This window comes from Tenrec ecaudatus, chromosome 17 (genome assembly GCF_050624435.1).
Source record: "Tenrec ecaudatus isolate mTenEca1 chromosome 17, mTenEca1.hap1, whole genome shotgun sequence".
Taxonomy (NCBI): domain Eukaryota; kingdom Metazoa; phylum Chordata; class Mammalia; order Afrosoricida; family Tenrecidae; genus Tenrec; species Tenrec ecaudatus.
In genome coordinates, this window is record NC_134546.1 from 31451655 (window position 1) to 31577137 (window position 125483).

General features: G+C 45.7%; 1 protein-coding gene across 1 annotated transcript; it reads left to right on the forward strand.

The window, feature by feature from the left end:
• The first annotated feature begins 18970 nt into the window (after positions 1-18970).
• On the forward strand, positions 18971-101751 carry TMEM178A (transmembrane protein 178A). The gene is made up of 4 exons (XM_075535773.1): positions 18971-19370; positions 82359-82472; positions 85600-85737; positions 100897-101751. Exons 1-4 carry the CDS (start codon positions 18971-18973, stop codon positions 101136-101138), a joined length of 894 nt encoding a protein of 297 aa, XP_075391888.1. The 3' UTR covers positions 101139-101751.
• Positions 101752-125483: the final 23732 nt, after the last annotated feature.

Below are 125483 nucleotides of genomic sequence, written 5' to 3' on the forward strand. Positions count from 1 at the left end.
GGTGCTAGTGGGCTACGCTGGGAGGTAGGCTGTTACCTGCAATGTCAGCGGTCCAAAATCACCAGTCTCTACGGATTAAGCTAAGACTGTCACTAGGATTAAGATAGGACTGTCTGCTCCCATAAAGATTTGCAGGCTCAAAAATGTATAGGACAGTTCTCTGTCCAATGGGTTGCTACGAGTCAGAATAGGCTTGATGGCAGTAGAGTTCAATGCCACATGATGTCCTAGCTGGAAAACACCAAGAAGCACTCCCCCCAATCCCCCTATTGCTAACCCCCTCCCTGGCTTGCCACTCACGTAATCTGAGGTTCTCTACCACATGCAGATTGCAGACACATAATAAATTAGGCAGATGGAACTCATATATCAAAACTACGGACTTGGATTCTGTTTTTGGCTATTGGTGTCTTTCCTCTCTCTCTTTTAATCAGCCTCATAAATCTGACCTTGACAAGGTCCTACCTCTCTCTACCAACCGCTGGAGGTGAGATGGTAATTCGTCCCCAAGCTTTCCTTTGCTTCTGCTCTTGAACGGCTGTCAATGCCACATGGCACCCATTCATCACAGGGGCTCAGGTGTGGCTCTGGGGAGACAAGTGCCAAGTCCTGCCAAACAGGTTACTCCTTCCAAAAGAACAGAATGGATCTCCGAACACTGTGTACTTCAGATGATTGCCCTCCACAGTGCCTGACACAATCCTGGCGCACCAAGAGCTGTAAAGGACACACCGTATGGCAACACGTTCTTCTGAGTATCATCATAGCCATCCACGTACTTGGCTGGTGATGACCTGCACTCATATACATGTTCACGCAGCGCATCCCCATCAAGAATTGAAGACAAGAACAGGGTTGCGTAGGGTGATGACTTTGCTCTCCGAGGTGGGGGCGAAGGCCCACGGACTTGCATTCGGATAGCTGTGTTCAGGGACAGCTGACCCTCTGCCTCCTGCTCTTGAGCCAGGGCATCGGGAAGGTCTGCTGAGCTCACTTAGGCACAGTTTGGAAAGCTCACCAGAGGTGCAAAGACCTTTTCTGGCTTCTTGCAATTTTTGTCATTTTCTCCCTGCCCTTCCTATAGAAAGGCTGTCCATTTCTCTTTTCTCTTCCAGCTGCCGCCCACAACTGGCTTCCAGTCCCCTGTCCCCTTTGGGCTTCCCCAGGTCCTTGTTTGGGGAGAAAAGCACAAGAATGCCCTTAAGTCTTTTAACATGTGTGCTCATGAAATGTAGTAGCTGGGGACGGTCATTTTCCACAGAGGCCTTGCTAGCCAGTCCACTTAAAGACCTTGAGAAATGGAGATACCTTATCACACTCTGGCAGCTTCTTCCAGCTATTCACGAGTGGCATTAAAAGCCTTTTATGGGCTCATAACAAAATAGTCTATTGAAAGAACATAATAGCTTCCCATACTTTTGAATGCTCGTTAAAGCACCACTACTACAGATGCTGATGTTTTGCGGGGCCCTCTGGTCAGTCTCAGTGCGCTTCGTCAGGCAGCATTCTTGAGAGAGCGTGCACGTCTGCCTTTAGGATCACGGTCGGCAAATGTGAGCAGTCACAAGCTCTTGTTGCTGGCGCTGATAAATAATGCCGGTGACAAAAGCTGCCATGTATATATTGAACACTTACTACCTGTCAGCAGTGGTGTTCATTGTACTGATAAGTGCCTTTGACGCAATTAGACATTGCTGCTGTTGTTAGGCGCTGTCAAGTTGATTCTGACACGATTTGTTGTTTGGAAAACAAAACGAAAAGCATCCCCATTGTGTGCCGTCCTCACAATCCTTGCTGGAGCCGAGCTCACTGTTGCAGCCAACGTATCAGGCCATTGTACAGTGGGTCCTCCTCTTTTGACTGCCCTTCGGCTTTACTCAGGATGATGTCCATCTTCAGGGACTTGTATGAAAGATGTGAGACAAACTCTCATCTTCTTTATTAATTGCCTATAAGGAGCCTTCCGATTATATTCTTCCCAAGATCGATTGTATTCTTCTCAAGATAGATTTGTTCAATCTTCGGGCAGTCTAAACTATGTTCAATATTCTTGCCAAAACACAACTGAAGGCGTCACTTCCCCTTTGGTCTTCCTTATTCATTGTCTCGTTTTGACATGCATGTGGGTTGAATGAAAATTCCGTGGATTGCATTGGGTGGACCTTAGTCTTTAAAGTGACACCTTTGCTTTGTAACACTTTAGATTTCCTCACACATCCAAGGAAAAAGAAATCCTTGACAGCTTCAATATATTCTCTGATAAGTGATCATTTATATGATTTTCCTTAGTGGTCCCATTTTGAGGATTTTTGGTTTCTTTATTTCAGATATAATTGATCTTCATCCGTGAGAGCTCTAAGACCTCTTCACTTTTTGGCGAGCAAGGTGTCATTTGCAAATTGAAGATTGTTAATGACCCTTTGCCAATCCTGATGCCACCTCTTCCCTCGGATAGTTCAATTTCTCAGTTGATTTGCTCAGCATACATATAGTGAGAGGCTACAACTCTGCTACACACCTTTCCTGCTTTTGTTGATTTCTTAATCATTTTATTGGGGGCTCATACAATTCTTATCACAACCCATACATACATCAATTGTGTAAAGCACATTTGTACATTCCTTGCCATCATCATTCTCAAAACATTTACTCTCCACTTAAGCCCTTGTGATCAGCCCCTCATTTTCTCCCTCCCTCCCCATTTCCCCCTCCCTTATGAACCCTTGGTAATTTATAAATTATTATTTTTGTCATATCTTACACTGTCTGACGTCTCCCTTCACCCACTTTTATGTTGTCCATCCCCCTGGGAGGAGGTCACATGCAGATCCTTGTAACCGGTTCATCCTTTCCAACCCTCCCTCCACCCTTCCAGTATCGCCACTCACACCACTGGTCCTGAAGGGATCATCCACCCTGGATTCCCTGTGCTTCCAGTTCCTATTTGGTCTAGCCAGATTTGTAATGTAGAATTGGGATCATGATAGTGGGGTAGGAGGAAGCAATTAGAAACTAGAGGACGTGTTTGATATCCTTGTGTTCTTTTTGAGTGACTGAATCTTGGTCTATGTACAGGTTCCATATGCGCACAATTAAGCCTTTTAAAATTCTTATGATTTACAGAGTTATACATAACTTGTTACGATCCATACGGTTAAACATCGGTAAAACATGTGAAAACCTCTTTCTGGTATTCTTTGCCTGTGGAGCAGCTGGTAGTTTGGGGCCATTGACCTTGTAGTTAGCAGCCCAATGGTTAACCCCTTGTACCACGAGGATGCCTTGATTATTCCTTAGATAACTAAGGTAAACAAACAAAATTCACGGAAATCAAGTAGCTCCCATCTCATAGCAACCCTTTATAGGGTTTCTGAGACCATAAACCCTATGTCAGCAGGGATTTAGGTTCAAATATCTTGCTTTGAGGATGTCCAGTAAATTGCTTTGAGTATGTCCAATACATGTATTTTCTATTTTCATATTCTCTTTGTTTTTTATGACATATATTAGTCCAGCGGTCATAGTTGTAGCTTTATGAATAAGCATTATTGGAAGTTTTGCCCTATTTCCAATCCTCATAGTTTCATAGTGTCTCTTCTCTTGTTTTTAATACGTAGAGATCAGCAAGCCATATGTTTTAGTCTAACATGCCATCCTATGTCTGCACACTTACCTTTTCTCAACAGTACTTCAAATTCCATGCTACTGACTAAATTAATAATATTAGTAATATAATTACCATATGCCCCATGGAGATGATTTATAATGTCCCTTAATTAATGCTAGCGATGCCTCTATCGTGGACCAAGGACATATATAAACCATAGATATATGAATGGATTTTGAGCTGATACCTAGTCGTAGGCCTAACCTAAGAATAATTAGTTCCTATGACATGGCTCTATCCAACTTACACTCACGCTCATGGAGAGATCACTGAAGTTATGGGTGTAATGGCAAAGTGTGGTTAAAAAACCCCAAAAAAACAGATGGTCCTTAGTTATGAGGAAGAATAGCATCTGCTGTCTTACAGGCTTGTCTTAAAACAAGCAGCAATCTAAGAGAGGTGTCAGTGAAGCCCATGTGGAAGAAGCACACCAGCCTGTGTGATCCAAGGACAGTAAATACCAAAACCCAAATCCAGAGGAGGAACAGTGTTAAAACTTAAATTCTGAGCACGCAGTTTGTAGGAGACCATCGCCTTCTATGGATAACAGTGAAACCCAAGAGATCCAGATGTGAGGTCTGATGTGGATGAAGCCTCCCATGACCCCCTGTGACCTTTCCCCAGGGATGTGGCAGCCTTCCTATCAGAAAGAGTGCCCTGGAGAGTAGACTCAGGCAGATGAAGTTAGGGGCAAATTCAGCACCTTATGATTTGTTCTTCCTTTTGAATAATTTAAAATCAGTTATTTTTTATTATTCTATAATTCTCTGCTTCCTTCGATTGAGGTTTTTGGTTTTATTGTTGTTGTGGGGATTTTTTTTGTTTTGTGTGTGTGTGTGTATTTTCTTCATATGAAACTCAGGGTAGGTAAATCTACAGAGACAGTAACTTCATTAATCATATCTTAAGGTCCTGGTCTGGAGCCCTGGTGGAGTAGTGGTCACATTTTGGACTACAATCTACAAGGTCTGCGGTTTGAAGCCACCAGGGGCTCTGCGGGAGAAAGACGGGACTTTCTACTCCCTTAAAGAGTTCCAGTTCTATCCTGTCCTACAGGGTGGCCAAGAGTCAGAATTGACTTGATGGCTGAGAGCGTGGATTTGCTTTAGGGTTATGCTGAGGAAAGTTGGGGGTGGGGGATGGGATCGGGAGCTAATAATGAATACAAGAAAGAAGAAAGTGGTCTAAACATGATTGCGGTGCTGGTAGAAAACTCTTTTCCCCCCCCTCAGGTGTTTGAAATACAATTCTATTCTTGTTGCAAGTGAAAAGGAGTGGGAATGACAGTGAACGAACAAGACGTCACCACTGAATATTGTGACGTGACTGTAACAGTCTTGTAGTTGAAGGCAAAAAACAACTGCATCCCAAAAGCGCTAGATATGTGGGTCTGGGGGGGTCAGGGAATGAAGTTCTTAACAGTCACACTCCCTCTGAAGCCCATTCAGCTCCTCTAGCATCCCAAAGATGAGCATGTTCGGCTGAGCTACGTAATAGGACTGGGGAACACACTGCTCCACAGACCTCACAGGACAGTTGCCTATAAAACTTAGACTTCTGACGCTGGGCTCCAGCTACCTTCTACCACAGGCCATCCACCTCATCTGGGAGAGCGTTTGTCTGCACAGCCTCTCAATCATGATCATCATGTGCTGCCAAAACTAGGTCCATAACAACCTCTGGTGGGGCAGGAGCAGGCACAGCAACCAACTCCAAGTTAGGATCTTCAAATCATTTTCTAGCAAGTTGAAGAAAGGGCTTTTTCGAGTTGTAGTTACTTTTGGCAGAAATGCCATAGTACTGAAGGTTCTTCTTTCAGGGAAAGATGATGGACTTTACTTCAACTTTCCTGTCCTTAATGTCCACTTTGTTGCCACAGAGCACGATGGGTATGTCTTCACAGACTCGGACCAGACCCCTATGCTAGTTAGGCACATTCTTGACTGTAACCCTAGAGGTTACATTAAACACTATAAAGGCTGTATGTATGGCTTGTGATAAGAGTTGTATGAGCCCTCAATAAAATGATTTTTAAAAATTATAAAGGCACACTGGGCGTGGATATACTAGCCAGCCCTCGGTCCTTCACAGTTTCCTTGACCGGCAGTGTCCCACACGTTGGATTCCATAGGCCCTCTGTTAGGTATGGACCACAAGAGGGTAGACCTCAATCTCTAAGCTGGCTTCAGACTTCTTCTCAAACTCACCAGTCAGATGACATTTCACAAGTGTTGTTTTCCCAGTAACACCATCACCCAACAGTATGACTTTGAAATGGATGTGAAGTTCTCCTTGGCTAGACATTGTGATGGATGTATCTTCCAGAAGCATCCCTCAGCCATGTCTGACTGAGGGATCGAAAGATGGCAGAAGCCCACAAGTATTTTTATTACGAGGTATACCCAACCAACACCCCCTAAAACCAAACAAAAACAAACAAAAAAATTGGGATTGTGCTGGGCCGAGCAGCGTGCATTTTTCCTGCTAAGTGAGCATCCAGCACCTCTCTGAGTTTGTGCATCCAGTGGTGTCACTTGGGAAGGCTCTTTCTGGTCACAGTGAATTTTTTGTAAAAGCAGTTTCACTTGAACCTCATATTTTATGATTGCTGATTTAAGAGACCAGCATGTGTCTGAGAAATGTTGTTTCCTGCTCAGGAAAAATGCCGCAGAAACTATTGTGATGTTGAACACAGCTTACAAGGACAGCGCTACGGAAAAAATTCATGTGTATGAGTGGTTTTCTCATTTCAAAAAAGGTGAACTGTCAATTGATGACAAACCTCATTCTGGACGTCCATCAATTTCCCAAATGGACAAAAATATCAACAAGTTTCATGCATTTATGCTTGAAGACCGACTACAGACCACTGGAAAGATGGGGAGTTATCTGGATTGCGTTGGAGCTCAGGTCTGTGAGTTTTAACAGAAAATTTAGGAATGAAAAGAGTTGCTGCAAAATTTGTGCCTTGGGTTCTGAATGACCAGCAAAAAGAGCTTCGACCGGAAGCATGCCGTGCCTTGAAAGAATAGCTCCAAAGTGACCCCGACTTTTTTCCCCAAGTTCATTACTGGTGATCAGACATGGTGCTATTCTCATGACCCCGAAAGTAAACATCAATCCAGCCAGTGGAAGATACCATCGTCATCTTGCCCCAAAAAGCTCATCAAGTAAAATCAAAGATCAAGACGATGCTCTTTTTTATCTTTTTTTTTTCATGTCAGGGGGATAGTGCATTTGGAGTTCATTCCACCAGGTCAGACTGTTAATCAAGCTTTCTATTTAGAGATTCTGAAAAGATAGTGTCATAATGAGCAACAAAAAAGGCCTGATTTGTGGCAGACAGGGGACTGGTTTGCCACCATGACAATGCACCTGCTCATGCAGCCATCTCAGTGTGCCAGTTTTTGGCAAAGAAACAGCATGCCTCTCTTGCTCCATGTATCTGACTCACCTGATCTTGCTGTGACTTCTTTATGTCTCTGCAACTGCAGAGGGACGTGAAAGGACAGTGATTTGACGATGTAGATGAGGTGAAGAAAATAATGAGGGAGGTGCTGACAGCCATCCAACAGATGAGTTCAAAAACTGTTTCCAAGAAAGGAATGCCAGATTTGACAAATGTGTGCAGTGTAATGGAGAGTACTTTGAAGGTGATAAGGCTGTTTTGTAAAAAATTTAAATAGATATCTTTGAAAAATAATTCTGTTTGGGGGAGGCACCCCCTCATATACTTAAACCATTGGATTGTATGATATGTGAATTATATTTCAATAAATTGTTTTAAAAACATTTTCAATTCCTTATGGGAGCAGAGAGCCTCATCTTTCTCTTTTGGAGCGGCTTATGGTTTTGAACCACCGTCCTTTTGGATAGCCGCTCAATGCCTAACATACTGTGTCATTAGGCTTCCTTGATTCATGTATTGCACTTACGAATTTTCATAATAACCCAAGAAAGATATTACTTTTATTCCCATTTCTCGGATGTGAGGCTTGACGAGGCTACATAGCCACCTAAAATTGCATTAGAATTTGAATAGAAACCTCTGACTCCACACCTTACACTCTGCACTGTTCTGTTCTAATGTCATCATACTAAGTTATTTCATTATAAGTGATTCGTCTTGATTTCAGCTACATATGCTTTCATGGTTACCCTTTTACCTATCAGTTTTCTTTGTTGCATCTCCTTCTCCAAAAGAGCTCTATTGCTTGCGTGCCTCCGTCTTTCAAGGTAAACTTTCCTGTGAGTAACCTCATCTAGTTCCTTTGGTTTCAACAGCCCCTATTTGCTGACAGCTTCAAAATCTAAATTTCCGATCCAAATTGTTTCCCTGATACTCAGGTTTGCATATTCAACTGCCTATCCAACTGAGATTTCCAAATGGCATTTCAAAGTTAACATGTCCAAAAGAGATTTTTTTTTGTTTTCCTTATTGTTTTTTTAAATTAATTTATTTATTTACATTTTATTAGGGGCTCATACAACTCTTATCACAATCCATACATATACATATACATACATCAATTGTATAAAGCACATCCGTACATTCTTTGCCCTAATCATTTTCTTTCTTTCTTTTTTTTTTAATCTTTTTATTGGGGCTCATAAGGCTCTTATCACAATCTGTGCATACATCAAATGAGCAAAGCACCCTTATACATTCTTTGCACTCGTCACTCTCATAATTCACCTTCCACTTGGGTTCCTGGAATCAGCTCGGTTTCCCTTTTTTTTTTCCCTATCCCCCTCCCTCCCCGATCCCACCCCTGGTCCCTTGATAGTTTATAAATAATTATTATATCTTATCTTACACTCCCCGGCATCTCCCCTCACCCACCTCCCCCTTGACAATCTCCCAGAGAGGAGGTTACACATAGATCTCCGAGATCGGTTCTCCCTTTCTACATGCCCTTCCCTCCTGGTGTCGCCTTTCCCACCGCTGGTGTTGAAGGGTTTGTCTGTCCTAGATTCCCTGTGCCTCCAGATCCCCACTGCACCGCTGTACATCCTCTGGTACAACCAGGTCCGCAAGGCAAGGTAGGATTGGGGTCATGATGATTGGGAGGGGAGGAAGCGTTCAGGAACTAGAGGAAGGTTTTGATTTTCATTGTTGTTACACTGAACCCTGTGTGGCCCATCTCCTCCTCACTACCCCTCTGGAAGGGGTGTTCAGCTGTCTACAGGTGGGCATTGGGTCCCCATCATGCACTCCCCCTCTTTCACGGTGATGTGATTCTCACCACCACCCCACCTTTGATGTTGGAGACCTGGTCTCCTCTGTCCTTCATGGTCACCTATGTTGGTGTGCTGCTTCCGTGTGGGCTCGGTTGCTTCTGGGCTAGATGGCCGCTTGTTTGCTTTCAAGCCTTTAAGTCCCCAGACGCTATATCTCTCAGTAGCCGGGCACCATCCGCCTTCTTCACCACACTTGCTTATGCACACTTTCGTCTTCAGCCATTATGTGAGGAAGGTGATCACACAATGATTGTTTTTGTTCCTTTGTATCTGCTACATGGCCCATTCAACACCTTGTGTTCGCTTAGGCCGTGTGCTTCTTCTCTGTGGGCTTTGTTGCTTCTGAGCTAGATGGCCGCTTATTTGCCTTCAAGCCTTTAAGACCCCAGACGCTATATCTTTTTTTGATAGCCGGGCACCATCAGCTTTCTTCACCACATTTGCTTACACACACGGCTGTCTTCAGTGATCATGTCGGGAAGATGGGTATCCTGCAATGGCTGCTTAGCAGGGCGAGGTGCTATTGTATTGGGGGCCAAAAGAGATTTTAAAAATTTACTTCCAAGTACGCTTCTCTTCGTCTTCACAGTCTCAAATGCCCAAACCAGAAATGTAGGCATCATCTTGATTCCTTCTTTCCCTCCTCTGGACTCAGAGTCATCCTGTGAATTCACCTTCCAGAAATCTGGGCCATCTACATCTATTTTCCTCTGTCCAACTACTTGATCCAAACTACTATCATTCCTTGTCTGGATTAGCTTATTAGCCTCTGATTGATTTCCCTGTCTTCTTACTTGCTGCTTGTTTTAGACCGGTTTGACTGGAGATACAAATTCAGAGGCACTCGTATATGTGTAAGAAAGAGCTTTGTAGAGAGAAGTAATTATATATCAAGAAAACATCCCGGCCCAGGCCAACTCAAGTCCCTAAGTCTGCTATTAGTTCATAAGTCCCTCTTCAGACTCATACAGCCGCATGCAATGATGTGGAATGCAGGAAGATCACAGGTCAGTAGGTGCAAAGTCATGTGGATCCAATGGCAGTGGACACATCTCCAGGGCTCTGGCAGCCACCAGGGTCCGCCAGCAGGGAGGTAAATGAAGGGGATGGGAGGAGTTCCTTGGGCCCTCCTTATGAGAAGGCCACACCCATAAGGAGTCACCATCAGGCTGTGACATGATTGACAGGCTAAATTCCACCACCTACACTTTACTATATCTTCAAGTTGACATGAAAATATGTAACTACCACATTGCCCTACCTCCACTCCATTCAAAAAGGAAAGTTTTCCTTAACTGAAACTCAAACACCAGAGTATGGTCTTACGGCTGTGAGTAATCTGGTCATTGACTAGCTGTGTAGCCTCATTTCATTGAGATTTCCTTTTTACTCACTGCTCTCTAGGCGCAGTTGGCTTCTTTAGTGATATAAGGTTTGTTGAAGTGGCTTTTACTTCCTCCTAAAGTGCTCTCTCCCTTACAGAAGAGGCTCTTTTTTTTTTTTCAGGCCTAGCAGCAAAATTCACCCTTTGGGGGCACTTACCTGAGTATCCTATCTAAAACAGGATCATAACCTAAATGATTGCCTATTCCATCACTCTATTTCATTCATAGCATTTATAATATGCTACCGTTTAAGTGTTTATTGGCCATTTAATATCATAAGAAAGCATGCATCATAAGAAAGGGAGATTTCCTTATCCATCTCAGTCTCCCTAGTACCTAGCACAGTGCTTGAGTTCATAACCAACAACAACAACTCCAAGACCCCCAAACTCACTGCCTTTGAGTTGAGTCTGACTGATAGCGACACTATCCATGCTGAACAAATGATAATTGAACAAATAAGAATAGTAGACTGCCTCTGAGCTTTAAATAATGTAAAAGGATAAGTAACATGAAAAAGAATCCTGTGCCATTCATTAAGTAGCCCATTTGTAACGTAGATATTTAAATGGTATGACTTTAATATGAAGGGAGTCTTTAAAAAGTTCATGCCAGAATAGAAGTAAAAGATGAAATAAGAAATATAAACTTCATTTTTCAGCCTTTCAACTCTATCAAGCTCAAGATATTTTTATATGCCGTGATGCCAGCCATTTAACTACTTCCTAAAGAACTGAGGGTGCTGGGGATGTAGCCATGTCAATGCAGTATTTATTTTAAACATTATTACCTAAAGAAAAATGAGTGTCCTTCAACAAGTTTTTAAGATTAGGAAATAAAAATATATGAAAGGTGCCAAATCAGGACTGTAAGACAGATGCCCAATAATATCCCACCACAGTTTTGAATTGCCCCTTTTTGACAAGAGAAATGAGCAGGGGATTGCTGTTGTGGAGAAAGACTCTCTGGTGAGGTCTGCCTGGGGAAATTTTTTTCTAAAGCTTTGGCTAACTTTCACAAAACATGTGTAATATGTAGACTTATTCTTTGACTTTCCAGAAAGTCAGCCAGCAAAATTCCTTGAGAACCCCCAAACACCATTGCCATGACCTTAGCTCGTGATTACTCTGCTTTTGCTTTGCCTGAACCATTCCCGCCTTTAGGTAGCTAGTACTTTGTACTGTGTCTTTGAGATCATGTTTCATCTCCTGTGACAATTCTTTGAAGACATAGTTAGGGATCTTGGTCCTACTTGTTCAAACATTCCATCGAAAGCTCCGAGTCTGTCTGCAGCGGACCTGCAGGCAGCAGTTTTGGCGCTCATGGAGCAGAAAGCTTGCTCAACTTTAGTTTTTCAGTCAGAATTGCGTAACCCAAACCAATTGAAATGTCTACGGTGATGACTATTGCTTCTTCTATTTATTGGTGTTCTTTAATTCGGGCATGGACAAGATGTTTCCTAAAACATTGAGGTGGAGAGTCTGCTGACACAGGTTTCATTTTCAGCGGGTCACCTTCCTTTTTAAAATGAGTTATCCATTTGTCAACTGCTATCCATTTGGGGGCATTGTCCCCATAAAGCGCCAATGATTTCATTGTTCTTCTACCCAAGCTTTACCGTAAATTTGATGTTTGTGCTTACTTCAATTTTAGCAGAATTCATATGGTTGTGATAAGATCTCTTTTCAGGTTGATATCTTATCCTTATTATTGCTGCAACTAAATCCTATTCAGATATGTTGTAACAAGTCAGTATGCATTTATTTTGGTGCAAAAAACTTTTAGTATCCATGCATACTTTTGTCATAATATTCATTTTTCTGTGATCATTTTGAAGAGCCCTCATAGAACCAGCTTGCAGAAATGGCTTGTAGGACCATATATGACCTCCTCTGGGACCCGTATTGCCAGAAGGTGGGAGCCAGACATGCCTCTACCCTCCATCTTCCTTTATCGTATTCTGACACAAACTGTTTACCCCATAGTGCTCTACTTTTCTGTTTGGTGGAATAACTTAGTATAGTGGTCCCACAGAACCCACAGACAATGCTCATGATGATGAGGGTTTATTTGGGAAATTAACGCATTATCACAAGCCAGGATTAGTAAGCAATAAGGGTATAGTCATTGGTCCACAGCAATACCTTTTGTCAGCTAGTAGTCAAATCTCCATCCCTTAGCCTCTCAGCCATATGATCCCTTGACTTCTGCCTCCAGGGGCCAGGAAACACACCCACTGCTGTGCTCACAGCTTCAGCACTGCTCCTCTGCTGTGTCTCATGGTCTTCTTGCCATGACCTCTGGCCTCCTCATGGCTCCTTTGATTATTTGTAGAAATGATATATTGTAGCGGAACAATGAGATTGATTTTGTCCTTACAGTGGTCTCCATGCCACAGCCTCTGCTCTTGGCCTTTTCCACTGAGACGGAGATCTTGAACGTGTCCCACTGATGGATTTTCCTTGTGACGGTCCTGGGATTTTTCTCTCTGTTTCCAAGATGGCTCGTATACACAGAGGAATGGCTTTTATGAAGATGTGATGTATGTCTTTCAGTAAGCCATGTCCCCAAGGAAACAGCAGCTGGTCACTTGATTCACATCTTCTACTAATGTAGAGACTTAATCCCACCTTAATCCTGCTCATTAGCATAGTAGAGAGCTCCCTTCAAAATGGAAGTATGACCATAGATACACAGGCTAGAGCTTATCCTACACCACAGAAAGGCCTTATGAATTGACTACATCTCACCAGGCTATGAGGAGTGTTGATGTATTTACAAGGTAGAAGAAGGGGGCGTTGAGGTGGGAGTGGATAGAAATGGATTTAATCATGCGATCATCATGAATTCAGTTAGAAAAGACCCATTTTCCATAAACAGGCAACCCAGAGCTAGTCAGATAACGGGCTAAGGCTACCCAGGTGGGAAGCAGTGGGTTGAATTCATGTGTGATCTGACCCCAGTGCCCACCTGCATTCTCCAGTGTGATGCTTGTGAGCTGGCACAACTGGGAGAGATTTGAAGGTGATCAGAAGGGGGGCGGGGGACTCACTGGCACTGAGTTGGTTCCAACTCATAGAGACCCTATAGGACAAAATAGAATTGCCCCTGTGGGTTTCCAACATTGTAGGGGAATAGAAAGCCTCATCTTTCTCTTGTGGAGCAGCTGGTGGTTTCAAACTGCTGACCTTGGAGTTAGCCGCTCAATGTTTAATCACTTTGCCACCAGAGCTCCTTTAATCAGAAGGAACGACACCTGGAAATATGGACTTTCGGTTCATGGGACCAACATCCCAGGTGGCTGTGAATTGGAGAGACTGGCTATGTTACCTGCAGTATGCCTTGGTTGTCAGCCACGGTCTGAATGAGCTGAACATTAGACCCCAGATGAGGTCCCCGTATTCATAGACACAGATAAGGTGAGAGAGACAGTAGGTATGACGATTAATAAAGCACCATCTGCTGAAACATCACACTCTGAGTGGGACTGACATGATTCTGGGTTCCTTTGAACGGGTTTCTTTGTCACCATATGTGCTTGAAGGCTCCGAAAAGGAAACAGCCTAATCCAGGAATGTGAAAAAGAATGGTGACATTCTGCGGCGTGGCAGTGGAACGAGAAACTTATCAGGCACTGTCTATTTCAGGCACATTGTGGTATTTCGTGGCTCCAGGCTTCCAGTCAGTGACAAAATGGCACTGCCAGGATGCCTCACCCAGGCATGGGGTTCAGAGGAGCACAGTGGTGGGCACTACTTTGAAAATTTTCTTTTGGCTTTGCCCTGGTCTAAAGTCACACACACACACACACACACACACACACACACACACACCTACACACACATACCCCTACACACACACCCACACACACACCTACACACACACACCCCTATACACACAAACACACACCCCTATACACACACACCTCTACAAACACACACACCCCTACACACACACACACCCCTACACACACACTTCTACACACACACACCTACACACACACCTCTACACACATACACACACCTACACACACACCCCTACACACACACACACACACCTCTACACACACACACACATACCACACACACACACACCCCTGTTTCAAAACCCCACTCAGAGAACATCTATTCCACTTGGGTTTGCCTATACCCCTTCCATTGGAAAGGCAGCTCTGTTACTGGGTTCCCTGTTGTTGCACTTCGTTGGTATCTCTGTGATAGCGCTGGCCCCAAGCTGCCCCTCCTGGTGGCCTCTTGCAATTGTGTCTCCTTCCTCCATTAACCACCTAAAGTTCCCTGAGGCTGCGGAGCCTATTTGATTCATCTTTGCATAGTCTGGTGGGATTTGCCAGTAGTTTCTACATTGGAGGTGCTCAAATATGTTATTGAATTAAAATAAAATTATTTTAAAACAGAAACTTAGAGTGATGACTTTAATATAGTATATGTTAATTATTTGTAGAAATGATATATTGTAGCGCAACATTGTAATTGATTATATCCTTACATTAAATGCTGAACACATTTCTGTTATTGCATTTAAAAAAAAATCACTCTTTATGAAAGCCAGTGGTGTTTTGAATAAACTGGATAGTTTAGACTCAGTGAAATCCAAATGTTTGAAATGAGGAAGGATATTGCTTTTGGTCTCAACCTTGGATTAAAGGGCGAAAGAAAACCCTTTAGAAAATTCATGGTTAGTTTAGCCTGGGCATGTCAATAAATCATTGCCATCGCTTGGAGATGCATATGTGTGTTTGGGTGTACGTGCCAGCCAACGGGGATCTTTTCTTATAAGACATGCGTTTATTTCAGAACTTTCTGCCTGCAAAGAGGGCTGTAATGAATGTCGCAAAGCAACTAGCTATCACGGTGAGCGCATTTTGAGAAGGCAAGTGTGTTTTGTTTTCTAAACATTTAAAAACATGGCCAACCAGTCCACTGGGATGTTTACATGCAGTGGGAGTACACACAGGAAGAGCGATGGTTTCTGGAGTGATGTAGCGGATCATTCTCCCTAACCTAGAAAGGAGAGTGGAAGGCTGAGGAGTGGCATGATCAAAGTGGCATTCGGGGCAGATGTGTTTGACAACATTATCCAGGAAAACTGCAGGACCTGGAACGGCGGGGCCCAGGGAGGAGGCTGTTACAATGTTCCAGATGTAAGGTGACAAGGGCCTGGCAATAGCAGCAGCAGAAATGTAGCCAGAGGGATGTGGCTATAAAAGATATTTCCAAAGGAAAAATCCTTCTGGCTTTGGGAATGTGACAGAAAATTCTACAATATTGTATCTGAGTGACTTGTGAGCGAGAGAGAGAGAGAGAGAGAGAGAGAGAGAGAGAGAGAGAGAGAGAGAGAGAGAGAGAGAGAGAGAGAGAGAGAGAGAGGTTTCAAGGAGTAGGAGGGCCATAGGCAAATCTGAGAGTGTAGTTTTGGGCATGTGGAGTTCAATAATACAGTGAGATACCAGGTAAAAATTCCCTGGCTCTAGCCCTGTCATTTTAGAACACTGCTGTTTCTGAGAGACGCACTGGGAATATCAGGGCTCGCGGTGACAGAGGGAAATTTAAGACAAGTGAAGAACGGGTAAAGTTTGAAAACATTGAGGGCAGAGCACAGCCTATGCTTAGACATGCCACCGTGTTCTGGCTGGATATTTGATCTCCCATCATCCTGACTCCCCGCCAGGCTAACTGCCCTTGTCCACAACTGTATTCCAGCTCAGACCTCTGCTTGCACGTATCCGGAAGTCGCTATCTTGTAGGCAGTCATTAGAACATAGCAACTTTGTGGACTTGTTCTACAGTGGTCCAATTTCTTGAAGCCTCCCACGTTGTGAGATAGAATTAGAAGCCCAAGGCATACCAATGCAAATTTTGCAGATATACAAAATCACCGCATATGCTGACTGTCATACCAATGTCTCTATGACAGCATCCTCTTGGCAAGGTTTAGCCCATCCTTTGAGAAAGGAAATCCAATGTTACTGCCTCCATGGAGCCTTCGTGTCTTCCCCAGGCACTTCTGCCCGTCACCAGCCACAAACCCATAACACTCCATTCTTATTTCTGCTGCAGCACGCGCCTCGTGGGTCCTGTCTCCCCTTGTGTGTCTTAACCACTGATCTGGGAGCATCTTGGAGATGGGAGTCATTTATTCACCTCTGGATCCCGATCCCCTTAATGTGGAGGGACTGAGGGGTGCTGCTTCCTCGCTGGAGACATCCGAAAGGGGCAACCTGAAACCACGATGGAGCAATGGTGACTGTACCCAGCGTGTGTACAAAGCACACACACAGCACCGCCGAGGCTGTTCACGCGGCGGCAGCAGAGGCAGCGCTCTCATCACACACCGCTGGCCCATATTTGTAATGTGTGACATTTTTTTATGAAATACTGTCAAGAGTAATCCATCATCTAGTAACCTTTGGATTGTATGCCGAGGCTGGTCTTAAACACAGGCATAAATGAACTTCAAGGGGAAAGCTACTTTCTAATAAGCGGCTGATCAAAAAGGTCTGGGTCAAAAAATGAGGCAGAGATTTCTTTCTGCCTAGTTCTCCTTGAGCACAGCGCTAGTATATGAAAATCATCCGCGGACTCGGAAATGCGGTCTGGAAGAAATACACCTGTGTTCAGCAAGCGGATGAAGACTTGCTAAAGCTTTGACCACCTAGGGGGTACCTGTGAGCATTGTAATAACTTTTTTTCCCCCTCAAAGGGCCTTTTAAAGATAAATAAATAAATAAAAAGACCTATGACAAGTCGGGTGAATTCTACTTGTCAATCATGGGCTCCCAATTAAAGGCATTTTCTCTGGGTACCTATGAAGGGCTAGGATTTTTCACTTATTATAGAGTATAAATAATAGAAAGCTTTTAAATCTCATCATTTGAGTGTAAATCCAGATAAGACTCCTTTGATGAGTTTAGGGCTTCCTGTGAAGGAAAAGCTTATAGGTGAGAAGAACACTGAAATCATAGTTCTTTGTCTTCCTTAATTAGACTCGAGCTCACCATAGATCTTACCATAGCAGCGAGAAGAGCCAAGCAGCGATTCACATGGTCAGGTCAGCATAAATGGGCCACCGGCCTCTGATATGACGGAAAGATTTGCGACGTGATCTGTCTATTGGTGACTCCAATGACTTGGGAAAGATGCACGGTCCTGGCTGGGAAACATTCCCTCTGACCAAAGGGCTATGGAAATAAGCCCTTGCAAGGTCCTACTACTACTGCCCCTGCTGTCATTCCAGAAGAAATCCATAAATCACATTAATACCGATTGGCGTGGGGCACTAATTAATAAGTCCCATTAAATCCTGGAGCAATGACTTTTAGCATCTAATGAATGCCTCATAATCTCTTGATCATTAATATTTCATCGCGTAAGAACACCAGAATTGCCATTACTGGGCTCATCCGACAGGGTTTTCGGTCATGGACGGTGGAGCCCAGGGCACCCCTGGGGCACAGGGTATTGCCTCTGGGCTGTAAATACCATGCAACATTAGCAATTAACTCTTTCCGTACCCTGGGTCAGCACTTGTCCTCATTTGGACCAGTCTGCCTGCCATTCTGGGGATTGACGTCTGTAACTGCGAGCGCCGACTTCAGCATTCGGCACTGCTTTGTTGTGGACTCTCTCCACCTATGCAGAAACTCGCCTGGAGGAAAATCATTACTTTGATTTATTACCGGGGGCTTTCTTGATTCAAAGGCACTAATCACCTCACAGAGCAGGCGGTTATTGATCCTCTGGCTCTTCTGGAATTCAAGCCACCAGTCCACAGAGCGAGAGGAGGTGGTCGGAGAACAAGAGGCCCTTCTCAGAATGGCTGGCATGAAGTATGAGAACCCCCCACCCCCCTGGACAGGGTTCTCGGGCTCCCGTGGGAGCCCGTGTGTCTTCTCTTTCAGAAGAGGGGCTGGAGCCCAAAGAACTGAGAGCTGGCAGCGTCTGAGAGGGAGGGAAAGAGCCTGCTCCGTGGGGGGACAGCTGCCTCGGGGTCCTTCCTACGAGAAGAGCAAGGCTCTTCAGTTCTGGAAGAAGATTTCCAAGAGTTGCAGACACTGCAGCTTGGCCAGGGTGGGCTTTGCTCCTAGAGACAAAACGGGGTGGTGTGTGTGTGGGGGGAGGGGAATCCCGATCGAAACCAACTTGGACAAGTGACAAGACTTGGAGTCTGACTGACGTGGGTGGCTGTCTTTCTGTCTTTCTCAGGTCGTTGGAGGGGAGAGGGCGGTGGGAGGCGAGGCGGTGCCATCTGGGGTCGGTAAGGGGAGAGACCAGGGGGTGGAGGTGGGGGGGAGGTCCAGGACAGGGGGGATCAAATTGGAGACAGCGGGGAGGAGTTGTCGAAAAGTCCGGGAAAAGTGGGGATAGAGGCGGATCTGAGCAAGAACCGTGGGGACGGTGGGGAGGGACTCCGAGGGGAAGGGGATCCTGGACGAGGGTGGGGGAGGTGGGGGGCCCGGGGAGCGCCGGCGGTGGGGGGAGGGAGGCGCGGGGGCGGGGCCGGCGGGGGTGGGGTGGGAGCGGGGCGCCGCGCGGAGGGCGGGAGGCCGCGGGGGAGGGAGGGGGCGGGCGGGCGCGCGGCGGAGCGCCGGGGCCAAGTGCATTGTGTCTGGCGGCGGCGCGCGAGCCCACCGGCGGCGGCGGCGGCGGGGAGGGCAGCCATGGAGCCGCGGGCGCTGGTCACAGCGCTCAGCCTTGGCCTCAGCCTCTGCTCCCTGGGGCTGCTGGTCACGGCCATCTTCACCGACCACTGGTACGAGACCGACCCCCGGCGCCACAAGGAGAGCTGCGAGCGCGGCCGCGCCGGCGCCGACCCCCCGGACCAGAAGAACCGCCTGATGCCGCTGTCTCACCTGCCGCTGCGGGACTCGCCCCCCCTGGGGCGCCGGCTGCTCCCGGGCGGCCCGGGGCGCGCGGACCCCGAGTCGTGGCGCTCGCTGCTGGGGCTCGGCGGGCTGGACGCCGAGTGCGGCCGGCCGCTCTTCGCCACCTACTCGGGCCTCTGGAGGAAGTGCTACTTCCTGGGCATCGACCGGGACATCGACACCCTGGTCCTGAAAGGTGAGCGAGCGGCGGCGGCGGCGCGTCCTGCGCCCGGGACGCCCGCGCGGGGAGCGCAGCCCGCGACTCCCCCGGGGCGCGCCGGTCCCCGCGGCCGCGTCCCTGCACGTGCCTGCACCCTCCGGCAGCCCGCTGCCCGGCGGATCCCCGCCTTGCTCTCTCTCCCCGCGACCCCTCTCGCGCCTGCCTTCTCCCAAGTCTGGGCGTTCGACACCCGCCGACCCTAGTTGCCGCTTTCCTGCGTCTGCCCGCCGCTGTCCCCCTGCCCTGTCACCTTTTCTCGGCATCCCTTGCCCCCGCCGGACTGGGACCGCATGTGTTTTGTGGACGCTGCTCTTCGGGAGGATCCTGTCAGGAAGCCTCATTTCTTGCCCCCCCCCCCTTCGTCGTACTCCTTCCCTGGAGTTGGGCTATTTCCATGAGAAAATGCCTCGTGGAGGGAAAGTCGTGACAAGCTCCCCAAGTAGGGACCAGCTGGGGTTGCCAATGGGGAGCCCGGGAGGCCGGAGGGGCCTTCGTTGGAAAGCCGGGGTTTGTGTGGACGAAACCTCAAGCGCCTGTAGATCTTTGGTGCGCGAGTGCTCGGTCAATGCAGTTCGCCTGGCTGTGTTTTCCGCTCTTTAGGATGACACCCGTGACCCCCCCCCCCCATGTCTAGGCACAACTACGGGGAGGGGGAGGGGGCTAAGGAGAGCATCTACTCAAGTCCTTGAACTAGAGCATCCTCGCTGTTGCACGTGGAGCCCCTCCGTCCCGCTGAGGGTTATGAAACGCTCTAAGGTTGTTTCTGTGGTTTTCTTTGGCTTATTTGGCCCTGGCGTGGACAGCGTCAATGTTGTCTTCTGAAATGCAAACAGCACCTGGCTCCCATGCTGGTAATCAGATCGTGAGAACGCTTGTGTGTGTGTGTAAATTCCATTCATGTGAAAACATTCAATGTGACAATTCTATTCATGAGGCTTCCTTCGAACTTACAGAACTTGACCCTTAATACAAAAACATTTTTTAAATTGTGGAAAAAAGAAGGGGGGGGGGGCGCACGGAGGGAATTCATTTACCTTGAGTTCGTTATTGCAGAGAAGAACAAGTCCCAAACCAGCGCTTTTTTTTTTTTTTGTATTTAGCAGTGTTGGGGAAGTCAAAAGCAAAATCACTGATTTGCGTGTGTGCGTGCAAGGACACTTGGGATGAAATTGCACGGAAAGGAGGGGTTAGTAGCGTGCTGGCCTTCAGAGCCTTGGGAGTTGGCATATTCTTGGTACTCAAACATGTCAACTTCCTCCTTCCTGTGGCTAGCTCAGCTGGGGACTGCCATCGAAATCTGTTCATGGAAGAACTCCAGTGCTTTTGTGGGGGGATCTTGGGACTTGCATCCTTTTCCCCCCTCTCTTCCCTCTCCTCCCCAATCTGATTTCCTTTCCTGAAGATGCTGCGTAATTAATTCTGATAGTAGCATAGTACATGAGCAAACTGTCAAAGTGGAATTTGGAGGCTCAGTTATGGAATGCTCGTTTAGGCAAGGCAATTTTGAAAGCTAAACAGTGCAGTCTGTCTTTGGAAATGACAGAGCTGCATTTCCTTAGGCTCTTGCTAAGCCTGGAGTGGTTGATTGCATGTAAATGGGGTATAGAGTAATGTCTGAAATGAGTGGGGTAACGCCCCCCACCCCACCCCCCAACACACACACAGGGTACAGCACATACCCTGCCTCTGGAAGTGCCCGGTTGCATGAGGTGTGTGCATCCGGGTTAGTCTACAATCATCTCAGAGGCGCAAAGGACTTCAGAGGTCATTGAATCCAACCTCCTACCCAATGCGCAAATCCCTTTCTACCTTTTTAAAAATTTTGTTTTGTCCAGCACAGTACTTCCACCAAACAGAATTTATCTACTATTTTAGATGGCTTCTTAGATTAAAGTAATCTCAAATTTATAACACTTGGTGTTTAGCTAATCCTTTGTGTAGAGACGGGCTGGGACGGAATCAGGAGAGTTGGGCCCCACTGTTGGCTTTGCCCCTGTGTACCCATCAACAACTAGGACCCTTGGTGGCGTAGTGGGTTACATGTTGACCTGCAAGGTTAGCAGCCCCAAACTAACCTGGGGAGCCACTCCTGGGAAGAAGATGAGGCTTTCTACTCCAAGTTGCAGTCCCAGAAACTCAGAAGGGCAGGTCTACCCTGCCCTATAGGTCACTATGAGTTTGAATTTATTCCCTTGCCATCAATTTTTGGAGTTTTTTCCCCAGCAAGTGCCTGGGCCTCTGGCCTTCAGTTTCCTTGTCTCTAATAACACAAAGACCTGGTTATTCTGTAGGAAATGTTCTAGTTGTATAATCTATCATTATTGTAATAATCGTAATGTGGATTTAGTGTCCCGGTAAGCTAATGAGCTGCCACTGTTACGAAGTGAGTTTGAAGGAAAGGGCCGACCTTGGTACATTGCGTTGTTCGCTGTCCTTCAGTGGGTCCTTGACTTCTGGTGACTGTGCATAATGGATCAAAACGCAGCCTGGTTCTGTGAGAGATCCCCATGACTGGTCCAGATTGGCCCATTCTGACCCATAGAGATTTTCCACTGGCTGGTTTTTGAAAGGAGATCGCCAGGTCTGTCTTCCTAGTACACGTTAGGTCTTAGGTCGGAAACTCCGCTAAGTCGGTTCCGTATCATAGCAACCTGAAAGCCTCTCCTGGCAGATGGCTGTTGGCTGCCTATCAGATAGATGGCCTGGAATTGAACTTGGCTCTCTAGAATGGAAAACAAGAATTCTACCACTGACTCCTTGGTACTTTATAAGATCTTCATTTGCTCAGGAGATGATCAAAATGCACAAATGATTTTCAACACTATTTGTCACCTGTGTTGGTCTAGTCACTTAACTTTTCTGGGTCTCAGTTTTATCATCTGTGAAATTGATGGGCTGGTTCCCAATAGCTTAAAAAATCTATAATTATGTGATTACTTTAAGAAAGGGAATGTCATTACATATAGAAAATGGAAACAAAAGGACTTAGGTGGGAGAAGTAGAAAGAAGCCCAAAGATAGACTGGAATGTGTAGTGGGCTGTCATGAGAGGGGGGTACATCCAGCCTGTTTCCATGTAATCCTACAGGGCAAGCCAGGCCAGGAGGTAGGTGAAAGTTCCTTAGAGGAAAATATAGAATGTGTGATATGGCAGGCATTCTTACAACTGGACTTGTTTGTATTCCCTATTACTGGGGGGCTGCAAAGTATTTCAGAGAGTTAAGGTGACAGAAACACACAGGCAAAAGGCAATTTGATACATGTAATTAGTGAGGGATACACACATGGCTATATACAGTGTGTGTATATGAGGGGGTATCAACAATCAAACAAACAAATAAACAAACCGGGAATTGCACTCAGCAGAGCGGAGCTTTCTTTGTATGCATTGTGCCCGCTAGGCAAGCCTCGGGCAACTCACTCTGAGTCAGTGCACCCAGCGAGGTCGCCTGTGAAGGTTCTCTCTGGTCACAGTGATTTTTTTTTTTTTGAAAGCAGTTTTGCTCAAACCTCGTTTTTTGTGATGGTTGGTTTAAGAGCATGGTGTGTGGCTGTGAAGTTTTGTTTCCTGCTGAGGCAAAATGTTGCAGAAACTGTTGTGATGTTGAACAAATATAGCGCTGTGGAAAATTCGAGTGTATGAGTGGTTTTCTCTTTCAAAAAAGGTGAAATGTCCAATTGATGACAAACCTCGTTCTGGACGTCAGTCAACTTCCTGAACAGATGAAAATGTCAACTCATAGTGCATTTGGGGTTCATTCCACCAGTTCAGACCGTTAATCAAGCTTTCTATTTAGAGGTTCTGAAAAGATAGCATAACAGTGTGCAACATAAAAAGTTCTGATGTGTGGCAGATGGGGGACAGGTTTTGCCACCATGACAATGCACCTGCTCACACAGCCATCTCTGCACTAGATTTTGGCAAAAACCAGATTTTTCCTCACACACCTTTCTTGACTGACCTTGCTCTGTGCAACTTCTTTTTGTTTCCATGAATGAACAGGGATATGAAAGGACAGTGATTTGACTAGTAAAAGAGGTGAAAAACAAAACAAAACAAGGGAGGTGCTGTCTGTCATCTAAACTGATGAGTGTGAAAAATCTTATGAAGCATGGAATCACAGATTTGACAAATGTATTAAGTGTAATGGAGAGTACTTTGAAGGTGATATGGTTGTTTTATAAAAAGTTTTAAATACATAACTGAAAAAAATTGTTTTTTGGGGTACCACCATATATGTGTGTATATATGTATATGTATAAGTACACACACACCAGCGTATATGGGTATGTATTTCCCTTTGTAGTATTGGTCACTTCAAAGAAATCATATGAGCCAGAAACGCATTGATCCCACTGGGAAGCATCAAACTGATTCTCACCCTTCATTTGTAGTGATCCTGAAAGGGCTAGGTTGGAACACCTAGACCAAGAAGAAATGAAGGGGAGGGGATGAATGAACTCATTAAGAATTAAGACCACAACTGTATTAGAGACCTCCTTCCAGGCCATCAAAGGGTGATTCACCAGACAGTTTGAATACAGTTGATTATTCAGCAGCCACTGTACTGACCACAATGTTGCCAACAGAAATAACATAAGAACTTACCAAATATTTTAGAGAAATTAGGTTCAGGCTGTATTCCCATAGTTTATTATTCAATTCAATAAATGCCCACTGAAAGCTAATTGCATACAAGGTGATAATACCCAAAGATTTTCTTACACATATAAAGGTTTGAATTTGAGTAAGAATTGGCCAGTTGACGCTAAGTCAACTCTTATTCTTGCAGAATTGGATAACTTCATAACTTGGATAACTGAGGCCAAACTTGGAAACTTTGCTGGCCAAGGTAAGGACTTTATTCTGATAAATATGCAAAGGAAGCCATCCTTCTTCATCCAGCAATAGGAGGACTGGGAGTAGTTGAATAAATCTTAGGTAGGAACTTTAGCAGCATGGTTTTTTAAAATTTAGGGTCAGGCCCCTTCATGTGACTGCAAATACCAGTGGTTTGTAGGAAATCTTTGGATGGAAAAAGCTCTAGACAGCTAGTAAGGGAGATAGGTTTCATGGGGAACCATTCAGGGTAAGGTTATATAAGGGATCCAGAAAATTATAGGAGGTAATATAAAGGTATAGTCTTCATATACTCATTTATCCATCCATTAATTTTCAATTCAACAAAAATATAAGCATGCTTAGTGCCAGGCAATTTTCTGGACACAAAAAGTTCCATGATGAGCCAATAGAGAGGCCTGAGGGGCCAGCCCCATTACCAACTAAATGGATTAATCTCAGACGACAGCACTGAAGCTACAGCTCAAGGAGAGGGATGCATCTGATCAGAGCACACAGGAACAAATGAGGGGGGAGGGAAAAAGAGTGAAGTACATCCTGGCCTACCAAGCCCCGAGGTCAATGTTTCTGCTCAGAGCAGCCAATGCACAGAGAGGACCACAGGGCCGCCCCCACCACTAGACTCCAGCACTCCTCACTAACCCCTAGTACCACAGGGGACAACACTGGAGACACCCAGCGGGAATTGTGACTGCCTGACCCCACCACAGAAGGCAAGGGGGTGGGTGTGCAACAGAGAAGCCAGGGGAGCCAGGGTGTGGTGTTCCATCAGACTGGACTAGAAAACACAACAAATAGACCTTGAACTATTTATGGGCATTTGTCTCTTTTTTGTCGTTGGCTTTTGTGTTGTTGTAGCTATTGTTTTATTTTCTATTGTTGAGTTGCTTTGCTCCATCTTGTGTTTGTGCATATTGTAGTCTCTGCATGTCTATCTGGATGGGATAAGTAGGATAAACAAGCAGGAAGAGAGAACAATGGGACGACAATTCCACGGGGACATGGGAGAGAGGGAGGTCTGGGAAAAGAAGTGGGTGTTAACAAACCCAGGGACAAGGGAACAACAAGTGACTGAAAATCGATGGTGAGGAGGTTGTAGGAGTTCTGGTAGGGCTTGTTCAAGGACAATGTAACCAAGAGGAATTGCTGAAAACCAAATGAAGGATGAACATGATAGTGGGACAAGAGGAAAGTAAAAGGAAAGAGAGGAATGAACTAGGAGGCAAAGGGCATTTATAGAGTTCTATCTACAGGCATGTACACATGTAAATATATTTATATATGACAATGGGGAAAAAGATCTATGTACATATATTTATAGGTTTAGTATTAAAGTAGCAGATGGACATTGGGCCTCTACTCAACTACTCCCTCAACACAAGAACATTTGTTCTAATCTGGCATTCTGAGATGCTCACCTTCCCAACACGATCGCTGAAGACAAAGAAGGTGCATAAGCAAATGTGATGAAGAAAGCTGATGGTGCCCGGCTAACAAAAGATATAGCCTCTGGGATCTTAAAGGCTTGAAGATAAACAAGTGGCCATCTACCTGAGAAGCAACAAAGCCCACATGGAAGAAGCACACCAGCCTGTGTGATCATGGGGTGTCGATAGGATCAGGTATTCGGCATCAAAGACCCAGAGCAAAAAATCATAATGTGAATGAGGTGGGGAGTGTGGAGTGGAGGCCCAAAGCCAATCTGTAAGCAATTGGACATCCCCTTACAGAAGGATCGTGAGGAGAAGATGGACCACTCAGGATGCAGGATAGCATCGATGAAACATACAGCTTTCCTCTGATTCTTTAATGCTTCTCCCCGCCGCCCCCACCACTATCATGACCCTAATTCTACCTTACAAATCTTGCTAGACCACAGCATGTGCATGGGTACAGGTAAGAGCTGGAAACACATGGAAAACAGGACAGATAAACTCCTCAGGACCAATATTGAGAGTAGCCACACCAGGAGGGTAAGAGTGAGGTGGGGCGCAGAAAGAGGGAACTGATCACAATGACCTATCTATAACCCCCTCCCAGGGTGATGGACCACAGACAAGGGGGTAAAGGGAGACATCAGACACTGCAAGACATGAAAAAACAATAATAATTTACAAATTATCAAAGGTTCATAATGGAGGGAGGGAGGGGGAGGGAAAAATGAGGAGATGATACCAAGGGCTCAAGTAGACAGAAAATGCTTTGAAAACGATGATGGCAACATATGTACAAATGTGCTTGATACAATGTCTATATGGTTGGATTGTGATAAGAGTTGTATGAGACCCCAATAAAGTGATTTATATATAAAAAAAGTCCCATGATGAGTGAAATGGATAAAATCCCCAGAATTCACATCAAGTAGTGGAGTTTGTATTTTGTAGTGGATTATAGAGCAACTACTTTTAGTAGATTGTGGGAAGAGGGCTGGTCTGTAGCCTGAGAGCACTTTGCGAAGGCTGGGAGCATTGGTAGGCAAATGACAGAAAATGTTGTGCAAGAAAGTCATGGAATGCTGTACCCATGGGGAATTCCAGCCATTCTGTTCGGAGCCGATTCATAGGTTTAAACTAATGGATAAGCAGAAAGATTGGAGGACAGATGGAAGGAGGCTCAGTTGGAAACGTTATATAATGCTTCTTTCAGTTGCTGCAAACACCAGCTTCGGTAAATAAACATTGATGAAACTTCTGAATACATTAGCAATAACTTTAGAAATTAATTTTGAATAGGAATTTGAGTCATTGGAATTGTATAGAAAATTGCAAATGTTCTCCTACTGAGCTCTAATTTTAAATTAAAATTTCCATTAAATAAAATAAACATTAATGTTCATAACCATATATCTTGTTTATGTAATTTCAATTCTAGCATTCTATAGTACCTGCAATAAACAAAAGCCAAATCGATGCTGTAGCATTTTTATATTTATGAAATTGAAAAATTTCATGTAAAGAAATTTCAGACATGTAAAGGTAGTAATTCTGCATGTGAAATCTTTTAACTTGTATAAATCATTTGGAATTGAATTCTTAAGACTTGAAATAAAACATGTCCTTGTGGCTTCAGGAGCATTTTCCCCCTAATGAGCAGAGATATCAAAGACAGTAGGACATAAATACTTTGTCATTTTGCTCTCTGCAAGGGAAAGAAAGTTTAGAGAACCGATAGAAATTCATTGGGTCTGTGCTCTTCCTTCTGTTAATGAATTATCTGCTTCCCCTGTTGCTTATTCTCCATGAAATTAATAGTCTGTACAGGACCCACCAAGTTCTACCTGACACAGAAATAGATTGATGATTTTCTTGAGCTCATTTGTAGACCAAACTATCATTTGTGTTAGAATAATTATCTTCCAAGAACAGATATGTATCTAGGGAGACCAAGAGGGTAAAATAATTTCTTCTTCCCAACCCAGTAGTTTACACACTGTTCTCACACCTCTAGGACCAATGATGCCCTGGCCAGGGGGATTCTGCAGATTGGGAATGCTGGGGGTTCTTGGGCCTGGCGTCTAACTGAAAGATTAGAAGTTTGTGGCATCCCGAAGGCATCTCAAAAGAAAGACCCGGTAATCGGCTTCCAAAAATATTCGTCCCTGGGAATGCCCTGCAACACTGTTCTAGTTTGATACACAAAGAAGGGGTCACCAGGAGTCCACTACAGCAACATGTTGGTGGGGATGTGACTTAGACTCCCTTTCTTTGACGGTCTCCAAACTTCCTGTTAGCATTGTCCTGCATAATTTATGTCCATTCATTTAAAAATGATGTGCAAAGACTCTTGTCCTATAGCACTGATCGTTAGAGACAGTCAAAGGCAAATTGTGAAGGGATTTGATAAGTAGATTTCAACTATTTCCCTCTTGCAGGTTGGAGGCTTGCTGGTGGGCCCCTGGCATGGACACCCCCCAGCTCCTTCAGAGAACGTGCCTCGCACTGTCTACAAGCAGAGCCCTGTTTCACATCTGGGCAGAGGTGGGAGTGACTTATCCTATCGTGGTTGGAATTTATGCGGGTCTCCCCACACACTGCTCTGCCGCACACACCCATCCTCTGCAGGGGAGGAAAGGGGACGGATTTTATTTCTGCCCCACGTACGACAGTAGGCACCATATTAAAAGAGCTCTGTTTGATTAAACAACTGCCAGGTTGTGTTTCACAACTATTTTTTAACTGACTTTTATTCACACGCGTTTTACAAAATTGTTGTAAAATACATATAGAGAATATTTTTCATTTGCACATTTTTAGTGACACTTTTGTTCATCGTGTCTTGCTTACCACTGTCTGTTTCCAGTGTTGTTCACCACCCTTTACCAGTGTCTCCTAGGTGATGGTTTCCATTTCTCCCTCCTTCCATCCCTGGTAACCAGTGGTAAACGGTGACTCCTATACTTTTTCCAGGAATTCGAGATAATTTCATGTAAATGGGATCATAGGGCATGCAACACTGCCCAATTCTGCACTATCCTCCCAATTGTTCCATGAGCCCATGGTTGCAGCCACTAGGTCAGTGCACCTTGTTGAAGACCTTCCTCTCTTTTGCTACCCCTCAACGTTACCAAGCTTGTTGCCCTTCAACATTTGGCACCCCCCACTTATGGAATCTAAGTCAGCCAGAAGGAGAAATGACAGCCTGGCACATGCTTCGATATGGATCAACCTAGAAAACATTGTGCTGAGTAAAATAAAAAACCTCAAAGTCACTGCCATTGAGTCAATTCCAACTCAGAGAAGCCCTATAGCAGGAAGCAGATCTGCCTCTGTGTTTCTGTAAATCTTTACAGAAAGCCCCATCTGTCTCCCAGCTGGTGGTTTCGAACTGCTGACCTTGCAGTTAGCAGCCCAACACATGACCACCTACACTACCAGGGCGCCTCACCATTGTGAAAATGGTGTGGGATTGGGCAGTGTTTTGTTCCGTTGTGCATGAGCTCACTGTGAGTTGGAAGTCATTGGATGGGACCTAACAGCAACAACAACAACATGTTTATCCATGTTGATGACATCTGCCGATGGGCAAGTTAGTAGGTTATTTCGAACTTTTGGCTGCTGTGAATAGTACTACAGTGATCATAGGTATACACGTGTGTTTCTGTCTCTGTTTTCAATTCCTTTGGGCACATACCTGCGTGTGGGGTTGCAGGGGCATCTGGGGATATCATGTTCAGTGTTGTGAGGAACTGCCCAATTGTATTGCACCATTTACAGTACCACCAGCAATACTTAAAAGTTCCAGGTTCACTACATCGTCACCTGTGGGTACGAGGTGGGTAACCAAAAAGAACCTGGGAGTTTCTCTGCTGCGTGGAGCTTCTGCAGAACACATTTTTACTGCTAGGTGAGCATCTAGCAACTCACTCTGAGTTAGTGCACTCAGGGGCATTCCCTGAGAAGGTTCTCTCTCGTCACACGGATTTTTCCATGAAAGCAGTTCACTTGAACCTTGGTTTGCTTTTTTTTGTGATGGCTGATGTAAAAGAAAAGCGTGCAGCTGTGAAATTTTTTTGTTTCCTGAGGAGGGAAAAATGCTGCAGAAACTTGTGATGTTGAACTCAGCTTACAAGGACAGCGCTATGGGAAAAATTCCAGTGTATGAGTGGTTTCCTCATTTCCAAAAAGGTGACTGTTGGGTGATGACCAGCCTTCTTCTGGACACCCGTCGACCTTCTGAACAGATGAAAATGTTGACTCATAGTGCATTTGGAGTTCGTTCCACCAGGTCAGACTATTCATCAAGCTTTCTATTTAGAGGTTCTGAAAATATTGTATAACAGTGCACGACAAAAAAAGGCCTGCATTGTGGCAGATGGGGGACTGGTTTTGCCACCATGACAATGCACCTGCTCATGCAGTCATCTCAGTGTGACAGTTTTTGGCAAAAATCAGCATGCCTCTCTTGCCCCCCGCACCTTTCTCTCCTGACCTAGCTCCGTGCAACTTCTCTTTGTTTCCACAAATGAAGAGGGACATGAAAGGCAGCGATTTGAGGACGTAGAAGAGGTGAAGGAAAAAACCGATGACATGCTGTCAACCATACAAACAGATGAATTTGAAAAATGTTTTCAAGAATGGAATCAGAGATTTGACAAATGTGTTAACCGTAATGGAGAGTCCTTTGAAGGAGATACTGTTGTTTGGTAAAAAATTTAAATACAAAGCTTTGAAAATAAATCTGGTTTTGGGGGGTGGGGGTACTCCCTCCTATGTGTGCCTCTGTGAGTATGGCCCTACATAACTCTTAATGACCAGATGTGTAGTTTGTCTTGTCCCCCAGTGTCTGTGGCAGGTAGTATGCAAGTAAGATACTCTGCGTTTCCACACAGTCTTTTGCTAACATGCAGGAAGGCTATCTGGGATAGGAAATACTAGCTTGTTGCTGCTACCCAAAAGAGAATATCTGCTTCCACTTACAATATAGGAATTTTCTTTCACAACGCATTCATAAGAACACCAAAATTGAGGGTGCATTCGGTGGCTGGTGGTCAGAATGGCCAGAATCATTTATATGTCTCGTGGACAGCATTTTGCAATGACTGTGAGCAGAGGAGAAAGGAAAGAGTTGTTGCTATGCCATGGAAAGTTCATGCTCAATTATACTCGAGTCACTGTGATTTTTCCTTAGCTACTGATTTTTCTTCTTCAGAGCTCAAAAAAGAGCCCTCAAACCCCATCAAGCATACTGCTCATAATTGCGAGTGTTCTTGATTGCCACAGAAGATCAGCTTTTGTTGGGGGAGCATCTGGACCTTACACTTGGGATGAGCTGGCGGTTGTTTAATCAAATAGAGCTCATGTAACACTGTGCCTAATGTCATAAATGGTACAGAAATAAAGTGCATCCTCTCCTCTCCTCTGCGCAGGATGAATTGGTGATGAATCCCGGAGGAAGCCAGGGAGGCTGCACCAGAGCTAAGAGGGAGGCCACAAGCCCCAGCAGCGGGGACGCAGAAGGTCTTTAAGAAATGTCTCAGCTTTTTCTCACAGCCATTGAGTCAATGCTGACTCATAGCAGCCCTCTAGGATGGGGGGAACTGCACTGTGGGGTTTCTGAGACGAATTCCCTATGGTAGTAGACAGTCTCATCTTTCTGCCTTGGAGCGACTGTTGGCTTCAAACTGCTGACCTTGTGGTTAGCAGTTCAGCGCACCACCCACTATGCCACTGGGGCCCCTTTGCTTTGTGCTGCTGTAACACAGATATATTGAGTGGGTGGTCCTGAAGAGCAGAACGTATTGTTCTCACAGTTTAGGAGGCAGGGCATCCAAATTCTGGGCACGAGTTCTAGGAGAAGGCTTGCTTCCCTGCACTCCAGGTGAATACCTTTGTCTCGGGTATGTCAACCTGACATTCCTTAATTCCCTGGAGATCTGTGTGTGGCATCTTGCACCCCTTATTTGTTTGTCTCAGACTAATCTGCTCGTTTATATTATTGAATAGAGATTGAAATGCATCTTACACTGATAGACCTTACCAGCAGAACAAAGGAACTCCTATTTCCAAATAGGATTACAGCTACAGATAAAAGGGTTAGGGGCACAGTACTTACTTGGTTTTCTTTTTTTGGCGGGAAGGGAGGACACAATTCAATCCACATCAAGTGGGCCCAGGGTTTTCCCAACCCTCTTGAATATCATGCACATCTGCAATGCACTGCGCCTCCCTCACTCCGACCCTGGTTCTTTATCTGGGCCATCTGCCAAACTTGTCATGACCTCAGATTGGGGGTCTCCTCATTCTCCGAGCCTACCTTTCTTGTGCCCACCTATCTTTCAGGGGCATCCCCTGGTCTTTGGCTCTCAGTCGTGTGAAGACCTGGGGGCTCAGTGTCTTTGATGATTTTCCAGCTCGAAGAATATAGACACTCAGGGCGGCTCATGCGCTTCACTCCCCCACCTCTGAAATGAGAGCAACTGGGGGTTTGGAAGACCAAAGTGGACACGCAGCGGGCTGGGAGCATGGCACCGAGCGCAACTAGCAAGTGTGTCTCCCTGGGGGATTTGGGGGCTCGCTTCACTATGCAGGCTTGCTTTCGCTCTACAAGGAAATAGGTTTTCTCACAGTGATTTTTTTTAACTATCCTGAGGCTGGGGTTGTTTGTCTATAGCTTGGTGCAGTGGCTGTAAAGATTTGTATCCAAATAAAGCCATTTGTAGATAGGAAGTGGACTTTATCTTCAAAACCTGGTAAGATTGATGATAGTTTGGTCCCCTGCCCTCTTTCCTTTCCCATCGTGTTGTCCTCTGGTTAAAAGTGATGGTGGCGATTAATCTGCTTTATGGCAAGTTTTAACTAAATGGATATCACTGAACTTGTTGGAGCACGTGAGTCGGTGGTCCTGAGGCTGACAGTCTCTGTTAGCAGCAGAGTGACGGGAAACCAGGAGCAGCTCTCCCATCTTTCCAGTATCTCAGCCAGATAAGCTGATCGCAGACCAAACAACAATGTCAAGGGGACACCATCAGGGAATGCATTAGCAAGCGAGGCAAGGGGAGCAATACCAAACCTTATTTTAGCTCCCCTTATCTTGTGTTATGGAGGAGGCCACGCTGAATAATTTTCTGCAATGTGCTGGATGTCCCCAGTGTAGGGACTTTTAAGTATTTTGTTCATAGGCAAAATCTATCAAGTCACTGCTTCCCCCAAGCCTAAAAGGATGTAATATGTTATCGACGGCTTGCTCTGAGTTTCCTGACACTCTGCAGGTAGGAAGAGCAGAGAGTTCTGGTCTACAAGTTGAGGGCTCTGAATGACAAACTAATTCCAGAAGGCCTGCTCGCCCCTCTACACACAGTTGTTGTGCTGCATATCAGCACTGACACATCCACCTGCCACACAAATAAGCACTGGCTTCTGTGTCAGGGTCTACACAGAAGAATAACCCAGGGTGGGATGATATAGTTGGCTTGCATCTCTTTTGTCTACATTTTCAGGAATTTTTTTTTTGTGTGTGTGTGTGTAGGGGATATGAGCATTTGTTTCAATCACCCATCGACCAACAAATGTTGGAAAAGAAATCTTTTTGAATATTAGTGTTTGCTTAGTGCCAAACAGTGGGTACTCAGCCCCCGTGGGCGTGTGCTTTCTTTAAACACAGCCGAAGCAGTGAAGGAGTGGGCTCTCTAGGCTGGGCTGGTTCATTTCAGTCAGAATGCCATCTTCTTGCTAAGTTCCCATGGTTCTGAAAAATGCCGGCAGTCAGGTTTACAAGGACCATGGCATTGTTAAGTGTGGGCATCCTGCTAGGTGGTCCTCTGTGCTGAAGTGAGCCTGGAAACCAGTGCCTGGGTCTCTTGTCACAGAGTTGAAAAAGTATAACACAGGTCATCATCAGAGTGCCCAGGGGATTGAGCAGAAGATAAGTCATATGGAAGCAAGACAAACAAAAGCAAATATATCAAGGCCAGCCATACATTATTACACCTCGGCCATTTGGAGGGCAGAATTTGTTTTATGCCGTGGATCCTGAAGAGTTATTTCTTTCAGGTGACTTAATCCTCCTTGGCATCTGGGAAACTTTGCTTGGCTGTCAGATAATGAGAGTGCTGGTCGGAGGACACTGAAACCAACAAGTACTGGAAAAATAAACAGGCTGAATAAAGAGAAGGTGCCAGGAAAAGCAATGGTGACTGCTAACACACGTTCCTGAGATCTGCTGTCATTCTGTCCTGGTGTTTGGAACAAACAGAGCAGAAGACACAAGGAAACCGTTTACTATTTATTCAGCAGCAAAAGATAAAACCCAGCCAGAAGATGTCTGCGGAAGAAACATCAAAGTCATGCTGTATTTCTTTTGCCTTTTTAGTTTTAATCTGAAGGGCTATCTTTTGTTTCAGGAAGACACTCAAATTGGTAGAAGGGAAAAAGGTAAGCACCTGAAGAAGCAACGATTCTTAGAGTTGAAAGGAGCGCTGAGCAGTGACTCTCACCGGGTTTCTATCCTAGGATGCTCAGGTAGGCGATTTTCCCTCACAGTACAAACTCCGGTCAATTACATGCAATTCCTGGCCCAGCACCTGTCGCGCCCTCCCTGTCCCTCTGAAAGCATGTCATCTGAAAGCTAGTGCGCGAGGAGGGTGCTATTCTCAGGATCATCTTGACTTGGTGTTAATTACAAAATGGTGTCATGTGGATGCAGTGAGCTGAGTTGATCATTGGGCCCTTTGATGATGATCAGAAGAGACTTCGATGTGGCTGTCCGAGGGGGAGTGGAGGTGGGCGGTGCACAGTAGGCACGGAGTTCTATCCAGTTTGTGTGCTCTTTTGTAGGGGTGGGGCGTGCACAGTAAGTTGATGGAGATGATAAGGATGGGGGTTGAAGCCCTCTAAAGTCTTCCTTGGACACCATCACTGATTTGGAACATTAAGATCTGTAGTACATACAGCATGATCAGACTTCACGGGGAAAGGAAAGAGACCCCCAAATAGCAAAATAAATATGGAAGAAGAACTTATGCTCCTGCTCTCAGAACGCACTCTACAGCCCTGATCCTCAAACCAGCACAGTGCTCACTCAAGGGCCAACACAAAGGCCGGTGGAAGAGAACCGAGAACCCAGAAACAGATCCATCTATCGATGGGCAGCTGATTTTCAACAAGAAATTAACGTCCATTCAATGGGGAAGACACCTTATGTTGAACAAATGGCACTAATAAAATGATGTTTATTTGCAGCAAAATGAAGTCGGATGCATACTTAGCACCCTATACAAAAACTAACTCAAAATGGAGCAGAGAACTACATGTTAGAGCCTAAACTATAAAGCTTCTAGAAGATATTATAGAAACAAAATTATGGGACCTGTAGTTTTCTGTAATAGATTGAACACAAATCTACAGGCAACAGAAGACACGTTAGATAACTGAGCCCTCTAGAAATAAAATACTTACGAGGGGGTAGTACTAAAAAAATCCCACCTGGAATCTCCTCCCCCAAATCTATGTATTAAATTTTTTTTGACAAAACATTATCACCTCCAAAGCACTCTCCATTACACTTAACAGATTTGTCAGTCTGCGATTCCATTCTTGGAAACATTTTTCAAATTCATCTGTTTGGATGGCTGACAGCACCTCCCTCGTTTTTTCCTTCACCTCCTGTCATCTAATCGCTGTCCTTTCATGTCCGTCTTCATTAACCAGGTAAAAAAGAAGTCAGGTAAGGTATGTGGGGCAAGAGAGAGATACTGTGTTTTCGCCAAACACTGGCGCACTGAGATGGCTGCGTGAGCAGGTGCATTGTTGTGGTGGCAAAACCAGACCCCCGTCTGCCACAAATCAGGCCTTCTTTGTCACTCACTGTTTAGCAATCTTTTCAGAAACTCTTAATAGAAAGCTTGATTAACAGTCTGACCTGGTGGAATGAACTCCAAATGCACTACAAGTCGACATTTCCATTCCTTTGGGAAGCTGATGGACATCCCGAACGATATTTCACCATTGTTTTTATTTTGAATGAGAAAACCACTCGTACACGTTGAGGTTTTCCCATAATGCTGCCCCTGTACCCGTGAGCTGTGTTTAATATCACAACGGTTTCTGTGGCATTTTCCCCAAGCAGGAGACAAAATTTCACAGCTGCACAATGTTCTCTTAAATCAGCCATCCCCAAAAAATGAAGTTTGAGCAAAGCTGCATTTAAGAAAACATTCACTGTGAGCAGAGAGAACCTTCCCAGGCGATGCCACTGGGTTCACTAACTCAGAGTGAGTTGCTAGATGCTCGCCTAATGGGGAAAATGCATACTATGAAAGCTCCGCCCAGCTCCCCCCATTTGGGGGGTACTCCTCGTATGCTTGTCAGGAAATTTTATCAAATTAGTAAAAAGAGAACCTACAGATTGAGGGGAAATCTTTGAAAATGATATATCTGAAAAGGGAGTAATCTCTAAAATATATAGAAAGCTTAAGCAATCCAAAAACAAAAAAGACAATATAAATAAAAACTGGGCAAATTGTACGAACAAACACTTCATCAAGTGGATGTCTAAATGGCCTGTGAACACAAGGCAAGATGTTTGTGACCATCAGCCACCAAAGAGATGCGAATCAAAACTAAAATGAGATAGAAACTCACCCTGCAATAATGACAGTGATCCCCAAACAATACATGCTGTTGAGTTTGCAGGGGGATTGGAATCCTGCTTACTGCTCATGGGACTGGGAGTTGATTCAGCCGCTATGGAAGAGGTTCAGTGCTTCCTCAGAACGCGATGATACACCAGTCTCACCCGGAGGCAAAGTCCCTAGATTGCTAAAACTATGGGTGTGAACAGGTGTATGCACACCTATGTTTTCTGGTAGCACTATTCGCAAGGAAGAAGATGGAAACAACCCACTACCCATCAATCAATGAATGGATTAGGGAAAAATAAAGAAAAAAAACCAACAACCGTGACACACAATGTAATATTGTGCAACCGTAGAACAATGTTGATTTCTCAAGCTGTACTATAGTGTGAACGAATCCAGAGGAGATAAGTCAAACACGAAAGAACAAATGGTGTATGATCTCCCTATTACAAAAAAGACAAGAATAGGTATACTTACCAAAAGCACCATTTTCTTTGGTGATTACTAGGGATGGGAGCAAGAAGGAGGGAGAATCAGTTTCCAGAAAATAACCACTCACTAGGTTTGATAATGGATAGGCAATACTGAATAAGGTTAAAAGCACAATTTGACCATGGTAAAAGACGACACTAAGAACTACACAAACATAAGTGATGATTTGGGTAAAAACCACAGTATTTACCAATTTTCAATGGAAGTACTAGCTGTCTTGAAGTAAATTCTGTAGAGAAACAAAACCAGGTATGTCTATATTGAGAGAGAGAGAGAGAGTGGAGAGATTAGAATTTGCATCAGGAAACCAGCCTAGACACTTACAGAAGTGGGCAAGTCCACATCTGGACAGGCTCCCAGTCTGTGGGTTTCATGTTAGGCTGGAGGCTTCTCCTGACGTGAGTAGCTGGTGAACTCAAGATTGGCAGGAAGCTGACAGGCTGGTGGCGGCAGAGGCATATGAATCTGAAGTTAGCAGATTCGGTTTGTGGTTGCAGATGTTAATGATTCTAAGGCTGGCAGGTCTGATGGCAGGCTGTTGACAACTCCCAGGATTTGGAGGCAGTCCAGCAGGCCATTGCCTCAAGTCCAAAGAAGTGGAGATTAATGAACCAGATGCAGGGTCCAGACCGTGCAGGAAGCAAGCTTTTCCACAACCCCCACTTATATTGAAAGTAGGCCCCACCCCAGGGGAAGCATCATGTCAGTTGATTGTCAAATGGCTGTGATCTGAGGGAGGGCATGCATCACGGTTTTTTTTAAAAAACATTTTATTAGGGGCTCATACAACTCTTATCACAATCCACACATATACATACATCAATTGTATAAAGCACATCTGTACATTCTTTTCCCTAATCATTTTCTTTCTTTTTTTTCTTCTTTTTTTACATTTTATTAGGGGCTCATACAACTCATCACAATCCACACATATACATACATCAATTGTATAAAACACATCCATACATTCTTTGCTCTAATCACTCTCAAAGCATTTGCTCTCCACTTAAGCCCTCTGCATCAGGTCCTCTTTTTTTTCCCCCTCCCTCCCCGCTCAGGTTTAATCTTGTAACTGTTCGTAGCAGATCACAAATGGAAGTGATCACATTGTGCTAGGTCACATTTTGGGGAATTGTTGGTAGTTGGCCCTATGCACAACAGCTGTGAACATTGCCTGGTCTGTGCCATCCTCGCAAGCTTTTGAACGCAACATTGTTGCAGTCACTGAGTCAATCCATCTCGTCCAGGGTCTTCCTCTACTTTACCACACACGATATCCTTCTCCAGGCACTGGTTTCTCCTGACAACATGTCCAAAGTATGTACGGTGAAGTTTCATGATGCTTGCCTCTGAGGAGCACACTGGTCATTCTCCTAAGACAGATTTGTTTGTCCTTTGGGCAGTCCGTGGTACTTTCAGCATTCTTCCCCAGCAAGCACGCATGTCAAATGTGTCAATTCTTCTTCAGTCTTTCTTAGTCCATGTCCAACTTTGATGTCTATATGAGAAAATTGAAAATATCATGGCTTGGGTCAGGCACACATTAGTTCTCAAAGTAATATCCTTGCTTTTCAATACCCCAAAAAGTTCTTGTACAGCAGGTTTAAACACATCCTTTGATCTCTTGAATGCTGTTTCCATGAGCCTTGATTGTGCATTCAAGCAAGACAAAATCCTTGAAAACTTCAAACTTTTTTTCCATTTATCATGATATTACCTATTGGTCCAATTGTGAGGATTTGGGTCTTCTTTATATTGGGTTGTAATTCATACAGAAGGCTACAGTGCTTGATCTTCATCAGCAAGTGCTTCAAGTCCTCCTCCAAGTTTCCTTCCACCAATCCTGATGCTGCTCTCTTCTTCATGTGAACCAGCTTCTCTGATTATTTTCTCAGCTTACAGAGTGAGTAAGTATGGTGAGAGGACGCACCCTTTCACAAACCTTTCCTGATTTTAGGCCATGCAGCATTTCGTTGTTCTGCCTGCACCATTGTCTCTTAATCCACGTCCAAGTTCCTCGTGAGCACAATGAAGAAAGTGTTCTGGCATTCCCATTCTCGCCAAGGTTACCCATCGTTTGCCATAACCCACACCGCTGAATGCCTTTGCAGAGTCAATAAAACACAGGTAAACACCTTTTTTTAGTATTCTTTGCTTTCAGTCAAAATCCATCTGACATCAGAAATGATAGCTCTTGCTCCACATCCTCTTCTGAGTCCAGTCTGAACTTCTCCCTGTCAGCGTGCTGCTGCAACCATTGTCGGATGACCTTCAGCAAAGCCTTGTTTGCATGTGGTACCAATGATATTATTCTAGAGTGTGAGCATCCTGTAGGGTCCTCTTTCGTTGGAATGGGCACAAATATGGATCTCTTCCAGTCAGTTGGCTAAGGAGCTGTCATTCAATTTTCCTGGCATAGACAAGTGAGTGCTTCCAGTGTTCCACCAGCTTGGTGAAACATTTAAATCAGTATTCCACCAATTCCTGGAGCCTTGCTTTTGGTTCATGCTTTCAGTGCAGCTTGTACGTCTTCCTTCAGCACCACTGGTTCTTGCTCATAGGCTACTTCCTGAAATAGGGCAATGTCGATGAACTCATTTTTGGTATAGAGACTGCATTCTTTCCATTTTCTGTATCATTCAATATTTTACCCAGAGAATCTTTCAATATTGCAACTCGAGGCTTGTTTTTCTTTCTTTCTTTAGTTCTTTCATTTTAAGATACGCTGTGTGTGTGCTTGCCTTTTGGTTTTCTGACTCAAGACCCTAGGACATTTCAGTATAATATTTGACTTCATCGTTGGGAGCTGCTGTTTGAAATTTTCTATTCCACTCTTTGACTACGTCATTTCCTCCATGGGCCTTAGCTACTCTATGATTAAGAGCAATTTCAAAGTCTCTTCTGATGTCCAGTTTGATCTTTTCTTTCTTTCCTGTCTTTATAATGGCCCTTTGCTGTCTTCATGTGTGATGTTCTTGATGCCCTCCCATAGCCCATCAGGTCTTTTGTCGTTAGTGTTCAGTGCACCAAATGTGTTCTTGAAATTTGGGTGGGCGAGATTCAAGGTTGTATTTTGGCTCTGGCGTACTTGTAATTTTCTTTAGCTTTAATCTGAACTTACATATGAGTAATTGATCATGTGGCCCTCAGTGGCCTCATTTTATCTGCTGATATTGAGCTTTTCCATCTTGCCTTCCAGAGATTTAGTCAACTTGATTTCTGGGTATTCCATTTGGAGAAGTCCATGTACATAATCACCTTTTGTGTTGTTCAAAAAGGTATTTGCTATGAAGAAGCTGTTGGCCTTGAAAAATTCTATCATGATATCTCCAGCTTAATTTCTATCACCAAGATCATATTTTCTACCCATCATTCCTTCCTCTTTGTTTCCAATGTTTGCATACCAATGTCCAATAATTTGATTATATGTATCAATTTCAGACTCAAGATGTTGGTAGAATTCTTCAATTTAGTCATCACTAGCTTTTGTAGTTGTTGAATAAATTTACATAATAGGTTGTATTGTTGGGTTTCCTTGAAGGCAGATAGATATAATCCAATCACAGACAGCATTGCGCTTCAAGATTGATTTTGAAATGTCCTTTTTGACAACAAAGCAATGCCATTCCTCTTGATTGTGTCATCCTTAGCATAGTAAACTACATGATAATCTAATTCAACATGTCCAACACCAGTTCATTTCAGCTCTTGAATGTCAGAAGAGACTTTGAAATTGCTCTTAATCATGGGGTAGCTAAGGCACAGGGAGGAAATGATGTAGTCAAAGAGTGGAACAGGAAATTTCAAACAGCAGCTTCCAAAGACGAAGTTAGGCATTCTAGTTACTTTTTGATGACTTCCAGTTTTCCCAGATTCATACTTCATACATTCCAAGTTCCGTCTATGAGTAGACTTTTGCAACGGTTTCTTCCCACCCTGAGTTGTGCCCACAGCAAATGAAGATCCCGAGGTTCCACTCCCGGACTTCACTCCGTTCACATCAGCATGGTGGACTCTACTTTGAGAAACCACCTCCTCCTCAGTCACATTTTCAGTGCTTGTCGGCCGAGGGGCCCATCCTCAGGCACTAAATCGTAATGTTCTGCTTCCACTAATTAGATCTTTCCGCATCTGACAATATTTCCAGGCCATGCATAAGGTTTTTAATGAATATGTCTTCTGATGTGGACAGACAATTCCTTCTTTGTAGTCTATTCTTAATCTGGAAACTCAGCTGAAACCTATTTTCTCTGGGTGACCCTGCTGGCATTTGAAATATTAGTAACAAAGCTCCCATGGGCTTAATTGGCAAACCACTGAGAATCCTGGCCCAACCCAGTTTACACAAAATGTAATTCTCAGAATAACAACAAAATAAGTGGATATATATATATATATATATATATATATATACACCTATACCTGTTACTTATGTGTGTGTTATGCAAATGGGCATGCATGTATGATGGGCCTTCAAAAAGATCATAGAAAAATGGAATAAAATGATAATGGAAAACTTCCATGAAGTTTTTGGAGCCCCTCATATGGATGTTTCTGTAGACAAATATTTGTGCTTGCCTCATGTATAGTCATATTTAAAACATATGGCAGTGGACATTTATAGCTACTTCCTAGACATACTACCTCATGGGATTTAGTTGCTGGGTTTGGGAGCTAGGACCATAGTGTTAGCATAACTTGGTCAATTGGCATAACATTTCCATAAATATTCTGCATCCGTGTTTGGTGAACAGCAATAAGGGCCTTATAAGCAGGTGGCCATCTCTATGTGTCTGGAGCAAAGAACAGAAGGAAATTCAATCTCAATGGAGAAACGGGGCTAATATTCTATAGGAACGATGGCTTCACCCGTCTTGAGACCAGACAATCTAGATCAGCGGTTCTCAACCTGTGGGTCGCAACCCCTTTGGGGGTCGAATGACTTTCACAGGGGTTGCCCGATTCATAACAGTAGCAAAATTGCAGTTATGAAGTAGCAACAAAAATAATTTTATGCTGGGGTGGGGGTCAGCACCACATGAGGAACTGTATTAAGGGTCACGGCATGAGGAAGGTTGAGAACCACTGCCCTAGTAGCTACCACTACTAACATTTCCTACCAAGGACAGAATCTCAAAACTAGACTCACTGCCATCAAGTCAATTCTGAGTCTTCGCGACCCTCTAGGACAGGGTCGAACAGTCCCTGTGTGTTGCCAAGACGCCGTGGGAGCAGAAAGTCAAATCTTTCTCCCATGGAACAGCTGGTAGCAACCCAGTGGGTGACCACAACCCCGCTAGGGCTCTAGAGCCCCAATAGCTGGCCTTAAATAGTACGGGAGAAAATGTAAAACCAAGCTAAAATTCCTTTCGAAAAAGTCAGACTGGCTAGACTGGGAGCGGTTGCTCTGTACTATCTTTTAGCCTGAGGACCCCAATCAGTCCTGGTAGTCACCTATCAGTCACACTACGAGAGGGGCTCATCAGGTTAGTGCCACCACCCAGGGCTGCTGTGCTTCTCTGCACAAGCTTCTAGATGAGGCCCGATGGGCCACGGTTGTCCTAGGCCAGGGGTCAGCAAACGCAATAGAAGAGCCCATCCTGTCCCTAACAACAATTGAAACATGGCTCCAGAGCCCCCATATATCTGCAAACAAATGAAATCACGATGATTTGAGTAATATCCTTAAATATGTTTCGATTTTACTTCAGAACCACGTGTATGTACCAAAAGAGCTGCATGTGGCTCTTGAGCAACCGTTCTAGACCGAAATGAGGAGGAAAGCATAGGAAGGAAGTGAGATGAAAGGCAACAGAACAACCAGAATGCAGATGCCAACACACTCTGAGAAGTGTAGCCAGTGTCATAGAACGATATGTATAGAACTTCTTAAATGACAACCTAATTTTCTAGGTCCAGTCGCTCAAATCACAATAAAGCAGTTTGAAAAACTGCATGATGACACACAGAACAAACAAAAAACATTGTTGAGAAGGAGGGGGGCTGGAGCAGAGATCCAAAGCCCATCTGTAGACAGTGGAACCATCTCCCCACAGAGGGGCCTCAGGGAAGGGATGAGTCACCAGGGTGCAGTAAAGCATCGATGAAACACAGTATATTCCTCTGGTTCCTTGAGGCTTCCTCACCCCACCCCATTACTATGATCCCAATGCTGCTTCTCAATTCAGACTAGACCGGAACATGTACACAGGCATAGAAAGGGATGGGAGCTCACGACACACAGAATCCAGGAACAGCAGTGGGAATAGTGATACCAGAAGAAAGAGAAAGAAGAAAGGGGGAACCGATCGCAATGATCGACACATAAGTAAACACCCCCCTCCAGGGGGAAGACCAACAGAACACATGGGGGAAGGGAGACAGCGGTCAGTGTGAGACATGAAAATAACAACCATGTACAATCTATCGGGGGTTATGAGGGTGGGGAGGGAAAAATTAACAAAGAGCTGATACCAAGGGCTCAATAGAAAGTAAATGTCTAGATAAGAATGAGGGCAACATGTGTACAAACTTGTCGGATTCAATTGATGTATGGATTGTGATAAGAGATGAACGAGCCCCCAATAAAATGATTTTTAAAAAAGGAAGAAAAAAACCTGCATTTTTTTTTCATCTGCTGAACAAGTCCCCACCTACCTGCTTTGGGAAAGTTGAACAATAAACGACAGGCGAAATCCTGACCCAGGTGTATCTGCTGTCCAAGGGTGGCGGGTCATCGAAATGAATGTGACTGGGAACCACGGAGCGGTCTGATGTGGGAGCAGTGTTCTGTGCTTTCAACCACACAGGCGGACAATTCTGCAGGCATATCTCGATGACGCCATGGGGGACATTGAGTGCTTCTTACTAATTGGACCCAGATTTTCCTTTTGGAAATTGGCGGCAAGGGTGTTTTCAGAGCCCGTTTTTATTTCTCAATCACCACACAGTTCTTGTTTCGGCGCGCTTCCCTTCTGCGGGGTACACGGCGGACCTGGTAGGTTTGCTTGTTTCCTGCCCAGAGCTCTCCCACCCATGGAGCTTTCAGCGGTGCCGTTCTCCTCTGCAAAGGTCAGGCACGTCCGTGTTGCGCAGGAGATATGAAATATTACTATGTGGGTCTCATGTTTAAAAATGCAATTAATAAAGTGCTTGATACACATGTATCCTCTCACACAGGCAGGTTTGTTTTTGAAGGGGTTTTTAGTGCCAAAGAACAAAGACCCAAACAAAAATAGCTTAACCCACCAGGCAAATGCCCTGTCTGGCGTAGCAAGAACTCTGGCGACGGGTGCGGGTGGAAGAGGTTCCGAGCATGCTGTTCCGCCCCAGTGGCCCTCAGGGGGGTGATTTTGCCCACAGGCTTGACTCTTCCTGGTTGTAGCAACTACTGGCTCATTTCTCCATTCAGAGGCAGTCTAAAGCTAGAAGCAAGGAAGGCTACACACCTCTATGTATTCCTTTGCTATGACCATTAATTGTCCCTTCCCTGAAGTTCTGCTGCAGATGTCCCTAAAATTATTGGCCTCGTGGGTTAAAATTATGTCACTTGGCTGCTCCTAATTCAATCCTCCGACAAGTGGAATCGAATGCCTTGATGCCTGTAGGCCTACCAATCTTCCCCTCCCGGGACTGGGCACGATCTGTGATCCCCAGGAAGTATTTGGCTGCCTGACACCTCAGCACCATCAGCCTTGTGTCAGCCGAGGGAGCGTGCTTGTCATGTAGGAAACGACAGTGCCTGCTGCCACCGACAGGGGGTTCTAATGGCTTGGCGTGAATAGAGGCCTCTCTCTCAGTCCGTCCACAGGTAGCCCCGGAGAGAGAGGATTCAGGTTTCTTGGAGGCGCGTCCAGATTTACCCCCTCCTTGCACAGTCTGCCCTAGTGGGCAGAAGTACCTAGAAGTGACCTGAAAATTCGATGCTTTCTGCTTTGAAGTGCTAATTGCACCCATTTAATCTCCATTGACCCAGGGGTTTCCGGAGGGCTTATTTATCATTGCACTTTAACATATGGAATTGAAATGTTCTAAGTTACGGATTTGAGGGGGTATTGGCACACTCAGATCAATTGTGGCGAATTTCATATGCCCTGAGTCGGTGATGACAGTGCTGTGGCCCTTGTCAGTTGCAGCGTCTTGGCCACCCTGCCCTCCCCACTGGGGGTGGAGGGTTCTTCTGAGCCGCATCCATCTCCCTGCTCCCTTAGCTAGTGCAGTTTATAACATCTGCTCAAGTCACAATATGACTTCAGTTCCTTGAAGAAACCAACCACAGCCGCAACTGCCGCCCTGTCACAGCCCTTGCCTGGTCAAGCTCTCTGGGGGTCGAGAGCAGTGTGCACTTAACCGTTCACAGGAAGGCGGTGGTGCACACCTATCCAGTCCTGCGGAGGAAGTACGGACTGATGGTGTCCTTTGGTCCTGATCAGAGTGAAGGAAATCCTGGCACACCTGTGAGTCAGAATGCAACATGGTGGGAAGAGTTTGGGTTTTGAACTTTTGGGGTTGGGTTTGGACTTTTACCTGTGAGTGCCCATCATTCCCACTTTCCCCAATGCATCTGTAGCTGTGTCCGTTGCAGAGAGCAAATTCGCAAGCCGCTGTCCGCTAGTGCGCGTGACCTGGTGTGTGTTGGCGGAGGCCCACGTTCAAAATCAGAGACATGAAGCATTTCTAGTTTGAAGAAGAGCCTCGTTAGTCCCAGCTGCCATCTTGGGATTGAGTCATCCTTGAAATTTCTGTGAACACTCTTTGGCCTTTGACATGGCAAGCTGGAAGGTCCCCGTGTGTGGCTGCACATGTGCAGGAGTAGGACGGGTGGAGTGAGAGAGCTTCAACATGGACTGGAGTCATCTCTGAAGCAATGGTGAAGTCGAAACGCTCCAGCACACCTCCTGCTTCCGGACAGCACTCTTGTACGCTCCTGGTCTCTCTCATTGGAAGCTGAGAGGCCTCTGTAACAAAGCGGGATACCTCCTCAGAGCAGGACTTACAAAGCAAGGAAACAATCTGAACTGCTGCGGGGCTGAGCCAGCAGGATTTTAGCACCGAAGCCTCACAAGATGGTGTCGTGCCACAAGGTAGGTGGGTGGGCATATATTTGGTCCACCAGCTTGCATGCCAATTTGTGGGCTCCCAAAAAAAAAGCCAGTAGATAAACAGGCAGGCAAGAAGGGAAGGGGGAGGGGAAGCTGGGGAGCAGGCAAGAAGGAGCCAAGGCACAACTATCTGGTGGATCTTTAGAGAATCATTTCCGTAGGTGGTCGTTTCCTTAAATATCTGGTTGGTGCACTTGTCTTTCCTGAGTACGATCATATGTCTTTGCTTGGATGAAATTTGTCTGGTGGATTGGTACCTTAATCAGTTTAACACAGAGGTCCCGCAGTACCCAGCAGTTCTACTCCTAGCTGCTCACCCCAAATCATGGAAAACAGCTGTTTAAAACAACCGTGAACACACCCATTTTTATTAGCGCTGTTCGCAATAGCCAAAGGGGAGGAGACCCCAATGGCCTGAAACTGATGAATGGATGGATGGCATGTGCTCCATCCATGTCATGCAATACTATTCAGCTTGACAGAGCAATAGAATACAGAGACCTGCAACTACAAGTGTTAAGCCAAGAGGAAGAAGTCAGCCACGAAAGGCAGCATCATGCAGGGCTCCATTTGTAGAAAATATGTAGCATTTCCAGGAACAATCCCGAGTGACCGAAAGCAGAGATGGAAGAATGGGAAGCAATTGCTTACAGGGCACCAGATTTCCTTTCGGAATGGCAAACCATACGCTGGAATCAGTGTTGATGGATGTACACATCGTGAACACAGGAAATGCCACTGAAGGGCACAAAAAATGGTTACAAATTTTTTTCTTAAAAAAAATCTTTAATGGTTTTCCACTGCTCATAGCTGCAAGCTACACGTTAGCTCCTGCCAGCTAGTTGATTCTGACTCCTGAGACCCCGTAGGATGGGGTCGAAGTGCTCCCGGGGGGCTCTGAGACAGAGGTAGCCATGGTTCAGCCGGCGCCATCTGGCTCTTAGGGAACAGCTAGGGGGCTTGTACTGGCTAGCAGCCCAACCCTTACACCACTCTGCCCTCAGGGTTTCCAGTCCACACTCTACCAGATCCTAAAAAGTCTCACTACAAGCATGAGACGTCTAACAGTTTTATTGAAATATTCACACATCGTACAATTTGATGGTTTAATCATATTTTTAAAAGTGCCATCATCACCCGAATCAATTTTAGGACATTTTCCTTTGAAAAAAGAAATCATTTTATCGGGTGCTCTTAGAGCCCTGATAACAATCCATACATCCATTATATCAAGCATATTTGTACATATGTTGCCATCATCATTTTCAAAACATTTTCCTTCTACTTGAGCCCTTGGTACCAGCTCCTCTTTTTTCCCTCCTTCCCCCACCTTCAATCTTTTTAAATCCTTGATAAATTATGAATTATTATTATTTTCATATCTTACACCATCTGCTCTCTCCCTTCACCCACCTTTCGGTTGCTCGTTCCCCTGGGGTGGAGGGTGTTTATACATCAATCATTGTGATCGGTTGCTCCTTTCTCCCCATTTTCCCCGACCTTCCCCCTACCCTCTTGGTTTCACTACTTTCATTACTGTTCCTGAGGGGTTTATCTGTTCTGGATTCTGTGTGTCGAGAGCTCTTATCTGTACCAGTGTACATGCTCTGGTCTAGTTGGATTTGTAAGGTAGGGCTGGGGTCATGACGGTGGGGGGGGACTGGTACCCCAAGTCTTGAGGGCAACATACCAGCATGAAGCAATGAACAGAGAGTTCTGCAGGGATGGCCCCGATTTTCTTCTTTCTTGTACTTGCTGCTGCTGGTTCCTCATCTCCCCTCACTCACTGCTTGGTCCCAATTAATTTTCTGGTTGGTTATGTAGCCATTTACTTCTCCATGAACCCTAGGACCCGCTGTATCAGATCATTTGGTATTCTCTCAGCACGCATGCCCTTTCACGTCTGTACCATTGCAGGCCCTGCCTGCTCTGACAGAAATATCATTCCCTCTTGTCCATCGGGGCAGTGCCCCCCTTCCTCGAAGGCTTGCTGCCACTGTAATTTCCTCTCCAGCTTTGCATGACACTCTCCTCATTCTCTGTGGAATTAATCATTCTGTGATCTGCAAACCCTCTCCACTTCCATTATAGCACTCTCCTTTATATTGTGGTTTGCTTCCTTGTCCATTTTGCTCTCCACCTTGGACTCTGTAAGGTCAGGAAACAGATGCCAGCCAGCTCAGTATCTGACTTGTGGCGAGCTTTCCAGAGAAGGTGGAACAAATGACTGAGATGGATTCAAATCGCAGTCGAATCTGATCCCTATTCTTTGCACCTCCTCCAGTAGTTTTCATTCGATTCAAGGAAAAGAAGAGAGAATTATTCACAGCCTTGAAGACTACACTAGACCAGAATTCAAAGAAGACAAATACTTGGCATTAAAATAAGTAAGAATGGATATATCACATTGATCAAGGGCAGACTTACGCAGCCCCTTATTGGAATTGCTGTCAATAAATTGTAGACCTGTGAGAGGTGGACTTGGGAAACGTTGTGCAATAGATATATTTACAACAAGTACAGAAGAAGAGGAAAAAGAGCAGCTGCTGGATCTGTGCCACCCCAGATCTCATAGGCTTTGTTTGTTGGGGTTGGAGGGTGAGGGTCACAGTTTCATGAGGCGTCCCAGTTAATTGCCGCATCACATGTTTAGTGCTTCTGTTCTACTTCCTACTTGCTTGCTGAGAAGCATGCAAAGAGCCATCTCAGGTGCAGTAATTGGCCTTGCTTCACTTGGAGCAGCACAAGATGGGGAAGAGTACGGAACAGGAGGAGGATGCGACAGTGTACCTGACTGCATCCATGGATCACTGCTTCCTCCGCTCTGAGACCAGAACCGGATGGTGCCCAGCTTACTCTTCCTGAACATTTTGATCAAAGATTCCATAGAAGAATCGTGATCAAAAGGGGGAAAACACAGAACAAAGTTTCAAATTCTCATGGACTCCGGACTTCCTGGAGCCATAAAGGTTGAGTGAACCTTTGAAACAATTATCTTGAGATAGTCTTCAAACCTAAACCAAACCATATCCCTGAGCTCGTCTTAAAGCCAAGTCAGAGTTTAACAGGTTAAGAAGAAACATTTCTCCCACGCATTATCTGTATGGGATCAAATGGACACCAGCAACTCAAAAGACTGCATTGGAATGGTGGGGGCAGTGATTTGGGCCAGTGGAGGAGAAGCCCCTCGACAATTAGAAGGCTTACACAGCGTGAAGAATAGAGTGAACAGCACTGAATGGTACGTATACAAACTGCTGGATTGGTGCATATCTTACTGTGTACGTTCTAAACAACAACAATAAAATAAAGTTGTATTCCTATTAAAAAAAAGAAAATACCCACAGAGGAGGTCACATGTAGATCCTTGTAATCAGTTCCCTACCCCACCCTCCCTCCACCCTCCCGGTATCGCCACTCTCACCACTGGTCCTGAAATGATCATCATCCTGGATTCCCTGTGTTTCCAGTTCCTATCTGTACCAGTGCACATCCTCTGGTCCAGCAGGATTTGTAAGGTAGAATTGGGGTCATAATTGGAGCCCCTTCTTTTTCTACCTCATAGAGGGACAGGTCGTGTCAAATTGGGTTCTATTACGCCACGAAAAACCTCAACCAAACTCACTGCCATTGAGTTGATACCAACTCAGGACCCTACAGGACGGGGTTGAACTGCTCCTGTGGGCGTCTGAGACTGTCACTCTTTACAGGAGTAGAAAGGCTCCTCTTTCTCCCTGGAAACAGCTGATGGGTTAGAACTGCTGACCTTGAGGTTCGCAGCCCAACAGGTAACCACGTCAACACCAGGGTGCCTTTTATGCTGTGAAGGAGTGAGAGGAGATACCAAGAGACAAAGATGCCTAGAACTTGTGTCCTGAATTCGGATCTTTAGTCTCCGAAGCAGTGAGAAAATAAGTGTCTGTTTGTAAAGTCAACAACCACAAAAGTAGTCATGGTCATAGATGTAAAACAAACAAAAAAAATAAAAGATTTGTTTTTACTATCAAAGTATTAAGAATATCAGTGTAATGGGAATACATGGTGCTTCTTTGTGGATTTTCTTCCCCCATAACATCCTTGCCTCAATGATTAGGTTATTGTTTAGAGTTTTTCCATAGTATCCCTGTCTATCTTCACAGCATACCCCTGGCTTTAAGAACCATGCCTTTGTTCTCTTGCAAGGCCTGGTGGGATGCTGTTCAAATAATACAACATAGCTACTGTTTTTCCAAGTTCCCTCTATACATGGACTTGAAGAGTTTGGGCTTATTATCCTCCCCCCCCCCAATAAAATGCTATAAGTCCATTCCAATGAGAGGAAATCTCTAGAATAAGCCATTACAAGGAGGGGGAAAGGAATCACATGCTCAGGGGACACTGGGCTTCTATTAAGAGTGAAGGAACAATTTGAGAAGGGTTAACCGTGACGATTGAACAACATGATGGACAAATTAATGTCACTGAAACACCCATATGAAGATTGTAGAGATGGCAAATATCCTGATACCTATATATTCAACACACACACACACACACACACACACACAATTGTAAGTCAAATTTCATACTCCCTTGACCGGGAAGCAGAACCACCAGGATTAAATGGCTGAAAGGCTCTTGGTTTGTCTTTCATCAAGCTCTTAACTGAGTTATTCTGCTACCGTGTCAGCCTGGTGACTCAAGAGGACCCTAGATGCTGAAAAAGAGCCACGTGGGCACGAGAGAGCTCTGCTGGCACTTCCAGAGACTAGTGCCCTTGCCAGCATGTTGAAGTGCCCTCCTTCTTCGCAAATTTATTTTCTATTGTTTTGAGGGGATGGGAATCAGGAGGCTTGGGGGCATCTGCTTCACTCTGCTATTAACTAGCTGGGTGGCCTTAGGCAAGTCACCTTCCTATCTGGATCTCTGTTTTCTCGTTTGTGAATGTAGAGGTTGGATCCATGAAATCTGTGATTATAGGATGCACAGAAACCAGCTGCTTTGTTAATTCAGCAATTGTTAGGCTAGAAAGGGGTCAGTTCTCTCTAGAAGTTGGCAAGCAGTAGGGCAATTCAAGATTGACGGCCTTTTCTGGTTTCCAAATGATTCACTTCTATGTCTTCCACTTGCTCTTTGGGATGTGACATGTTATTATTGCTCTCCATCCCCCATCCCCATTTCCTGACGGCTTCAAATAAGAAACCTGGATTTTCTGTGTTGCTCCAGAATTCTGTTCTATGGGACCAATGTTTGCCATCTGATTTGAAGAACTCCACTGTGTAATTTTTGCTTCTTAGATAATTTTAAATGGAACTGGTAATAAAAATAACTGGAATTCCTATCAGAGAGAAAGAGAGAGAGAGAGAGAGAGAGAGAGAGAGAGAGAGAGAGAGAGAGAGAGAGAGAGAGAGAGAGAGAGAACTCTTTAGGAAATTGCATAGTGTAATTTCAGGTTTGTCCTACCCACTTTAAATTTTCTTGAAGTTTTGAAAAGATTTTTATAAAAGGGAAAAATTATAGATATATTTCAGTTATTACAGGGAATAAAATTCTAGGTTCATCCTTGATTTTCTTCATGGGAATATTTAATACCTGTACTCCACATGAAGTCAAAGAAACATTTACAATGGCTATTATGCCTCGTTTTCTTAAAAAAGTTTTAAGAGATATGCTTTCTGAATTTAATAATCTACTGTGTTAAATACCTTGAAGTCATATTTGATCTCTTTAATTCTTATTATGAATGTTGATTATTCATTTGTTTCTCTTTTCCCTCGTCAAGTGCTATTTCTAGACGTTTGGCCACATACTGCAATTAGTTTAATAGCTAATTTCAGTGAAAGCCCTATTCCAAAAACTGTGAACATGTTCTGACTTTCCTTGACCTCAAATGTCTTCCTCTTGGTAGTTGAAAGGGCAGAGCCATGGCAAACATCTTTAAACATGTATGGCAATGATGCTTGTCACAGATTACCGGCTCCACTTCAGATGCGTGCAGGGCCTTTACCCACCCAATAGAGCCTTCCACACCAAGAAGAGATTGGACAACCTGGGGTCATCCCTATCCTGAAGGAGCCAGAGCGTGATGTCCAGAAGACAATCTGTTGCATATGGCCTCAGGTAGCCAGGTGATGAAAATGGTTAATGTACTCAGTGGGTAATTGAAAGATTGGTGGTCCATCCAGAAGCTTCCTGGGAGAAAAGCTGGATGTACTCTGACAACATAAGTGATTGGAAACCTTGGGGAACATGCTTCTGTTCTTGCCCTTCTCACCATGCCCAAGCATTTTGGTCACTTCGAAGACCTAGATTCATAAGATCAATCTACAGAAGGGGTAAAGAAGCCTGCTTAGAAGAGGGTGGCATAATGCCATGCATCGAGATGGGGAAGGAACGAGAGGCAGTACATGGAAGGATGAAGAGGAGAACCAACCCATAAATGGTCTTCACTTTGGTCGCTTGAATTAGAGACAGGCTTCTTTAAAGCTTGTAGAATTTGCTCTCTTGGAATATATTTGCAGGTTTCCTTGTATAAGCAGTAACGCTAGGGATGAGCCTTACACAGACTGTGGGAGATGATGGACAAGGGAGCAGAAAGCACTCTGGTGGAGCCATATGATAGTGTCTGCCACTCGTGAGTGTAAGAAAAAGCACCTTAAATTTGCAAGCCAACTTGCTGACACAGAACTCCAAGTCGTTTTCCAGACAGAGAAAAGGGAAAGGTGTGTCTCTGCATAGATGATCATAGTAACATTGGAACCGCTGCGGCCCGCTGCCTCTGCTAGCCTGGGAGGCCACCGGAGAGCCCGGAGAACCTGACCCTGGCTCTTCCTGCTACCTGTGGGGCCTCTAGATCTCAGGTTTTATGTGTAAAGTCAAGGACCATACTCTGACTTCAGAGTTTTTCCAATTATTATAGTCTGTGGTTTATTTAGAGGAAATATTTCCCAAAGTGGGTGTTATCGTCCTCTGGGGGTGCTGGAGCAATGCAGGGCTGGAGGGTGGGGGCGCTGCAAAATGAGATCTATGCACTTTAACCTGAGTTGTGAACTGTAGTTAAAATGTTTTTAATTGCCTATGGGGTGCTGAATCTCTCTCTTTTTTTTCTGAAAAGGGATACGTTTTGGAACCTATGATTTACAGGGGTCCCCCAACTTTAAACAGGGGACCAGTTCACTGATCCTCACAAATTCCTATGCACACTGCACATATCTTATTTTGAAGTAAAAAAACAAAACAGGGAAGAAACACTTGGCAGGCCGGATAAATGTCCTCGGTGGGCTGCCTGTGGCCCGTGGGCCGTAGTTTGAGGACACCTGATTTAGAGCATCAAGAAATAAAGGGTGTGTTTTCCCTTTACCTTTTTAAAAAACTGAAACAACTTTAAAATGGGTCAAAGGGTGGTCAAATGATAGCACATTTTAACTTAGTTCCATCTGTCATAGTCGACTTTACAATGCTTCTGTCTGATAACAAGGCTGTCCACAGCCCTCAGCTATGGTCAGAGGGTAGTCACCCAAGGCTTAATCATCCACGTGTGGACCCTGCAAATGGATTGTGGGCTTCCACTGTCATCCAGAGCCTCCTGCAAACCAGGTATTCACAATTTAAGCTTTGGATGCCATTCCTTCCTTTGGATTTGGATTTTATTATTTTTAATCCATGGATCACATAGGCTGGTGTGGTTCTTCCATGTGAACTTGATTGATACCTCTTTTAGTCGGCTGCTTGTTTAAAGACAAGCCTTTAAGACCCCAGGTACTATTCTTTTTTAAAGCTGGGCACTATCTAGTTTCTTCAGCACCCTTTGCGGTAGCACCCACATCTTCAGTGATCTCTTCATTGAGGATGAGCATCAGGGAGGGGAAATACATACACATGGGTTAAGCCTGTGGTACATCTCCACTGACCATAGCCCAGGGATGCAGAAAGCTTTGTTATCATGCAGAATGCATTGGGAAGTGGATTATTGCAGATGCAGGTAAGTTAAAATTTAACCACCTTATCACTTGAGCTTCTTGGTGACCCATTTTTAATTTGTTCCAATTTTAAATGTTTCCTGTTTGATTTGTTCTACTTTGTTATTGTTTTTAGTTGGGGTTGTTTTATTTATTCAGTTTTCTGTTGTTTTTGAAAAATGTTTTTTCTATATAAGAAATCCCGGATAGGTAAGACTATGGAGACAGTAACTGGATTATTGGTTGTGTGGGGGGTCTGGCAGGGGGGTGTTGAGGGGAAATGGGGAACTAATAACAATAAGTACTGGAAGGAAGAGAATGTTCTAAAATTGATTGTGATGGTGATTGTGCAGCTCTTAATATGGTTGAACTACTGATTGTATGATTTAGGAATTATGTGCCAATAATACTGGTAAAAAAGAAGTGAAGGGTGAACTTTCCCGGCTATGTTTCAAAACTTGTCTTGCCTTCACTGGCTGGATCTGCTTATTCAAGGCATCACACACATCCCTGCCTTCTGGGGCACAGAGCACTAAATTTAAGTTTCACTTAATGATTCAAGTGAATCATTATGAACGATGATGTAAGAGGTTGGTGCTCTTAGGGATTTGACGTGTGTGTAGCACTATTTGCCTCAGACTGAAATGTCATGCTCCTTAGAAACAATGATTACATTAGCTCTGAACTGTCTTATGCTTGTTTTTTATTTAATTCTCTCTTCTACTCTCCCCTGTCTCCATTTTCATAGTCCACTTTACATCTTCTTATGGGCTAAGAACTAGGAGCCCTGATGAAGTGGGTTGAATGAGGTGTGAGGTTAGGGCATGGTACAGGTGCAGGTCTAGGGAGGACTCCTGGGATTTTATTGTCACTGCTGCAGACCTTGGGGACATTCTTCCGTGTTACAGTATGTGACCTTGGATTAAAAGTGCAGCATCAGGATGTATGGCACTTGCAGATGACGTAAAGATTGTGACCATTCTTACTGAGGAGGAAAACGAGAGTGACAGTCAGGCAGAGACCTGAGCTCAAGAAACCACCAGCAGACTCAGAGTCAGAAGACAGAGACTATGTAGAGAGTCACTGAGGGCAGGTCCACAGTCTCTGAGGGTGTCCAGGGACAGGCTGATCTCACGTGTGGGGCATCCCACACAAGCATCCCACTCACTATCTCTGCGTAGCCAGCCATTCTCTACCCACCCCCCGAAGATAAAGCGGAGTCAGCACCACTGGTGTCAGAGGCAAAGGTGGATTTAGAACCAGGGATGCTGAAGGTCTACTTAATTGTTATTCTATTGATCCTCCAGCCTACTTGCAGCAGGTTAAGAAAAGGTAAATTGGCTATTCATTTTCTTGTATATTTACAGTGAATGCCACTTTATTAGCTTGAAAAATACAGTAGCCTCCATTTCAGCATAAATTTGGACACTGACTAATTTGCACTCGTTTAATCTGCAAGCTGGGCAGTTTCGGGAAGGCTCCTACCTCCTCCCCACGGCCTCCACTTAGTCTCCCCTCTTCCCTCCACCGTTGCCCAGAATGTTCTTTGAGGCTACGGAGGCTACAGTAAAACACTCCAGGGCTTCTCTAAGCTTTTCCGAAGATTTTCAAAGAAATCTGCAGTAAAAACAAGCATCTTAAAGGCCAGTCTGGCTAGAACTTTCTCTACCGGAATTTTCTTCCCCCTTGAGGGGGAGAAGTAGCATGGCCTGGTGCTCCACTAACTGGGGTCCAGAGCTGGGCTCCCTGCCAGGGAGGTGGGCGGGAGAGAGCCAGGAGCATCTACTGTTCGCTGGAGCATTTCACCAGGGTTCTGCTTTTGTAGCTCCTGTGGGCCTCGGGGAGGTGTGGGGGGGATTAGCAATTAAGCAAACAAGCTCCCTCTCCCTCGGCATGGGACTTCAGCGCGTCATGGTTGTGTCTCGCTTGCATCAGCTTTTTCTTCTCTTCAAACACGGTTGGCATGGAAGGGGTGGGCACCCTGGGGGTCCCTTCCTCGCTCTGAGGAAAACACTGTTCTACAGGAGCTCGGGATTTGGGAACCAACAGCTCTCGTCTTTAGAGCAGGGCAGCCTGAGGTAGCCAAGGCTTTGGATTGACTTCTTTATTGATTCGGGCTGATAATCATGCAAGCTATCGGGTCATTTCTAATTATTTTGGCTTTCTTCATTATTGGATTGTGCATGATCTGCTCTGTTCAAATCATTTCTCAGCAGGAGGCATTGAGCCAGCGACAGAGCACAGGCATCTACCTCGCTCCCATCTGCTGCTGCCTCTCGCCCTTTGTGTCAGGTTGAATGAATCATTTTGCTTCCCTGTCTTAGTTCCCTCTCTGAGAACACAGGCAGAATGATATTCATCTTGTGGTTTAAGATTTCGGGTCACTAAATATCAAAATGTAAATGGTTGCAACCAGTTAGCTAGGGTCTGCCACACTGGCTTCGTGCCTTTTAAATCTTCATTCCTGCCCCCCCCTCCCATGCTTATTATAAACAAACAAACCACCCAAAAATCTATAGGGAAGAAAATAAGCATCATCTATTACCTTACAACGTAGTTCCAGAGTCCTGTCAGAAGTTGGATTTATTTTTATCCAATCTGTGTTTTCATGAATCTATCCACATAAATATGTATCTGAAACCACATGGTATGTTGTATGCAACCTTCAACCACGAGGATTCCCAATTTCAATCAAGTTTAACCTCTGCAGGGTGTTTTATTGTGCAGATGCATAGCCTCCTCCTTAAGTCATCGTGCTGACCCACCTCTCTCCTCAGATGCCTTGTTTACCCAACTGACCAAATCATCCATCTGAACCCAAATGTGATCCTATCTCAGCCCTGAGTAAATCCTCCCGGGACTCCTGAGAACTTCCTGCGTCCCAAAGCTCAGCCATTGGGGAGGAGGGGCTTCTGGCAGGTCTCTGCTGATGGCCCCTCGTTCCCCCCACCGTGCCCCGTGCCCCTCACACTGTGCTCCTGAAACACTGACCCTCTTAGCAGTGCCTACAGATGACTTCAGGCTCACCTCGAAACCTTCCCTTCTGCTGGTCTTTGTCTAAAAGGCCACACTGCGCCTTCACCGGGCGGCGGGCTCCGTTTTAACATTCATTCAGGGAGGCTGCCCTTGACCTCCGCTCACTGGCAACCACAGTCTCTGGATGACCCTGCAGCAGCTTGTTGGTATGAGTGTCCCTTAAATGGCCATCGGCTCCTCTAGTCCGGCGCAATGGGGGCCAGAGAGATTTTCTTCTTCAAAGTTCCATTCTGACCATGCCCTTCCCCTGGTGACAAATCCACCGTGACTTTGCTGAGGGTTACCACAGAGTTCAATCAAATCTCAACCAGGCCCTCTGTGGTCTGACCCCCACTTTCCTCACCAGCAGCTCCCCTCAGTCTGCACCCCAGGCCACAGGCCTCATCTCTGGAGGGAGCCGCTCTCCCACCTTAGAGCTGGTCTACAAGCTCCTTCTGCCCATTGATACCTCGGGCTTCTCCAACTGCCTCCCCCTGGCCCTTCCTGGCTGTGGGTCAGACACCCTGTCCTATGATTCCAGTCACCGGGTGCTTCTGAATTATGCCAGAATTTTTACTATCACATCTGTTTATGCTACTATTTTAGGAATGCCCCTGCCCTTTACTGGACTCAAGGCTCTCTGAAAGTAGGGCCTGTATGTGTGTGCCAGGGGGTGGGGGTGGAGGTGGGGTGCGGGTTTGGGTTGTCCGTGTGTGCGATTGTTCCATCTCTAAAGACAGGTGCGTGGCTGCTAACCGAAAGATGGTGGTTTGGACCCACCTCCCTCAGCTCTGCAGGAGAAAGACCTGCTGATGTGCTCCTTTGTAGAGTGCAGCCTGGAAAATCCGCAGGGCAGTTCTCGTCTGTCCCACGGAGATGCTGTGAGCTGGAAGCCAGCTCCGCAGTGTCTAACCACCCAGCGTTGGCAGGAGTGCACTGGGGGCAAGTCACGAGATTCAGTGTCTGAGGTTAGACAAACTCTTCAACAAAGCAGGCGCCGTAAGATCACCTAAGTCTGATGGGACTAGGTGCCGTAAGACAGGTGGTGCAGATTCAGGGAGCCGGTGTATCCACTGTGCCTGATCTCGCCTGGTCCTCAGAAGGCCCTGTAAGAATTACCAGCCCCCTTTTGCAGATGAACTAACTCAGAGAATTCATTTGCTGAAGATCATAGAGCTAGGAGTACCTCTTGTCTTTAAGCCAATGCTGACTCACGGGACCTCGTGCATGTCAGAGATAGACCTGTGTGTGCCCCATAGGGTTGATTTTTTTCCCCGAAGTAGATTGCCAGACCTTTCTTCCATGGCACTTCTGGGTCAGACTTGAATCACCAGTCTTTGGATTTGCAGCCGAGCACATTACCCTGTTTGTCTCACCCAGGGACACCTGGAGGTAACAAGAAGCTACGTAATTTAATGCTAAGCCAACCTCTGGAGGAAGGCGGTGGCGTGGAATGATGAACACGTGAATGTAGACTGTGTGTCGGGAAGGGAAAGGCATTTGGGGGTTGTAGAGCACCACGTGCCTGTGTGTGCGTGTCTCAGGAGTGGTCTTGGCAGCTGGCTGGCTCACTGCATGGTCTTGGCGCAGCCCGGCAGCAAACAGAGGGGTGCATCCAGACGCAGGGGGCCTGCACAGGCTGATCTCCTTGTGTCTCTGCACATTTGTGCTCCCGGTCATGAAGGGTGCTCTTGAGACCTTCCACACTGTCTTACACAAGTGGGGCAGCTGGGGACCAGGGGCCTGTCTTTGGAGAGAGCCCCATGAAGCCCAGAGCAGGAGGCACTGGGTGCCTAGGTTTCAGAACCGCCAGTTACAGCTGAGATCAGCAAGGAAAACAGCAGGAGGTGGTAGACTTGTTTCAGCCCCAGCCCAGGGCATTTTAAGTTGCCCCAGGAGGAGGCCTTTGGACTGTGGGCAGCCTGGGAAACTTGGTTATCCAGCCTGAGGCTTTGAGAACCAAGCAGAGGCAAAGCACAGCGTATTCCGGTTAAAGAGAGAATGATCCATAAAGGATGTTGGCAGAGAGGGTTTGGCTTTGTTTTTTAATTTCTTGACAATTTTCGTAAATTAGGTTTTCCTTTTAATTACCTAGTTATCCTTCTGAAGCTCAGAGGAGCCCCATTCCTTATCAGCATATTCCTTGTCAATTATGCACAGGCTCAGGCTTATGGTGCTGTGGGTGATGCTTAAATACAGGCAGCTGAAATTTTTCCCCTCTTGGGTTTCAGGGAGTGATAGAAATGCTAATGGGCCCACACTGGTGGCTGCACAGAGGCCCGCTTGAATGGTGTCTGGGGATCTGGAGGCTGGGGAGAGAGGCTCCTGGCTTTGCCTCCTGGAGCAGGGGTGGGGGGCAGAGCTGCTGAACTGACCCAGTGCTGGGGGCTGAGTGGCATCTTTAATTTTTGTGATGCTTGGAAGTGCTGCCGACTCACTGAATTCTTAGCAGCCAAATCCCCAAATAGCTGATTTACTTGTAGAAGGGATGTTTAGCAAAAGTGCCTGTTGGCATTTCTACCCCTCCCCAGCTGTTTGTTATCGGTGCTGCCTGACATAAAATCGGGGCAGGAAATATTTTGTGAGTATGTGCCAAGTAGATAAATGCTGAAATGTGGAGGGGTAAGGTAATATTTGTGCCTGTGTGTGTCTGTATGTTATGGTTCACAGTAAGAAGGTACCAAACTATGGCCGAGTTGATTCCAACTCATAGCCACCCCACAGGACAAAGTAGAACTGCTGCCCAGGGCTTCTGAGCCTGTGTATTTTTAAGGGAAACAGAAAATCTCTTCTTTCTCTTGCAAAACAGTTGGTAGGTTTGAACCACTGACCTTGTGGCTCACCCCCAATGTATAACTCACTGTGCTACCGGGAGCTCCTTAGTAAAGGAGAGGTCTTGGTATTTATCAGTTCTTTTGCCCTCCATGGGATTAGGCAGCTTGTTTGCCCTTGTTAGGACTAGATGTGATGAGGACAGATGGTGTGTTTGACCAGGTTAGCTAGAGAAATAAATCCAGTGACACGTGTGTACAAGAGAGGGATTTATATCAAGAAGTAATTATACATCCAGCAAAGATCCCAGCTCAGTCCAGAGAAAGTCCGTAAGTCTGCCACTGGTCCATAAGTCCTTCTTCAGACTCACGCAGCCACATGCACTGATGCAAAGAGCAGGAAGACCACAGGCCAATGGGTGAAAAGGGTTTTGGATCCAATGGTGGGTGAATCTCCAGGGCTCTCACAAGTCTCTTCGTGGTACCATCAGGAAGGTCAAGGTAGAGAGAGAAAGGGGTGGTGCCCAGGAAACTCATGCAGAGGTCACACCCACAAGACCCCATCAGACTGTGACCTGATTGACAGGACTCCACCCCTACACTTCAAGTTGGCATGAAATTATGAAACTACTGCAGGTGGTATGCAGAGAACTATAGTTCTCCTTCATGCTCTCAGTGGGACTAGACCAGAAATGCATTTGCATTCCTGGCTCCAGCAGTCACTGGTTGTTCGGGCTGCTTGAACTCTGCGGGTAAATGGAGGGATTCTGGGTGGGGGACGACTGGGGATGTCCATTTAGAGTGTGTGACCTGTACTCTCCAAATGTGTGAATCTGGGTACTTCAGAGAAACAAATCCGCAAAAACTCATGGATAAGAGAGTTTCATATAAAGGTTAAATGCACATCAATAAAACATCCCAACCCAGTGCTGCCCAAACCCACAAGTCCAATATTAACCCATGTTAATGTCCAACTCCAATCCACAAAGTCCTCCTCCATCTCACAAAACGCACGCAGTGATGCCGACTGCAGGAAGAAAGCCGAATCAGTGACTGTGTAAGCATCTCAGCACTAGCAGGGGTCTCCATACGGGTGCTCCAGCACCCAGGGCTGCATCAGGATAGATCTGTGTGACTTTTTCTCAGGGATGTCTTGCAGAAAGTGAGCCTTGTCAGCTGAAGCAGGGAACTGGCTAAGGCAGCTGCACCCTGGTCTGACCATCACAAAGCAAGAGACCCGAGAACTAGCCTCACTTCTTGCCATGAAGTGACACCTACACCTTAATCCTATGATCCTGTGAATATGTCCCCCCACCTATGAAACTTTGTAAGCCAACCACCTCATGTCTTTATCCCCCCCAATTTTGGGAATCCAATTTACATACTGCCCACTTACATCAACCCAGTCCTCTGAGGAAACAATCATTTTCCCACATGAAGAATCTTCATTCCGGTGGGAACCTTTTGAAATCTGCTTCCATAAGCAAAGTCAAATCTGGCCAGGCCATCCATAAAGTCAGCAACAATACGCACTAGTTCCCAGGCTCAAAAAATCTCCAGCTGGTTGGGTTCTGGTCAACTCATTGTGGGCTGCCTCAGTCTCCACAGGCTCCATTGGTCACCTTGCCTTTAGACCATGGGCTCTCACCAATACTCAACAAGCCTAGCCCCCTCAGGCTAGGTCATGAGCTTTAGACCAGTCAACCTGCTCTCATCTTCTTTTTCCTGTAAACCAAGTCCACAGGTGTCAGTGGCCAAACTCAGCCCGTCTCTTTAGTGCTGCATTTCTCCCACTTCCACTCAACAAGTAGATCCAGGTGGGCACCTAGCAAGCCTTTCAGCCTGCTCTCAGGCTCCCTTTAACATTCAGTCCTAGAGGGGAGTTTTCTTCGTGGTTCCAGATTTTTTCCAGCTTCTGACAAAGATCATTGATTCCTGAGTACTCCAAAGCACTGGGTGGGGCATATCTTTTCAAAGCTTTCTTTGCATGCATGGCCTAAACCCATCTAAAGATCAAATTTTAATGGCTGAAAACAAATGGGCTTACAAACTTTCTATTTTCATACTTCCCATATTTTTTCCCCACAAAGCAACCTAGTAAAGTGTGGTTTTATCTGATCTCTGGCTAGACAAAGGAGAGGCCAAACAAACATCTACTCTCCATCTTATGATTTGTTTCTCCAGTACCTCACTCCAAAGGTACCATAGTGTGTTAGTGTGGGTACGTTCGAGAAACAAATCCACAGAAACACATGTATAAGAGAGAGTTTATACAAAGGGTAAGTGCACATCAAGAAAACACCCAATCCAGTGCTGTCCAAGCCCACAAATCCAACATCAACCCATATGCCCAACACCAATCCACAAAGCCCTCCTCCATCTCACAAAACACCTACTATGATGCCGACTGCAGGAGGAAAGCCGAAGCAGTGAGCATGTAAGGGCCTCAGCGCTGGCAGGGGTCTCCACACGGGTGCTCCAGCACCCAGCGCTGCATCAGGGTAGGTCCATGCGGCTTCTCCTTGGGGATGTCTTGCAGGAAGTCAGCCTTGTCAGTTGAAGCAGGGGACTGGCTAAGGCAGCTGCACCCTGGTCCAACCATCACAAAGCAAGAGACCGGAAAAGTAGAAAGGTGAGGCTCACCGAGCCATTTATCCTTCCGCCCTTCAATTAACCCCACATGTATTTATCAGCCAGGTTGGCACAATGAACTTTCACTATCTCACCACACATAAGGAGATGCCCCTCAGGAGATGTCTCTTCCCCTTTAGTCCAGGTTGAGGTCTTTCTTTCCCAACCTCCCATGAGCTGTCAGAGTCCCCACTCCTGACCAGGGGGCTCCCGTGGGCTCAGAAAGGCAGGGTCTCTCTTTCCGGTCAGTCTAGCCCTGCCCCCACTCCGTCCGCAGCCCACCTGGACTCGTGCCCTACACACAGGCTGAGGAATCTTTTTACGCGGAATCCAGGACAGTGGGTTCCTGTAGCCGTTGTGTCAGCATCAGTATGAGCACTGGGCAGCTTCTCACAGTGAGAAAAGGGGATGGAAACACACAGATTCACAGTGTGATAAGAAGCAATGCTATGTGTAGGGCCCTGCCTGCCTGCTGTCCTTGTCGTTCTGAAGGGATTAATTGGACATAGTCAGGTGTGGTCATAGGGGTTCTTATCTGATGAAATCTGCTAAGAGGGCTAAGAGCTGGTTTTGCAGGCAGAGCCAGATGTAATCCCAGCTCTGTCCCTTACTAGCTGAGGGAGTCTAGGCAGATTAGTTCATGTCTCTGAGCCTCAGTTTCCAACGCTGTGTGACAGAGATTAATGATCGAACCCATCTCACGGGAGAAATAGTCAGCTCTCATTAAATTATCATCATTGTTATTTAGTTATGTGGTCTTGGGTGGGCCACCTACGTGCTCTGTGCCTTATTGGTAAACTGGGAAGAATGCGTGCCTTGTGCAGCTTCCAGGGGTGTGTAAGAGGCACGATGGAAAAAGCATAGCATACTCTGCAATAAGTAAAGCATGATCATCGTTTTCCTGTAACTACTCTAAAGCAATTCTGGTGGTCTCAGAACGGTGCTTACGTGGCTGCAGACTCGGGCACTTGGGTAGAGATGCATGGGGGCCGGTCAGGAGTCAATTGGCTACGAACCAAAGTAGGATGGTTCAGACCTACCCAGAGGTGCCTTGGAAGAAAGATGTGTCCATTTGCTCCCCAAAGGTCACAGCTATGAAAACCGTGTGCAGCGGTTCTGTGCCGAAGCACCATGAGACAGAGTGGGCTTGATGGCCACTGGCAGAGCGGTCGGAGGAACTGGAGCCCACAGAGAATGGGGGTCAAACCAAAGAAAACCTGTTGCCATCAATTCTGGCTCATAGTAACACCAGGGGACAGGGTAGAGACCCCTGTTCTGGCTATCATCTTTCCACCACTGTCATCAAAGGCTTAAGCCTTGAGAAGGCATCCAACTTGTAGATTGTCTTGCCATTTCACTCTGCGGGAGAAAGATGAGGCTGCCTGCTCCCGTAAGATTTCCGGTCTTGGAACCCCAGGAGCAGTTCTACTCTGTGCTACAGGGTGGTTGTCAGGAGTCAGAGGCAACTCAGTGGCAGTGGGTTTGTTTCTCTGTCTCTCGCACTTGCTGCTGGGCCATCCGGCTCCCAGAGGGTGGCTGAAGAAGCCCAAAGAAGTGAAACCCAACCTTGTCAACCTTGCTCCATCATTGCTGGAGAGGGGCTGGGGGGGGGGGGGGGTGTCACTGATGATCAGTTTGATTCGTTAAAATGTGGCTTCTCAAAATCCGTAACACCCAGGAGCACAACTCTATCAGCCATCGGACTGGCTGTGTCGCAGGCTCTCCTGTCAGACCCAGGAGAAAGGCTGGCTTTGCAGGGATCCTCCTTTCCACTCATCTGGCTGTGCGGCGGGGACACAGCTGGTCATCAATCCAGCAGTCCCAGCTGGTGAAGGGGTACAAGGACCTTGTTCACAGCAGCAAACATTGTTTAAGATTTCTTTCACCGTCTGAGCAGAGTGATTGCCCTTGGCCGTGTGTTCCTAAAAGAGCCATCCCAAATGTCGCTCTCCTCATCTCAGAGTCGGAATTAGTTACTCCAGCTCGGTCCAGGGCTCATTTTGATAAAGAGATGAAACTTCTGAAACCAGATCTCAATGAGCAGGATACTATCAAGACACCTGCAAGGGACCCACCGTACATCGTTTTTCAGGATTATTTGCCCTGGAACACTGCCAACCCATTCTAAGTGGGTAGCCTTTCTCCAGCGAGTTGCTTTCGTCAGAGTTTTTGGGAGATTGCTAAAGACATCACTGTTCATAGGTTGTCCCCTGGTGGGTGGGTGTGCTCTCCGCCCCCTCACCTCCCCCCCACTACTTCAGCCGTCTGGTTCAGCATCACTCTGATCTGATTTACTTTGTGTGGTCCTCCATCTGCATTCAGAGAGGAGGCCCCCAGTCTGAAAGACACTTGGCTAAACAAATGCTTGTCAAAGAATGAGTGCATAGAAAGGAAGGATCAATGATAAGATAATTGACTTTTGAGGGCCTGGAGTATTGATTGATGCTTTGCCACATACATGCATCCCCTAGGCTGCTGGAGTTGATGATGCAATTAGAAACACGAAAACCCTCATGTCCGGACTCACCCTTTACTGGTCCTGATTGTAAAGGGTGTGGATGGACCTGAACTTTCTTAAGCATCTACTAAGGACATCAAGCTTGGCCAAGTAGAGGGTCAGCAAGAAAGAGGAAGACCCCCAACGAGATGGTGTGACACAATGGCTGCAACAATGTGTGCCAACACAGTGACTATGAGGATGGAGTGGAGTGGGCACTGTTATACGTAGCGTTATCATGAGCTAGAACTGATTAGGCAGCACCTTAGCAACAACAATAATGAATGTGCTAGTTTGACTCTACCAGCTCTTCTTAGGGAGAAAGATCAGGTTTTCTGTTTTCATAAAGTTTTGCACTCTCAGAAACTACTCTGTCCTAGAAGGTCACTATGAGTCAGAATCAACTTGAGGGCAGTGGGGTTTTTTTTGGGGGGGGGGTGTGCTGGCATATTTTACCCCTCCCCCCAAACAACTGATTATTTTTTCAAAGCTATGTATTAAAAATTTTTTTCAAAACAACCTTATCACCTTCAAAATTCTCTCCATTGTACTTAATATATTTGTCAAATCTGCGATTCCATTCTTGGAAACAATTTTCAAACTCATTTGTTTGATTCTTCACATCTTCTACATCATCAAATCACTGCCCTTTCATGTCCCTCTTCACGAATGGGAACAAAAAAAAGTCACATGGAGCGAGATCAGGTGAGTCAGGTGCGTGGGCCAAGAGAAGCGTGCTGGGTTTTTGTCAAAAACTGGCGCACTGAGCTGGCTGCATGAGCAGGTGCATTGCCGTTGTGGCAAAACCAGTCCCTATATGCCACCAATCAGGCCTTTTTTGCTGCAAACTGATACGCAATCTTTTCAGAACCTCTAAATAGGAAGCGTGATTAACGATCTGATCTGGTGGGAAAAACTCCAAATGTACTATCCTCGGCACTCAAGGATCTACATCTAACCTCCTCCTTGGGGATGGGCAACAGAAAAGTGGGTGAAGGGAGATGCCTGGCAGTGTAAGATAAGATAAAATAATAATTTATAAAGTATCAAGGGTTCATGAGGGAGGGGTAACAGGGAAGGAGGGGGAGGAGGAAAAGGAAGATGAGGAGCTGATTCCAGGAATCCAAGTGGAAGGCGAATATTGAGAATGATGAGGGCAACGAATGTATAAGTGTGCTTTACACAATTGATGTATGTGTGGGTTGTGATAAGAGTTGTATGAGCCCCAATAAAATGATTTCAAAACAAAACAAAGCAACATTGTCTTAATCTTTGATTTTACTTGACAAGGTTTTTTTGGGCGAGATGACGATCGCGTCTTCCACTGGCTTGATTGATGCTTGCTTTGAGGTTGTTAAGAAGAGCACCATGTCTCGTCACCAGTAATGACCTTGGAAAAAAGTCTGGGTGGCTTCGAAGCTGTTCTTTCAAATCATGGCATGTTTCCACTCAATGCTCCTTTTGCTGGTCAGTCAGACCCAAAGCACAACTTTGGCAGCATCCCCTCTCCTTCCCAAATCTCCCATTAAAATTCACTGAACCAAACTCCAAGATTGTCCATATAACTTCCCCACCCCTTCAGTGGTCCATCGATGGTCAATGAGCAGAAGTGCATGAATTGTGATGACAGGTTCATCCGTTTGGGAAGTTGATGGACATCTAGAATGAGGTTTGTCATCATTCGATATTTCACCTTTTTTTGCAATGAGAAACTGCTCGTACACTTCAGTTTTTGCCCCATCGTGCTGTCCCTGTAAGCTGTGTTCAACATCATAACAGTTTCTGTGGCATTTTTCCCGAGCAGGTAATAAAAGTTCATGGCGACACGCTGTTCTCTTTAATCGGCCAGCATAAGAAACAAGGTTTGAGCAAAAGTGCTTTTATGAAGAAATTCACTCCGACCAGAGAGAACCTTCCCACTAATTCAGAGTAAGTTGCTCAATGCTCAGCAGCAGGAAAAATTCATACTCAGAAAGCTCCGCTGAGTGGAGCTTTTACCCATTTTTTTTAAGCGGGGGCACCTCCTCATATATAATCTCATTGGATTCACATGGCAACTCTATGAATTTATGTTACCTCCCTCCTCACAAAAGAGGGAATATAGACTCTAAGAAAGTGGTAGAATTTATTGCTTCAATGCACACAGTAGACTTAGAAGTCTGCATTCTAGTTACATTCTTGCATACTGCTTCTTATACCTACTTATTACATGCTGAGCAAAAGCACATCCTCAAGTTTATCCCGATATTTGGTAACAGAATTAATCTTACTGTTTAAAAGATAATTATATTCATTGGTGAACACGCGATTTAGAAAAGTTGTATTGGAGAGGGAAGAAAGTCTGATTGGAGAGGGACGTGGTGGGCAGACATTTGCTGAGCTGACGGGATACTTCTCACACTGACTGGATGCCCTGTTGGGCTGGGTTGTCTAGAGAAACAAAACCAGCAACACTCATACAAGTATAAAGCGAGCTTTAAAATAGAAGTCATCTTTTATACAAGCGAGCTTTAAAATAGAAGTCATCTTCTATCATGAGGCTACAAGGCTGGCCATGCAGGAAGGTGGCTTTTCCAGGTCACAGAAAGATCACCTGCTAGTGGGTGCAGAACCAAAGTCAGTGGAAATATGGTGGGGTGTCGACAAATCTCAGGGTTCAAGGACCCATATGGGGCCACCCCTGGAGGCAGACACAGAGCCCCAGCAAGTAGGAAGGGAAAGGGACAGAGAGGGAGAGAGGGAGGAGGAACCCTCAATGTCTCTGTTCTAAAAAGGCCACACCTTCCAGGGGGAATCATCAGGCTGTGACCTGATGGACAGCTGGGACTCCACTCCTACACTTTCACATGAGTGGTTAAGTTGACATAAAATCTAACTGCCACAGATGCCTCGGGAGTCCAGGTGAGTTTAACATCCATTGTGGATGAACAACACCTATAACCCCATGTACTACAAAGACAGCTTTTGTTCCAACTCTATTGATCTCTCTGAGGTCAGTGTGTTGTGACCAGAGCAAGAGTCACCAGCAGCATCTGCCAGCCTGTCTGTATAGCATGGTCCTCTGCAAAAAGGAATTCCCCGCCCGCCCCCGCCCCTGCCCCTCTCCGTGTGTGGTGGAGAACACTTGCTGAGCTGATGTGATGTTGGGATTCGGTTCCACAGAAGACAGGGCTCAGGGAATGAGGTACTGGATGGGCAGTTCTCACCCAGTGCCACACTGACAATGGAAAGAGAAAAATCGGAGCTGAAGGAGAAGGGGCAGGGAAGGAGAGAGAAGTCGAGAGTCCTCAGCTGGAACCGAGACACTTGTAAAGTCACTCAAAAGTCACTCCACTGCCTTTGCTGCCAGTCATAAATGTCTTTTAAAGCAGCTAAGCCACATGACTGTGTGACAGGATGGTTCTGGAAAGCTGAGAGTCTTGGTTTGAACTTTTAAGATCTTTTATGACTTTTCATGTGGAAGCAACATAATACATTCAAGGAGATTAGAGAATTAATACAAACCAATACTCATCCAGCACCCACACCTAGGGTCAATTTCCATGATTGTGGAGTAGGATCACATTTGTTTGAACATTGTTCTTTCTGGTTTGCTCCACTGTGACCTAAAAAAAAAAAAATCTTTCTGGAATGATGTCTACTGTTTCCAAAATGGGTTGAATCAGTCCGACTTTTCATTGAACCTTTACTCTTTACCCCATAGAACTCATGTGTCCTCAGTTTGAGGATGTCATCTATGTCTTCGCTTTAAGAAACTATTCCATAGTCTATACTGGTAAATAAAACAGAATTCATAATATAACGGAAGCTAATACTCAGGGTCCTTTACCAAGGACATCATACTCGGTAAAGTAGAAGGTGTGCAAAAAAGAGGAAGACCTGCCATTAGATGGATTGACACAGTGGCTGCAACAATAGGCACATTACTGTGTCATTTAATCAGCTGTAGGAAGTAGACGTACTCACCCGCCCACGTACTGATGCCCAGAGAGGCTAAGTCCCTCCCCTGGGACATCCAGCTATGGAGCAAGAAAGTCAGGATTAGATTCCAGGCGATTTTGCTCCAAAGGGAAGATAGTATGAACAAAGCTATAATTCCACTACTAAGAAATCGATTCTCCATTAGTAATAAGGAACAATTAAAACACAACAAAAGAGTGTTTTGGAGAGCACTTCAACAAGGACTAACCTTGAAACTTTTCTGGCACTTAAAAAATCTGATACCTGATTCCGTTGACACCTTGTGATCACATGGGTTGGTGTGCTTCTTTCATGTGGGCATTGTTGCTTCCTTGCTAGATGGCTATTTGTTTACTTCAAGCTTTTAAAACCCCAGATGCTATATCTTGTAATAGCCAGGCATCGTCTGCTTTCTTCACCACATTAGCTTATACACCCATTTTTGTCTTCAGTGATCATGTCGGGAAGGTGAGCATCACAGAATACCAGGTTATTAGACCAAACTGTTTTTGAGCTGAGGGAGGACTTGAGTAGTGGCCCTATGTTTGTCTGGTACCTTAATACCTAACCTATAAATATGTGTACATAGACCTGTATCGCTCTTGTTATAAATATTTTTACATATGTATATGCCTATCTTTATATCTCTATAGCTGTCTTTTGCCTCCTACTTCTTTCCTCTATTTCCTTTTACACTCCTCCTGTCCCACTATCATGTTTAGCATTCATTTGGCTCGCAGTAAATCCTCTCGGGTATAATGCTCCTAATCAAACCCCATCAGGGATTCTATGCCCTCCTCACCAATGATTTTAGATCCCTTGTTGTTCCCTTGTCCCTGGGTTTGTTGGCTTCCCCTTCCCTTTCTCCCACCTCCTTCTCTCTCTTGTCTCCCCTGAGCCTTCAGTCTCATTATTCTCTCCTCAGGATAGTTTATCCTATCTTAATAGCCTATGAATAGTTCCAGGCCTGTCTGCTGAATATTTTCTGATTGGGTCTGATACAGTGCCAAGCCCTATCCCCGAGTCCAAAGTCTATTTTCATAATTCCTTGGGGACTTTGTTGACTTTGTTTCTTTGCTCCCTTTGCTGCTCTGTTGAGCTTCCTTCATGTTACAACCTGGTGGGGAGGGGTCAGACCAGGCACAACCCCCACACTGTGTCTCTGGTGCTGTCCCCTGCAGCTCTGTGGGTGAGGCCAACCCTACGGTCCTCTTGAGGAAAATGCTGTCCTCAAAGCTTGATGTTTGTTTTTTCTCTCTCTCTCTCTCTCTCTCTCTCTCTCTCTCTCTCTCTCTCTCTCTCTCTCTCTCTCTCTCTTTCTCTCACTCTCTCTCCTTGTTAGTTTGCTCCCGTGTGTGATCTGGGCAGACCCACCACTCTCGCTGGGCTGTATCTTCAGTGCTCTTCTCTGTAGTGCATTCTTCTGGTGGGCGGTGGGGGTGGGGGGGGTAAGGTTTCAATGTAACTGGGACAAGGGCTGGCCCCACAGATCTCTGTTAGTTCACTGCTTCATGCTGGTATGTTGCCCTCAAGGCTTGGTGTACCAGTTTGAGATCTGGTCCTTCTCTGTCTTTCCTGTGGAGACATAAACAGTACCCACCCCATGGTGGATTGGTGCCCTGTTTCCCCCAGTGCCTTCTTCTAACCCCCCTCTTTTTCCTTGTCCCCCACCCCTCTTTTTCCTTGTCCCCCACCCCTCTTTTTCCTTTCTTTATGTTGGTGTGCTATATGCATCATGCACAGAAGAAAAACTAATACATAATTTACAGGTTGCGGGACAGGCAAACAGGCAGGGGCAGCCAAAGCCCAATGATGCGTCAAGTACTCTTACTTTCAATCTCCTTTACTTGAGCTGGAGTCTTACATGCATCTGGAACACACGTGAACACGCATTCGAAATGAGCGTGGTCTGAATGAAGATGGGCAGTCACTGGACACCTCCACCAGAGGCTGAAGACTTTGTATGAGAGAAGGAATGTAGCATATCTCACGAATAATTTTCAGAATATTGATGGCAGGCTAAATAACGAATATCCAAATGAACCTCTCCTGTTTATTAATTCTCTTTTCATGGACCGTCCTGCTCTGGGCTAATTCACGTTGCACCTCTTTCCTCTCTGCTCAGGAGACTTGCTGATGGGTTGGCTCTGAAGGCTGTTAGCTTGAGGGCCGGCTTTGGTCATTTGAGGACCTGAAAGACAGACCTAAGCCACCAGATGTGCGTCACTTGGTTTCCTTATGGAAGGGCGTGTTGTTGGCACCCTTTATATGGGAGGCGATGGTGGAAGCATTTTCTTTAGTCCGTTTAGCACCTGATTCCCTCTGAAATGAGATCTTTCTGACAAGGACGTGGCTGCCCTTGTGACCCTGTACTGGGGCTTTCTTTCAAAGTGGGTTGCAGGCCAAGTAGAAGTGGTGGGAAGAGTTCAGTTGTTTCTGCCCATTGGCCAGTTGTGAAATTCCAAATTGCCACATAGGAAACAATGTGGACTATTCACGACACTGTCACAGGCTAGAGCGCGCTAAGCATCCGTTACCCTGCTGTTGTCAGCCACTGGCTCCCATTTCCTGAAATGCCACATGACTCTGCTCTGAGCCTTCACCGGAAGGCAAGCTTGCTGACCTGCGCGGGAGTGGCAGAGCCGAGCTCGTGTGGCTCAGCCCGTGACTTTGAAACAGCTGGACTGGTCTGTTGTGTTTGAGGAGGGCTCTTTGAAGATGGTGGGCCTGGAGGGCCTAGAAGGTTACGGATTGTCAGAAGGCGGGGCTGAAGGTGTAGGAAAATCGTGGAAATGAGAACATGGCATTAAGGGGACACGTTTGGGAGAGATGGAGGTATTCTCACAGGTTCACGCACAAAATGAGGTAAAGATCATATGTGATGGTGTGTGTGTGTGTGCACTAACACCTGATTCACGGAGGTGTCAAGTGTATATTCTTGGAACAGAGCATGACAGAACTAGGCAACGAAACCCTGTTTAATTGTGCCGGGGCAATGGGAAGTTTTCTTTTTGTCTGTCAAAAGTCATATTAGCATAGCATTTTAGTTATTTAATAATCCAGATTAGGAATCTTGGTGGCACAACAATTAAGTGCTGGGCTGATAACCAGAAGGTTGATGGTTCAAACCCACCCAGGGACTCTGTGGGAGAAAAGGCCCTGGGACTCTACTACTGTAGTGGTTATCACCTTGCAAACGATGGCATAGTTCTCTACATATGGTAACCGGGAGTCCCTATTGACTCCACAGCACCTAACAACAATAAAATAGAGACAATGTAGCGCTTACTGAGCCCTAGGAGCTAGTTAGAACTTAGGTTGTTGTGTTACCATTGCATCTATTTTTAATACATAAAATATGAAAAATACATATCTAATTTTAAATATGTACACATAATTGACCTATGGAAACTAAAACAATAATCAACTTAAAGAAACACAGAGTTGTTAATCGCTGTAAGAGGTAAGTGGTTATAGCAGAAATGATACAGCCCTTCCTCCTCCATTCAACAGATGGGTAATGAACCGTGGCTGTGGAGGTGCCAGATCTCCACACAGCCCGGTGATGCTCACTGGGCCCATAAAGATTTGCTGTCTTGGAAACCCCAGGGAGCAGTTCTGCCCTGTCCTACAGGTTTCTAGGAGTCCGAACCAACTCGATGGCAATGGGGTCTAACAGAGTGGGCTGGAGCATGGAGAGAAGTCAATTAGCAAACTCTTTGGGAGTCCGGTGGTGGAATTTGCACTGAGACCCTGCGAGAAGAGAGGAGAGGAGAGGAGAGACGAGGGGAGGGGAGGGGAGGAGAGCAGAGGAGAGGAGAGCAGAGGAGAGGGGAGGGGAGGGGAGGAGAGCAGAGGAGAGGGGAGGGGAGGGGAGGAGAGCAGAGGAGAGGGGAGGGGAGCAGAGGAGAGGGGAGCAGAGGAGAGGAGAGCAGAGGAGAGGAGAGGGGAGCAAAGAAGAGGGGAGCAGAGGAGAGGAGAGGAGAGGGGAGCAGAGGAGAGGGGAGCAGAGGAGAGGAGAGGGGAGGGGAGCAGAGGAGAGGGGAGGAGAGGGGAGCAGAGCGGAGGGGAGGGGAGGGGCAGGGAGAGCCATCGGGTCTTCATTGTTTGAGTGGCTGTTCACGTGCCTGTTCACTTGCTGTGCACCCAGGTCGGTCTGTAATGTCCATTAGTGCACTCTCCTAGTGCGGCAATGGGTCTGGAGAGCGGATATAGGCAAGTGCCAAGAGAGAACTCATCATCAGATGCTCTTATATACTGAGGGCTGGCAATGAATCACACCCTGTTCCAGCCTTAAACCACTCTTCATTCTCACAATAGCCCCAGGAGGTATCTGCTATGAGCCCAGCTCTTTAACAAACTCAAGAGAGGTTAAGTGCTTTTTCAGGAGCCACATCGCCAGATTCAAACTCAAGCCTGTTGGATGGAAAACCATCCTACCAATCGTATAGGCGTGGATCCAGGTTGACAATAATGACTTTTTACAGTGGTCTCACATTTCTTTCCCATTTAACCTGAAATAGCCTGTTCTAAAGGGAGACCCGGTGAAGCGTTGGGCTGCTAACTAAAAGGCTGGCAGTTTGAACGCACTGTGGGAACGATGGGGCACTCTGCTTCCATAGAGATCTACAGCCTGGGAAACATGGAGCCGCTCTGACTCAATTGTATAGGATGGCTGTGCATCGTAATCGACTCAACCAGCAGTGGGTTTGAGTTTGGGTGATTTTGTGTGTGTGTGTGTGTGTGTGTGTGTGTGTGTCACTTAGCATGGAGCAGAATTCTTCTATATCAACGCTGGACATGATGGACGTTCATTGTCTACCCCTGTAGAAGATACTCCTTGATCTTATTTTGGGCTTTGCATCATAAAAGTAGCTCTCCTTGGCCCTGGAAGAAGCTAATTCATCACGAAATATAAACCACAGCTTGTTCTTTTCAGCCCTCTGCATGTTTCTTCCCCACCTGTGGGGTGCCATCTGGCGCTGTGGCCTCGCCGCTCTTGCATGCCTTTCTGAGAGCCAGATCATTGCTCTCTAAACCCAGAACGCCAGTTCATTTTAAAGTTTGTGTGCATAACTGGAAAAAAAAATTGGAATCTAATGCCTCCTTGTGGATTTTCCCAGTATCACTCTTTAATACTAGTTCGTTCCATTGTGTGGAACTTCTGCCTCTACCATCATACGTATGTAGTTGTCTGTTCACCAAAAAGAACTCATTCGTCATTGGCAAACCATCAAATAACTCCCAGTCTTTTCCTGTGTGATTTTTGTCAAGTTTCACCTTGTCAGTTCTAAGTCTCTGTGTGTGTGTGTGTGTGTGTGTATGTGTGTAATCCAAGCCTTAATAATATGCTTCCCTCTCCAACCCTGTTAGACTGTCTGCTATGACAGTGGAGCAAGTGTTTAAGAACAAGAAACTAAAACAGCGCTAGCAGGGTTTTGACCCTGCTGTTGATCTGTTCCTCACGCCCACTTTCTCTTCCCATTCTGCCTGAAGTCTCTAATCATCTTCCAACCGAGTGCAGGACCAGACTTGGACTACATTATCTTGCAAACTCAGCTGAGGTCCTCCGGCTCACCACTAGACCCTCGATCTTTGGAATTTCTGAGTGCTGCTTGTTCCTGTCCAATCCGGATCTCTATCCCTCTCCCCCACTCCTGCTGCCTTTCACTTCTTATTTCAGAGTTCTTGGCGGTTTAAATATAGCCTGGGAGCCCAGTGGGAAAGGAAAGGTAATTTAGAGATGTGTGCACTGCTTACCTCATTCCTGGCACACGCCTAATGGCCTTGGGGGAGCAGGAGAGCACTGGGCTGGGCCAGCTGCCAGCCTCTGCCTCCTTCCTGCCACTCGCCCTGCCCGCTGGGATCTCGCCTGTTCTCAGCAAGGGGCAGGGACCCTAAAGACGCCATGATTTAAGGGAAGCCACATCTTTCCCATTTGCAGATGTTCTAGGCACAGCTTCTCGGGGTCTCAGAGAATGTTTTTTTTTTTGCAAAAAGTAGCTCATATCCTGAGCAGTAAGCAGTGTCTGCGAGATGCAGGTGGGATGAAACCATTGAGTCCACCACATAGCAAGTCCTGTCTCTAAGTAACGTACATTGAAAGGTATGAAGAGGGTAGACAGGGAATTTGGAACTAGATATCAATTCTGTTTCCAAAAGAACTTGGAATGGTACTAAATGGCTACCTATTTTGACCTTAACTTCACAGTACTTTGAATAACTTGTTCAACCACCCGCAGATTTGAGATGCATTTCTAAACCATGAAGGATTTCTATCTTCCCTGAGTGAGTTACTGTTATAAAATTGGGATATTTCTATCTATATATCTATCTATCTATCTATCTATCTATCTATCTATCTATCTATCTATCTATCTATCTATCTATCTATCTACCTATCTATCATCTTGGGCTAGTTATTTAACCTCTCTGAGCTTCAGATTTTTCTATCTTGTGGAGCTAATGATTTATTTTATGTCCAGTTCTCTGGTATAGTCTGGCTGCTGACGAGTCAGTGGATTCTTTGAAGGACTGTTTGGGCGTTTTGCCCTTGGGTCCATTGATACGGTGTATTACATTGATTTTCATAGGATGAACTAGCCTTGGCTCCTGGGGTAAATGCCACTCGGTCATGCTCTATAATCACTTTACATGCTGCTGGAGTCAGTTTGCTAGGATTTTGTTGAAATGGTTTCTGTCGCTATTCCTTAGGGATATTGGTTTGTAATTTTGTTTCCTTTGGAGGCCTTTGTTTAGTTTTAGTGTCAGGGTAATAATAGTCTCAAAGAAAGCCTTCGGAAGGACTACCTCTTTTATTGATATTTTTGATGTTTATGAAGGATTCTTCATTCTTCTCTAGATGTTTGGTAGGATTTACCAGTGAAGTCATCTGGTTCTGCCCTTTTCTTTATGGGAAGATTAAACAAACATATTTTTTATAATTTAAACTCAATCACCTTATTTATTATAAGTTTAATCAAAATTTCTATCCCTGCTTGTATCAATACTGGAAGTTGGACTCTTTCTAGGATTTTGTCCATTTCATCTATGCTATTAATTTTTTGGCATATATTTTATCATATTATTCCTTTATAATCCTTTTTATTTTTGTAAAACTGGGAGTCATATCCCCTCTTTCACTCTTGCTTTTATTATTTATAATCATTTTTATTGGGAGCTCTTATAGATATTATAGCAATGCATAATTCAATTAGATCAAGCATTATTGTACAGTTGCTGCCACTATCATTTTCAAAACACTTTCTTCTTGACCTCTCTGATATAAGCTCCCCTTTATCCCCTCCCTCCAACACCCTTCTCCCCAGAAAGCCTCATTATTATATTATATATATTATTTTGCCATATCTTACACCATCCACCGTATCCATTCACCTATAACTCTGTGTTTTGTTCCCTTCGAGGGGGGTGATACTGTCATCATTGCTATCGATTCCTCCACATCCTCCTCCCCTTCCTGTACCCTCAGGGATTCATTTCTCTCATTACTATTTCTGAAGGGTGTATCTATCTTGGATTTCATGCATTGAACAACATTAATCAAACAAATGACCATACATAGGTCTCACAAGATTAATGAGGTGAAATTAGGACCATAATAGTAAGGGGAAGAAATATTAAAGAACTAGAGGGTATTTATGTTTCATCAGTGCTATACTGCACCTTGTGTACATCATGCTTTCCATGTGGCCCTTCTGTGAGCGACTGTCCAATTCCTTTACAGGTGAGTTTTGGGTCTCCACTTTGACTACACTCCTTCACATCAATCTGATGACTGTTTTTTAAATTTCTGATACCTTTACCTGTTGACACCTCATGATCACACAGGCTGGTGTGCTTCCTTCCCTGTGGGATTTGTTGCTTCCCTGCTAGATGACCCTGACACTATATCTTTTACTAGCCAGGCATCATCAGCTTTCTTTACCACGTTTACTTGTGCACCCGTTTTGCCTTCGGCAATCGTGTCAGGAAGGTGAGTATCATATAATGCCACATTATTCAAACAAACCGTTCTTATACTTAGATAAGGTTTAAGTAGAGGCTCAAAGTCCATCTGCTTCCTTGTTGTATTTATGTGTGTGTGTGTGTGTGTGTGTGTGTGTAGAGAGAGTGAGAAAATACACCTATCTTTATATATTTGCATATGCATATCTATGTTTATACCTACATATGGTTTTTATTTTCTTATTCTTTCCTCCTGCCCCACTATCATGTGCATCCATCATTCACCTCTCAGCAATTCTTGGATACATTTCAGTTGATCAAACAAGCAGGGATACTACCCCATCCTCACCATCAATTTTAGGTCCCTGGCTATTCCCCTGTCCCTGTCATTATTTGCTCATCTCTTCTCCTTGCCCACCTCTATCCCATGCTTATCCCCTTTCCCCCTCCCCCCCAAAAAACCCAAAAACTTCAGTCCCATTGCTGTCTCCTTGGGATTTTTTATCCTGCCTATCTTATATTAGATAGTCACCAAAAGAGAAAAAAGAAATAAAAACAAAACTAAAAGAGACCCATGCAAACAATTCCATGTCTGATTGTTGTCCTGACCCGAGTAGATGAGTTACCCCTCTGGTAGATAGCGAGCAGGCCCTGGACTCTCGCTTTTGGTACTTGAACATTCTGTCTCTTTTTGGCAGTCAAGCTAAAGGTTTGCCAGTATTGATCTTTTCAAGAAAAAAATAATTTCTCAATTTTCCTATTCTCTATTTTCTTAAAATCTCTACCTTGAATCTTTTCCTTAATGTACTCACTCTGAATTTATTAATTTTCCCCCTTTAGGATGAAAAGTTAGGGTACTGATTCGAGATCTTCCTTTTGAGGCTAGCTATTTATTGCGACAAAATAAATCTCCACTGTTTTCGCTGCATCCCCCAAGTGTCAGTGTGTGATGTCATTGTCATTCTTTGCAACTTGACTAGGCCCTGGCTTCCAGCTGTTTGGTCAAACACTAGTTTCCTTCTGTCAGGAAGTGGTTGCAAAAAAGTGTGATTAAAACTAGGTTGCCCTTAAGTAAAACAAATAGTCTTCCTAAATGTGGGTGCCTCTGTACCAATTGGATGAAAGTCTTAAGACTACAATAGGGAAAGGGGGAACCGAGTACAAGGATCTACATGTGACCTCCTCCCTGGGGGATGGACAACAGAGAAGTGGGTGAAGGAAGACGCCAGATAGGGCAAGATATGACAAAATAATAATCTATAAATTATCAAGGGCTCATGAGGGAGGCGGGGAGCAGGGAGGGAGGGGAAAAAAGAGGACTTGATGCAAAGGGCTTAAGTGGAGAGCAAATGTTTTGAAAATGATGAGGGCAAAGAATGTACAGATGTGCTTTATACAATTGATGTATGTATGGATGGTGATAAGAGTTGTATGAGTCCCTAATAAAATGTTTAAAAAAATTTTTTTTGCTTTATACAATTGATGTATGTATATGTATGGATTGTGGTAAGAGTTGTTGGAGTCCCTAATAAAATGTAAAAGAAGAAAAGAGAAAAAAAATGATTAGGGCAAAGACTGTACAGATGTGCTTTATACAATTGATGTATGTATATGTATGAACTGTGAAAAGAATTGTATCAGCCCCAATAAATTGTTAAAAAAAAATTTTTAAAAGAAAGAAAAATTAATTAAAAAAAGAATACAATAGCAAAGTTTTCTTTGGGTGTATTCTACGTCCATGCTATAAATAGGCATATTGCCAGAAGTCTTCACTTTTCTCATTGGACTGACTTATCAATTTTGGCCTCTCGTGTCTTTGTTGTAGAGCATCTTCATAGAACGGTTGCCTATTAAGATGTGGCACTAGGCTGTTTGAGTTCCCTAAGCATGTTTAAAGTAATAAACTTAAATTCTTTATTAGATTAGCCCAATATCAAGTCTCCTCAAGGACTGTTTCTATCGACCACCCCCACCCTCCATGTATAAATCACATTTGCCTATATTTATGCATATTTTATATATTTTTGTTGTTGAAATTTGGACATTTAAAATAATATAGTACAACTCTGGAAACTAGAATCTCTCCCATGCCCAGGGTTTGCTGTTCTTGTTTTTGCTGTTTGCTGTAGTGACCTTTGTGAACTAATTCTGTAAAGTTTATACTCTTTGAGGGGACACCTAATGGTCAGGTAGCGTTTTCCTTAACCATTTGAATGGATAAAGTCTCATAGCCTCTGTGTGTGTGGGGAGGGGGGTGGTGTGGGGGGGTGCGCATGCGTGCGTGCGTTGGGGCACAACTTCAACTCTGCCCAACATTCCTTCTGTTTTCACAGATCCCCAATGCTAGCCAGTGGGTAAATATAAAGTAGGATGGTAGTTTTAAAAATACAAATGTGCATAATTAATGGGTTAGTCATCTTTTATCTGTTCCTGTCTTCATGCCAGATTGTTTGCTTTTTTTCAAGCCAAACACTTTCTGACTCAAAAAGACTGGATTTAGATGGAATTTATTACTGCTCTCTTCCTCTTGATAGTCTCCCACCCAATACCTTAGAACTTACAGCCACTGCCATGAGCCTACACCAAACAAACAAACAGATAAATATAAAAGAGCTTTGAGCTTTTAGAAAAACTGAGATTTCAGAAGGTAAAAGAAGCTTCCCAAACCAGAGATAGGCATTTCCCCCCCTTAAAGTGAGATTCAAGGACATCATGGTTCAGAAACACTAGGGGTACTTGTTATAATTCAGGTGCCTAGAAGCCCTGGTGGCATAGTGGTTACGTGGTAGGCTGCTGAACTCAAGGTCAGCAGTTTGAAACCTTCAACCACATCTTGGGAGGAAGATGAGGCTTTCTTACTCCTACAGAGAGTTACAGGCTCAGAAACCCACAGGATCACATCAACCCTGCCTTATAGGGTTGCTGGGAGCTGGAATTGTCTGCAGGGCAGTGAGTTTGGTTTTTTGAAACTTGACTGATAATATCTGAGGTCAGGTCCACAATCTTCATATTAAACAAGTACCCCAACGGGTTCTTGTGCACAGTAATGTCTGTAAATAAGTCGATCCCACAGATGCATTCACAGGAAGGAAGGGCTGACCTGATCATGATACAGTTCTGCTCAAAGATGAATCTCCCACTTTCAAATATCTGAATTATTTTTATTTCACTCTTTGAAACACTCAAATTCTGCCAATCCTTTGCATTGATTAAAGTTTAAAAAATATATACCAGGGTTAAAAGGCTAACTCACATCTTTCTCTAACAATTGGTCAAGAGGATTTGCAGTAAGAGAAAGATGACTTTGGTTTGTTCTGCTGTTTTCTTAATTTGAAAATTCTGAATTGTTCAAATTAGTTAATTTGTTAAAATTCCTTGATTTTGAACATAGTTTTCCCTAAATTTATACTTTTATGAGATTGAAAAGACTCAGAGTGCAGTAGCATTGCTGCAATAAAAGCCCAGAAAGATGCGGCACTGCGAACGGCAAGGGGCGGATTTACCTATTTCAAAATCCTGTTCCTCATCTGGCTGTGTGACCAGAATTAGGGAGGCTGTGTTTCCCTCTCCTTTTAAATATTGCTCTTTTTCTAAGGACATAGAATTTGGGCCAGTACAATGGAGGCATTGGTGATTCAGTGGTAAAAAGCTTACCTTGTGTAAGCACACCCAGCTTCCTTTTCCAGCCAGGGTACTTCATGTGTAATGACCATAGAGGTGCGTATGTTGCTATTGAGACCAGGCAGGGAGCGAAAGTGGAAACCGCTGGACCAGAGACAGAAGTGAGGTGGTTCTGCTGTACAACTGAGTGGGGCTAGAGTTCAGAGAAGTTCCTGGAGTCAAGTCTTCTCTCTTTGTGAAATCTTGAAGTTATTTTACCCAGATATTGCCTCGGAGAATGAGCACTGAGCCATCTTGTGGACTACATTCCCCAGAAGCCCTTGCACTGATACTACCATCAGGTGGAAATGGAACAGGGACAAAAATTCCCAGAATATCTCATTCCCCTTACATGTGCGCAAGATGAGTCATTTTTGTTTTTGACCCCGGTAGCTTTTAAGTCATGGCATGGATACCCTCTCAAGGTGTTAATAAAATTCTCCAGCGTTGCTTCTATATCTGACTAGAGCAGCGGTTCTCAGCCTATGGGTTGAGATCCCTTTGAGCGGTTGAACGACCCTTTCACTGGGGTCGCCCAATTCATAATAGTAGCAAAATGACAGTGATGAAGTAGCAATGAGAATAATGTTATGGTTGGGGGTCCCCACCACATGAGGAACTGTATGAAAGGGTCGCAGCACGAGGAAGGTGGAGAACCACTGGACTAGAGTAATCTGTTGGTAAACCGAATGTGGTGGTACTGTCCTACAGAGAGGCCTGGCATTGCACTTCTGAAACGCAGCTATTGAAATCCTCAGAGACAGCAGCAGCGCTCACAGGGCTGGCTTTGGCGTGGGAAGCGTTTTATGTCATTGTACAAGGAGTTGCTGAATGTCCGGGACTAACTCGACGGCAGCTAAAAACAAGGGTGAAGGGGGCTTTCGTGACCTTAACTCAACTTTTATGTTCAAGAGAGCTAATCACTACCGAAACCTCCATGTAGAAGACAGCGTTTATGGGGAAAATGTCTTCTGGTTTTCGCACTGACAATTTCCTGAGGAGCCTTGAGCCACAGATCATTCGAGAAGAGGAAACTGGGTCAAATGTCAGGCATGTGTAATTTATCCGTGCTAACTTAACATTTGAAGCTGAGGACTGACAGTCCTCTGTGTAGTATTAGGGCACCTTTCCTTGGTGAATTTGGTGTTTGGGTGATATAAAAACTCAGTGTTGAAACAATTATAGCAGTATCATGGCAAGCATTCATTAATTCAAAAGTGAAACATTATTTTATTAGCATTATTTGATATTTTAATTTCTCTGTGCTCTGGCTTGCCTCTATGAATAAGGGTAATCAAGAGATTCCTCCACTTCACCCCACCCTACCCTGCTCCATTCAACTCAGTTAAGGACACATTTTCTACCTTGTTGTTAGATGCTACTGAGTTAGTTCCAACCCAGAGCAACCTTATGCACAACAGAAGGAAACACTGCCTGGCCCTGCACCATCCCCACAGCTGTTCCTGTGGTTGAGCACATTGTTGTAGCCACCGTGTCACTCCATCTCATTTAGGTACTTTCGCTTTGGGGCTGCTGCCCCTCTACTTTGCCAAGCATGGTGTTCTCCCCAGAGACTGGTTTCTCCTGACAACGGATCCAAAGTATGTGAAATAAAGTCTTGCCATCCTCGCCTCTCAAGTAAACTCTGGCCTTACTTCTTCAAAGACAGATTTATTTGCCCTTTCGCTAGTCCGTGATATTTTCAATATTCTTCTCCAGCACCGCAATGGAAACACACCCATTCTTTTTCGGTCTTCCTTATTCAACGTCCAACTTCTGCATGCTAATGAGGTGACCCAAAAGACCCTGGCTTGGGTCAGGTGCACCTTTCTCAAAGCAACCTTCCTCCTTGTCAACCCTCAAAAGATTTGCCCAATGACACTCATCATTTGATCTTGTGACTGCTGCTTCCATGAGTATTGTTGGAGATTCAAGCCGTAGCGCTCCAGCATCCTACTACACACGAACAGTCTCATCAACTGCGTTTTTTATTCCCTTCAAGGTATTGCCCAACGGTGCACAGCCATCAAGTACCACTTTTCTCAGCCCATCCGCTTACGAAACATCCCTTTCAACTTGACCAAGATCATACAGCAAGATGAATGGCACCTGCTTCGTAAGTATTGGGGGACAGGGTCATGGAGCGAAATGGTTTCTTTCTTAACAAAATGTGTCCTCACCAGTTTTTGTTCGTTTTGGACCAGAAGTCACTGTGCTTATCACCTGGTGCCCTTGGGGCCAGCTGGCCGTGGTGAGAGACTCTGAGGATCATTTCCCAGTGATGTGGGGACATTCTGCTTCACACTGAACGTGACTGAGGGTTTGTGACTTAGTGCAGTGCCCGAAACCACCGTCATTTGGAATAGTCTTAGAAAACCAAGGAGATTACACCTTAACTATTATTTTTGTTTTGTTTATACAATATTTATTTTAGCTACCGTGTCAATCTCAAACCTTGGTTGTTCAGCTAAAATATCCTTACGAGTCTATGTTGTAATCTTCTCAGAGGGTGTCTCTGACCTGTACAGCTCTCAGGCAGGCAGTGCTCTTTTTCACTATCAGGAAAATGTGAAGTTCTAGAGAGAAATGCACAACGAGCTGCCTAGTGGTTAGTGACTAGCTCTTGAAAGGCAAAGACTACATTGAATTATTTTCCATGTTTACCCTCATCAGAGGTTGATGTGCTCATTTCCCAATGAAAGAAGCAGCAGGCACTTCAGTGATCTTGTGTGGCCACCAAGGCCACCAAGGCCACGGCAGACATTCAAGCAGCATCTTCTTCTGCAGGTAAACCCTTCTGATCGATGGGGAAGGCACCGTTTTGTATCTCAAACACGTAAATGGAAGTTCTTGCCGTATTACACCAGCAGTGGTGTACCATCAGCAAACACTACGATTGGTACACTTTGCGCAGAAAGATGTTGACATAAAATGTGGTTTACCTCCTAAGAGTCCTATTTCCTGAAAGCTTTTTTTGCTGGTTGGATTTGATGATCATTTCCCAGTGGATCTGAGTTAGATCCATATGTCTGAATTCTCTATGCCCATGTTTGGGGTTGTCCTACTCATGTATCCAGAGAACCACAGACTTCCTGACTTCAGTCAGGAGAGGACACATGCTCATAGGATTCTGGGAAAGAACCTTGCTTTTTGAGTCCAAGAACCTGCATATACTGTTACTGCCCAGGAAGGCAGTCTTTGGATAGTGCACACATTTTGTATGTAACTTCAAGGGAGGAGGTTCAAACTCACCCAAAAGGACCATGGGAAAAATTCCTGGAAGCCAGTTTCCATAACAACCAGGGCTAAGAAAACACTGTGGAGGAGCTGTGCTTGGTTCCGCCTGGGTGGCCAGGAGTCAGAAGCATCTCAATGGCCATGAGTTTCCAGTTTTGCTTCTTCTCCTGAATCCTTTTTTGGTGTCCTCTTAGAAAGACACTTTCAGCAGCTTCAGGCCCGGTTCTTTCTAAGAAAATCACACTTGATGAGCTATCCCATGCCTGCTAGACATGCCTGACGCCTGGCACTACTGTGACTCCCAGATGGATTGTCTCTGCAGCCCGTGCCAGTGAATGGCCACAGAAAATAAAACTATCGCTCGAACCACAGGGACTTGGGGGAGGTTGTGAGGTAATCGCGGCTGAGCTGTTTTTCCATTTCCCCTGCTCATCCAAACCACTTCCACTCTTAATGCGAAGCCCAGGCTCTCTAAATGATCACTGGGCTTGGCGGCTCTGAGCTGGCCATGAGAAATTCTCCTTTAAAAAGGGACAATCTGTGTGAGGCTAAGATGCTAAGAGTCAGACTGGACGCGATAGCAGCCTACGAGGCCCAGGTACAACAGACCCATTGTGGCAGCTGCTTGGCTGCTTGCACCTCAGCAGAGAAGCCGACACGCCCTGCAGCAGAGCTGGTTCCATGTGTGCACAGGCAGCTGCCCAGCCTTGCTGGCTGTCGGGGCTCAGGGCACAAGAAGGATATTTGACATCTTTTTAAAGAACGACCACACATTTAGCAAACAACATCTTTATAGCTAGCGTTGTTAAAAAAGAAGAAGAAGAGGGGGGAGGTGGTGGGGGGTAGGAAGAAGGAAGCAAAGAGAGAAAGGGAGGGATGGAGGGGGGGGGAGAAGGGGGAAAGAAGCCAAGAAAGTAACGGAATGGAAAGGAGATTGGGAATAATGCAGGAGCGAAGGCAATGGAAATGAAGAAAGCGGGAGGGAGTTGGGATCTAATATCTAATTTCAGGGCAGCAACCCCACTGGCAGTCCATTCAGGTACTTGTAGCCAGTACACCGTTGGCCTGCCCAGGAGTCGGGTAGACACGGCTTTCCTGCCTCAGTGAACACAGTTCTGTTTCTGTGATAGATCCTTCTCGATCGTTGGGTGTCTAGGGTGACTTGGCCAATGGAAATGATCCTCCTGCTGGTGTGGTGTGTTCTGACTGGGTCTGGTAGCAGTTTGAAACCACCAGCCTCTCCTCCGGAGACAGCAGGCTTTCTATTCCCATAAAGAGTTAAGGTCTCCGAAATTCCCGGGGGCAGTTCTGCTCTGTCCTTTCAGTTCGCTGGGCGCTGGCACCCACACGATGCCAGTGCATCTGGTGCTCAGGCCAGACGTGTTTCAGCAGCGATCCCTGTGAGGCCTTTTCTCCCCACCCAGCTCATGCCACATTCCTACCGCTCACGTTAGGGTAGCAGAGGTGCTTCCCAAATCCCCCTTCACTCTAAGGTTACTAAGTACCTGGATTTGTATTGTCAAAGTTGACCTTGGGGCTGCCCTCTACTCCGCAGGACTCAGTAGTATAGCATTTACACATTGGGCTGATGTCTTCAGGGTCGGCTGTTTGAAACCAACAGCCGCTCCCCTGGGGAAAGATGGCCTCTCCACTCCTATAAAGAGTTACAGTCCTGGAAACACACAGGGGTCTTCCTCAGTGGGCAGATGGGTGTAACACACTGTGTCCACTCAGTAGCAGTGAGTGTGGTTTTGCCCTGGGTCCTCTGCACCATTGTCTACTTGCGATAAATTACTTTATGGACAGACTGGGAGTCCAAGATGTGTTGCACCCCATCTGCCCGCTGAGGAGATGACCTGGGAGGTGAATCCCCTAAACCTGTAACCCTAAGCCTCCTTGCATAGCTTATTGATGTTCACACATGCGCACCAAGCACGTCATTCTCTGATACTCAATAATGTGTCTTCTTTTGGGGGGGGGGGCATCTGTTTCTGCTTTGAGACCAGATTTAAGAAGAATCACCGCTGGCTTCCTGGGCATGGCGGTCGCCGTCCTGCTCTGCGGCTGCATCGTGGCCACCGTCAGTTTCTTCTGGGAGGAGAGCCTGACCCAGCACGTGGCGGGACTCCTCTTCCTCATGACAGGTAGGAAGAAGACCTCCCACTCCCCCTGCGGAGGCACGCGCTGCTCACCTGGGGGCAGGCTGCCTGTCCTTTCCCAGGGACGCTTAAGTCTCACTGTGAGGAAAGAAACCAGAAGTTTCTGGTTGGGGTGAATAATACTGATTTTAAAGAAGAGTACCACGTGAAGCACACTGCCCCAGTTTCCCCATCGTAGCCTGTTAGAAGCTTAGGTGGAAGTGTCTAGGGGGGTAACCTCCCTGGGGCTACGATCATCTGTCCTGTCCTAGACTTTCAAAGAGGCACAGTCAAGGCTGTGGAGTCTTGTCAAGACGTACCCACAGGGTCAGTGCTACCCTGTCTTATAGGGTCACCAGGAGTTAGAATGCATTTGATGGCAGTGAGTTCAATTTTGTTTTTCATAATGGACCCTCAACCAGGGGCTGGCAGACCCAGGCCATGGCCGATCAGGGTTCATCAAGGACAGAGGGTGATAGACCTGCTGGAAAGTTGTCTTAGCGATTGTGTCATTTTTGCATCCATCCTCCCTGTACAGATGTTTCTGCGGAGTCAAAATGGACTCGTTGGCAGTGAGAGAATGGAAATGACTGTGTAGTAGACGTTGCTACAGCTTTCTCGGTTCTTATCAGTTACGGTCCCTTCTGACTCACCTTGACTGACCCCATATGCTGCAGACTGGTGTTTCAGAAGCAGGCCTTCTTCTGAAACACCTCTGATGAGGGTTGAATTTGGTTACCAGCCAAGCGCCTAACTGCTCACCCCACCCAGGGATTCCCCTGTAGATAGCAGAGACTCACATGAGCAGGAGACACACAAGCCTTGCCTATTCCATGTCGGGGAGATAAAAACAACCGATAATTTGGGAAAGTGATTGCTTTTAAAAAGCTGCAAGGCAGTTTTTCTGACCTACAACGTTTTCATGCTCCTAACAGCATTAAACATTGCGTAGGTGCCACGGTGGCAGAGTGGTCACATGCTGGGCCGTGAAATGCAAGCTCAGCAATTCACAACTACCAAGCTCTGTGGGAGAAAAACGGGACTTTCTACTCCTGTAAACAGTGTTGACAAGCCCACGGGGCAGTTCTACCCTGTCCTATAGAGTTGCTGCTGAGTCAGAATTGACTAGATGGCAGTGAGTTTGGCTTTTGAACAAGGAAAACCGCTTAACCAGCTTTATTTGTATTAAAATTCATTTCCCAATAAATAAATTTCTCTAAATCTGGCGGGGAAAAAAGCTGCAAGGAAATACACAGGGTGGACCTGCGGCCTCAGGGAAGGCTTTACTGAGGAGTAGTCGGGCCTCAGACACTGGAGCCGCAGGGAGAATTCCCGCACGGCTGGTAGGGCGAGAACGAAGGGGCAGCATCTGAAGAGATGGAGAAGGAGGCAGAGACTACATCGCTACAGCCTTCCTCACTGTGAGGAGCTTGGCTCTGAATTGAAGAGTGAGAAAGTCACTGGAAGGTTTTAAGCAGGACTGGTTAGGGGCCATCAAGTCTGTTCTCAGTCGTAGCAACCATATGCGCAACAGAATGAAACACTGCCCAGCCCTGTGCTATCCTCTGCTGGAGTTGCCTGTGGCAGCTGCTGTGTCAGATCATCTCATTGAAGGCCATACTCTCTTTCTCTGCCCTTCTACTTTGCCAAGCATGCTGTCCTTCTCCAGGGATTGGTCTCTCCTGAAAACATGCTCAACGCACGTGAGAAGAAGTCTCGCCATCTTTGCCTCTCAGGAGCACTCTGGCTGTACTTCTTCCAAGACAGATGTCTGTGTTCTTTTGGCAGTCCATGATATTTTCAATATTCTTTGCCAACACTATCGTTTAAAGATTCTTCTTTGGTCGCCCTTATTCAGTGTTCAATGATTTCACGAGGCCATTGAAAATACCATGGCTTGTCCTAGGTGTACCTCAGTCCTAAACTAATCTCCCTGCTTCTCAACAGTCTCGTCTAGAGGGACCTTGTGCAGTAGATTTTTCCCAGTGCAACGTGTCTTTCAGCAAGGGGGTGGCTTCATCTGAAAGCTGGGGTCTAGGAGAGTGTGGGGAGTCTTTGGATTCGCAGCTGAAGGATATTCTTGCCTAAAAAGCAGTCATAAGCTGAGTTGACTGTTACCTTGGACTGAAGCATAAACGGCTAAGAGAATAAACATGAAGCTGTACAGATTTAGTGATGAGGGTGGTGTGTGGTTAAAAGCAGTAGAGTCCTCACCGCCCACGTGGGAGACCCAGCTCGACTTCTCGCCAATGCGCCTCACATGCAGCCACTGTACTTCTGTCCGTGGAAGTGTGTGCGGAGGAGCTATGATGCTTAACAGGTTCCACTGGAATTTCCAGGCTAAGACAGACCAGGAAAGGAGGCATGTCCCCCCCCCCACACCTGCTGATTAAAGACCTGCATGTAATTAAAGTGTATGTCATAGAAATGATATTTGTTAGGAGCTGATACCAAGGGCTCAAGTAGAAAGCAAATGTTTTGAGAATGATGTGGGCAAAAAAATGTGCAAATGTGCGTGACACAATGGATGGAAGGATGGATTGTGATAAGAGTCGAACAAGCCCCCAGTAAAATGATTAAAAAACTATTTTTGTTTTTTTAAAACCATTTTATTGGTAACTCCGACGTTTATCATCCCATACTTCAATCACGCAGGCAGTATCATACAATTGCTGCACAGTCAGTTTAAAAACATTCTCTTCCTCCTTGATAGCAGCTCCCCAGCCCCCCACCCCATACCCTCCAGGAGTCCTTACTCTACCTGCCGTCACTATGGGCTCATCCATTCTGCTTCCACATACCCAACACCAGGGAAACAGATAACCAAAATTCAAGAGCCTTGGGCTTCCACCGTCATCAGTAACTTTCTGCACACCAGAATCGTATAATTTAGGTCCTGATACTAATTCCCTCCTTCAGGTTCGGATTATAAGATGTACAGTCCTTTGGACACTGATGTTGGTGTGCTTCTTCCATGTGGACTTGGTTGACATCTCACTTAGATGGCTCCTTGTTTGGAAACAAGCCTTTAAAACCCCATAAGCTATGTTATCTGATAGCCAGGCACCATCTAATTTCTTCACCACACTTTTGTCATAGCACCCATACCTTCCGTGTTCCCTTCCTGAGGGTGAGTATTGAGCACGGCCATGATGTAAGAACTAATTATTCTTAAAGTGGAGCTAGGATTTAGTGCGATCCACAAATCCTTTCCTGGATCTATGTTTAAAAATAAAATTTTTTTCAGACTTTGGCTCCCCTTAGAGGCGAAGGTTGTTAATTTATGGTAGTTTGTATCTACTTCTGAAAATCAGCCGGTGAAAACTCTACGGGTCTAATTTCTAACAGATCATTGGGCTAGCATCAGACCAGGCAGCATTTCATTCTGTTGTGCCTGGGTAACCATGAGCCGGGAAACTGACTAGGAACATACAATAGTATGGAGCCACAGTGATCCAAGAGACAGCTTCTCTGCCGTTAAACTTCCGGGTCAGATCCACCCAGTGACTCCATGGGCGAGAGATCAGAAAAATCCATTTCTGTAAAGACTACAGCCTAGGAAGCCCTGTGGGCAGCTCTACCTTGTCATAGTGGGTCATCGTGAGTCAGATTGTTGTTGTGTAAAGGCACACAACAAAGGCACACTCACACACACACACACACACACACACACACACACACACACACCGTGCTGCTGTCTGTCTCTCAGAGTGTCACCCTGTGACACTGAAGGAACCCAGGTCACAGCTGGCCTCTCCCTCTTAACTCCCACCAGTCCCATGAAATGACTGTTAACAGGCAGTGATTCGGAAGATGGAACATCATTGCAGGCATCCTGACAGAAAATTCAGAAATGGAGCCTGAATAGTTCTGGGCAGAAAACCAATTTAGGCTTCTAGATGCCGGCAAAGATAGAGTGCCTGCATTGCCCGGGGAAGCTGAAATGCTGGTGGCTCAAGTTTGGGAGGAGGGTTCCGACTCTCCTGACCAGCCATTGGCTTCTTGCCTGGAGGACCCATGCATAGTCCAAATTGGAGTGTAAGCAGGTAAAGGGGAGTGTGTTGACGTACTGAATGTGCCACTAGTCACCTCTAGGTCCTAATGCCCACTGCAGCGACTACATAGAATGCACAGACAAAATTCCAGAGGAAAGAGTGTATTATGGGAGTTAGCAAGTTGCAATGCCAGTGAGACATGCTCAGGGCTGAGTGATTTATCAGGACGTGTGACAAAAGTTCTGTCAGGTCTGCTAATAAATGCCCAAAGATGCATCCTCTCCCACTGGAAGCCTTAGCCCTAAGACATTCAGCTTAAGCTCCATGGGCCAGGAAACACAGTTCCCTGAATTATGTGCCATGGGGTGCTACGCTTCAGTAAGTCTCAGTCCAGAGGCACAGCTTCACTTCCGTGGCTGAGCAAGCCCAGTGTCCCCCAATAAAGTGCCTAGAGGCACCTCACTCCCCAATCCCGTTTCCTGACAAAAGCACTCAAGCTTCACTTGATCTGTTGGTTGGGAAGTTCACCACTCTGTACCATGCCAGGCTTCTGGCTCTGCTGCTGTTTCTCTGATGTTCTAGCTGTCTTCTGGATCTAGGGGGGCGGTCACTGTGCAGGAATCTCGGGCCCAGAGGATCTATGTCGCTCCACTCCTGGCTCTTGCTGGTAATGAGATTCCTCCTCCTGCTTCTCAGAGGGCTCATTTTATATACCATAGGATGACATTCCAAGGAATCCAGGCCACAATTACTTAAAGGCGAATCATCAATACCACCCCCACCCTAACCCACCCCAGCCAACTTTCTTACCAGACCCATGCAGAAAAAGGTCATTGGTGGAGTGAGAGACATTGTCTGGAAGAGCTACATTAAATAGTGCACTTTTCCTGCAGGGAACCCTTAATGACCACAGAAGTCAGAGAGAGTTATGTTCCTAGAGGAGTGTGTAAGGCTGGGCTGAGGTCTAGTGGCCATCAGCAATCTCCTCATCAGAACTCTGTCGCGTCCATCTTCCTTCGTCTGGAAGCGTGTGCAGCAGCATAGTAGCACATAGGCCTCCCCTGACAGACGGCCGGTGGCTGCACATGAGGTGCCCTGGTAGGGAATTGAACCTGGGTCTCCCAAATAGAAGATGAGAACCCAACCACTGGACACCAGCGCATTGTCACTAACCACGAAAGCATTGCTTTTGGGTGTGCGAAGCGGGAGACGGAGGAAAGATGCCTTCCCTCTCTTCCTGCGCTCCCTTTATGAGCAGTGCCCCGTTTTCCTGGCCTTCATCCTCATCATCCTCCAGCAAGGGCAGAGTCTCTCACATCCTCCCGGCCCCAATGGCCCCTACATCACTAGTTCCCTTGTCAAGAAGAATAAGGGCAGCTGGACCAAAGCTCTAAAGGACACTATTAACATAGGTAATACATGAATAATTTAAGATGCTCTTAGCATATAAAACAAGTGTTAGTATTGGAATAAATCACAGGGCCATAAAAGTCAAGCCTAGGTAGCATGCCTTGGCAGGAAAAGGGGTTGGTTTGGTTTTCAATGAAAGAGGGATGTGTTAGTCTGGGTAAACCAGAGAAACAAACCCACATAAATTCATATATGTATAAGAGAGAGTTTTATAGAAAGGGTAAGTGTACATTCAGAAAGCACCCCAACCCTGACCCATCCAAGCCCATAAGTCCAACATTTGCCCATATGTCTGACACCAATCCACAAAGTCCTCCTCCATCTCACAAAACAGACGCAATGATGCTGACTGCAGGAGGAAAGCCGAATCCGTGAGCATGTAAGCATCTCAGCGCTGGCAGGGGTCTCTACACGGCTGCTCCAGCACCCAAGGCTGCATCAGGGTAGGTCCATGTGGCTTCTCCTCAGAGATGTCTTGCAGGAAGTGAGCCATGCTAGCTGAAGCGGGGAACTGGCTAAGGCAGCTGCACCCAGATCCGACCATCAGAAAGCAAGAGACCCGAGAACTAGAAAGGTGAGGCTCATGGAGCCATTTATCCCTCTGCCCTTCAAGTAGCCACACATGTGTTTATCAACCAGGTTGGCACCTTAACTATCTCAAGGGATGAACGAAGGTGGATGTTCCTTTTGGACACCATATTGGAGAGGCACAGCAGAGAGCCAGGAGCCTCGTTTTCTGGACCGTCTGATCCATTTCTGGGGAGTAACTCAAGGAGCATTGGTAGCCTAGTGGATTAACCACAACTTCAGCAGTTCAAAATCCCCAGCTACTCTGCAGGAGAAAGTAGAGGCTTTCTGCTCCGGTAAAGAGTTCCAGCCTGGGACACCTGCAGGGGGCAGTTCTGTCCTGTCGGATGGGGTCAAGAGGAGTCGGCATTGACTCCATGCAGGCAGTGTTCCGTTCTCTCCCGCCTCAGCAGCCCCCGGGACGTATCTTGGTGAGCAGCTTTGCCATGGTTAAAAGCACAGGCACAAAGGAAGCAAAGAAGCAGGACGACGGTGCCATAGCGAAGCCCCAACACAACCACTAAAGCAAAACAAAACAAAATAGTCGGCACCTCTCAACTACAGACGAGACAGTCCAGAATGAGTGAGAGACACAACATCTAAGCGTTTGCGGGAGGGGGCTCCGTGGCAGGGAGGTGGGGGTGTTTGTGACCCTCGAGTAGAAAATGTCAAGTCCCTGCAGGTCCCTGAGTGCTCTCACGGTGCTGCATTGTTCTCTGCTCGCGGAGGGGGTAGACGGTGCTGCGTTCGTCTGTCCCCTTATGGAGGGAGGCAGGGAATTTTCCTTTATGATTGATGCCAGAAATAGCCTCCGTAAAATCCCACTGTAAACGTGGAGATAACTTCAGGAGGCTCACGCAGATCTCTCACTCCAATCTCGGGAGAGGAGCCAACAAGGGCCAAAGGCACTGATTTTAATTAAGCGCAAGTGTCTGCGGCAGCTCCTGTCAACCTCACTCCCCCGATTGTTGAGGCGAAACTTAGCCCCTTCTGATGGGCTGGCATCTTCATTCTCTGCCTCAACTTCATGGCCAAGCCTTCAGGGGAGAACATCGGGGCTGTGACAGGGGGAGCCGTCACAATGGAAATTTTGATTCAGCCTCCCTCCTGCCGCCTCCCGCCAGTCAGGCAGCTCTTGATGCCCACGTGGGGGGCAGTGGAGCAGCGCTGATGATTCACAGCTGGAGCCACACGCTCCTCACCTCCCTTCTCCCTGGGCCTCTGAAGGGGTCCGGTAGCAGTCGCCCATCTGCCTGGGGTCTCTGGTTTGCCTTGAGGGGTGCAGAGTTGAAGGGCACTCAGCCACTCGCTGACAGCTGGGCAGTTGAAGCCCACCTAGAGGTGGCTTGGGAGGCAGGCTGGCGGTCGCTCTGAAAGCTCAGTCTTGGAAACTGCCATAGAGGAGTCGTTCTCTGCACCGCGTGTTCAGCTCATCACCACACCACACTACAATCGCCATACTACCACCACCATACTGCACCACCACACAACATCATACTACCACCATACCACACCACCACTATATCACACCACCACCACGTAACATCACACTACCACCACCATACCGCACCACCACCACCACACTACCACCACCATACTGTACTACCACCACCACACTACCACCACCATACTGCACCACCACCACCACCACACTACCACCACGATACCGCACCACCACCACCACCACCATACCGCACCACCACCACCACACTACCACCACCATACCGCACCACCACCACCACTACCACCGCCATACCGCACCACCACCACATTACCACCACCATACCGCACCACCACCACCACACTACCACCACCATACCACACCACCACACTACCACCACCATACCGCACCACCACCACCACACTACCACCACCATACCACACCACCACACTACCACCACCATACCGCACCACCACCACCACACTACCACCACCATACCGCACCACCACCACCACACTACCACCACCATACCACACCACCACACTACCACCACCATACCGCACCACCACCACCACACTACCACCACCATACCGCACCACCACCACACTACCACTACCATACCGCACCACCACCACCACACATCATACTACCACCATACCACACCACCACTATACCACACCACCACCACACATCACACTACCACCATACCGCACCACCACCACCACACTACCACTATACCACACCACCACCACACAACATCACACTACCACCATACCACACCACCACCACCACACTTCATACTACCACACCACCACACTACCACCATACCACACAACCACCACCACACAATATCATACTACCACCATACCACACCACCACACACCATACTACCACCACTATAACGCACCACCACACACCACACACCACCACACTACCACCATACCATACCACCACACCACACCACACCACATCACCACCACTGTCACCACCCCACCACACTATACCACCACACCACAGTACCACCACCATTGCTGAGGTCACACATATGGCCCCAGAGGCACACCCAGACCACTGGGGGAAGCACACAGCTCTGCGCTTCTGCCCATTAGGAGACCACACTGCTTTTAGGGCCCTGTGAACACAGATTTTCATCAATCTGAACTTGAGCAATCTATTAGATTGTACAAGTAATATAATTATAGCGCATACACTTTAAATTACAAAGGTAAGTGTTCTTAGAAGGGTTATTCATTGTAAATATTTAAAATACTGTGTTCAAGTCTCTGTTTTAGAACCTAAATATACCTTTTAATATGCTTTAGCCTAAAAAAAATAAGGTTAAGGGTGAGCCTCTCTTGTTGAATTATCCAGGCAATCCGTTATTCATAAGCAGAAAGTGCCGCTCTGTGCCATGCCTTATCCGAAACCTTTGGGGCTGGACATGTTTTGAAATTCACGATGGAAACAAATTTCATTTTAGAGAGGTAGCCTGGGAGAGCCATCTCTTACGACCCAACACCCTCCGCCAGGTCTGGGGCAGCAGCTTGAAATCCAGTCATGAACGTCCCTTCAACAAAGCCCATGAATATTCATACTAAGCGGGATCAATGAAATCTACACATAGCTTTCCATCAGGCTCTGTCCCACATGAGGTGACCGCAGGGAAGATGGGACGCCTCCTGGATTCAGGAATGGTAGAGTGGGGGCTGCACTTTGAAAGGCTCGGTGCTGTTCGGCTCCATCCGTCTTGCCCAGTGATGTAGTCAGGACAGCTCGAGAGTGGCTTGTTGAGCCGCCTGCACGAAGAGGAGCGGGAAGCACTTTTGCCGGGAGAGCAAAGAGGCCATCTTTTGAAGGAGTGATGGAGGGAAAAAAATCAATGTTACGCCTTGGGGTGTTGCGGTTCCTTATTTATCACGCAGTAACCAGGGTGAATCGGCTTCTTCTCCTCCGGCTTTGAAAGCCCATCAAAGGCGGTGGCCCAGTTACCCTAATGGCCCCTTCCCGGCTGGCCACAGGCACCCTGAGGTTTTAGGGGTGATCTGACTTTCATCCTGATGTGACAATATCGCTTCCAGTCCTCTAATGCTGGGGTTTTTTGTTTTTGTTTTTTGTTCCTTCGAATTAAGAATATTGGCAGAAACCCCTTTTAATATTTTATAAGAAAAGTCGCTGCATACTGCCTTTTCAGGGAACCAACGATTATTCAGTGTTTGAAAGACACCACCAAGCCTGGCTAGCACCCTCCTCAGACTCGGACACCTCTCTCTCCCGAATGGCTGCCAGCTGGGCCGAGGGGAGCCCCCGGGAACTCCAGGCTGGTCCGGGGAGAAGGCCAAGCCTTTGAGGAGAGCGGAGCCGAAGGGAACCAGTGCCCCTCACCAGAAGGCCCATTAGGGTCTTCGCTCTTTGAAAGCAAGGTGCCCCTCGTTGTTTCCTTTTTAAAAACCCATACCCCCTTGGCATGCTTTCCCTGTGTGGTCCTGTTGCCGTTGTTGGATGCTGTCAAGGTGATTCCAAGTCGCGGGGACGCTGTGTGACAGTGGGGCTGCTCCACAGAGGTCCCTAGCCTATAAGCCTTATGGGAGCAGGTCACCAGGCCCTTTCTCCCAGGGAATGATGGGAGCCAGTTAGCAGCCACGTGCATAACCATTGGGCCAGTAGAGGTCCCTGCCATCTCGCTGCCATCCGGTCAGTGTTGACTCATAGTGACCCCTGGGGTTTCTGAGACCGTACCGGTTTACGAGTTGTCTCCCGTGGAGCTGCTGGTGACTTTGAACCACGTGGATCGCAGCCCAACGCGTAACCTGGACACGCCAGGGCTCCGTGCCACTAGCGGTAATGCACGCTAATAAGAAGGTGACTGATGAAAATGAAGCAGCATCTGAAATAACTCGCTGCAGAGCTCAGTCGTTCGTGGAATCCAGGTGGGACAAGCGATGGTGTGTTGCCGCTAGGTGCCACCAGGTTGGTCGGAGTCCTGGGAAAATTCATTTTGCCCAAAGTGATCTTACCGAGTTGGCAAGAGAAAGAGGTGCTAATATAATCACTGTTTTGCGTAACATTAAAGGGAGTTTGTACAGAGGGAAATGATAGACGGCGCTCTACTTTTTATGTAGGTGTGTAATACTGAGTCTAAGACTCGACGTTGTGGGCTACATTCTTCCTTCTGCCGTGCGTTAGAATAGAATCATTGCAATTGGATGCTCTAGGGGACTTCACTCCCCAGACCCCATGTCTTTCCCCAAGGATGAAGGAACTACAGCCTGAGGGGCCAGGTGGTTTCAAGGTTGCGCTGGAACTCAGCAGTACAGCTGGAGACTTGAATCTAAGGCTCCTGTACCCCAGCCCGGGGGCATGGGGCCATCAAAGGATGCACACAAGTCTGAGTTTGAGCTTAAGCTTTCAGGGGTCATTTAAACCATTTTACTTGTAAAAATCCCCGCTTTGGGACATTCTACTCTCTACAGACAATTAAGTGCAGACTAGAGTTTTCTTTGTTTGTTTTTCTTCCCCTATGAACAAGTCTTTGGTCTCTTAATGTATTTTGCCTATTGATACTCCAGAGATCAATTACCCACCCCCACCTCCAACTGCCCCGTTGTCCTATTACTAGCATTTGTTGAAAGAGTCTTGTTATCTATGAAGATTGTCTTTGTTTTGGTGCCCATGAAAACATTCATGTCGATTAGAACATTTGCTCTTCGTGGGGCCGACTACAGCGATGTGTTCTTTTGGAGAATGGTCCATTTCTTTATGAAAGAGAAATCTCCCATCGGACAGGGAAAGATATGACAAAATAATAATTTATAAATTATCAAGGGTTCATGAGGGAGGGATGAACGGGGAGGGAGGGGGGGAAATGAGGACCTGATGCCAGGGGCTTAGGTGGAGAGCAAATGTTTTGAGAACGATGAGGGCAAAGAATGTACAAATGTGCTTTACACAATTGATGTATGTATGGATTGTAATAAGAGTTGTATGAGCCCCTAATAAAATGATTAATTAAAAAAAAGAAAGCAAGATCTCCATCTTGACCTTTCTTTGGGAGAGCTCAGAGTGATGGGCTTGGTGTAATCTGGAGCAAGACGTAGGAAGATGAGACTATTCTTTCCACAAGAACAGAATCTGTTTATAACAGAATTGGGAAAATCACAGGAGCTAAGAAATTGTGTCAGATCAAGTGTCCTTTTAATTTAGAACATCATTATTGTTTTCTTTCTCTCTAAATGTGCATTCGGGAAAGGATTCAGGCAAGGTGTCCTTAACATGACTGGTGGAGGGGGAGCCCTAGCCCTTACCATAGCACTCAGCGATCTATGTTTCCTCCAAAACGTAATCTTCTCAGTGCTTTCTGTTTGTTTGTCTGTTCGCTTTTTCTGCTAGCGGTCCTGGTCCCTGAAGTTACTTATGTATCGATATATAGGCGTGCCTATGGAGATCTCTCTATAAAAGTGGGACATGTTCCTTTCAGCCCTGTCCTTCCAGCTCAAAGCTGTGTCCCTGCTTCCTACAGAGATCTGCATGCATCTCTAAGGATGGCTAAGCAAATGTCCAGCAAATAGATGGCTACTTGGTGCACAGGGGTAAACCAGGGTGTGCGAAGAGATGCAGCTCTCAGTGGAGGCCCTGAACACCGAGACATTCTGGCACCTGGTGACATGCCAGTTCCGGTTTCATCACGTATCTTCAACTCAGCAGCTGCCTCACTCTGATCCCAGGTCTATGCAAAAGGGAGCATCCTTGGAGACCATGGCGGCACTGAAGAGTGGCTATGGGAGCAGTTCTCAACCTGTGGGTCACGACCCCTTTGTGAGTCAAACGACCCTTTTACAGGGATCACCTAAGACCATCGGAAAACACATATTTCTGATGATCTTAGGAACGGAGACACCGCTCCTCTATCCATCTCCAGGCGGGTCTGCCCACATGCAGATACGTGTGAAGACTGTTGCCCAGGCGACACCGTGCTTCAAGACAAGTTTTAATTTATTTGTCATTAGAAGTAAATATTTCACAATATATAATTTCATATTGTTTTTGTGATTAATCACTATGCTTTAATTATGTTCAATTTGTAACAATGAAAATACATCCTACATATCAGATATTTACATGACGACTCATAATAGTAGCAATATGACAGTTATGAAGTAGCAATGAAAATAATTTGATGGTTGTGGTCACCACAACATGAGGAACTGTATGACAGGGTCGCAGCATTAGAAAGGTGGAGAACCACTGAGCTATGGTCTTGGAGTAGGACTTGAGTCACTGCATATCCTGTGTTTTGAGTTTATGTAGCATTGTTTATCAGCCTTGACTTCTAGTTCCAGAAGGACAATCAGACATGCATGTGTTGGCATAAAAAAGTAAAACTTAAATCAGCTTTATTTGGAATGGTTAACACATATTATCTCACAGCAATTTCAAATTCTAGGATTTAATTTACCATATATACTCGTGTATAAGCCCAGTTTTTCAGCACAAAAAATATGCTGAAAAACTGGGGTTCGACTTATGCATGGGTCAGTGGTACCCCGATGAGATGTAACATCTCGCTGGGGCCCCCGAGGTAACAGGACGAGCGCCCATTATCTCGTGGGTGATTGCCATTTCTCCGCTGTTCACTCAAAGCCCCGCTGACATTGCAGGAGTTTGAATGTTTGTTTATTCACATCTAACCAATCAGAGCCGGCCTATGACGTGTATCTTTGAATAAGCCTTTTAAAGACCATGTGCGAAGGATGTGGCATGAATGGATGTCATCTGGTCAAGCCCGAAACAAAAGGAGGAAATCTCATGAAGCCTGACATAGAGTTAATAGCAAAGTGGGTTCGAGATGCATGGGAAGACATTCCAGAAGACATGGTGTGACGTGCCTTCCAGAAATGTAGTATTAGTAATGCTATGGATGGCAGTGAAGACTGCGCTTTGTATGAAAATGACAGCAGTGATGGTGATGACGGCGATCTCAGTGAGGACAGCGTCTGATGACCTCATACTAGCTGAAGCTCTGCATTGGGATACGGATGATGATGAGGAAGCCAGTTTTGAAGGATTTTAACTCTTTACATTTTAGCTTGGGTGCTGATTGAGCTCAGGGAATAGTACCCTTAAGGTATCATTGTTGATACCTTATTGTTTTTGTTGAACCTATTTTCCACTTACTGTGCTGGTTTACTAATGTTAAATGACTTGTCCTTTTATTTATGTTTTTTATTTAAAATAAATATTTAAATACATTACCCCACTGATGTCTCAATTTTAAATAATTTTATTTTCATTTGTTTTGATTATTGAAACACACCAATAGATTCTGCATTTTCCACCCTAGGCTTATACTCTAGTCAATCAGTTTTTCTGGTTTCCCAGATAATGATTAGGTACCTCAGCTTATACTCGGGTTGACTTATATTCGAATATATATGGTATACTTATTTTAAAGCATTTATTCACTCATTTAGGCCAGAAAGAGATTTGAGAGCTTAATCCATAGACATTTCTGTGTTTTAAAAACCAATTCAGTCATTTATGAAATCTCATTTAAGATATCTACAAAGCTAGTTGCTTCTGAGTCACCTCTGACTCATGGTGGAGCCCCTGTGTTTCAAATTGAATGGACGATCATGTGACTTTTGGAAGTGGATCACCAGGGCCTTTCTTCTGCAGTGCCTCTGAGTGGGTTCCAGCCACTAGCAGATAACACAATAATGTTAACTTAAAAATAAAGCGGAGTTAAGGCCTGCAACAACCTAAAGGTGTTTGAAAATTATGTCTAGAACAAGGGCAAGGGAAACATAGTTTATCATAGGTGTACAGGAGGAGACAGCGGCCCCTCCCACACACTGCACAGGGACCCTCGCTGCTACTAATAAGGTTGGCGGTTCAAACCCACCCACCCTCTTGGGGGTGAGAAAAAACTGATGGTTTGCTTCTGTAAAGATAACAGCTAAGAACAGCCTGTGGAGTAGCTCAACTGACACAGGAGGTCGCTGAGAGTGAGGACCAGCCCCAATGGCAGTGTTGCTTTAAGAATGAGAAACAGTAAGATATGACAAAATAATCATTTATAAATCATCAAGGGTTTAGGAGAGAGGGGTAGTGGGAAGGGAGGGGAAAAATGAGGACCTGATGCCAGGGGCTTAAGTGGAGAGCAAATGTTTTGAGAAGGATGAGGGCAACGAATGTACAAATGTGCTTTACACAATTGATGTATGTATGGATTGTGATAAGAATTGTATGAGTCCCCAATAAAATGGTTTTTAGAAAAGAATAAGAAACAAAATCAGAAGCGATACAAAGACACCCAGCAAGATAATTCTGCATAACTAAAGTCACTAAGCTGTCCCTATGCCTCTGTGGCAAGGAGCTCTGCTTGTGCCATGGTTAAGTACTCTGTTGCTAATCCTTAAGTTGGGGGTTCGTACCCACCAGCTACTCCTCCAGGGAGAGCTGTATGGCTTCGCAAACCCTAGAGAGCAGTGCTCCTCTGCCCTGGGAGTCGGAGGCCAGTGGATGGCAGTGAGCTTATTTGCTTTTGATTTTTACAGTCTTTTCCACTTCCAAACCTAGAGTAGTGTTTTGATAGAAGTTTGCCAGGGTTACTTGGATGAATTAATTCAAGTGAAAGATTTATAGATTCATTATTGTCCTATTGGCTGATCCGATGTTCCAGAGGCCAGTCTGGCATGTGCCTGGTAGCAGGCAAAACTGTAACCGCTCATTCTGTTCTCTCTGTATTATTTATAGGCATCTTTTGCACCATTTCCCTCTGCACGTACGCTGCCAGCATCTCCTATGACTTGAGCCGGCTCCCGAAGCTAATTTATAGCCTGCCCGATGATGTGGAACACGGCTACAGCTGGTCTATCTTTTGCGCCTGGTGCAGTTTAGGCTTCACGGTGGCAGCTGGAGGTCTCTGCATCGCCTATCCATTTATTAGCCGGACCAAGCTTGCACATCTAAAGAGCGGCCGGGACTCCACGGTATGACTGTGTGCCAGCACGTTCCCTGCGCGGAGGCCCAGCCCCGGAGCAGACGGCTGCTGAAGGGTGGGACGCGGAGCCCACGTCAGGATCCCAAGCACAAGTCGATCAAACATTCCAGCCTGTTGCCTGCCAACCCTTCCCGGATGACTCGTAGCCAATCATGCAAAACCTCTCGACCTTTCTGAGGACAAGACTACTGTGGATTCAAGTGCTTTCATGACTCTGCTTTGACGGTGTGCCGTGGTGAGCCGCGCCACGGGCCGGCTCCAGGTTCAGAACAGAGGAAAGGGCAGTGGGAGCCCCCTGCGTGGTCTCTCCGGATCTCCAAACATTTGTATCTAACCATCACCGGAGAGTCATTCCTATTTGCAAACTGGTTCCTTGCAAAGCGCGTCTCATTGTCCTGTCTCTGCTTGCTGGCGTCGAATCCAGCATCGCCAGTGCTGGTCCTGATGGTGCCTGGTTGCGTCCGCACCAAAGACGTGTGCGCTTTTTGTGTCTGTTTCTCATCACAGGAAGATTATTCTTCTGTTGACTTACTGGGTTTTGTTTTGTTCTGTTTTTTCTTGCCCCCCCCCCCATTGAAGTCTCTTCTCTGTCTTTGTACTGGACTGGACGTCACGAGATGAAACAGATCAACTGTGTATAAAAAAAGCTATTCCGCAACACTATGCAGTATTGTTTGAAGCTCTGTCTGCCGTCTGATGTTACCCGTCTCTTTATGTTATCTGGATTTCTGAATTAAATAACTGCCCCTTGTTAGTCCCTGCGTGCTTTCCTGCGCCCTCCTGCGGCAGCCGCAGGTCTCCCTAGCCATACTAATAGATGAGAAACCTGCTGTTTCCATGTTGAGTCTTAATCAGATTCACTAATTGCTTGATTGCAGCAAGGTGGGTCGGTAGCATTCATCTTTTGTAGCCAACCACACACTTGCTACTGATCAAAGATGCCATGTCCACCCTTCTTTTTAAACTTGTGTCTAGATTCTCCTTTCCTTTCCCTCGCTCTGCCCCCGCCACCCCCACCCCTTACCATTGGCCTGGTTCTTCTCCAGTAATAAGAATATATGGACCTCTCTAACCTGGCCCTTGGGCCTCTTAGGCTGTGGTTTTCATACTTGACTACACATGTGAAATTCTTCAACCCTGCCTGAGTTGAGCTCCACCCCAGACCAATTAACTCAGAATCTTGGCAGCTGGATTTGGCCTTGAGTACTTTGGGTGGGGGTGGGAGGGAGGTGGTGTTACCAGATGCTTTTGATGTGCAGTCAGCTGTGGTTGGTGGAGACCCACCCCCTCAGCCCCAAATCTCCCCGAAACAAACCAAAAGACCCTACTGCCACTGAGCCAATTCTGACTCATAAGCTCATTGTCATCTAGTTGATTCTGACTCATAGTGACCCTAGAGGACAGGGTAGAACTGCCTCTGTGGGTTTCTAAGACTATCAATCTTTACAGGAGTGGAATCCCACATCTTTCTTCTGTACAGTGGCTGGTGGCTTCAAACTGCTGACCTTGTGGTTAGCAGCCCCATGTGCAACCCACGATGCCACCAGGGCTCCTAGTGACCCCAAATAAGGTTTCTACGGCTTTGTAAACCTTTACAAGAGCAGATCACCTCACCTTTCTTCCGTGGAGCAGCTGATGGGTTTGAACTGCTGGCCTTGCAGTTAGCTGTCCAAGGTTAACCCACAGCTCCACCAGTGCTGGTGTTCATCCCAGACTTCTTGTGAGGTCCTTAATAGCTAGCGTTTAGTTAGCACTTTTTATGTACCAAGAGGGAACCCTGGTGGCGTAGTAGGTTAAGTGTTGGGCTGCTAACCGCAACATCAGCAGTTCAAACCCAGCAGCTGGTCTCGGGGAGAAAGATGAGGCATTCTGCCTGATAAAGATTTACAGCCAGGAAAACCCACCGGGTGCTTCTACTCTGTCCAGTAAGTCAGAAGTGACACTGGCCGTGGGTTTTGGGTCTTCTGTGAAGAAGTGAGCAGAGGAGGTACAGAGGTAAGGTTCTAGCTTTCCATCAGGAAACTCAGTTTGATTCTGGCCAATGCACCTCATGCCCAGCTACCACCTGTCTGTCGGGGTTGCCACTCCCCATCCCCTGGGACCAGGTAACTCAGAATCTTGGCCTTGGATTTGGCCTTGAATCCTTTTGGGGGAGAGTCCGTATTGCTATGATGCTCAAGAGAGGTCAATAGGGTTTCCAGGCTAAGATGGACTAGGAAGGAAGACCCTGAGAGCCACGTCCAAAATCGACCAGAGGAAGCTCTATGGGCCACAGTGGCTCAGAGAGCAGGGGGGGGGGGGGGGCGGGCCGCGGACACACTAGAGAAGAGCTCACAACAACAATGACACATGTGCTAGGAATTATACTTGAGTTTTTCCCTCTAAGAATTCCTTTGAGCCTCTCCAAAGCTCCTGCAGGTGGAGAGTGCTTTAATTGTTAAGGAGACTGAGGAGCAGACGTCGTCAAGCTGTGTTCTTTCTACACCGGAGAACTTGCATACAGGAGAGCTTTCCAGAAAAGAAGGAAGGAAGGAAGAAAAAGAAAATCATGGGGAAAGTTGGGATGACTGTGACCTTACCAACATGCAATGAGATCAGAGATATAAGATGTTTAGAGATACGCTGTGTAAAGGGCTGAAACAGTCATTTCATTTTTCTCTCTCTCTGTGCTCTTATGCTTCTAGGAGTAAGGCCTTGGTGGTGCCAGGGTCGAAGTGCTCGGCCACTAACCAGAAAGTCAGGGATTCGAATCCACTGGTTTCTCTGTGAGAGAAAGTGGTGGCTCGCTGCTTCTGCAAAGACTCGCAGCCTCGGAAAGGCTGTGGGCAGTTCTGCTTTGTCCTCCAGGGCTGCCACAAGTCTGCTCGGACGAGCGGGGGGTGGGCATCCTATGGATGCATGAAGGGCAGGAGTTTAAGTCCATCCACTGCATCTTTAACCTTCAAGAGAGGGGCAGGCACTCGCTGACCTCTAAGCTTTCCCTTTGAACCCCACACTGCCCTCTCTTGAACTTGGGTAATCGGTGGAAATGCCAGACTCACAAGTCAGACACGGTTTCAGATTTTAAATGAGTACAAGAATCTTTCCTTTCCTTCTTATAAAAAATGGATTTGCTACCCAGGAAGAACAGAGATAATCTGCCACAGCCCCTCAGAGGGTAGAGTATGACAGGAGACACAGCTTATCATGAGGCCCTTGGGAGAGCTTCGGGGACCCCAGGGACCACACAAGCACTCACCCCTAGGGGTCGGGGCATGGCCGGGACTTAGAGGCACACTCACCGGCAGTCTCAAGGGACAGTTTCATAAGCCAGGCCCGCTGGGCAAGTTCACAGCCACGTGCAAAGGGCAATTATTTTCATGTATTACTTATGTGGGCAAATCTCAATGCAGGAGAGCAGTTTCTTGGAAGTCTTCGTGGAAGATTCCCTTCAGAAGATGTCAAGACTCTTGAACATTTATATTCCAACCACCGGAGCAGTGTCTGAGTGAATGACTTTTGAAGGTTTGGGGGGCTTCTAGGGCCTTGAGGTGAGAATGGAAGAGAGCCCCCATACTGTCGGAGGTTGAACGGTTCACAGATTTGTCTAGAAGGCAGGGGAGTCCTCTTAGGATCCTGGCATCTGCTGCGAACAACTGGGCCTCCTCTGCCTGCTAGCAGATGCAAGCTCGGGGCAAGGAGGTGCATGCCCGTGGGTCCCTGGTTGCTGTTTACTGTCTCTGAAGCAGGAGCGAGTGCGGCTTCCACTGAACATTGACCTCAGTCCGTTCTTAGACATCTCGTAGGATGGTCTGTGATGGATGCTGAATAAAGAGTGATCACAGTGTATGGCAGATTCCACTATGGAGATAATTGTCTTGTGTTCCGCATGTCCTCTGTCTGAGCCCCAGTTGCAGGCATGTAGCGAGATAAGCAGAGGGGGTGCCGAACTCCTTGAAGTCCCTGTACATTCAGGTCAACAAGTGCTCACGAGAGCCCACATGGACTGGGACGTCACAAAGAGAAGGGCCACACAGTCCCTGAAGGTATCAGGGTCTCAGAGAACATGGCTGTGGGTGTGCCCCAGATTCTGGGGCCCTGGGTCCAGAGGTTCCAAAGCAGCAGAACCAACGGACTGGAAGAACCCAACCCTGGGAACAGTGGGCTTCCCAGTGGTAACCAGTCTGACTCTTGAAAGACCAAGGGACTTTGGCACAACTGTGTATGTGTGTGTGTATGTGTGTGTGTGTATGTGTGTGTCCACAATAAATGAAAGATGGCATTCAGAGCCACAGAGATCAACTCTCATCTTCCCTGGACAGAACTGAATTCCTGAGCACCCATTTTAGGGAGCCCATAAAATATATGTATACAGTAGTATGAGGAGGCTAAATGGAATGAGAATATAGCTAGGCAAGCAAGTAAGCATCATTAGCATAATTAAAGGGACTATTAACCCACACTAACCCAGACATAACTTGAAATCTGTTATGAATTATATTTATGGAACATTTATTTGACAATTCAAACATTATGAAGTTAGTAACCTCAATCTGGCTCTACACCTCAATTTTAAGCCATCCCATTTATGTGCCCAAGTGTTTTAAATATCTAATTGGAATTCTGAAAGGAATGCTTGAGAAATGACATCCTTTGAATGCAAATGTCTTCAGTGACCGCAAGCTCTTTGAAATTGCATTTGGATTTCTCTAGAGGGTCCTGTCCTTTGACTTCAGGACACCCGCAGATGCTTGATGATGCTCAGGGCACCCAATTGCTCAGAGAAAAAGTCTCTGCATCCTGGGACTTTGGCTATCCATCATATCCATCTTGCCTCTCACTATGTAACCTTTATATTCCTAGATTCCAAAGCAGGATTTCTCACTGTCCTCAGACCTGTTAGACAATGTCTGCCCGGAGTCCACAGAAAGGGGAAAACACATTGGTTGGCTAAAAAAAAAAAAAAAAACTTTCCTGTCTTTATCTTCTATTTTTTCTTCCCTTTTAGTATGTACTATAAATCTTTATTGTTGGTAATGTGTAAGTCTTTGAGCTTCACGTCATCCTGTCTAGCATCTCTGAGTGAAAGTTTTGCAGAAAGGAACTGAGAGAAGACTGTATGGTTGGAGTGGAAGCAGGAAGGGCAGTGGTGTAGGCGAGGATGCTCAGAGCCACTAGAAAGAGCCTATGTTTCATTCTAGGAAGCATTAAGAGTTTTAAAGTAGGACAATGATGTGATCAGATTTTCACTCTAAGAATATCATTGTCCTTGCTGGGTGGAGAATGAATTGGATGAGGGCAAGGCTACAGGTGGAGGAAGATTTTGTAGGAACTCCTGAGACATGCTGGGAGTCTGAACAAAGGATGATGATGAAGATGGAGAGTAGTTGGCAGATTTTTTTTGTGTGTAGAGGTGAAATTGATGAGACTTGCTTGTAAAGTAGAAGACCTGGGAGAAGGAAATTCAAAAATCTCAAGTTCATTGCCATCAAGTCAATGCCAACTCATAGCAAGCCTATAGGGCAGGGTAGAACTGCTCCTGCGGGTTTCAGAGACTGTGACCCTTTACAGGAGTAGAAAGCGCTTTCTCCTGAGGAGTGGCCAGTAGTTTTGAACTGTTGACCTTGAAAATCACACTCAATGTGTAACCACTGCTACCAGGGCTCCTAGGAGAAGGAAAGAACATTATAATGAAATAACACATTGGTAAAAAAATTGTGTTCGGTCACTTCCTAAGGAAACTGATTCTGAGGTACCAAAAATGGAGATGAAATCATTTGAAAAAAGAAAAGGGGGTGGGAGTGGGTAATGACTAAGTTTAAAATAAACTCATTGTTACCTTGTTTACAGCTGCTTCCCTGAGTAGAGGCCAGGGCTAGAGTTGTTGCTGAGTGTATGGTTCAATGACCTCCCTCCTTCCTACCCATGGTTCACCCACCTGCTCGCCTACATCTCTTTGCTTTCTGGTTGTTCTTCAGAAAGTGTCTATACCAGGGTTGGTGAATAGGCATCACTTGGAGGGTCAAATCTTTATGGTGAAAGAAGATTTCAGTTCAGGCTCAAAGGGAAACAACACAGTGATAGTAGGTAAGTGGCGAGTGTCAGTGTCCAACATGGACAGCCCCTAACCTAAATCATGTCCCATAGACTTTGGGTCTGTTTTAGTTGATTGAGCATTTCTCCTCCGCGAGAGTTTTGAGGAACACTGATATCTAAAACCAACCCCTTGATGTTGAGGAGATATTGACTCTTGGAAACCCCCAGGCTTCAGAGTAGAACTAGACTCCATAGAGTTTTCTTAAATGTAATCTTCTAGAAACGGGTCACCAGAATTTCCTTTTGCTGTAGTGCTCGGGGCTTCACACTCAAAGCCTTTTGGATTGTAGCTGCAATCAGGTAGTTTGTGTTCACCAAACAAGCCCCAGGGCTATCGTGGGGCACAATCACATACACAAAATGCACAGACCACGGCCCCAATGTTGTGCTCCCCATGGATGTCCAAGACGTTAATGATGCTGCTGACTGAGTGTGGGCAATGGGGATGGATGACGTGTACTCTTGGGCTCTTCAGAAAGTGTTCAAAATATGTAAGGTAGACTAAAAAATTCATGGGGAAAATGACATGCAAATTTAATGGATTTATTTCCCATGAACCTTTGGAAGCTCCTTGAACACATGACCTAGAGGTAAATTCCCTTGATATCTGTTTCTCTGTGAAGTGGATTCCTGGGGCTCCCCAAGATTCCGATAGGAAGTGCCCCAGGGCTCCGCTCTCTATGCCTAAGACACAAGAGGTCTGTCCCAGGGACAACCAGATCTTTGAATCAGAGCCTTTCGTTCTGGATTCACGAAACATCTTTTATTTCTATCGTCGTGCCTGCCTGATTGGCAGGCTAACTGCGACGAACACATAAACACTTGCCTTAGGAACTTGGCCAGGCCTGAACTGAATTCCATTCAGCGGTGGCTTCAGTGGGCTTCAAACTCATTCCCAGCATGTACAGCACATCAAACCCCACCATTCTGGTGGAAGCTGTTCAGCATAAGAACTCAAACAAGTCAAAGTACCTGAATACATTGCTGAGGTTTTCTCATTTCACTTTAAGCCCTGGTTTTATATTGGGAAGTTGTGTGGATTCTATACTGAAAACTCAAAAAGAAAAGAAAAGGGGGGGGGGGGGTAGAGAAACAAAACACGTCTTTGTTTTACAGCACTTGATCCTAAGAGGAGGGCACTGGAGTCACCTTCCTGTCATTTCCTTGGTCTCCTTTACTCATCGATGTGAGATGTCAATAAGAGATGGGAAGGAAGAAGCTCTGATTCTCATTGTCCACTACAGTCTGTCACTTGGCCTTAGGAGATGTCAAAGGGGCAGACCCAGCAGCATGTCCTTAGGGCCTACTGTAAGCCATTCCCTTTACATATCTTATCTTGGCATTAGTATTCCTAAATTTTGGGTGAGAACTCTAAGGCTCATGGAGGTTTCTACTTCTGTCAAGAGTGACAGTCTTGGACATTGGGCCTCTACTCAAGTCCTCCCTCAATTCAAGAACACTTTGTTCTAATAACCTGGCATTCTGCGATGCTCACTTGGAATTCTGTGATGATTGCTGAAGACAAAATGGGTGCATTAGAAAATGTGGTGAAGAAAGATGATGGTGCCTAGTTATTACAAGATATAGTGTCTCGGGTCTTAAAGGCTTGAAGTTAAACAAGCGGCCATCTAGCAGAGAAGCAATAATGCCAACATGGAAGAAGCACACCAGTCTGTGTGATCATGAGGTGTCAACAGAATAAGATCTCAGGTTTCAGAATACCCAAAACAAACAATCATATTGATGTGAATGAGGGGGGCCGAAGTGGAGACCCAAAGTCCATTTGTAGACAATTGGACATCCCCTCACAGAAGGGTCACAAGGAAAGGAAGGGTCAGCCAGGGTGCAGTATATCACCAACGAAACATACAACATTCCCCTAGTTCTTTAATGCTTCCTTCTTCCCCCCTCTACCCCCAAACTATCATGACCCCAGTTCTACCTTACAAATCCAGCTAAATCAGAGCATGTACATTGGTACAGATAAGAGCTCTCGATACACAGAATCCAGGTCATATAAACCCCTCAGGAACAGCAATGGGAGTAGTGATACCATGAGGGTAGGGGGAAGGTAAAAGGGGAAAACGATTGCAATGATTGACATATAACCCCCCAACCTCTCACCCTCCACGGGGACAAAAAACAGAAATGTGAGTGAAGGGATCAATGGATGATGTAAGATAGGAAATTAATAATAATTTGTCAAGGGTGCATGAGGGTGGGAGGGGAAAAAGAGGAGCTCAAGTAGAAACAAAATGTTTTGAAAATGATGATGGTAACATATGTACAAATGTACTGGATACAGTTGATATATGGATTGTTATAATAGCTATAAGAGCTCCCAATAAAATGACTTATAAAAAATTAAAAAGAATTACAGTCTTAGGAACCCATGGGGACAGTTCAACCCTAGGGTCCCTATTGGTCAGAATCATGAGTCCTGAGAAGGTATAAGTGACAGAGGCAGTAGAGGTTCAGTGGTGAAAGTCTCACCTTCCATGTGGGAGGCCTGGGTTCCATTCCTGGCCAAGCACTTCATGTTCTACCACCACCCGTGTGCCACTAGTGGGTTGTGTGCCTCTGGAGAGGTTTCAGAAGAGCTTCCAGACTAAGGTGGATGTGGAAAGAAGACCAGCAATCTACTCCTGAGAATCGGCCCGTGAGAACCTAGTGAATCACAGTGGTCCAGTCCACAGTCAGTCTCGGGGATGGTGCCAGACCGAGTAGTGACTCATTCCATTGTGTACAGGATTCATCTGAGTTTCTGACAACCCAACAGACACGGCAGGGGCAGGTTCGGTTCTAACGTGCTTACCCTGAAGTCATTGTCTTTCTGTATTTCCACTCGGCACCCAGACCGAGTACCACAAGCATCCATCATGTACCTCTAACCACATCTGAGCGGATTTCTTCTAGAGAGTGTCACATCTTCCCTTGGAAGCTACTGTTTTAAGCTGCAGTTTTGGATCAAGCAGCACATTTCCAAACCATAGCACTCTCTGCCTCGGTAATTCTGTAAAGAATGCCAGACCTGTTTTTATAAGCGCAGGGCCTCTCCTAATATGGTTGACCTTCACGGAGCCCTATCCTCTGCTGTAGCCTAAAGGAATGGAAGCAATTTTAATTGCCTTCTTAGCAACCCCCCTCCTCCATCCTCCCTACTCAGAGCATTTTGAAAAATTTTCATGTCACCAGGGATGCTCAAAGATTAATATTGAAGTGGATAGGGTCTCCTTACTTGGTCCTGTGGACGCATCCCTGATGAATTTTCCGAAATTATTGAATGAAAGCAATTACTCAAAAACGGAGGTGGTTCGAGGGCAGGGTAGGACCTCAGAGGCTCGTGAATTTGAATCCTTGCTCCGAGACAGTCTGGCTGTGTGACCCTGAAAGCCAATCATTCCTTCTGAACCTCTGGAGACACCCACGAACCGATGTGCTCGGGGGCGGGGGGGGGGGGGGGGAAGTTGGTAAGAAACACGTACTTATGCTTTCAACAGCCCGATGAACTTCTGTTTTTGTTATTGAAGTTAAATGGAACTAATTAAAAAAGATAACATGTTAAATTACACCAACAAAGAAATAAAGCCAACTGACATCAAGTTAGCCAGCACAAGGATACCATCCAAGTTATTTATTAAGGAGCAAGGGGAGGACTTCATTTCATATTTTCTCTTTGAGAGATCCAGTAATGTTCAGTGGCTTATAAAAATAAAAACAACAAAATAAAAACGCCTTGGCAGCCTTAGAGGTAGAGGGAGGCTATAATTGTCATCCCCAGTGACAGCGGAGGAAACGGAGAGTCCAAGAATTAGCCCAAGATCTTTTCGGCCCGTCCTTGGCAGGGTGTCCACCACCCAACAAATGGGACAACTAGGCTGCGAGGCCAACATGCCTGCCTAAAGCCTCTGTATGCCGGCAAACTTGTCGGCAAAGGGCCAGCGTCTGCTTTCTGTGCTTCTGTTGTGACTACAGTAAATCTCTATTGTGCCTACATGTCTCTAGAATAAAGTGGACTCCGGAATTGAAACTAAACCAACTGTGAAAGGTAATTTGGGGAAGATAACACTCATGATTAATGCAGTATTGATTCACTGGGTGAGCTAGGTCTTAAAGACTTTTTCAAAATAAAAGTAGCAGTTTAAAGAGGGTTCACAGGAGTGGGAAAGCTATTTTCCAGAGAAATGAAGTTAAGGGAAGGAAGGAAGTCGCCTGAGTTGGAATTAGGGGGGGAGGGACAGACTCAAGGTACCACATGGAGAGCAAGCAAGCAGGCTCTGCTCACACCTGGTCAAAAATACCGGTGAAGGCAATGGGGCAATACAAACTTGAGTGTAAATTCATGATTTGATTTTTAAAGCAATCAGGCGGTGGGTCTGTGCTATGCCTACATAATCAAGACATGTGCCACAGAAAATGTCAAGCTTTGACCTAGTAATGACTGAGCAACTGGTTCTGTGAGGCTTGATTCCCTACATCCCAGCATCAGACCGAATGGAAAACAAAACAAAACCCTTATTTCAGCAAGTAATAACTGAAGATATGTAGATAGATATCTTCAGCTGAGTTAGACAGGGTTCTCTAGAAACATAAAACCAGATTGCTGATAATTTCATATATATATATTTATAAAGATAGATAACACAAGAAATGAACAGTTAAATTATAAAGCAGTACAAATGGTTCAGAGCAACTCACTCCCATGAGAGAGTTGTGAGACATTGGCAGTCCTTCAAGTCTTGAGGGCCGCCAGGTAGTCCTCTGTAGAGAGAGCTAGGCTATCCCAGCATCGGCAGCAAACAGCAAGGCAGGTCACCAACTGTCAGTCGGGTCACCAATAGTCAGTCCCCAGCTCAAGAGATGTAAATTCCAATCATGTGGTCTTAAAGGGACCTCAACTCACAGCGATGCAGTCTATAGGCTAGGCATCCCACGGGTAGTGTAGCCTGTAAATTGAGGAACAGAACAAGCATCAAAGAGTAAGAGACAAGAAAGTCGAAGCTCACCGAGCCATTTATCTCTCCGCCCTTCAATTAATCCCACTTGTGTTTATCGGTCAGGCTGGCACAATAAAATAACTATCTCATCAGCCATTGTATTATACATGTGTATTATATATGGGAGAAAGACTAGGCTTTCGTGTTAGGCCGTGTTGACTAGAGAAATAAATCCAGAGACACTCATGTGTAAGAGGGAACTTTATATCAAGAAGGAGTTAATATATCGGGAAAACATACCGGCCCAGTTCAGATCAAGTCCATAAGTCTGATACGAGTCCATAAATCCCTCTTCAGACTCACACAGCTACATGCAATGTTGCAGAATTCAGGAATATCACAGGCTGGTGGATGAAAAGTCTTATGAATCCAATGGTGGTGGAAACATCACAGGGCTCTCGCAGGTCTCTGACAGGTCTTCAAGTAGCTCGCCAGCAGGAAGGTGAAGCAGAGAGAGAGCAGGAGTTCCCAGGATCGTACTCATGAGAAGGTCATGCCCACAGAGAGGCATCATGAGGCCGTGACCTGATTGCAGGCTACACTCCACCCCTACACTTTTTAATCTTCAAGTTGACATGCATTTATGTAACTACCACAGCTTTCTACTCCCATAAAGAATTGCCATCTCAAGGAATAAACCTGACTTGAACAGTCAAAATTTTGTCAGTTGATCCTCCCTCACATTGGACCTGATCTGGTTTTCAACATTTTATGTATTTTTGTTTTGTTTGTTCGTATCTCAACAGTGTTATGTTATTAGGGGTTACCCTCTTGAAGTTGTTATATCTCTTTCTGTTTTTTCATATATGAAACCCAGAACAGCAAGTAGCATACGGATTTGGGGTGGGGGTTGGAGTACAGTGGTGATGGTGGGGGAAGATTAAAGGGGGAAAATGTCAAGGAATCCAGAAAGAAAAAAGAATGTTTGGAAACTGATTGTGGTAGCAACTGTACAATGCTGCTTAATGTGACTGAGATTATATATATATATATATATATATATATATATATATATATATATATATATATATATATATTACATTATATGGGAATGATATGTATATTAATTCCCAATTAAATAAAAAGCTTAAAAAGGAAAGTAAAAAAAGAGTTGCAGTCTTAGGACCCACAGGGAGAGTTCTACACTGTCTTAAGGGGTCACTATGAGTTGGAATCGACTTGATGGCAGTGAGGGTGTCAGTCTGGGTAGACTAGAGAAACAACTTCATAGAGACACATATGTGTATCAGAAAGAGGTTTATGTACAAGAGCAGTTAGATATTGAGAAAACATCCCAGTCCAGTGCAGATCAAGTCCATAAGTCCGATATTAGTCCATATGTCCAATACCATTCTGTAAAATCCTCTTCAGACTCACGAAACACATGCAATGATCACAGAAGTCTTGTAGCTCCAATGGCGTTGTAAGCCTCTGAGCAATGGCAGGGGTCTCCTCATGGCTTCTCCGAGTTCAGGGTTCTGGCAGCATCAGGGTAGGTCCATGTGGCTTCTCCTCAGGGAAGTCTCCCAGGGAGTGAGCAGAGCAAGTGGCTCCTGTCTCCAAGGAAGAAAAGCCAGATTTCCCAGAATTCAAAGGAGAATGCTATGCCCACACAGAGGCCTCATTGTCTATAATCCAACTGACAGACTAGACTCCACCCCTTCACTCTGAATCTTCTTGAGTCCCAAATTGACACCAGATTATGTAACTACCACAGTATTATATATGTAATCAGCTATTATATGTAATATATCATAATATAATACACACTGTATTATTATGTAGTGTGTAATACAAGGGGTACCTGCTTTCTTGATGTGAAGGGGATAGTGCATTTGGAGATTTTTCCACCAGGTCAGACTGTTAATCAAGCTTTCTATTTAGAGGTTCTTATCTGAAAAGATTGCATGACAGTGTGCAACAAAAAAGGCCTGATGTGTGGCAGACAGGGGACTGTTTTTCACATCACGACAATGTACCTGTTCATGGAGCCATCTCAGTGTGTCAGTTTTTGGTAAAAAAAAAACCCAGCATGCCTCTCTTACCCTATGCACCTTACTCACCTGACCTTGCTCCATGTGACTTCTGTTTTTCTCCATGAATGTAGAGGGACCTGAAAGGACAGCAATTTGAAGACATAGAAGAGGTGAAGATAAAAGCAAGGGAGGTGCTGTCGTCATCCAAACAGATGAGTTTGTAAAAACTGTTTCCAAAAATGGAATTGAAGACGTGACAAATGTATTCATTGTCATGGAGAGTACCTTGAAGGTGTTAAGGTTGTTCTGTAAAATAATTTAAATACATAGCTTTGAAAAAATTCAATTTTTTGGTGTCCCCTCAGATATGATATAAAATATATAGAGAATAATATAAAATACATGCATTTATGTATCTTTATAATATTGTAATGCATGGATTTGGTCAAACTGAGGTGGAACCATTAACCCTGGATCTTTATTGTTCTGTTCCTATGCCTGGTCGATGATCATGAAGTTAAGGCGACCTGTGTGGGTGTCAGTGGAGTGTGAAGTCATGATAATAAGTGTGCGTTGAAGGAGAGAGGAAATAAATGAATGAAGCATCACAGAGATGAAGTCCTCTGACTTTCTATCCCGCTGCCTCATGCCTCTGTTTCTCAAAGTTATCTGTCTCTTGTAATGCAGAAGCTCTGTGTGGTCTCTTAAAGAAAGGCCTACAATTGAAAAATAGTCTTGGAGACTCCATGAAAACAAAGATCTCTAATTACAGATGTAATTGTGTCCCAGCAAAAATATGTTGTAGTCCTAACCCTTGGTACCTGTGAATGCGACCTTATTTGGGGAAATGAAGTTTGTCTTATTGTACCAGTAAAAATGATAACATTTAGAGAGAAGAGAAGTGTTAACTTGGGTGAATGGGAAGGCAATATACAATAAGGGGGAGGTTGCCAAAAAATGGACGCAGGCTAAAAATGGAAAACATTGGGAGGTTTTCAAAAGCTCTTACATACACAACTCTGCACCAGTGGAGATTTATGAGTAGATGCTTTGATAGACATTCAGACTGAACCAGGTGTGGGTGGGAGAGTGGGATTATAACCATGATTATGCATATAGATTTCAATAGAGACTATTTGTGTGTGTGTGTGTGTGAGTGTGAGTGTAGTTATACCTTTGCTACAAATATGTCCATAAATATGGGGGAGTAAACAGAAGGCAAAGTTATGAAATTTTCTTAGACATAAACACTTTGAAGAAATGAGTCACAGAGCCTGGGAGATCAAGACTATAGTCTCATGGGACAACAAGACTAATTGATATAACAGTTCATAAAGGTAAGGTTCTACATGCTACGTCAGTGAGTGGTAACTAGGGCCTTAAAAGCTCATCAGCAGCCATCTAACCTGTAACTTTGTAACTCTCCCATCCAAAGGAAAAAATAATGGAAAGAATTGAGACCCATGTTAACAATTAGTCCAGTGGTCTAATGCACCTCCAAAACACCAGTCCCTACAGCCCTGAGAACAGAACTAGATGATGCCTGGTCTCCACTAACACTTCTCTGAAAAGGATTACATTAGAAGGCCCTGAGAGAATGGGAGAAAATGGGGAACAGAAGCCAAAAATCATAAAATAGACAGGCTTACTGGCTGAATAAAAACTGTTGTGACCCTCACGACCATGATCTTTAGTCAACCTTCAGGTATGGTACTGATCCCTGCCCCTGCCCTTGTAAGAATAACCAACCATTTGAGATCCACAGGACAGCATTTATCCAAGTGTAAGTTCAGCGGGCTGGGAAAAAAGTAGGAATAAAAATAGGAATCATAAGAGAAAGTGGGGTTATTGGAATGGATGAGTTAAAATAAAAAGTATGATCTGCTGAGTGTAAATTGATGGCCTCTCAACAAACCTTCATCTGATTTACAATTTAAAAAGTTCTTGTTGCTTTTTATTTAATGTTAGTGGTTAAGTAAAGAAATTGTGCAAGAGTGAAATGGGTCCCAATCCTAACAATCCCTTCTGAGTATCATATTATAAAAGAGAAAAACTATCAGGGCAATAGACTCACACACACAAGCATGAAAAACATGTGAACGGCTACAGGGCAAGTAATGCCTGGGGCTCCCAAAACCACAGGAAACAAGAAAAGACCTTTCTTTAGACCCTTCAGAGAAAGCATGATCCTGCTGCCACTCTAAATTCGACTTCCGGCCTCCAGAACAGGAAGAACACATGTTTCTTTTCGTAGAGCCATCTCTTTGGCGGCATTTCACTAATGCATCCCTAGGAACAGAAAGGCCTGATGCCTTACATGTTTGGTTATGCTTTGGGCTGCACTCACAAGTTAGCAATTCGAAGCCACCGGCTACTTCAAGGGAGAAAGTTGAGACTTTCTACTCCTATAAAGGTTTATCATCTCAGAAATGCACAGGAGAGGTTCTTCACTGTCCTACGGGTTCCTAAGAGTTGGAACATGGCAGGGAATTTGGTTTGAGTCCCCTTCACACACCACTCCCTGAGAAAACTAAGGCAGTGTCTAATACCATGGAGCAAAGAAACATGTAGTCATGGGACCAGTGACCCAACTCTGTTCATTTGCTCAGTCATTCATGTGCACGTTTATTTATTTATCAAATTTTTATTGTTTGCCTCTCCTAAGCCAGAGACTGATAAAAGTACAGGGTATGTCCACCAAACAAAGTCCCCAAGGAGTGCCTGTTGTAATGGTGGGGAGACAGACCACAAGCAAACACACCTATGTCATGCGTGGGGTGGCATGTGTTATAAAGAAAAATGGCGGTGGCTAAGAGTGTGCCAGAGAAAATAGTGGAGATAGATAGATAGATAGAGATATGGGGTGTTTGAGCAGACACTCTGAACAATGCAGGAATCTGGGAGAAAATGCCCAGGAAAAACAACAGCAAACAAACACTCCTGCAATGCGACTGAGATTGGCATATTTAAGGAGAATTAAGGGCTGTGGGGTGACATCAAGAACTTCCTACATGAAGAAAGCAAAAGGTTATTAAAAAGACAGGAAAGAAAGAAAGGATCAAAATGGATGTCAGAAGAGACTCTGAAACTTGCTCTTGATCATAGAGTAGTTCAGGCACATTAAAGAAATGATGACGTCAGAGAGCTGAATAGCAAATGTAAGTGATAGTTGAAGGAGACAACGTCAAATATTGTCATAAAATGTGCACAGACCTAGAGCGAGAAAACCAGAAAGGAAAAACATGCTCAGCATACTTCAAACGGAAAGACCTGGGGGAGAGGTGGGGGAGAGGGACAAGTCTCATGTGGCCATATTGTAAGATTCTATGGGCAAAGTAGGGAATTATGCAGGAAGCATCAGTAGAAGATGGAAAGAATACAGAGTCGCTGTATCCAAAAGAACTAGTCAATATTTAACTATTTCAAGAGGTACCATATGAGCAAGAGCTAATGGTATTGAAGGAAGAAGTTCAAGCTGTACTGAAAGCATTAGCCAAAAACAAGGCTCCAGATGTCAGTGGAACACCAATGGAAAGGTTTCAATAAGTTGATGAATCACTGGAAGCACTCACTTGTCTGTGCCAGGAAATCTGGAGGGCAGCTAGTTGGCCAACTGACTGGAAGAGATCCACATTTGGATCCATATTTGTACCCATTTCAAAGAAGGTTACCCAACCAAATGCTCAAAGTATAGACTTAGATCATTGATATCACGTTTAAGTAAAATTTTGCTTAAGATCATCCAAAAACGGTTCAAGCAGTACATGGACAGGGGGCTGTCAGAGGTTTGGGCTGGATTCAGAAGAGGACTTGGAATAAGGGATATCATTGCTAATGTAAATAAATATTGGCTGAAAGCAGAGAAAACCAGAAAGATGTTGTGTTAGTCTTGGTTGCATAGAGAAAAAAAATCATAGACACTCATGTGTATAAGAAAGAGCTTTATATAAAAGAGCAATTGTATATTGAGAAAACACCCCAGCTTAGTCCAGATCAAGTCCATAAGTCTGATATTAGCCCATATGTTTAGTACCAGTCTGTAAATCCCTCTTCAGATTCACCAACACATGCAATGATGCAGAATGCAGGAAGATCACTGGCCAGTGGGTGGATAGTATTGTGGATGTAGTGGTCATGGAAGCATCTTAGCAATGGTCTGGGTCTCCACATGGCTCCTCCAGCTCCAGGGTTCTGGCTCTATCAGCGCAGCTTCATGTGTCTTGTCAGCAGGAAGATGAAACAGAGAGTGTCTCTCACCTTCAGGGAGGAATAAAGGAGTTCCCAGAATCCTCAGGAGAAGGCCATGCCCACACAGAGGCCTCAATGGCTCTGGCCTTATTGAGACACTAGACTCCACCCCTTTGCAAGTTGACAGGAAAGTATGTATCTGCCACAGGTGTTTACTTGTGTTTTATTGACTATGACAAGGAATTTGACACAGTGTGTGTGGATCATAACAAACTTTTGTACTGGCTTGAGAAGAATGGGAATTTCAGAACAATACTTCATTGTGCTTATGCAGAACTTGTACATGGATCAAGAAGCAGTTGTGCAAACATAACAAGGGACTGCCATATGTTTTAAAATCAGGAAAAGTGAGAGTCATGGTTGTAGCCTGTCCCCACACTTACTCAATCTGTATGCTGGGCAAAGAATCAGAGAAACTGGACTAGTTGAAGAGGAATGCTGCCTCAGGACCGGTGGGAGGCTTGCTAACAACTGCGATACAGAGGTGGCACAGCCTTGCTTCCTGAAAGTGAGGAGGACTTGAAGCATTTACTGATGAAGGTCAAGGACAGGTAAAGTAGAAGGGCAATGAAAAAGAGAAAGACCTTAGACAAGATGGATCGATACTGTGGCTGCATCAATGGGCTGAAACACAAGAACAAATGGGAGGCAGGCACAGGAATGGGCAGGGTTTGATTCTATGTTGCAGAGGGTCTCTATGAGTTGGCACTGACTTGAAGGCACCTAACAACAAGGGCCCACATCGAGGCTTTAGGTTTCATTGTAGGTAAAAATGAAACGTTATTGCAAGGCTTTAAGTAAAAGAGTTGGCTTAGCTGATTGACACAAACAAAAATGGAACAAAAACACCGGTCCTCTTAATCCACTTTCTAATTTTCTTGGGGCTCCTTGGCCATGAAATCCACCCTTGCAATGAAATCAGGGTCTGATTATGCAGAGCTAAGGCAGGAGACACAAAGGGAAGACTGGACGTGTGGGAAGAGCCCTAGCAGTGTAGTGGAGTATATGCTAGGTTGCTAACTATAAGGCCAGTGATTTGAGACCCCTAGCTTGCTCCTTAAGAGAAAGACAATCCTTTTACCACCCTGGAAACCCACAAGAGCAGCTTGTGCTCTGTCCTGTAAGGGTTGTATGAGTGGGCCTCGATTTGAACACAGTGAGCTTTTTCTCCAGAGAAAAGTGTATTCATTTCCTAGGACTATTACAACAAAATGCCACAAACCAGGTGACTTTGCACAACAGAAATTTATTGTCTTGCAGCTCTGGAGGCTAAGATTTGACATCACGGGCCCTGTACCTCGAAAGAGTCAGGGGACAATCCTGTTTCTTCTCTTCCAGCTTCTGGAAGCACGAGGCTTTCTTTGGTTCAGGGCAACGTAATGCCCACATTTGCCTCTGTCGTCACATGTTTTTCTCTTTGGTGTAGCTTCTCCTTAAAAAATCAAGGACCTCTGACATTGAAGGAGGGCCTATCCTACTGTAGTAGGAACTCATGCTAACTCTCTGCAGAGACCCGATCATTGAACATGGCCCGATTCACACGCACTGGGGGGTAGGACTTCGCCGTGTCTTTGGGGGTGGGGCACAGTTGAACTCAAACAAGCATAGGTCTCTGAGACGGCAGTTATACCCCTGAGACGGCAGTTACTCGTTGATCGAACTTGGAGAAAACCGACCATAGATTAAATGGTTGTGACATTCTGATGGTAAACTTATATTTCAGATTTCCTGTTTCTCTGGAGTATAATGAATTCATGGAATTTAACTAAAAAAGAGACTGAGCTTTCCAGGCACCTAAGCCTCCTTTCAGCTGCTTCTTTAAGCACCAAACAATCCATTATTTCGCTCAAATGTTTTTCTGGACTCTCTCTCTCTCCCTCTCCCCCCAACAATTTCTCTAAGAGTGGATTTCATCCCTCCATCCAAAGGTCAAGGATGTTTCCTGCTTTCACAAAATGGGACTGAATGCTAGCAGAGCAGGCTCCTGGATGTTCCATTAGGGGTTCTTGCCCCGCCCTTGACCTGTGCCTGACAGTCCCCTGCTTCCTGCCTATCTCTCTTTCCAGCTGGTCTCAGCAGTCATTCAGTACAGGAAGTGTACCAGGGGGCATGACTAGAGCGAGAACAGCACATTTCACAATGCCCCAATACATAGTGAGTTAAAGTTTATTGTGCCAACCTGGCTGATAAACACATGTGGGGTTAATTGAAGGGCAGAGGAATAAATGGCTCTGTGAGCCTCATCCTTCTAGTTCTCGGGTCTCTTGCTTTCTGATGGTCGGCCCAGGGTGCAACTGCCTTAGTCAGTTCCCTGCTTCAGCTGAAATGGCTCACTTCCTGCAAGACATCCCTGAGGAGAAGCCGCATGGACCTACTCCGATGCAGCCCAGGGTGCTGGAGCAGCCATGTGGAGACCCCTGCCAACACTGAAATGCTTACTCGTTCACTGATTCGGCTTTCCTCCTGCAGTCGGCATCCTAGTGTGTGTTTTGTGAGACTGAGGAGGACTTTGTGGATTGGTGTCGGACATATGGGCTAATGTTGGACTTGTGGGCTTGGGCAGCACTGGGTTGGGGTGTTTTCTTGATGCACGCTTACCCTTTATATAAAACTCTCTTATACATTAGTTTCTGTGGATTTGTTTCTCTAAAGTACCCAGACTAACACAGCATCTATTTCAAGGACAGGAGTTCTGGGGAGTTCTATTCCTCCTCTTGTGCTGTTGAATATTCTGCTCACGATGGATTAAGTGGTGGGAATGAAGTCCTTAAAGTGGGAGGGAATGGGAAGCGTTCCTACTTTTGAGCAAAGTGGTCTTCCCTCAGGTGGACATGTGTTAGCTGGTCTAGGTGGCCTTGCAGAGGGACCCAGCAGGATCGAGCCCCAGCCTTGCATGGGGGTGATTAGCCCAAGAGTACCGCCTTAGCCTGCCTTTCCCTCGGTCCCAATTTCCCTCCTGCAGTGCCCTCCTCCCAAAGCAAACGATCTGCATGCAAATCCTTGTCTCAGGTCTGGTTCGGGCATGAATCTAGAAAGATACGTGGCTTCCAGACATCCCTCCTCTGCCGTGTTTCCTCCTCCTTCGCAGGAACCAGCACTCCAGTCCACGCAGTTCACCCCCTTTGTGTGTTTCTGCTCAGTGGAGTCAGGAACCCAGAAGAACCCGCAGGCAGTGTTACTCTCCAGAGAAACGGGGTCCCTGTTGCGTCTGCTGACAGAAGACATGCTCTCCTGGACACTGTTTCATCAATAAGCAGTGTTGTGCATGGGGGTGCTGGGTGCCCAGCATGGATTGTGTGGAAAATGAGAAGCTAGATGTTTGGGGGGGGGGGGGTTACCTGTGCCGTCTCTCTCCCCGCCCACTGGTAGGGGACTAGAACATAACATGCATCCTCAAGACTCTCGGGTACTCTCAAGGCACAGAGAGGTGGCGCTCCAGAAATTTCTATCAAGAGCTGGCACCCCACATCCAGACTTCTTGGCATCCAGGAGCTTGTTTGTTATGCATTGGGGGTAGGGTGGCTAGTAACTAGAATTGATGATTCTCCATGAAATAAGGACGAGAACATGGAATCAGCCCTACCCTGGGCGCAATCGATGACAGCATTGAAGTTCCCACCTTGCACCAGAGGCTTTGAAACTTCAGAGCCAGTGGCTTCTAGAGTTGGCAGTGATAAGATGCCAACATTTAAATAAGGTGTTCGGGGTGATGCAGCCAATGATACTACCCCATTTCCACTCATTGTCTGGGTAGGCTGACTCTGGAAGTAGCAGCACCATCTACTGGCCGTTTGTCCATAGCGCACGCAGCATCCCGGAGAGAGGCACCTGACCCTCGCAAGCAGGTGATCTCCTGCCCGCCCAATAACTGAGCGCTTAAGGAGCCCATTAGTCCGAAGAATGGTTGCGTGGAATATACTTCATAGTGAATAAGGCGATTTGGTAATCCCGTGAAAGGTATTGGTGGCAAGGAAAAACCAAATCCGGAGTTGGTATTTATTAGCGTGAGATCAAAGGATCGCCCTTTCCATAAGGTTCCAGGTCAGGAAACAGGATGTTTAAGGATCCCTGGGGGCACTGCCAGGGAAGTGTTGGTCTGCTAACCACAAGGCTGGTGGTTTAAAGTCACCAACCTCTCCACGGAAGAAATAGGAGGCTGTCCGCTTTGGTAAAGATGTTCAAAGAGGCAGGAGCCCGCCCAGGGTAGCTACGAATTGGAATCATCTCAGGGGCAGTGGGTTTGGGAGGGACCTCCGAGAGGACGTCCCTCTTGGGTGCGGTGTGAAAATAGGGCTCAGGGTGGGCCACTGCTGCTGAACACGAGTTGGCGGTGGCAGAAGCAGTTCTTGTTGGGTCCAGACATTCTCTCCATCCCTGTAACCATGACCACTAGACCCTGGACACCTGCCAGGGGCGCTGGGGAAGGGGGGCGTGGCAAGCATAGGGCCGTTGGCAGCCGGTCTTTTCATTTTGTTTCGTGTGTGTGGATTGGAGCATAGCGTATCGGTTTTCCAGACTCCAATTCGTACCTATTTCCTTATTAGTGATTTCAGTCCCTACAATGAAACATCTTTTAATTCCACTTCCTCCCTATGCTTCCTGTTTCCGTTTCTCCTGTTTCCGTTTCTCCTCCTCTCCTACCCTTCTGAACTTTGTTCTGGGGTAAATGCTGCTCTTTTTCCTCTCAGGTGGTTATTCTCGTGTGTGTATACCTCGCCACTGCTATTGTTCCTTATAGACCTGTCTTTTGTCCGGCTGAAAACTGAGGAAGGGTGAGTTCATTTCCAGGCTTAATGGGATGAAGGGCCATAGTCTTGCAGGGACATGGGGCAGACAATCTTCCGTCTATCCTTCTGAACAGTGGGAGTCTCTGGTGTCTTGTGCCCATTTCGTGGGACCCAAATAATATCCTCCTTTCGTGGTCTGTCTGTACACCTTTCTCCACCCCTCCTTCCCAGCCCCTGACATCTCCCCTCCCCCCCCCATTAGCCACCACCATCAGGACAAGGTGATAATCCACCTCTCAGACTATATCTCCTTCCTGACACTCCGAGTTCTGCAGACCCGGAACTTTCCTTTGGCCATTGTTCTTCAGCCCCGAATCGACTCCATAACAGTGAGTTTGGCTTTGGGATATTTACCAGGGACAGAACGTGACTTTCAAATGTGCGCTAGTATTTTCCTTGCGGCTGGTGTTCTTGTTAGTGACAGCTTGCAAAACGGCAGGTTTTGTGGTCAGCCTTTTGAGGACCACTGGTTACAAGCCTGGCCACTAGTGGAAAGGTTAGTGGTTTGAATCCACTCAGCATCTTTGCACCCATGAGGAAGCTTCGGAGATCTCTCATAAAGATGATAACCCAGAGCTGCATAAGGTCTCGGTGCTGAAACCAACTCAGTAGCAGCTAACAATGATTCCCACCCCCACTAAATTGTTCTTTTCAGGGCATGGATCAGAGAGAGAAATTTCCAGGGATACATGTATCATCTTCCCTGACATGTCGGTATGCTGCCTTCCCACCCATCACCCCGGGTAAATTATTCATGAGCCAGTGAAAGCCAGCCCTGCTACTTGTGAACTACATCCCACGGCCTCTTGCCTGCTCACCACATTGCTCCGGCATCTCCCCACTTTGCCTATCTCATCCATTTTTCATCTTTCCTGGGATAGTCTCGTCAACATAAAAATCATGCTGCTCTTTTTCCCAATTATAAAACAAAACTATTTCCCTAGATTCTGTATCCATCTTCTACCAACTTACTACCCCCCGTTTTTGGCGCCCCTTTGGGCAGAATGAATTGTGGTCATTGTCTATACCCGCTTCCCTCCCGCTCTACGCCTCCTCCCTATTTTCTCTTAAGTTGACCCCTGCCTTGCCTTATGTCCTCCTTCTATCTGAACTCCTTCTGTCACGGGTACTGATGGCCCCACTTTAGCTGGCAATGGATACATTACGTCCTAATCTTTACAAGTCCTCGGCGCCAGGCCTTGCGGTGTTCCTCGAACATGCTTGGTTGATAAGCCCGATGGTCAATTTCTAGATTTTTTTCTTGTTTCAGGCGTTCTGGTGGAGCTCTGCTACTAACTGCAAGGTTGTTGGTTTGAATCCACCAGTGGTTTAGTGGAGAGAAAATGAGGGCGATGCAACCCTGTAAAGACTTCAGTCTTGGAAACCCTGGACTCTGTCCTGCAAGGTCCCTACGAGTCACAATCAATGCCACATCAGTGACTCTCTTACTTTACCTATTGACAGTGTTCAAGAGAGCGGATCGCCCTCCATGATACTTGTGGCACTTTCATCATCTACTGTCAACTTTAGGAAGGAGTGGAGTCTAGCCTGTCAATCCAGTCACAGCTCGATGACCTCATTCGGAGGCATGAGGGAGGTAAATAGCTCACTGGAGGCTAGACACACTCATTCTCTGCTTCATCTCTCTGCTTCACATTCCTGTTGATAAGCCACATGGAGTTACACTGATGGAGCCAGAGCCCTGGAGCTGGAGGAATATGTGGAGATTCATGCCAGCATTGAGATGCTTCCACCACCACTGGATCCATAAGACTTTCCATTCACTGGCCTGTGATCTTCCTGCATTCAGCATCATTGCAGGTGTTATGTGAATGTGTTAGTTACATAAACTGGTGTCAGTTTGAGAGGATTACAAGTGAAGGGGTGGAGTCTGGTCTGTTAATCAAGACATAACCAATGAAGCCTCTGTGTGGGCATGGACTTTTCCTGGGAATTCTGGGAAATCCTGGATGTCCTTCTTGGAGGTGGGAGACACTTCTCTCTCTCTGCTCACTCTGAGAGATGCTCTAATGAGAAGACACATGGTGCTATGCCTGGGACCTGGAAAAGTCACATGGACCTACCCTGATGCAACCAGAACTCTTGAGCTGGAGAAGCCACGTAGAGACCCTTGCCAATGCTGAGATGCTTCCAACACCATTGGACGCAAAGACTTCCTTCTACCTACTGGCCTGTAATCTTCTGCATTTGGCGTCATTGCATGTGTTTTGTGAGTCTGAAGAGGACTTTTTAGATT

Excerpts from the sequence above, each read along its gene's own strand:
- TMEM178A (XM_075535773.1), top strand. The coding sequence starts at position 18,971 with ATGGAGCCGCGGGCGCTGGTCACAGCGCTCAGCCTTGGCCTCAGCCTC. Across the intron at positions 82,473-85,599 it reads AGATGAATGGCACCTGCTTC|ATTTAAGAAGAATCACCGCT; the intron begins GTAAGTATTGGG and ends CTTTGAGACCAG. Across the intron at positions 85,738-100,896 it reads ACTCCTCTTCCTCATGACAG|GCATCTTTTGCACCATTTCC; the intron begins GTAGGAAGAAGA and ends TATTATTTATAG.